Raw genomic sequence first — 144179 nt, 5'->3', positions numbered from 1 at the left:
GAGAGGGTTAAAAACAGATCAAAATCCCTCATTTCTCTATTTTTGCAAAACTCACTTCTCTAAAACCCTACTGAAGCATAAAGAGAATGATTTCTTGTGATTTTATTGTGTGATTTCTTTGCTCCATCGCATCATATAAATGACCTCGCGGCTGCAATTGCATTGAAAGGGCAGCGGTTCATAGAAGGGGTGCAACTCGGGTCGGGTTGACCTCAACCCGACCCGACTCGAGGAACCCTTTTTTCCAACCCGAACCATACCCGACCTGAGTTTTTAAGCTTACAAAAAAAATGCAGCATTATGTCTCCATTTTTGCCGGAGGGAAGCTGTTTGGTGGAGGCCCCTATAGCTTGTTCTGGTGTTTCATAGGTAGATCTAGGGTTCCTTAATACTTGTCCCGATCTTTGAAAAGAGAAGAAAGATATGCAGCTTGCTTGCGGCTTGTTAAAGGGATCTTTCCTTCCGTCCGAAGTAGCATCCTTAGGCACGTCCTTAACGCGGGAGGGGAAGAGATGAAAGATTCATAGTCTCGAAGACAAACAAGAAAACTACCTGGACTGGCCGTGTCCTCGACATGTCTCTGGCTTGCTCTCGAATATTAAGTACTCACTGGTTCATCAAGGAATATGTCATTCCCAGTCAGACCCACCTATTTTCCAGCATCCTTTCTTGGCTTGCTCTTCTATCACCTCTTCTCCAAGTTTCTACTGAGTTGGAATCCCATTCTAAGGATTCAGACCCACCTATTTTCCAGCATCCTTTCTTGGCTTGCTCTTCTATCACCTCTTCTCCAAGTTTCTACTGAGTTGGAATCCCATTCTAAGGATTCCTGCGGTTCCACACTAAGGGGAGTATTCTTTGCTTCTATTGAAGTGGTGACTCAAAAGAGGCATTTGGTATGATAAATGGTGAATTTTATTAATGTTTTGAACTAAATTTGATATTTAATATTTTTTTTCTTGTTTTTGAATTTTTCGCTATTAAAAAAATCATCAGTGAGCAGAATGGAACACTAAAACGGACGAAACACTAGTAAGTTTCATTGCGGTGGGCAAAACGAAGCACCCACTGAAACGAAATTAATAATGAAGCAACGGATGTATGAATTTCGAGAAAATGACAACATGGCTGTGCTCTTTATTTTTGTTGCTTCTTCCTCTAGTGAGGGGGAGACCTCTTGATTTCCTGCTATCAGGTGGAGATCTATAATGGGAAAGCAGGTGCTTGTCATAGTTCTGCTAAAAATGCTCAAAGTTCTATTCGATAGATCTATTTGGCCAGGATATGCATTTCTCTTTTTGATGTTTAAACCTTAGACCTCACGACAAAGTGAATGCCCGTCTCATGTCCTACCTTTCCCCGGGGCTGCTTCTATTCTGGGTTAAAGAAAAGTGTGCCTGTCACAGGTTTATCTGAACTCTGAACTCTGGAGTCTTGTGTGTTGAGACCACTTCAGGATTTCTAGTGACTTCTATCTCACTGTGTATTTACTCTTACCAAACTTTCCTATCAGATAGGTAGCTAAGATTGACACAGGTTTCAGGGATACATCATGGAGAGATTCAGTTCTTTATGTTGTTCTTGCAAAACAATTCAGATTGTATCAGATCTGTTTGTAATTTTTTTTGGGCCCTACCTATAGATGATTTGCTTGAGTCATAAGCATGGAGTTTAGTAGGTTGAGAAACATAAGTTCTAGTAAACTACATCATATGCATTTGGACTTAAATATAAATGAATCTATTTACCTCTGTATGTGCTTTCCCAAGTCTTCTCTATATTCTAGGCTGGATTTTTTTGTGTAACTTTAGTTTGACATGTCAGTGAATATTCAGGTGGCCAGTTGCCTTCATGTTATATAGTTTTTTTTTTGGGGGCAGGGCTGGGTTTACTTTTCTTAGAAACCAATTTTCTTTTTTTGTTTCTGAGTTCAGTCTGATACAGTTCTGGACCTGAACATTAAAGAATAACATGAATCCTAATTGCGTGGATGGGAGGCAAGAATGAGAGAGGGAGTTGGAATGTGGTGTTTATCTGAAATGTTTGGAAGGATAAACACATGTAATTTCATTCGTATCAAATGAGATTAAATAATTTGGATCAGATATAGTTTTATCTAGAATTAGTTTATTTAGGCCCTGTTTGTTCTGGATTTTGAGAATGACAAAAACTTCAAAGAGCATAGAAACTGATTTGAGTTAATGGTGATACTGAATGGTAAAAGTATGGCAGTGACAATGGGTCATAAGAGTTGCAAGAGGACTGGGGCTTCCTCCTACTAGGAGACAGAAGTGTTGCTTTTGATCATTAACAATCCAAACATTGCAGTTCTTGTCACTTATTAAAATAACAATTCATCTGAACTCTGGCTTCTGCCATAAAGCATTTGGTTTTTTTTTTTTTTGTATGGGAATAAATTTCATTAAAGGGTAAGGGGGACAGAGAAAGTCCACCCGAAAGATACAGAAAGCCACTAAAAAGAACAAATAATACAGACAGCCCCCCAACAGACAAGGATTTGGTTGTTCATACTTCTACATTGATCGTTCCTTTATTTCTCAGTGATGAATACTTTAGACTAGAGTCTTCTCTCTCCAAGGAGTTGAGAGAGGCTATTGTCAGTCCCGGAAAAGACAAGCCTCCAGGCTAGAAAACTTCTCTTTGACCCCTCTGGGAAGAGAAACAGAATCCATGGTTCTAGCGGTTGAATTCTTACACTGCCATACCAACCTGATGTTTTTAGGAAAAAAATTATCTAGAAATAACACTCATGTTAATTCCTGAGAAAGTGGGTTTTGAACTTAAAATAAGATGGGGAATAGTCTTCTTGCTTACGGTTGGGCAAGATTGAGTTAAAATAAGCTAACAGTATCACCCAATTTATAGCAATCCAAGTTAGGGCAAGTTTCTTCTCAATAAAAGCCTTCTTTGTTGGTAGAGATGAAGGGAAATGGAGAAGGAAAGTGATACAATCAGAGATTGAGTAGATATTATTAGATTGTTTCTATTAGTTAGTATATGCTAATTACCTTATATTCACAAATTTAGTAGGAATCTTTGCTCTTATTGGCTATTAGCTTATTTAGATTTATTAGGATTTTTTTTAGTAGGAAAGTGTTGTAAAAGAGATCTCTTATCAAGCATGTATGTTAAAGTATAAAAGATAAATAATGCCTTTATCCAACTGCTTAAGCTTTTGGAGAAGTTGGGAAGTTAACAATGTAATCGTCATTTTTCAAGATATCAATGAAAAAATATCTTCTTCTGCTACTCTTCTATTGTTCTTGAGGATATCTCCCCGGACGTGAGATTAATCAAGTCTCTCTTCCAAGCGTTGTATTAAGTGGTATTAGAGCCGACGATCTTCGGCTTGCGTATCGATAATTATGGTAGATGGAATCAGACTTAAACAAATTGAGGCGGAATTGAAACTCCATTGCAATTTCTAAACTGGAAGAATCCGCCTCTCATCATTCGACAGAGCTTACGAAGTTGCAGGATGTTGTTGCTCGAATAGAGGCTTCGATTACAAATCAGTTTCCATAAATTATACGATTCTTGGGAGCGACAGTCATTCGTAATGTGCCCGCTGAATCATAAATTGGAGGTAATGCCATCGATCAGAGTGATGTCTTTTTTCCAAGAATCTCAGCCCCTCCTTCTGGTACTTTCCAACCCTGTTATGCAAAGATCGATTTTCCTAAATTTGTGGGCGATGATCCGAAGGGTTGGATTTATTGTTGCGACAAATTTTTTGGGGTTAATGGAATTGATACAGAGCAAAGGGTGGCCCTAGCTTCGATTCACTTGGAAGAGAAAGCTGTTCAATGGTTCCAATGATTTGAGCACACCCACGGAATTGTTTTTAGCCGGTCTTCAAAAAGGCTATTTGTCAGCGCTTTGGACCAAAAGTTAGAGATGATCCCATTGGAGATGTTATGAGGCTTCGACAGACTGGAACGATTGTAGCGTATCAAGAAGATTTTGAAAATTTATCCAGTAAAACTGAAGATTTTCCTGATCAATTTTTTGTAAGCGCATTCCTTGCGGTCCTTAAAGATGAGATTCGACCAGGTGTGTAATTGTACAAACCTACAACTCTTGATCAGTCCATTGAGTTGGCTGGGTTACATGAGAAATTAGTTGATGCTATTACTTGTCGTCCTCGACCCCCTCCGTAACTTGCTCTACTGCCATCACATCCAGGTCTGAAACCTCAATTTGGTGGTAACAATAGCGTTTCTCCCATCAAAACATCTCATCAAAAAACAAATGATGGAACACCGAGAAAAAGGCCTCTGCTACAACTATGATGAGAAGTTTGTACCAGGATACCGTTGTAAGCGAGCTCAACTGTTTCTATTAGAAGGTTGTGATAACGACGAGGTTGAGGCAGAAATAGAAAATATTGATCTTTCTCCTGAAGAAGTCCCACCTGCGGATTTACAGATATCTGTGTTCTCACTTACAAGTTCGTCGTCATTCCTAACTATGCGTATCAGGGGGTTTGTAAAAAAATGCCGATGTTGATTCTTGTGGATTCCGGGAGCACATATAACTTCCTGGACCCGCAAGTGGTGAAACGATCCGTTGTGCCACGCAGAAATGAGCGATGAATAGTGCTTCCATTGTGGGACACTGGAAGAACAACTGTCGTTTATTGTTTATACCTAATAAGCCTCATGACAGACCAAACCTTTGGAATGTATGTCTATATCTTCATTGCAGAAACCAATTGGACTGGTCCGCTATTACATAAAGTGATAATGTAATCTCATATGATTGAAATATGTTACACGATATTAGAGAATAAAATCAAATCGTAGATTGATTGGGGTGGATTTTAGATTGATTGGGTTGGATTTTAGATTGATTTGATTAGGTGGTAGATTAAGGAAGAAGGCCAGATTAAATTAACAAGATTAGATTAGGATTATCTCCCCAAATCATGTCATATCTCTTTCTATGTTTATCTTCTTGAGTGTTCTCTATATAAACACTCATTGGGCTTGATTGTAATGCATCCAAGAATAATAGAAAATCTTCTCTTCAAAATTTAACATGGTATCAGAGCCAACGACCTTGGCTTGACCTCTCCACAAGTGCTTCTGTTCTCAGGCGGATGGCCGATCGGCCGTCCGTCCGGACAACATTGATCCCCTTAGCCTAGATCTTGCTCCTCTTTTTTTTTTTTCCTCGTCTTGCCTTCATCCAACGTATCCCTCTTTCTCTATTCTCTCCCATTTTATTTTTGCTTCCTCTACTCACACAGAAACAACAAGAAGATCAAAAGTTGAAGAAGGTTTATCTTTTGATGCTGCTCAACTCATCTTATACAAAAAAAGGGTGTATCCCCAATGTGATATTTGCACACCCCTTCCTTTTGTTCAAAGTGAAATCATCCTCAATATTTGATATCCGCCTCATCATTTTCCTTCCATCGGAACAATTGTCAATGTCATTTTTGTTCTACAATTGCTATTTGCTATCAAAAGCCGCTAGTTGTCGCTTCTCTTTATCTTCTCTTCATTTTCATTCTGTTTATCTTTTAACTTCTATTTCAATATTTGATTTTCTTTTTCAGTTGAGGTGCCTTTCTTCGAGGTGCGTGCCTGAAATAGTCACTCTACTCAGTTGAGGGGCCTCGATTCCTTGAGGTTCGTGCCTGAGAGAGTTAATTTCCATGAGCATCGGTAATTGCCGACCTATGATGTCTTGCCCATCGAGGCCCATTCTTGCCCATCGAGGCATCATTTTGCCTATCGAGGCATTGGTCCATTGTGATCCATTTCCAGAAGGTTCGGTATTCAAAATCGGCCTAAAGACTCGTCCATTCCGGCTTGAGTCCAATTCAGTTCTTTGAGGCTATGTGCGCCTCATCTTTCATGCGACACATTCTTCAACAACAGGCGGCAATTCATCTTCAGCAATATCAACAACAAGCGGACATCGATCGTAACAGTGTGCATAAAAAAAATTGACATTTCTTTTTGGGGATATCTATTGTAATCAAACGTATATCGATTTCCAATCCATATACGTTTGAGGGGGCATATTAGAGAATAAAATCAAATCGTAGATTGATTGGGGTGGATTTTAGATTGATTGGGTTGGATTTTAGATTGATTTGATTAGGTGGTAGATTAAGGAAGAAGGCTAGCAAGATTAGATTAGGATTATCTCCCCAAATCATGTCATATCTCTTTCTATGGTTATCTTCTTGAGTGTTCTCTATATAAACACTCATTGGGCTTGATTGTAATGCATCCAAGAATAATTGAAAATCTTCTCTTCAAAATTTAACACAGGGAAAGCAGAAGATTAAATGAATGAGAGTTCTACCTATTTGTGATAACGAATGGAAAACTTGTGATCCATACTGTAAGATCCTTTCATTTAATATCTATCTCAAAAGTTTATTACCATTGGGTATTCTGTTGTTTTCAAATAAAAAATATTTTTCATAAAAATTTGGTAATATGTTAATTGCTCAGAGTATCATTATAAATCCTTGGTTTGACAATGTTTTATTATACTGATTTATTCATTGTTGAATGTCACACCCTTAAAAGGTTAGACACATTTCAAAACCAATTCTTTGGAGGCACTTGCAATTAGGTCATATTTGCGTAGGTAAGATCACACGTAAACTTTAAAAATAATCAATTTCCCCTTTCGTAATTAATCTATGAATGCCACAAATTATTGGATTTGGTTCACACTAGTGTGTGGGATCCCCTCATTCATTCTTATAGAGGTGGGTTCGTCTATTTCACCGATGAGCTTTTCTAGGGTATAAACACATAAAGCATTGCAAGACGGAGTCCTTTGAAAAGTTAAAAGAATTTTAGATGTGAAATGGAGAACCTGATGGTTAAGAAAATTTAAAGTTCTCCATTCAGAGAAGGAGAATACCTCTTGAATGAATTATGAAGCTTCTCTTAGAGATAATAGCTTAAATCTCAGTGAACTTCCCCTACAATACTATAGGTGACCATAATTCCAAAATTGATTCAATTTCTAGTAAAGCTATCATCAGTTTTCTCCTTCATTGCACCTCATTCAACATAGGAAGTCTCCATCCACCAATTTAGGGATTGGTTTTATAACACTTAGGGGGCGTTTGGATACGCGGATATTGTTAGTGATTTTAGATTTTCAAAATCATATGTTTTGCATATTTTAGTGTTTTGGAAAATGTTTTATCAAAAGCTTTTGGGAAAAAGAAAATATTTTCTTGGAAAGATTTGCTTTTACAAAAGGATGTAGAAGTGTAGTTGAAAAGATAGTCCCGTACCGGATGAGAGAAAAGAAAGAGAAGAGCTTATAAAGCACTACACTTTTCTATTACTTGTTTGATTGCACATTGGGTTGAACCCATGGTTGGACCCGCGGGACGGTGCAACGCACCGTTTGCACATGCGCACGCGCGGCGTGGGCAATGGGCTATAGGGCGCATAGTGGCGCACTTTGCACTTCGCACGTACGCAACATCGCGAGGAGCGATTGGAACCTTTAATTTTTCCATCTACAAAATGTGCAGAATTCGGTCATTTCAGATAGAAATCGAATTGGCAATTCTGACAGTCTTTACACTCTCTTCTACACTCCTACAAAAATCCCCAAGTATTTCTACATACTGTTTTTCTTTTGTTTATTGTTCTAGATACTGTTTTTCTGCAGAAACAGAATCTAGAGATTTCTCTAAGGCTTGAAATTTCGGAAGGGCATTTCTGGTTTGATTCCGCTAGTGCTACGCGTCATCAAACATTAGTAGGGCTTCCCTACTAGGCTTCATTGTATCTTGGAGGCAATTCGCGGATCCCCTTTGCACACTACTAGTGGGGACGAATCTTGTCTTAAGAAAAGTGATATCACGCCTAGAAGCAACAAGTTTCTGTTTTCTATCAACAACAGTACCCTTAATAATTCAACAGATTTTAGAATCCAGGATTTTAGTTTGAAAATAGTGTAAAAGACGGTTCATGATCTGGCTGCTGCATGCTGTCCTCGCAGCGTTTCTTGGATTTCAAGTAAGAAAACCAGGTTTTAGAAACCTCTCCCCATCATGAGATTTCTAAGACCTGGTTTTCTTACTTAAAATCAAAGAAACGCTGCCAGAACAACATACAACAGCCAGATCATGAACCCACTTTTACACTCTTTTCAAACTAAAAACCTGGATTCTAAAATCCGCATATCCAAACGGCCCGTTATTGAAAGTGAAAAACTATACTATGATCAGACATAGACCATGGTTTTTAAACTAGACCTTCAAATTCAACACAAACAGGACCGTAGCTTGGCAACTGTTTCCTTTTCAATTACAAAGGGTATATTTTATGGATCAGTAATTAATTGGAACAGGCTCAACACTAGAATCGTCAGCCCTTGAAATTTAATGCTTTTGGAGGAATGGATTCAGCCCATTTTTGCTACAAAATTCACATAATAAATGTCCCAATTTAGAAGCTTCCATCAAAATAGATAGGTCTCAGGTAGTTTGCAATCACAGTCAACAAGTGGAAACACCCATCTAGCATTCCTTGGTGCTTTTCAACTCATTAACCCGTGAGTCTGAACCTTAATGAAATTAATCCAAAGTCTTAAGGACCAGCAAAAGGGAAGTTAAGATTTATATGCTCTAATGGCTAAATTGGAATGTAGAAAGCCGACTAAATAACCAGCATATGAACACAATAATTCATTTAATGATTTCAACAGCAACATACACTAAATATAATTAGTGCAGAACAATGACTTCTTGGTTTTAAACAAACTCTAAATTTCCTTGTCAATTCAATTCATCAGTGCATTTCTGCTATGAGCATTGTCAATTCAATTCATCAGTGCAGACTTAGGCCATGCTCATTTAAGATTATGACAATCGATTATGAGTGCTAAACCGATTATTGGACTCAAGTTTAAACGTAATTTTGAGTCCAATAATTGGTTTGGCACTGACAATCGGTTGTCATAATCTTAAACGAACAGGGCCTTAAGATGTTTTGCCGACCGATGATCAATGAATGATCTAAGATACTTAGAGAGGTGTACTGGGAGAGGATTCTACCACCAAAACTCCATGGATTTTGCATAAAGTCCCGCTGTTGCTTCCTGGATAGATTGGCTACCTATATTGACATCCTTGGGGCGATTCTTCAAGGACGACAAATCCGATCCAGCAAGGGGGATGCTTGAATCTTGAAACTGAAAACAAACCACCTTGATTCACAAGGTAATTTTGGGAAAGAGGGGAAAAAACTTCAAATCAAAGTCTCCGTATGAAGATAATTTTTGGGGAAAGGCCTATTTACATTGAGGCCAATCAAACAAATGGTTTGGATATTGGAATAACACGCGCGGGGGGTGGGGGGTGCGTGGTGTAAGGCCCGTAATGAATTTTCTAATAAATATGCGATATATGGATATGGTATATCAGTGTACGTACATAGGTGCACATATCTACTATAATAAGCCGGAAGCTTTTCTTACTGTTCACCCCTACCGCGTGTCATCGTCCCTTCCTCCCCCAGCTGCTTTTTGTCTGCTTCTTTACGGTTCAGCCCTCCAACAAATTTTGATTTCCCTCTTTAACACAGGAGTTGTTTTTTGGCTTGGGAGATAGGTTTTGCCCCGAAAAGCAGAAGACATACCCTTTCATCGTACTTTTTTAGGTAATTGTCATATCTTAAGACACCCTATTCGTACTTTTGGGGTAATTTTCCAACTTTAGCTCCATTTGTAGGTAATTTTTCATTTAAAACTTACCACATTCGTCTTCTCTGCAATATTTTGAAAGAGAAGACTTCTCCTGCAAATATTTTGAAAGAGCCCCTCATTACTATTGTCAGAGATTTTTGACTTTTTCCCGTAATCTACTATAATAAGCCGGAAGCTTTTCTTACTGTTCACCCCTGCCGCGTGTCATCGTCCCTTCCTCCCCCAGCTGCTTTTTGTCTGCTTCTTTACGGTTCAGCCCTCCAACAAATTTTGATTTCCCTCTTTAACACAGGAGTTGTTTTTTGGCTTGGGAGATAGGTTTTGCCCCGAAAAGCAGAAGACATACCCTTTCATCGTACTTTTTTAGGTAATTGTCATATCTTAAGACACCCTATTCGTACTTTTGGGGTAATTTTCCAACTTTAGCTCCATTTGTAGGTAATTTTTCATTTAAAACTTACCACATTCGTCTTCTCTGCAATATTTTGAAAGAGAAGACTTCTCCTGCAAATATTTTGAAAGAGCCCCTCATTACTATTGTCAGAGATTTTTGACTTTTTTCCCGTAATTGTCATATATTAATACATGTTGTTCGTATTTTTTTCGTAGTTTAAAAACTTTGTAACCATTTGTACGTAATTTTTCATTGAAAACTTTATACTTTAGCTTATTTAGTTTTCTATGTAATGATTAGGTTTGCTACCAACATTTGCCGTGCGCATCTTTTCACCGAGGATGGCTTTAATGTGTAATGATTACTTTTTTTTTTGTTTGCTACCAACATTTGCCATGCGCATCTTTGCACCGAAATTAGATGCCACGTCGCTGTACACGCAGCTTCTGTGTATACATCATCAACCTTATCTCTTCCGATACGTGTCTAAAAGACAATAAAAAACACCTCTCATCGTCGGAGATATTTTATTACGTCTCTCAGTTCCCTTCTCTCTCTCCAACGTCTCTGCATCTCAAACACCGAATTTGAAGATCTCGCGAATCGGGAAAACACTATCCAACACATTTGTGTTCTTTCTCAGTTTTTCTAAGATTTCTTGGGTTTTTCATGAAATTTTGTTACGGCTTTCCAATTTTGTGGAGATTTTGTTTGGGTTTCTTGGGCTTTCATCTCCCCACAATGATTTTGGGTGTGTGTCCCAAAACCCTCTTTTTTTTTTAAATTTTACTTTAGGATTCTAGGGTTTTGGGGGTTTCTACAAACCCTACTTTATCTCTCTAACATTCCCTTGATTCTTCTTATTCCTTTCTCGATTGATTATAGGAACGAATGACTTGGGACTTGGATTTGCAGAGATTTGGGTAACATCAAAGGGGATTTTATAAATCCTAATCTTAACTTTTGTGAAATTCATCTCAAGGATTGGTTTAGGTGTGCTTCATTCGTCGGCTGAGGAATTGTGAAGTTTTATTTATTTCCTTTCTTCAATTTGATTATATTTATGTGTTTAACAACTAAGTATGGGTCGTTCTATCCTGGTTGTAGGAGTTCTCAAGCCCAAAATGATGGAGACCCATATGGCACAGAAAATGTATGTTTTTCCTTTCTTAAATGCATGGACAATATAATTTTGATTTTTGGGCTTTTAAGGCTTATAGTCTACACTTTAAATCTTTTTATTGAGTTGGTTCTTGGCTTTATTTTTTCCTGTATGATTGTGGATATTAGGGTTTTAAGTCTAAAACTGTAGAAGGGCTTTACATGGATGTTTCCTTTTCTATGTAATTTTGTTCGAGTTTTGGTTCAAATCCTCACTGTTTTTACTTATTATATTACCCTTTCTTTCTATAGTGAAACTTCTTTTACCCTTCTTACTTTGGTTTACACTTTCAAATCACCTTCTCCATGCCATGTAATACTCAATATGCACATGGCTTTGTTTCTCATATCTTTTCCATCCATTTTTTTAATGTCCACTTCTCATTGCTGGCTTTGTTTCTTTTCCCTATTTTTAACCCTTCCTAATTTTTGGGGTTTCTTTGAGAAGAGGTTGTGCAAACAGAGTTCTAGATTTCTTCATACAGAGTTTCCATCATGCTGATTTCATTCAGGTAAAGGCAATGATCTTTTTGGTTATAGATAATTCAAGCATAATATTTTGTAAAATTTCTCTCCTTATTGTTGTAGCATTCAACTGATGTATGGTATTCTCTTCTTTTTGCTATATCATGTCATCCCTGCTCATCAATAAGTGCTGGGGAATATATTTTTATGAGTTCCGAGTTGTTTGTCATGTGATATGAAACTGGATTTGGAAGTTGACAGATGCAAGGAAAGGATAGATATTGATAGTTATATAAGTTAATTAGGAACTTTATATATAACTCGAGGTAGTTCCCACAACTTTGAATTTCTTCGGAGCACGCAATATTTGTGTAGCTTTCTGCTCACCGATTTCTTGATTCATGTGGATTCTTTTATCTTATTTTATATGTTGCAAATGCATCTTTACCGAATTTCCATCTTTACCGATTTTGCATCAAGTTTATTGTTCTATTTTACAATGTTTTAATCAAAATGCAATGTTGTAAATTATTTCATCTCTCTATTGTCAATTGTTTTAATGCTTCTTATAATTAACCATTATCTTTTTCTTCATCACCCGTGCATCGCACGGGGTTTTTACTAAGGTATGGATTTACCTCTTTGATTTTATTTCTAAGCTATGTTTGTTTTCTCCCTTAGATTTCATATTCGGCCCACTATTATTTGTTTTTTCCTCACATCAAGTGATTTCATTATGCTTTTGGATGTTCTTTATAATAGTGGGTTATATTTTTAACCTTTTCAGTTAGTTACAGATGAGAAGTTGGAAGAGGTGGGAAAAGGCTGGCTGCTTTCTCTATCTTTTTTTTCCGATCAAGCTTATACTTAACATTTAGGAAAAAAACTACTTTACCCATACTTAGGCCTAGTTTGTTTTGGAGTTTGAGAATGGTTCTGAGTATTGGACTCACAAGCTGTTCTCAAATTCTAAAACAAACAGGGTCATACTTTTCCATTAACGCCGTGACTGTATTGCAAGAAAAATATTTTTTATGGAAAATTACATCGAGGAGGAGTTCGATAAGAAGCACGGACACAAGGCATTGCCACATCATCTACAATATTAGTATACGTTTCCCTTTTAGTTTGAATTATTTATGTGGATTGATGGGATTTTTTATACATTTTGCGGCATTTTTCTTCTTAATGATGATTTAGGTGCATTTCTTTCTTTCAGTGTTTGTGGATCATTGGCCCCACTTTTTTATCCATTTCACCCGCTTCACTTCTACGTGGCACCCTCCTCTTAAAAAAATAACGTACCGGTTTCCCTCTCTTTATATGTCTACATTTCTATCTAAATAAAAGCTAAAACGTCTCCACTGGCCAGTCGATTTCTTTATTAAAATACGCAAAATAATAGTCGGGATTTTTGCGTATAATTTACAAATATATCTTCCTCACAAATATATCTTCCTCATGAATGTTTCTTCTTTCTTTTCTTTTCTTTTTCAGTTATAAAGCATTTTATTGAGCTCTCCGTGCATCGCACGGCGGGTCTTTACTAGTATATATATATTTTAAATGGAGTGGGGCCCAACTTGTTCAAAGATCTAACAGTTCATTTGTTAGGCCCCAATGTACATACATCACCCCACGAAATGATTTTTGAGGCTCAATCTAGAAACATTGGGGCCTAACTATAGTTAGCAAAACTCTGTTTTAGACGGTTTGGACCAGCTAAAAATACATGTTTTAATTGGTTTGCCGTTTAATATTCTGTTTACTGTTTATAACTTTCACAGAAAAAAAAGGGAAATATTATCAGCACTACTGTATTTTGATGATCACACTCCTCATTTTATTAAAAGTACGGTAAGGCCAGCACTATAGGATGACCCAAACTATCCATTAGATGGGCCACAGCCTAAATAGGTTGTGCCCCAAAAATCATTGCCATAGGCTAATCCTAACCCTCCGATCAATATAGGCCTCTAACATTCAATTCCTCTATAGATCGGAGGGTTACGATCAACCTATGGAAATGATTTTTGGTGCACAACCTATTTAGGCTGTGGCCCATCTAATGGACGGTTTGGATCATCCTATGGTGCGGCACATACCGTACTTTTAATAAAGTGAGGAGTGTGATCATCAAAATACAGTAGTGCTGATAACATTTCCCAAAAAAAAAAAAAAAAAAAAAAAACTCTATTTTTCAGGAAAACATTTTTAAACGTATTAAACGCGTTTTCGGCCAACTTTACCCCATTATATTTTTTAAATGACAAACTTTTTATACTCATTTTCTGTGTTTCCATTTTTTTTACTACGTTTTTTTGGGCGATGACAAATTCGCACCCTTGTAGAATGATTCGCACCCCTTTGTAACATGAACTGTGGCAGACTTTAACGCGCACAAGGGGTGCGAATTGAAAATGTTTGAAATTTCAGGGAAAATGTGGGAGAGAACCCAATGCAATCTTGGGTGCCCTATGCATATATTTACACCTGCTGTTACAACCGGTTAACAGCATGTGTAACTGCCTATAACTAATCATATTTGAAATTCAAATAACACAACTAAAAACTAACTGTTCCTACCACCCTACAATCCAATGCTTAGATCCGTTGATCTAATATATTCTAACATGCCCCCTCAAACGTATGTGGTTTGGAAATCGACATACGTTTGATTACAAAAAAATATTCCCAAAAATTTAATTAAAATTGACCAATAGATGCACACTGCCGCTAGTGAATGTCTTCTGATGTTAGTGGCTGAAGACTGTTGCCGAATGTCTGCTAGTGTTGACCGACGCTTGCTTGCTGAAGAGAATTTTTCTTGCAAGATGAGTAAAGAAAAGCCTCAATGGGCGAGATGGAACTCGAGCCTCAATGGGCGAGATGGAACTCGAGCCTCGATGGGCGAGTCTTCATGGGCCAGTTTTTATGGATACCGATCCTCATGGGAATAAGTCATTATGGACTGTCAATGGGCAAGAGTGTCTCGATGGGCAAATCATAATGAGTCGATTTGAATTATCAATCCTCACAGAATAGAGAATTAATCTCTCAGGCATGCACCTAGAGACAGAGGTACCTCAATTGAGGAGAAAAGTATTTCGGGCACGCATCAAAATTAGGTACCTCAACTGAAATAGGATGAAGAAAAGAGCATTTGAGAAACTGGTGAGAGAGAGAGAGAGAGAGAGAGAGAGAGAGAGAGAGAGAGAGTCTAGAAAAGTGACGATTAGAGTCTAGAAGAGTGGCAGAAGATAAGAGAATAAGGTGACGACACTTTTTAAAGAAAAGGGTGCCATTATCAATAGATAGGTATAGGTTTTTTGCAACGAGAGGATTTGGAAGGGGGTGAAGACAATTGCTATCTAATCAAAGCTGTCAGTCATTATGAAACATTGGACTAATTGACATATTGGAGTTTGTGGTGAGAAGCAACAAGCAAAGGGAAAAATGGTTATACATCTTTGAAGGGGATTGAATATGGAATAGCTTGAAAATATGAAGAATATGGAGAAAAGTGAGTTATCGGACTGGAGTGCAATCCTTTGATTTCTAGTGCAAGAAGCAGCAATAAGTCCATGAGCGATGCTTTGGCGAGCGGAAAAGTGAGACTGGAACTATTTGTTGTTGAAGCAACTGCATAGATTTGGTGGCGCTAAAGGTTGAGAACGCCATGAAATCTGAAGGAGAAGGTGGGCGGATTTGAAGATAATAAAAGCAAGTAGCAAAATGGAGAAGAGAGGTAGCGAAGGGTAAGGATGGTGGCCTGGCGAGATCTTGATCTCTGAAGGTGGACAACAATGGCAAATGTTGGGGTTTTGATGCCGTGATTTCAGCTATGAGAACGAACATTCTTGAAGAGGGAAGAAGGAGAGAAGATACAACATCATGTGCTTATACATGGATTTGCAGGATTGCACTGAAGCATAGAAGATAACACAGCAGGCATTTGCACAGTTGGGATTTGAGAGAAGGGCTTCAACTTTTTTTTTTTTTTTTTTGAAAAAAAAGATGTTTTACGATGCCCAGGCTGACGACAAGATTTGCCATCCGCCGGAAAACGAACTCGCATGTTGTGATCAGGGCAATATCTTAGGCTTTGATACCATGAAAATGTTTCAAATTTCAGGGAAAATGTGGGAGAGAACCCAATGCAATCTTGGTTGCCCTATGCATATATTTATACAAGCTGTTACAACCGGTTTACAACATGTGTAACTGCCTATAACTAATCGTATTTGAAATTCAAATACCACAACTAAAAACTAAATTTTCCTACCACCCTACAATCCAACGCTTAGATCCGTTGATCTAATATATTCTAACACGAATCATCCTACAGGGAGTGCGAATTTATCATCTCCCTTTTTTATAATCAATATTGTATTAAACTTGAATTTTTCCCATCCCATTTTTTTTTTTTTGCCGAATCACATTTTGCTAACTGTGGGCCCAACAACAGACTTGTTTGGATCTTTGAACAAGGTGTGCTTCATTGTATTTTCCAAAATACAAGCTCACGTGCCAACGGATGTATTACACATGCCCCAACAATCATCTCCATCCGATGTTCCTAACCCTCCAATACGATACCTCATAAAAATCACTACTGTTTGAAGAGTTAGGATCATCTCAGGGAGATGATTTTTGGGCCAAGACCTATGTACGTTGGACTGCAACAAAAGAATGATTTGGATCTTCAGACAAAGTGAGCTCAAAGTTTTTTTCTTACAAAAAATGCACCTTTATGGTTTCCACCTTCTTCAAAGATCCAAACCATTCATTGTTGGACCCACTAAAGATTCGTGTGCAGAGAGAGAGAGTACAGGTTGTGAGAATAAGTATAAGTGGGGCCTACATTGTTCAAAGATCTAAACAATTCAATTGTTGGCCCGAGAGAGAGAGATTCAACTGGTATGTTGTTACAACCGGTAAATTGGGTGAATTTATCTTTTTCTGTCTGTGTTTATGTTGGGGGAGGGGGGTTGCAACTCGGGTCGGGTTTATCAGGTTGAGGCCAACCCAAGATAGCATTACCTCAACCCTAACCCAAGCCTCGGGTTGAGGATGGTCAACCTTTAACCTATCCCGCACTCTAAATCACTCAACCCTAGAACTACCCGTCTAACCTGTTGTTTCCAAATCGGGTCAGGTTGAGTTCGGGTTAACCTAGGGCCAAATAGAAAAATACAAAAACAACCATAACCCTAAGAAGAAATCATTATAAAATTAGAGGACGGAGGTCGGGTTCCCCAGAGCCTCAAGTCCTCAACCCTTAACCCATACTGAAATTAAATTGGGTTGGCTTTTCCCAACCCAACCCAAAGAATGAAAGAAACCCTTGCCGTGAATTAGGGAAAGTAGTCATAAAGTTAGAACAGGGTGGCCATGGTTAAAAGAGGGGGGATTTTTATCATCATTTATAGCGTATAGACTAGAAAGAACAGGGAGACCAAATTGATTAACCTTTTCCCGAACCCTGTTGAGAGAGAGAGAGAGATGGATGATCCCTATTGGAGATACGCCTCTGCAGAAAGAGGTATGCAATTTCCTTCTAACCCAAATCTTTGTTCTGAGTTTTCTTCTTTTACCGTTAGATAGATGGACAGCTTTGTAATTGAATCAAAGGGTCTATTAGGTCTTTGTATTTTTGGAGCAAGCTTTAATTCTCTCTCATTCCCTCTGAAATTTTACCCATCTCAACCCTTGTTGCCTGAAACTAAAATGGATATTGCTAGTGAGTAAGATATTGGGTCAACAAATAAAGGGTCTCCCAATGAGTTTAGGACTAAATGAGTCTATTGATGGTTTCTAGAGGACTAAATGGCCTCTTAGAAGAAACTTGTTCTTTCTCAAATAGAATTCAATGTGCTGCATGATTATTAGAGAAGAATGAAAATCTAAGAATCTGTTCACTCAACATGTTTTGGTTGGTGCATGGATAGGATAACATAGGATACTATTTCCATTGAAGATGATGCCAGTAATCAATGATGGGTAGTAGATGACAACTATTATGGTGTGAGCAAGTTTTAGCTCGATTGAGAGAATCTCTCTGGAAATCTGTTAGGAGCAATTTATTTGATCGCCATTTGAACATTTGAAGGGCGGCAACAGAAGGGTTAATGTCAAGGGATTAGTACAATTGTAGGTTATGGAAGGAGTGACAAAATATGTGTTCGATACTTCGATATCTTTTCTGAACAAAAAAGAATCAAATGTCATTTCCAACATGGGTAAATCAATGAAGATGCAATGCACTTCCTTCAGTTGTTTCTTATACAATATAGATAATTTTTTTGTAGAAGCAATTGAAAATAAAAGCAATGATTGGCGTAGGGAGGGTACTCACAATCTCCACTGGTAATTGATTGACCAATATCCTAGAATATGCTATGTCCAAGTGTTGGGTTTCTGCTGTTTTTCGTTCTTGTCCTTTATCTTCTTGTTCTCTCCCTGCCCCTCCCCATGATTTGAACGACAACTAAAAAAGTTATCTACATGATGAACCATATCGTATTCTTTCCAAAAATACAAAATTTATTCCAGATGCATTATTTTTAACTCCTTTCCCTGATCTATAATTTATCTTTATTTGGGGCTACCACATTCCACCAAAGGACCCGATATTGTTTTCTTTTTCTTTTTCTTTTTCTTTTTCATATCTTCATGCTTATTCTACATTTTTATTTGATGTATATTCATATTTGACTTTCATTGAGTGATATCCACGTATCTATGGGTAAAAGGATGGTTGTGTACCTATGTTACTTGGTAGTTGATAGTACTGTTTGCTTGTTTAGTTACAATTTCTCTTTTATTTCTTGTAGTAGATATTAATTTGCTTAATTAGAGACGTGTTACCATTATATCACGAATTCACGATTTAGGAGACTAGATAAAAGAGAGGCAAGCAGAAAACCAACATCTGATAGGCCTGACATGCTCTTTGGCACTTGAAATTTATTTGTTGTGTAAAGTGATCAAAACATATATACTCGTTGAGTAAACGTTTAAATAATCATTACAAATGTGAATCTATTTGGAATCCTCCCCCCCCCCCCCCTCAACAACAACCCAACTCAACTCAACCAAGCCTTTGTCCCAAAACTAGTTGGGGTCGGCCAATGAATCCTTTAGAAAATTTTGATGGAGAAGGTGAAAGAATCTACCCAACTCAAAGTGACTAAGTTTAATCCTAACACTAGTTGGGTTCGTGATGTAGATATTAGGAGTTATTTCCGCATTATTTAGTTTTTAGTAGTTTATTTCCATGTTATTAGTTCCCAACCTAAAAGATAAAAAACCTACTAAAATAAGAATTCCTAAAATAACATGGAAAATAAAATCCTATGAACTAATAACATGGAAATAAACTACTAGAAACTAAATAATGCGGAAATAACTCCTAATATCTGCATCAATTCGTCTACATGGATCATTTTCTTCCATTCTCTCCTATTCAAGGTCATGTTCTCTGTTATGTTCCTATCCATCAAGTCTTTCCTCATTGTTTCTACCCAAGTTGTTTTCGGTCTGCCCCTACCTCTTTTTACTCCATCAACTTGGCATGAGTCACTTCTTCTCACTGGAGCATCCAAAGGCCTACGTTGGATATGCCCAAACCATCTTAAGCGGTGCTCTCTCATCTTCTCCTCAATTAGTGCCACCCCCACATTTTTACGGATGTCTTCATTTCTAATTCTATCTAACCTTGTGTGGCCGCACATCCATCCAAGCATTCTCATCTCCGCTACACTCATCTTATGTACATGCTGCTTCTTGGTGGCCCAACATTCTGAGCCGTACAACATGGCTGGCCTCACAACTGTCTTATAAAACTTTCTCTTCAACTTGGTAGGTATTTTACGGTCGCACAGAATTCGTGAAGCATGCTTCAAGTTCAACCAACCTGCTCTTATTCTGTGGTTAATATCCTCTTCAATCTCTCCTTTCTTATGTAGGATTAGAAGGGAATAATGAAGAGGAGGCTGAGTTCAAGTCCCCTTGCTTGAAGAGGCTTTTGTAAGATGGTTTTTGTCTCGAAATTCAACCTTAAATCAAGTTAAAGAATTTTCAATGGGAAATTATGAACATGGTTTTCAAACCAAAGATTAGAAGGGAATAATGAAGACCCTCTGTAATATTTTAATGATCTAGACTATAGTGAATGTAATGATGAGGTGGCAGACTTCCCACTGGATTTTTTTGATGACGCTAGGCTACTAAACTACAATGTTTCTTTTGGTAGGTAAGTTGGGATTGAACCTCCGATCTCCAGGTTGCAGAGCAAAGCCTTGACCATTAAGTCAGAGGCTCAATCCCTCGTAAATTACTTGTTTGTAGGGATATTTTGGGGATTATTTGATATTATTAGGGTTATTTTGGTTTTTATTGCTTATTAGGGGTACTAGTCGTTTATTGATTGTTGGGTGCCTATTTATTGGCCAATTTACAGATTTTTGGTAATTTTGATGATTAATTGAGATTATTGCTTGAGTTCTCTTTTTTCTCCAGATTTCTTTCTTCTTCTTTTACTTCATCTTTCTTCTTCCTCTATTCTCTCCCTAGCCTACATCAAAGTGGTATTAGAGCAAAAGATCTAAGGCAACACCAAGCCTCTGAAAGATCGAGCGGCATATTGTCAGAAATTTCACCCCAAAAATCTGCCCCTTTTATAACAGCCCCTTTAGAGCCCAAACTAGTTTCTGTTTTCAACAGAAATAGCCCTTAGGAGGACCCTCCAAGCCCTTCCATATTCACCCAAAACTGTCCCTAAACTACTCCTTCTTCCACCTTCCGAGACCCAAAACCCCTCAGCCGAATAGACCCCTCTATTTCACCCAAACCCCAACCAGAAAACCCCCTTCCTGCTGCAGACTATCCTTACCAGCCCTTCCAACCTCTCTCTCTCTCAAGCACCAGAAATCCACCTTACCAGCCCAGTTCACGTCAAAACTCAGTCACCATATTGGGTTTTCTGGCAAATTTTTCCAGCGAACCGAAACTCCAGCTCACCGCTTCATCTTCGCTGCTTCAGTTTTGCCTACGTCATTGCCTGCGTCACGCGCTCACCGCCCCTTCATTTCCATCTTCTCTATCTTTTCTGGCTCGTCTCCTAGCCAGCATCTCCTTCTCTCTGTCGTGTGTTGGAGAAAGAGACTCAGTTTCCATTTTTAACAGAAGCTAATAAGCTAATTTACCTTATAATAAAAGGTCACATCCCCTCCCCCCCCCCCCCCTGCGGGCACCCCCTTGCCTTAACAAGGTCACTTGTCCATTCAACCAAACAACAAAAGGAGTAATTTCCAATCCCCCCTTAGGACCCTCTCCTCCTTTTCTTAGCTTTGTGGTTCACATGACTGACCTATTAGTTACGTGACTTATCATTTACGTGATTGAGAAGGAAAGAAAAGGAAAAAAAAAAGAAAGAAAGAAAAAAGAGAGGAGAAGCCAGGTTCCAGATCGAAACCATACTGATCCCGCGGATATTACGAACAAAGTTAAGGTCGATGTCCCTAGTTTCTATGGTAAATGATAGAAACGTGCAGCGAAACACGCTTCCCAAATTGGGGAAACATGCTTCCGTGTTTCAAAAATGAAGCGCGGACAATTCACGCTTTTGAAACGTGCTTCCCATCTTCCGAGGGCGTTTCTGGTAACTTTGCTTTGGAGATCCAAAATGGCATCTATGCTTTATGAGTGGAAGCCAAGCTCTTGCACCTTTTTATGAAACCTGATGTCTTTTTTGTTGCCTTTGGTCTTTACACTAGCTTTCGTTCGTTGTTCATTTCAAACTCTATAGTGCATGCTTGGAAATATATGCTTATGTTTGGTCTTTATATGTACAAGTTGTTTATTTACTTATGTAATGATGGGTGTTGAAATCGTTGCATATTCTATAAACTGAACATTGGCCCGCCGTTGATAGCTGCTCTATATCTCATTGTTCTTTCCTCCTTAGGCTTCCATGTTGTGTTTGTTTAATAAAGATTCAATTAATATTTTTATCTATTTCTCTAAGAAAACATTTTTCTCGATAGATACTCTTCCAGTGTTACATTTTCAATTGTGTATTCCAGTTCCAACAGACAATGTTCCGCGGACTGCTTTTCCGGGTTACTTGCCTTCCGGTAATTCTACCTTACCATCTCACAGTTTGTGGAGTGCCAGTGATCTTGGAGGGGCTTCTTCAGATTACCTACAAAAAGATGTAAGAAGTTCAATTAACAATTGATTTATATATTTCTTTCGTCATTATTATTGGGAAATTTTTAACATATGCACGTGGTTTGGTTGCTCTTTCCAGATATTACCATTCCGGTCTGGAGGTTATGGCTTTGATGATATTGCAGGCATTGGCAATCGTCCCACATCGGGACTTGGTGGATTAATTCCTGGTGCAAGCATAACAGGGTTTTCCACTTCTTTTGAAGATCCAGCTGTGATTGGCCAAAGACCGGATGTTGCTCGAGGGACCCCACCAGGCATTTCTAGTATACTTCCGGAAAGATCTAATCCCTTGAACAAGACTAATGGTCTATCAACAGATGGATCCAACATTCTATTTGTTGATGGACTCCCAACTGATTGTACCAGAAGAGAAGTAGCTCGTATCCTTTGTATTTTTTAATGTGTGATTCGGACTTGTACTCTCTTGCCTCCATGGTGCAAAATTTGCTCCATCCCTTCTTGTTTACTCCTTTGACTCTTACCCAAAGATCTTTTCCGTCCTTTTATTGGTTTTAAAGAAATAAGAGTTGTCCACAGGGAGCCGAGACGGGTATGTATATTCATTTGATCATACTTAGTCTTGAATTTAAAAATTGGGAAAAATACAGATACATCGCCTCAACTTTCTGACATTTTCAACGATAACCCTGATTTTTTGAAGTCGTCAATGACACCCCCTTAGTTTTCATTAATGTTTGTTACGTGACGGGATGGACGGGAACGAGAAATTGTCACGGGGGTGTCTTTGATGAATTTTGAACTATAGGGTGAAAAGTCAAGGGGTCTATCTACTTCATGGACGGTGAAAAGTTAGGGGTGTCGTTGATGACTTTGAAAAGTGAGGGTTATCGTTGAAAATGTCAGAAAGTTGAGGGGGTGTATCTGTATTTTTCCCTTAAAATTGTAGCTGCTCTTAGTAATAAAGTCCCTGAAATATGGCTTTTCCACCTTCCCATATTATTGTCATTTTTCTTTATAATATATTTTGAGTTATCTATATTGAATAGCTCAAAAACTTATATGACTATTGATTTTACTTATTGTATTTTGATTCCTATGCCTTGTCTACTTTATATAACACCTTCTATGTGTAAAATTCTCTTTCATGTTTTTTGAATGATCTCAATTTCTCTTTCATGGGCTTATGAAAACTTATTTTCTATTGTATCACTAATCAAATGGAATTTATGTCTATTCTCTTATGCAACTTGCCTTCTATGAGGTGTAACGTTCTCTGTCTTTACTTTTTCTTTCTTTTTTTTTCCTTCTTTTCTGCATTGTGCTCTTCATTGTATTAAATATGTTTTTGTGTTATCACTAAAAAGAAAGAAAGAAAAATTTGCATAAATCACATGTTTTGAATTGTAAGGTAAAAGCCCCATGTGGGAGTCTCATGACAACTCCTTAGTATGTTTTATAATTTGTCCCATGTATTAAAGATAGCAGTGAAAGAGTGAGACAAATTCAAACTGATCTTGCTTATAAATTTTCGTAGATGACATAGCTTCTTTGACTGTCTAAATATGATAGTTTCCTATCAATTTAACTAAGAAGATGAAAGTCATAGTTGATGGAAGTAGCGAGCGAACTGGATTGGTTTCCTTACCTCTAAATATGTCATTACCTCATTCTCTCCCACATTCCCTGAAGTGATCGAGATGCTCGTCTCTAGAACTTAGTCTTTTCATTTGGAGAATCTACTATTTTTATTATGTTGTCTCTCAAGAAGTCTTGATATTAGCAACCATCAATTTAGCACTTGGTAAATCTTCTATGTTGGAAAAGATTTTCTGCTTGAAATTTTAGGACCTTCCCATTTGTTCTTGATCTCTTACTTGAATTTTCAGATTGTAATCGGCTGATGTATTAGTTCCTCCTTTCTACTAAAATACTTTATGAAACTTTTAATTTGCAGAGTGGAGAAAAGGCTCTTGTCCTGTGCTTCGTTGAATTTAGGGATGCAAATTGTGCTACTACTGCTCTAGAAGCTCTCCAAGGTACATGCATTTTGATAAGGATTAAAGATCCGGTTATAATCTCTGAAATGTAAACATGTTATGAATTTTTTAAGACCAAGTATATTTAATTGGCGCAATTATTGCTTCATAGACTAACTTGTCTGGAATCATTCATTATTGTCATTCCATTTGACATCAAACTATTTTGGGTCACACCGTCCTCCACTACCTGTAACTGCCCAAAATAGCACTTATCATCAATGACTTCACTACAAAAGGGTGTTTCCTAGAGGGGCATTAAGGTATTTTGTTTCTTTTTGACTGTTATCTTTTTTGCAAAGTTCAAATCAAATTATATTTAAGAAAAGGCTAAAATTGACAGGCCCAAACTCTAGGTAAAGGTTTAGGTATTGCGATCCATCATCCATTATTGTCTGAAATGGATGATTCATGTTGAAACATGTCTTGAATCATTTATTGTTGTCATGTAGTCAGGAAATTATATCCGATACGAGAAGTTTCTTGATTATTAGCAGTGGAATTTGCTGTCCCCAGATATATTTGGGAGGCCCTATGAACTGGAAAAGAGGAGTAGGTGCTCTAAAAGGTGTGTCTACAAGGTGTTGGTTAAGGTTCTTGCAGATCACTTTTGTTCTATGCTGGAGAGTTTGATCTCTAGACACAAAGTGCATTTATCTATGGATGATAGATTCTCGTTTGCTTGATTATACCAAATGAGTGCATGAATTACTATCACAAAAGCGGGATTAGTACCATTCTTTGCAAGGTGGATATGGAGAAAGCTTATGATAGAGTGGAATGAAGTGGCTTAGATTACTTATTAGAGCGTATAGGCTTTGAGAGTAGGTGGAGGGGATGGGTGAGTGTTGTGTCTTCAGGATGGGGCTCTGTTCTAGTGGATGGATCACTTATGGTGCTTTTTAAAAGCTCTTGGGGTTTACTTCAGGGCAACCTTCCGTCCCGTATTCTTTTCACCAATGTTGGCAGTTTCTTTTCTTTCTTTTTTTTCTCTTTTTTTCTTTTAAATAATAGATGGCAATCTCTTAGCCAAATGATCGACAGATTGAAGATTGGTGGTCTTATTGCGGGCTTCAGGTTGGGCTTCCCTGGGATTGAGATCACTCACCTGCAGTATGCGAACACCACTCTTCCATTTATTTCTGCAGACAAGGAGAAAGTGATGCTCCTTAAGGAATTATAAGTCAACCCTTCATAATAGAATTAGAATTCAGAAGAATTTCATTTTCAAATATGCTTGTTCAAATTGAGAATAAGTGAATAACTATAATCCATAGTAGAAGCTTTTCATATTTCTCTATCTCCCGAGAACCTCAATTTAAATGTTAAGGCCATAGTTTCAAAACTTCCCCACGTCATTTGGACTCCTCTGAGTCAACTCCCTTTTACCTTGGCCGCTTTCCGCATTTTGTCCTACAAAGTCAACAAAAACTCCTTTGACTCGAGTCATGACTGCGTCAACCGAGTACTCAACCACATCGTGCTGAGCCAACTTGGACTTTCTTTGGCCGTGTTTTGATCTGCATCTGCATTTTGTAACACTGGTCAAGACCAGTTCTTACTCTCTCAAACCCTAACCACATAAATGATGGGCAGATGGGACCTAAATTCCCATATTTTCAACTTTTCTTAATATTTTTCTGATCTCTAGTATGCATTTATTTGACCTGTTATTTTAGTTTGTTGATCTGCCTATAATAATGCTAATTTTCTTTTTCATTTTGTGATTTTTTTCAATGTTATATTTGCTCTTTTTTTTTTTCACTATTTAGTTCAAGAATTGCAACTCAATGTATCAATGTGACATGTTAAGGTTTCCACTAAATGATTTTTTGAACTCTAGAAATTTTTTTGGTATGCTTTCTATATATCTTTCCTTTTTGGGTCTTGGACCAATGATTCATGTCATGTAATTGAGTTGCAAGCACCGTTTTTATATCATTTAAATTTTGACAACCTCTTTGTTTGTGTGATGGATTGAACCATTTGATTTATTTGTGGTCAGCACTAGCTCCACAAGTATGTGCATGTTTGATTCATATTTGTCTTCTGTGATATGGAAAATAAACAGTAAACATCTGCAGTGAAAAATAGTTCGCTAAGAACGCATTTCAAATCATTTAAAGTTGGAAAAACTTAACCCGGACAGGTGTCACTCTTTGGCTTAAAGTCACGGGTATGCTCCCAGTGATGAGAGTTCGAATCCCCCTGTAGTAAACCCGATGCGTGTGGTTTACAGGTGATTGCGCGCATCCATAGGGATTAGTCCCGCCCTAAAATGGGGGTGGGGATACCCTATGTCATAAAAAAAAGATGGAAAAACTTGATATTGAATACTCTTTTAGTTTTTAAGATAGGGCCAACCCAATCCATTAACTTGGTTTTCGCTACCGGGTTTCTTGCAGGGTACAAATTTGATGACAAGAAACCAGAGGCACCAGACTTGAGGATCCAATACGCGCAGTTTCCTTTCCGTCCTCCTGGTCACAGTGACCCGCGTTACGGGAGTGTGCGCTGACTCATCTACATTCACTGGATAACATATTACTTCGTTTTCACATTGTATCAAATTAAGAAGATTAGCTAGATATGCATGCATCAAATCAGCCATGGTATTGAAAATCTTGCCCACCATTTTGATTTCAGAAACCTTAGGTTCAGACATTTACTCAGACTCTTATTCAAAATAGCTCTTCAGCAAAAGATAGGTGTTGGGTGTTCTATTGCTACTTCTTATAAAGTATTGCTTTCCAACTCATATGGTCATGTTTTCCAGAATCGTTTATCCAAGCTGATGTTATAGTAAGAATGATATCATTTAGATTTTATACGGTGTGTGGCAGCATTTTTTTTTTTTAAAGTACTGTACGGCCCACTCCATAAGATGATCCAAACCGTCTATTTGATTGGCTACATTGTAAATATGCCATGCCCCTAAAATTATTTCCATAGGATGATCCTAACCCTCCGATCTAGCTGTGGCTGCACATTATGGGAACCTCTAAAGATCGGATGGTTAGGATCATCCTATGGAAATGATTTTTGGGGTACAACCTATTTACATTGTGCCCTAACAAATAAACGGTTTGGATCATCTTATGTGGACCGTACAGTGATTTTATATGGTGCATGTCAGGTGGATTTCTTATGTTTAAGTGCTACCCTACTTACTGTTAAACAGCTTCTTCTCAAGTAGTTTAAACTTATAGTTAGGGAGATTTTATAGTGTGTGCGTGTGCAAGTCCAAGTATTTTTTCAGAATTAGAGTGGGCCCGCTTCAAAGTATGATCCAAGCCGTTCATTCATTGGCCACCACAATGTAAATAGGCAGGGTCCCGGAAACCATCAACATAGGATGATCCTAACCATCCGATCGGTAGATGAACTGCACATTATAAAAATCTCAGTAGACCTGGAGGGTTAGGATCACTCTATGGAGATGATTTCTGGCACACTGCCTATTGATGTCGTGGCCCAACAAATGAACGGTTTGGATCATTCTTTGAAGTGCCCCCGCCCTCCCGACAGCCCCTTGTAGTGTAAAAGAGTAGCCATAAATGCACTAGATGGGCCTGTCCCAGGAAAGAAAAGGGGGCGAATATATCACTGAAATTTTTTGGATAAGTTTTCTTTTCCAAAATATGGTTATTTTTAATGGCTTTTATGAATAATATTTTGGTTGCCTCTTGTTGCCTTTTTGGAGAACGTACACTAGAACCATCTGCTGCTCTTTTGACCCTCTATGATAGAGCCATCTACTGCTCTTTTGACCCTCTATGATTGAGCCATCTGCTGCTCAAAAATTTTTGCCTCTTGGATCGCTATACGACCATGCGTTAGTACCCCCTTCCGTGTCTCTCCCCCTCAACATGAGCTGCCGGATCTATTCATTTTGTACTCAAAACTCAATTCCAAATCCAAATACAAAATATGAGGTATCCAAACGGGCCCTTAGGTAATTTTTTGGATAGTAAAGAGGGCATGGATCTGAAATCAAGACCATTGATCTTATAAAACATCATAAGATCTCCCATGAGTTGTTGGTTCTAGATCATACAATCAAGCTACTCTCATTTGTATTTGGTTGGATCGAATTCAGATCAATGGATCTAATTAAGGCAGAAGTGGGGCCCAATAAGCCTTCTTTTATTAGGAAGGACTCTAAAAGTAACCTTTTTTTTTAGTATGAAAAAATAGTAAGGATTAATTCCGAGGTCCTACAAGGGAACATGTATGTGCTATCAAAACCGTTGATCATGAGAAGACCCATTGGTCTTGGCCCCACACCAAGCTAGCATCCCATGTATAAGATAAAAAACTACAAAAATTAACAGTTGTGGAACCCTAAAAGTGGGTCTATAGATCAAGGATTCAAGATCATCAGATGAAGCCCTCTTGTTGTAAATTTGTTGTTTGCAAAGGGTGGCGGTTGGGCCCACCATTGAGAATGGCTTAGATGATCCTACTGTATCTTAACAATCAATATTGGGTCCATGTGAGGACTATGTGTATATAATCCAACAAAAATTGACGGCTGATGGGGTGTAAAAACAGCAACCTGTTAGCTGCCGACACGTGTCTTGAGGGGCCCACCGCAGACCAGCCTATTAGCTGCCGACACGTGTCTCAAGGGGGCCCACCGCAGACCCCGCGTCAGCAGGGGTAATTTGGTAATTACAGCAGAGTAGGTGAGCTCGAGCCTATAGCTGGTCGACACCTGTCTTGGAGCATTAACTCCCCAACTACTCCAGTTTTTCCTCTATAAAAGGGCTCCCAAAGCTCATAAAGAGGGGTAATAACTTCTCACTCACCACTCTTAAACTCGCTCTGCACTTCTGCTCATACTGACTTGAGCGTCGAAGGGCCTGTCCGGAGTAACACTCCGGGTTGGTCATTCTGACCTCGTTTGCTTCTGTGCAGAACACAGTTCCGCTGGACTCATTCCCTTCACTTCGGCTCCTCGGGCCCTCCAGCTCGGCTCTTACGTCACTGTCATATCTGTTTCCAATTTTAGGCCTAACAGATTGGCGCCATCCGTGGGACGCCGAACTAAAAGCTGTTCAGATCCCTTACAAACAAAAATGGTAGGACGGAAGAGTGCCCGGGTACCGACTGCGCGGGCTACTCGAGTCACGCTACTGCGCAGGACTCGTAGTGAGCGAATCGCCTCACAGGTGGTGGCTCCTTCTGCTACGGCCGAACTAAGTCCGGCTCGTTCAGACCACCTCAATCCTACTCCTACTCCGGATCAAGTTCAAGCTCTTTTTCAGCAGATGACCGCTCTCGTCGGTCAGTACCAGCAGCTGATCCAAGTGCCTCCCCAACCCCCTCCAGAAGCTTCACGACCTGTCCAGGAAAGGTCAAATTTCCACGAGGGAGAGTCGGCACGCCAAGGAGAAGACCAGACTCACCACTCGAGGCAAGTCCATCCCCCCAGAGCCAGGCATGCTCATACAGAGCCACATCGCCGCCAGAGGCTGCGGTCCCACTCTGCACAAAGGCACCGAGCTCATGAAGGGCGCGCACCCCAAGAGAAGTCCCGGCCTCGTCGGAGGAGTCCGGACAGTCAGTCCGGCTCTGTGGCGAGCCCCGTCAGTGGAGAGAAACAGGCCGCTGGACCAACTGGACCGCAGAGGTGATCCAATGCTTCAAAGGATGGAAGAAATGGATCACCGCGTAGAAGAGCTGGCAAGAGATCAGAGCCGGCCTACTGTGTGGGCGTTCTCAAGCAGAACGCCGTTTACCGACGACGTCATGGGTGCCCCAGCACCCAGAGGATTTAAAATGCCAACCATCCCGCAATATGATGGAACCACCGACCCTGTGGATCACTTGGAAACGTTCAGGACGATGATGCTCCTCCACGGAGCGTCCGATGGCTTCCTCTGCAGAGCATTCCCGACAACACTGACCGGTGCGGCCCGGGACTGGTACTCCAGGATCAAGCCAAACTCCGTCAGCAGCTTTGAAGATTTTGGGGACGATCTGGTCCGTCATTTCATGAGTAGCCGCAGGCCAAGGAAAACAACCGCCTCCTTGATGGCCTTGCGCCAGGAGGACAGCGAGCCTCTGAAAACGTTCGTCCGCCGCTTCAACAGGGAGGCACTCCAAGTGCCAAGCCTAGATCCCTCAGCTGCCATGAACACGCTCCTCGCAGGTGCTAGATCTAACGATTTCCGCCGAGCAGTAGCCCGCCGGAACCCGCACTCACTAGCAGATTTAATGGCCGGGGCAGAGGAATATATATCAGTAGAAGAGACGTTGGCGGCCCTGGACTCAAATCGGAGGAGAACCTCTGAAGACAAGAACCCTACTAAACAGCGTAGGGATGACAAGGCCGTCAGAAGAGAAAAGTCCCCCCAGAGGAGGGAGGAGAACTTTACCCCTCTCAACACCTCCAGGAGAAGCATACTGGCCGCAATCGAGGGAGAAGAATTCTTAAGATGGCCAACCAGAATGATCTCCAAGGGAAATAAGAGAGACCAATCAAAGTACTGTCGGTTCCACAGGGACCACGGTCACGACACGGACGAATGCTGGCAGCTCAAGCAAGAAATCGAGCTGCTGATTGGCCGGGGCTACTTGAAAAGGTATGTCCGAAGTGACGACCGCAGACCGGAGCGCAGAGAGAAGAGTCCTCAGGGCCGTAGCCCTCGACGGTCGCAGCTGCCCCCTGCTAAGAACCAATCTCCTTCATCCAGTCCACAACCAGAGGCACACAATTCCCGGCCAAGGGTAGTCATAGGCACAATTATGTGCGGACCAGCCACTGGGGGCACATCGTCTGCTGCTCGAAAAGCATATGTACGCCGAGTCAACGCCGTGCACACATGCAACAAGAAGATGAGGACGGAGAATGAGATCTCCTTTTCAGACGCATATCTCGACAACCTGATACTGCCACATGACGACGCACTGGTCATAACCATGCTCGTCGCAAACTGGGAGTTGAAGAAAATCCTGGTCGACAATGGGAGTTCGGCCGATATTTTGTACTATCATGCTTTCGAGAGAATGATGATAGGTGACGACCGCTTAAGGCCGTCGAACTCCGATCTGTTCAGTTTCTCGGGGGAAGCCGTGAAAATGGAAGGGCAGATTGAACTCCCAGTCCTCGTCGGAAAGCCGCCCTGCCAAGCTTTCGCCATGGTCAACTTCCAGGTAGTGAGGGCCACTTCGGTCTATAACGCTATCTTGGGACGACCCGGGCAGAACTTAATCCACGCAGTCGCTTCAGCGTATCACCAGAAAATGAAGTTCATAACGCCAAACGGCGTGGGTGAGGTCAGAGGAGATCAACTACAGTCCAGGGAGTGCTATGCCATGGCACTCAAAAGGCAAAGATGCATCGGAATCCTTGCCGATTGAACTACTTGATCTGAGAGACGAAGCACAGGTGACTGAACCCGCCGAAGACCTCAGAAAATACTATCAGTAGTAGACCACCCGGCGTGGAAGTGACTTTGTAAATATCTGTTGAATGTGAATGACAAGCTCTTTTGCAAATCTCTTCGTACTCATTACTTGGAAACCCAGTTCGCTAAAACTTGGGTACTCATCAAATTGGAAACCTAGTTCACTAAAACTAGGGTACTCGACGCTTGGTTCGCCACGGCTCGTCTCCGCAAAGACCGGGAGCGCACTCCTGGTCCGGAACTAGTCCGGATGCAAAAACCAAAGCTCCTCGGAAACCCAGTTCGTTAAAACTTGGGTACTCATCAAATTGGAAATCCAGTTCACTAAAACTAGGGTACTCGACGCTTGGTTCGCCACGGCTCGTCTCTGCAAAGACCAGGAGCGCACTCCTGGTCCGGAACTAGTCCAAATACAAAAACCAAAGCTCCTCGGAAACCCAGTTCGCTAAAACTTGGGTACTCATCAAATTGGAAACCCAATTCACTAAAACTAGGGTACTCGACGCTTGGTTCGCCACGGCTCGTCTCTGCAAAGACCGGGAGCGCACTCCTGGTCCGGAACCAGTCCGGATGCAAAAATCAAAGCTCCTTGGAAACCCAGTTCACTAAAACTAGGGTACTCGCTGCTTGGTTCTCCACGGCTCGTCTCCGCAAAGACCGGGAGCGCACTCCTGGTCCGGAACCAGTCCGGATGCAAAAACCAAAGCTCCTCGGAAACCCAGCTCGCTATAACTTGGGAACTCGCCGCTTGGAAACCCAGTTCGCTAAAACTCGGGTACTTGCTGCTTGGTTCGCCACGGCTCGTCTCCACGGAGACCGGGAGCGCACTCCTAGTCAGGAACGGGCCCGGGCAGAAAACCAAACCCTTGCAAAAACCCAAGTTCAATAAAACTTGGTCATCCTAAGCCGTTCAGAACATCTCCAGCCGGACTGGATATGACGCGTCTCGCTAGACGACAAAAATCAGTCCGGCCCAAGCCGGACTGACTCCCAGGCCGGACTGACAAATTTCGGACTGACTCCCAAGCTGGACTGACAAATTCCGGACTGATTCTCAAGCCGGACTGACAAATTCCGGACTGATTCTCAAGCCGGACTGACAAATTCCGAACTGGATATAGCGCGAAGCGCTACAGGACAAAATTCAGTACATCTCAAGCCGAACTGGATATATCGCAAAGCGCTACAGGACAAAAATCAGTTCATCTCAAGCCGACCAGGACTCGGTGTGATTCGCTACAAGACAAAGTTCAATTTCGTCTTTTAGCAGATTGCGTTATATTCAGTCCATCTCAAGCCGAACTGGATATAGCGCAAAGCGCTATAGGACAAAATTCAGTCCATCTCAAGCCGAACTGGATATAGCGCAAAGCGCTACAGGACAAAATTCAGTCCATCTCAAGCCGAACTGGATATAGCGCAAAGCGCTACAGGACAAAATTCAGTCCATCTCAAGCCGAACTGGATGTAGCGCAAAACGCTACAGGACAAAATTCAGTTCATCTCAAGCCGAACTGGATACAGGACAAAATTCAGTTCATCTCAAGCCGAACTAGATATAGCGCAAAGCGCTACAGGACAAAATTCAGGCCGGACTGACGGCTTGGCCGAACTGCTTTTCCAGGCCGAACTGACGGCTTGGCCGCACTGCTTTTCCAGGCCGGACTGACGGCTTGGCCGCACTGCTTTCCCAGGCCGGATTGACGGCTTCGCCGAACTGCTTTTCTTGACCGAACTGACGGCTTGGCCGCACTGCTTTTCCAGGCCGGACTGATGGCTTGGCCGAACTGCTTTTCCAGGCTGAACTGACGGCTTGGCCGCACTGATTTTCCAGGCCGAACTGACGGCTTGGCCGCACTGCTTTCCCAGGCCGGATTGACAGCTTGGCCGAACTGCTTTTCCAGGCCGGACTGACGGCTTGGCCGCACTGCTTTTACAGGCCAGACTGACGGCTTGGCCGGACTGGATATGACGCGTCTCACTACACGACAAAAATCAGTCCGGCCCAAGCCGGACTGGATATGACGCATCTCACTACACGACAAAAATCAGTCCGGCCCAAGCCGGACTGGATATGACGCGTCTCGCTACACGACAAAAATCAGTCCGGTCCAAGCCGGACTGGATATAACGCGTATGGCTAAACGACAAAAATTAGTCCGGCCCAAGCCGGACTGGATATAACGCGTCTGGCTAAACGACAAAAATCAGTCCGGCTTGGGCCGGACTGGATATAACGCGTCTGGCTAAACGACAAAAAATCAGTCCGGCCCAAGCCGGACTGACAAACTCTGGACTGGTAATTTCCGGACTGCTCCAAATTCCGGACTGGTAATTTCCGGACTGCTCCAAACTCTAGACTGACAAACTCCGGACTGGTAATTTCCGGACTGTTCCAAATTTCGGACTGGTAATTTCCGGACTGCTCCAAACTCCGGACTAGTAATTTCCGGACTGCTCCAAATTCCGGACTGGTAATTTCCGGACTGCTCCAAATTCCGAACTGCTCCAAACTCCGGACTGACAAACTCCGAACTGGTAATTTTCGGACTGCTCCAAATTCCGGACTGCTCCAAACTCCGGACTGATAAACTCCGGACTGGTAATTTCCGGACTGCTCCAAACTCCGGACTGACAAACTCCGGACTGGTAATTTCCGGACTGCTCCAAATTCCGGACTGCTCCAAACTCCGGACTGACAAACTCTGGACTAGTAATTTTCGGACTGCTCCAAATTCCGGACTGCTCCAAACTCCGGACTGACAAACTCCGGACTGATAATTTCCGGACTGCTCCAATCCCTGGACTGGTAATTTCTGGACTGCTCCAAATTCCGGACTGCCTCACAGGCCGGACCTCGACCACCACCAATCAGAGATGTACTCACCACATTTCCCCAAGTCACCATAATAACTTGGAGAACTGGGGGGCAACTGATGGGGTGTAAAAACAGCAACCTATTAGCTGTCGACACGTGTCTTGAGGGGGGCCACCGCAGACCAGCCTATTAGCTGCCGACACGTGTCTCGAGGGGGGTCCACCACAGACCCCACGTCAGCAGGGGTAGTTTGGTAATTACGGCAGAGTAGGTGAGCTCGAGCCTATAGCTGGTCGACACCTGTCTTGGAGCATTAACTCCCCAACTACCCCAGTTTTTCCTCTATAAAAGGGCTCCCAAAGCTCATAAAGAGGGGTAATAACTTCTCACCCACCACTCTTAAACTCGCTCTCCACTCCTGCTCATACTGACTTGAGTGTCGAAGGGCCTGTCCGGAGTAACACTCCGGGTTGGTCATTCTGACCTCGTTTGTTTCTGTGCAGAACACAGTTCCGCTGGACTCATTCCCTTCACTTCGGCTCCTCGGGCCCTCCAGCTCGGCTCTTACGTCACTGTCATATCTGTTACCGATTTTAGGCCTAACAACGGCTTAGATTCTCTTGGAGGAATCCTCAACAAGCCCAAATAGAACATGGGAATTCAGTTGAAGCACGATCTGGGCCCACCTGAGTTTGTATGATCTTGACCATTCATCTCCGGGCCCTTGACTTCTCCATGAAAATCACTCTTCTCAAACATTTCTAACCATTCCATCATAGATCTGGAATAATTAATCATGAGTTTTTATATGGTGTAAGCCCATATAGTCCAGTATTTTCAAAAATTACTCTACGGCTTACACCATAAGATGATCCAAACCGTCGAAACCTCTATGGATCGGAGGGTTAGGATTATCCTATAAACATTATCCTAGGATCATCCTATGGACATGATTTTTCGAGCACAACCAATCTAAGTTGTGGCCTGATCAAATAGAGACAGAGTAATTTTTGAAAAATACTGGATAATACGGACTTATTCTACACAAAAAAGAATCATAAGTTCGAAAAATCTGGCTTCCATCATCTCCATCTTAGGATCTATAGCAAATGAGGGGTCTTCATTATGCTAATATTATGTGGATGGGCCCACATTAAACCTGGCAAAAAGTGACCCGAACCCGCGGGTCCACCCGGCCCGGCCGTAATGTACCGGTCCGGTTCACTAAATTAGTGACCTGCTCAAATATGACCAGGCCCATACGGGTCCCGTCAAAACTGGGCGAACTCCCAGGTGCCAGTAAAAACCCAAATGATCGAGATTTTATATGGTGTAAGCCCTTATGGTTCCGTATTTTTTAGAAATAATCTAAACCGTCCATGTGATGGAACACAACGTAAATAGGTTGTGTCCCAAATATCATTTCCATAGGATGATCCTAGCCCTCTGATCTGTAGAGGTTTCCATAAATAATAATATGCAATTCCTCCTTTAGATCAGAGGGCTAGGATCATCTTATGGAAATGATTTTTTGGGCACAACCTTTTTACGTTATGGCCCATCGCATGGGCGGTTTAGATCATCCTATTATAGTGTGGGAATAAAAACAACAAAAGAAAAACAGGTGACCCGCGGGTCAACCTGCCCGTATGGGTGGGGTCCGGATTCACCAAATTGTGACGTGAAAATTCCGGGTCATTTACCCGACCCGTTTGCCAGGTCTAGCACACATCAAGCTTTATACAAGTTATAGTAAGTACATAAACTCCCACAAATTCAATTAATAAAGAGGTTTAAGGGTGTTGAAGAACACGACCTTGTTCTCTGTTTTTGGAGAGCAGGAAAAGTAAAAAAGAGGCGTATGGCGTTTCAAGATTGTTCATCTCTCTTCTCCTTATCATGATTTTTATTATCACATCAAATCTTTCTTTGGGCAAAGCTTAGTCCAAGTATGACAGAGGAGACATTTATTATTATTATTCAGAACCAAAAGATTACATTGAGTACATACCTTGGTACGTAGTAGGATTTGATAACTCCTACCCTCCACTTTCTTTCTCTTTTCTTCTACTTTGATAACCTTCACTCTATTTATACTCACACATCCTCTATTTTTAGTTTTCTTTTTAGTGTTTCTTGCAGTATAGATTTAGGATTTGATGCTAGAACATACCATGGAGTATGCCAATTTACAAGATAAAATTTTGCCCAAGAACTCGTGAATTTCACGGGCACCTGATCAATGCATGCTGTTTATATGACCATTACATCATCACTGGTCACCAACCCATTGTCTCGATCGAACACTTAAGACACGATCCTATGCTCTATCACACACGATTAGACACTAGCCATTGGAGCACACCTGAGCCTGTGGCCGATTCCCATTGAAATTCCCGATTCCTAATGGCAGAATCTTTTTCCCACCCCAAGAGGTGGTATTACGATTTCACCATGGTTGGAATGGAATTCTTATTAGAGTACAGCTCAGACAAGCTTCTTATTATACTTTTTTTGAAATAAAATTTGCGGGAGAGGTAGGGGTGGCAAAATTGGCCGAACCGAACCGGAACCGAGCCGACACCGAACCGAAAATTCAGTTTTGGTTTGGTTAAACCAAACCGATTCAAATTTCAGTTTGGTTTGGTTTAGGGATCAAACCGAACCGAAACCGAATATCTCCAATAATTATGAGTAAGGGGTGGTAAAATTGGCAGAACCGAACCGAAACCGAACCGAAAATTCGATTTTGGTTCGGTTTCGGTTTGGTAAAACCAAACCGATTCAAATTTCGGTTCGGTTCGGTTTGAGGGTCAAACCGAACCGAAACCGAACCATTGCCACCCCTAGGGAGAGGTTTGTGAGCTATAGCTCAGATCTCATCAAGTAAAAAAGGCGAGAACCCCTAGAAAAGCCTTTCAGAAAGGATACAGTCCTCATCAAATGAAGCAGGGACCAATTAAAGGTTGACGCTGCTTTCCTCAACTTAGAAATCTGAGCAAGCCACTATAAATACACGTACCATGTTGTCTGACTCATCCAACCCATTTACTCCATAGAACCTGACATAAATAGGGTGTTCTTAACAAACCATCTCAATACAATCACCCTAACCATTCAATCTATAGAAGCACAAAATGGACCCATTTTCTAGACGTCCATTTTAAACCTCCACAAATTAACGCTTACCATGATCTTATGGAGATGATTTCTTAGGGACACCCTATCTATGTTAGGTCCTATAGAATTAATATGTAACATAACCCAAACAACATAGCTACATATCTTATTTATATGAGCTTGCTTAGATAAGCTATCCGAGGTATCGCTCAGAAATCATTTTTATTTTAACTTTTCTTATTAAGGGAGAACTGGAAATAGGAATCAGAATATGATGCCATTTTTTATTTTTCAAGGAGCACACAAGTGTGTAGGAAATGTTCTCTCATATATAGGAAATGTTCTCTCATATATATATATATGAGAGAACATTTCCTACACACTTGTGTAGGTAAACCTTAAAATACAGTGGGGGTATTTTCAGGTTTATATATGAGAGAACATTTCCTACACACTTGTGTGTGTGTATATATATATATATATATATATATATATATATATATATATATATATATATATATATATATATATATATATGTAGAGAACATTTCCTACACACATTTCCCCCACTCTATTATTTGGATCACCCAAATAATGTGGCCCCCACTCTATTTTAAGTTAGTGTGTAGATAACTTATCTACACACTTGTGTAGGTAAACCTTAAAATACATTGTTTGGGTGATCCAAACCATTCATTTGAATGATCCTCACATAGATAGGGTGTCCACAAAAAATCAGATCCATAGGATCATCCTAACCATTCAAACTATGGAGGCAAAAAATGGACTAATTTGTGAAGGTTATATACACGTCCATTTTACCTCCACAAATCGTAGGGTTGGGATGATCCTATGGATCTGATTTTTTGTGGACACCCTATCTATGTGAGGACCATTCAAATGAATTGTTTGGATCACCCAAACAATGTGGGCCCCCACTGTATTTTAAGGTAGTGTGTAGGTAACTTACCTACACAAGTGTGTAGGAAATGTTCTCTCTCTCTCTCTATATATATATATATATATGAGAAAACGGTTCCTACACATATGTGTAGAGAGTTCTCTACACACTAGCTTAAAATACAGTGGGGGCCCACATTGTTTGGGTGATCCAAGCCATACATTTTAAAGGCCCTCACATAGATAGGGTGTCTACAAAAAATCAGATCCATAGGATCATCCCAACCCTACGATTTGTGGAGGTAAAATGGATGTCTTTAAACCTTCACAAATTAGTCCATTTTTTGTCTACACAGTTCGAATGGTTAGGATGATCCTATGGATCTTATTTTTTATGGACACCCTATCTATGTGAGGGCCTTAAAAAATGAACGGTTTGGATCACCCAAATAATGTGGCCCCCACTCTATTTTAAGTTAGTGTGTAGATAACTTATCTACACATATGTGTAGGAACCGTTCGTTCTCTCTCTCTCTCTCTCTCTCTCTCTCTCTCTCTCTCTTTCTCTCTCTCTCTCTCTCTCTCTCTCTATATATATATATATATATATATATATATATATATATATATATATATATATAGAGAGAGAGAGAGAGAGAGAGAGGAAACTCTTGGTGCACTTAAGCTCACCAAGCTTATGGTGCGCTTAAGCGCCCAATCACATGGGGCCCACTTTGTTAGGATGATCCAAACCATTCATTTGAAAGGCCCTTACATAGATGGGGGGTGTACCAAAAATCAGCTCCAAAGAATCATCCTAACCCATCCATTTGTGGAGGTCAAAATGGACAGACCTTGTTTGTCCACAAATCTGCCCATTTTTGTCCTCCACAAATGGAGGGTTAGGATGATCCTATGGAGCTGATTTTTGGTACACCCCATATCTACGATAGGCAGGGCTATGCATTATTCGGTTACAACCGAAATAACCGACCGAACCGAATTCGTTCGGTTATTTCGGTTCGGTTGGAATATCAATCGGTTCGGTTTCGGTTTTCATGGATGCCAAATTTCGGTTTTCGATTTCGGTTTCGGTTTTGAGTGGAAACAATTCGGTTAACCGAAATAACCAAAATAATGATAAAAATCATTATTTTTTCAAAAAAAAGTGTGATACGGGCACTCCAAAGGATGATCAAAACCGTCCATTTGATTGATCACAACTTAATTAGGTTGTGCTCCAAAGATCACTTCGATTGGATGATCCTAACCCTCCGATCGAAACCAAGATTTTGCATTTTCCCTCTTTTTTTCCCACTATTTGGGTTATTTGGTTTATTCGGTTATACCCGAATAACCGAATTTTTAATCGGTTCGGTTTCGGTTCGGTTTTGAAATTTTTCGGTTCGGTTTCGGTTACCGAAATTTGATAACCGAAATAATTTCGGTTATCAAATTTCGGTTATTTCGGTTCGGTTATAACCGAATAACCACCCCTAACGATAGGGCCTTGCAAATGAATGGTTTGGATCACCACAGAAAATGTGGGACCCATGTGATTGGGCGCTTAAGCGCACCAACAGTTTCCCCATATATATATATATATATGTGTGTGTGTGTGTGTGTGAGAATAGTGTTCCTGCGCAGCTGCTCAGACAGCTTATCTGAGGAGCTGCTTCAAAAACTCATGCGGCCCCACATTTTTTGGGTGATCCAAAGCATTCATTTGGAAGGCCCTTTCATGGATAAGGTGTGCACAAAAAATGAGCCATTTAGTAACATCCCAGCCCTGCCAGTTGTTGAGGTAAAAAACGGTCAGAAACAGTGTCTGTCCATTTTCCCCTCTACCTTTGATTGGGTTAGGATGATCCTATAGGGCTGATTTTTGGTACATACCCTATCCATGAAAGGGCCTTTCAAATGAATGCTTTGGATCACTCCAAAAATGTGCGCCACATGAGTTTTTGAAGCAGCTGTCTGAGCTATCTGAGCAGCTGCGCAGGAACACCTCTCTCTCTCTCTCTCTCTCTCTCTCTCTCTCTCTCTCTCTCTCTCTCTCTCTCTATATATATATATATATATATATATATATATATATATATATACTCTCTCTCTCTCTCTATATATATATACTCTCTCTCTCTCTCTCTCTCTCTCTCTCTATATATATATATATATATATATATAGAGAGAGAGAGAGAGAGAGCGGTTTCTACACACGAGTGTAGATAAGTTATCTACACACTAGCTTAAAATACAGTGGAGGGCATATTGTTTGGGTGATCCAAACCATTCATTTGATTGGCCCTCACATAGATAGGGTGTCCACAAAAAAAGTAGCTCCATAGGATCAACCCAACCCTATGATTTGTGGAGGTAAAATGGACGTGTATAAACCTCCACAAATCTATCTATTTTTTGCCTTAACAGTTCTAAGGGTTAGGATGATCCTATGGAGCTGATTTTTTATCGACACCCTATCTATCTGAGGGCCAATCAAATGAATGGTTTCGATCACCCAAATAATGTGAGCCTCCACTGTATTTTAAGCTAGTGTGTAGTTAACTTATCTACACTTATATATATATATGTGTGTGTGTGTGTGTGTGTGTGTGTGTGAGAGAGAGAGAGAGAGAGAGAGAGAGAGAGATTAATTCCGTCCAAAAACCGGTCCCAAACAAACCGGCAAAATCCATCCTCACAAAAGATTCAAAAGAAATGGTTGATTCAAAAAAGTCCGAGATCAGAATTAGAGTCAGATCCAGACATGCGATGATAAAGTTATGTCTTACCCATGAATTCTTCATTAATACAAAATAAAACATAAACCTCTGTTAACAAAATCCCACCCATTTAACTGAAAAACCAAGGATAGATTGTCTGTAGGTAGTAATATAACAGTAAGCAGAGTTAAATCAGACCAGAAACTGCCACAAGAGAAGGCATATTTTGCTCTACCAACCTGGGCAGCCAGGACATGAATTCAGCCATAGCTACTTCTCCTTACTACTACAATAAAACATAGCTTAGACTCCTTTAAACTCCCTTAATAGTATGACTGTACACTTAAGATGCTGGTTCAACAGAACGCGAGGTCGCCTACCTGACTAAAAACAAGCAGGTAATTCCGGCAGCCACGTCAAATAAATGACTTACATGAGGGCTGCAAACCTTATTATGGCGACATGGCATCGGTCGATACAAGAATCTGCATTTCTGTTTCTTCGGTCGTTGATGTCCCAGAGTAGTCCATGGAAGAATCACCTGAAACAATAGTAAGATGCAACAGAAAAGTAACATCACAACTGAGAATATACTATAATAAGTAGAGATTAAACTTGGGTCGGGTTCAACCTGATTTCGGCTCGGGTTGGATTGGGTTGGGAAAAGCCAGCCCGATTTAGCGTGTGTTCGGCAACTATTCTTTTACGGGATTTTTCCTTTTTTAGGCGTGGAGAATGACGAAAGCCAAAAAAATTTCAAAAATCTTGTTCGGATGCGTGACCCGCTAAGGTCCGTTTCCAAAATTTCTGCTACTTTTTCGACCAAAAAATAGGATTCCTTGAAGCGATAAATAACCGTTTCTAAAGTTTCTCATCACTCCGTTTCTGTCCGATTCTTTAGGCGAGAATGAGAAGTGTTGCCGAACATGCCCTTAATTTCAGGTTGGGTTAGGGTTGAGGCCTTGGGAAACCCAAACCCGAGCCCACCCTCTAATTTTATTGTGATTTTCAAAATCTCAGAGGTCTGTTTTTTTTACTAGGCCAACCAGAACCCAACCCAACCCGATTTGCACAACAAAAAAAAGTGTTAGACGGGCCAGATTACGGTTGTGACAGATTTAGAGGTGGGTTGGGTTGGGGTTGACCCTCCTCGACCCGAGAGGCTTGGATTGGGTCGGGTTAGGGTTGAGGGAATGCTACCTCGTTTGGGCTAAGGCCTCAACCCGACCCAACATATCCCAAGTTGCACCACTCATAATAAGAAAACTTATGAGAGCTAGATGCTGGGGTTATCTCAGGTATAAATACCAAATATCGAATCAATGGATGGCCGCTTTGGCGACGTGCTCCTCTTCATATCTACAGATTAAACAGTTGAAGAAAGAGTCAGTATGGCTGCTTCATGCATGGATGCGAGGCAGGCAATTCAGTATCAGTATAAGCACATTGAACCTTTTTCCAGCACTCAGAAGTTTCCAATGCACTTTAGAAGTTAGAACAACTTACAAAGGAGTCAACTATTTACTAAAGAAAGATCTGATGTTAAGACACTGATAGCAAGCTAGATAGATAGTGAAGCTTATCACCATCCAATCTTGGGGGCCCCTTCTGATGTTTTTTCTCTTGTTCTTTACAAGTATGATCACTTGCAAATAAATCCGAAACTAATGGTTTTCTTCAAAAAATGATTTTTTTTCACTAATACTTGGTCTTCACATCTTCTACGCCCCCACTTGAGAACGTCACTAATAGGTGGTCTTCACATCTTCAATGCCACTCCTTGACCTTGAGAACTCTAGAACCACTACCATGGTCTTGTAATCTTTCTAAAATCCGCTCTCCTTTGAGTCTTCCACCAACATCAATTCCTGCCCACGTTCCTTTGATTTCTTGCATAGGTCTTTAAATTTCAGGTCATTTGTCACAAGGCCAGTTACTATTGTAGACTCATGCAACAGTCGACTTTCAAAACCTATTAAAACCTCACATGGCAATGACGTCATCTGGCGTCGTTAAAACCTCACATTAAAATTTTAAGAAGACGGAAAAAACTCATCCAATTTGGGGTCTAATGGCCAAGACTACTTGCTCACATGGCAATGATGTCATCGGATGTCGCTAAAAAAGTCCAGCAAAACCCCCCATCTGAGCCCTCTTTTCTTGTTTTTTCTCCCACTTCTGGCACATTTGCTTTGATGTGTCTATGAGGCTATTTTTATGGCTGCTTTTGTTTGACAAAAAACCACGTCAAATAGAATAGGAGGTGTAAAATAGTGGGCCCCACCCAATGCGTGGGTGTAAAATGATGGGCCTCACCCAATGCATGGGTGTAAAATGATGGGCCTCAGGTCTCACCTTATCAAAACTGTGTTGTAAAATGATGGGCCGCAGCCATGCTATGCATAAGGTGTAAAAAAATCTACCCTAGGAAAATTCTAGTAAAAATTTACCATGGACATGTGTGTGTGTGTGTGTGTGTGTGTGTGTGTAGACACACACACGCACCTGTATTATGTGTGTGCGTGTGTGCATATATATGTATGTATGTAACATGTATAGTTTCAAAAAAAAAAACATGTATGTATGTATAACATATACATAACATGTATAGAAGGATGATGTACAGATGAGCGAAAATTCCATACCGAAAGGTGGATGTAGTCCTTTGACAGCATCGAAGTTTTTGTATGTATAGCCAACAAAACTTAAATCCTTTGGAGTCAACAACATCTGCGAACAAAGTGACAAAACAGTAAGTTAATTTCCTTAGAAACTGTAAGAAAGAAAAATTAGGGCAAAGTTACGGGATGTGCAACCCCATCACTACTTCTATTGATCTAATAATCAGAAGCAAATTAGTCATGACAAGTATAACCTTAATTAGGGAACTAACCCAAATAATCTCAACAAGTCAACCAAATTACCATAAATACCAAAAAACATTGCATAACCTATAATAAAAAAAGGTCCACAAGATTTTGAGCAAAAAATTTTGATAGAAAGACTACAAGAGGTAGTGGAAATGGCCACGGGAAAAGCCAATCTAAACCATGAATATAGTCGGGTGCTAGAGACAAGATGCAGTGTACAAATTGTGGAAAGAAATGACATACTTGAGACATGTGTTGGAATTTACACCCTCATCTTTGTCCAAAGATGATATCAACTGCCAACACTGCCACCATTGAGGGTGAGCATACTAGTCCCCAACACACAACTGAAGGAAGCTTGATGATTGACCCTACGGATCGGACTATCAAGGAACTCAATCAACAACTCGCTGCCCTAAAAGTTTCTTTTAGCACCTTATCTACCAAGGATATATCAAGTACATCTGCACATGCTTCTGCTAAACATACTTCCACCCAAACAAATACCTCTTCTTCCTGAATCATTGATTTAGGAGCCACAAACCATTTGAAGGAAGCCTAGACAACAATATCATATATACACCCAACTAGAATAATCCACAGACGCTGAAAGATGAGTGATAGGAAAATTAGTCTTAGTATCCAACAAGTGCAATCTATTGTCCTCATGACATCTTCGTTTTCAGATCCTGAAAGATACGGTTAGAAGGAAGAAATGCCACGCTATAATTTAATTGTTTTGCGAGACTACTAACAGAGATTTGAAGGAAAAGTAGGGACATGAATTGCAGAAGGTAATTGTAACAAATAAGACAACTAGGTTCCTTTCCCTGAATTTTTAGAAAGGGATCCATCTGTAAGTTTGACATCAACAAACAAGGGATCCTCCTATATGATTAATAGAATGCCCACTCCCATCTTGGAAGTAACCACATAAAAATTTTACACTTGATAATCCACCCTTTCATCAAGAGTCTTCCAATGTATTTGTTTTGTGCATGTTCTTGGCCCAACAAGAAACAGGTTGGATTTTCAGTCTAATCAAATGTGTCTTCTTGGGCTACTCTAGTTTGAATAAGGGATACAAATGCTTTTGTCCTGCTAGATGAAAGCAGGTTGTATCTAAAGATGTCACTTTCTTTGAAGAAGTTCTCTATTTCTTGGCTGCATGTTAAATAATTGAATCCTTGGAGCCTCTCATGCCTCCTCCAATTGTTGTTGATAAGCCTCCTATTGATAATTCCATCTCTCAAGTCCCTCCTAACAAACCTTTGCAGGCCTAGACTAGACAGAAATCTCAAATCTAGCAAACAAGCCAATCCAAAGAACAGCCACAATCATTTGATTCACCAAAAATTTCCCCATCTTCTGACTTACAATTGCTCTTCGTAAAGAAAAAAGACCATGTACTAATTATCCAATAAAAAAATTTGTCTCCTGCTGTTGGTGTGTACCTCGCCTCTGCTTCCTCTATTTCTATCCCTAGTATGCTTGCAGATGCTCTAGCTTATCCTAAGTGGAAAGAGGCTATGATTGATGAGATGACAGCCATTGATAAGCAGAAAACTTGGGATCTAGTTGAACTTCCTAAAGGTAAGAATGTTGTGGGGGAAAATGGGCCGGATGGCAGCATTGAGAGATATATGGCACTTCTGGAAAAGGGTTTACTCAACTAAGCAACATTGACTATCATGACACATTCTCCCCCGTGGCAGAGCTCAACTCAGTGAGAATCCTTCTTTCCATTGTTACCACACACTCATGGGACTTGCGAAAACAAGACGTGAGGAATGCCATTCTTCATGGTGATTTCCAGGAAGACGTCTATATGGCACAACCTCCAAGTTTTCATCCTACGAGACAGATTAACAAGCGTGCAGACTTGGAAAGATCATTATGGGTTAAAGCAATTACCACGAGCATGGTTTAAACAACTCAACTCAAGCCTTTCGAAAATATCAGTTTTAATGAAGCACCTACGATCATTCAATCTTCATTAGGAAGACATCTACGAGATACTAATTGTGATGCAGGATGATCAAATGTTGGAATGATATTTCTCTCCGATGCCAAGTCTGATGGAGGATGGGCCTATAGAAGGGATGCTAGGGGTGAAAAGGATGGGTAAAAATTAGGTTTTGGTTCCTAAAATATGTAATGAGATTGGAAAAATATTTCTACTAGGTTTAGGGTAAGTTTAGAATGGCGCAGACATATGTCGGGAGGTTTTCGAAGGATGCCGGGAAGCTTTCGAAGGATGCCGAGAAGGTGTAAAATGAGTTTTGGGACAAAACGAGAGAGAGATGCCGGATAGGGATGGATTTGAACGATGTTTCTACGGTTGAGAAATGTTTCAAATGGATATTTTAGGGGGTTTGTGTGTAAGATGAGTGAAAAATAATGCAAGAGAGGTTTTCGGGTTCCTGGGAAGGTGGTTTATGGGAAAAAACAGAAAAAAATAAAAAAAAAGAAAAAAAAAAAGAAAAAAGGAAAGAGATAAATAGCAAGGTCGGAATCTCACCAATCAAAGCTTAAGGCATCACACCAAGGGGTTCCTACGCATCGCACCTTAGGGAAGATTAAGGCATCGCACCTTGGCAAGAAGTAGACATCGCACCCACATAAGAGGAAAAATTTCATATCTTTTTCATTCATCATCATATAACGTAGCATTCTTCAAAAGGACCCTAAGGCTTACAATATATAAGAAGAAAGAAGAGCACTAGAAAGTTCTAAAACCCTAAAGAAAAAAACCAACCCTTTTAGACCAAATACCTTCTTGCTTGCTTCCTACTTAAAAATCCCGTAATACTCATGTGGAGCCTCTTTAAAACATACATAACATAAATAACTTTAGTTATTTTGATGGGAAAAGACTCTAATACCCCTATTATAACTTAAAGGACTTAAAAGACACCTAAAACACACTTAAAAATTAAAATATGGCCCTATGATGGTCCCCATCATTCTCCCCCTCTTGAAAAGATTCGACCCCGTCGAATAAAATGATTGGCACGATGAGTAAGATTCTTCAACTGGAATCCCCGCACATGTCACATACGGTTGTCCTTTCCAATGAACTAGGTACTTCCAATGCACAAGTAGCTTTAGGCAGTCATGTCTTTGGTTTGAAGTAGGGTGATGACCATGTGCGCTTTCGATGTATTCATGATGACGTGTCAGCTCAAGCAAAGAGAAACTTTCCTTAAGTCCATAAGCTTCTACTTGTGTATCCTCAAGCAAGTAGTAAAAATTTGGCAAGGGTTCACACATTACGATCAATGACTTTCTTGGTGTAATCTGAAGTTGTTGCTGACTACGTCGAGCGATTTTCCTCTTCCAGGCGTGTTCAATGACAGTTGTTGCTCTCTTGATTCTCATATAATATTCACGAATTGTTTGTGGATGACATGGGGCTCAATGGAAATAGTTCAAAAGAGATTGAAAAGGTTAATACTTTCCTTGGATTGAAGTTGCTTGTTCCAAGCAAGGTATCTTCATCTCTCCATGATCCTTCCAAACATAAGCATTTGGTGGGCAAGCAGATACACTTGCCCATCAGATGTCCACATGTTACATTTTTTTTTTTTAATGGTTGCAATTTCATTCAAAGAGAAAAGGGAAGACCGAGATGGTCAACCGAAAAGTACAGAAAGAAGCCACAAAGAAAGCAAAGAGAAACAAAAAGACCATAAGATAAAGATTAAGGAGGAAGAAAATCAACCATCTCTAACCCCTGCTTCCCCGCTCCATCCCTAGCAAGCTTGTCAGCCACAGTGTTAGCGGACTTTCTGGTGTGTTTAAATGTGATTAACAACCCTTCCACCCTGTCTTTAATCTCATCAAAGAACTGGGCAAACTCCAAGGAGGGACAATCGATTGTTTAAGCCACCGAATGACATTCATGGAGTCTCCCTCCACAATTACCCTATCCATGCAATCTTTATCCAAGAACTTTATTCCCTGGTGGACAGCTCTAACCTCTGTCTCGCTTGCGTCTGCAACCCCAAGAGGACCTGAAAAGGCCACATAACACCAACACTTGAGTTTCTTAGGACACCTCCTATGCCTGTTGAACCGAGGTTGCCCATACTAGAGCCATCAAAGTTTAGCTTAAGCAACCAATTCGATGGAGCCTACCATTCTTGAACAATTGATGGTTGCCTCTCTACACTGGAGCACACCTCCTTCCAAGCCTCACATAGGTCGAAGGCCGAGACAAACCGAAACGAAGGTAAAGTCCTCACCCATGCTATTGTCAAAGCTATCACTTTAATGAATAAGAAATGACGAAACTTGGCAACTCCTTCAAAGACATGTTACATATGTTATGAATATTCAATTCTTGCATTATTTTGCCTTCATCATTGGGAAGCTGATCTCCTCATAGTGAGCTATCTCAAAGGGTCACAAGGAAAAGGTCTATTATAAAAAATCATGCGCATTTGGAGGTCATAGGATGTTGTGATGTTGATTGGGCAGGATCCCCAGCATCCTCAGCAGACAGGAAATTAACTAGTGGCTATTACACATTTGTGGGAGGTAACAAGTGGAAGAGCAAGAAACAATCATTGCTGGCTCGATCATCAGTTGAAGCTGAGCATGGAATATAGATACACAACTCACGCACGTAGTAAGTTAATGTGTCTGCGTTACACCTGACTAAGATGGGAGTTGAGGATCCTACTCCAATGAAACTCCATTGCAATAATGAGGATGTTATTCACATTGCCTATAATATGGTGTTTCATAGAAGAACGAAGCCCATCAAAGTTGATTGTCATATTATTCAGGATCAAGTCACTTAAGAGTAAGGTAATAATATATGTTTGTGAGATGCCCCCCCCTTCTCTCCTCATCTTATTCCTCCTTCCCTTATCTTGATCCACTTTCTCTACTGCTTTTTGGCGTGCATCTGCTAATCAGTTTATAACCTCTTTATAGGAAAGATTTTAACAAGACGCAATATTTGTATTGGTGAAAGTCTAATAGCCCCCTGATTTCAATCAGAGGTGGTCATTTGCTTCTTATATGATAGTCAGTGAGTAAATCCACAATGAAGAACTTGGAAATGTAAGAAACAATTCCAGTAGAGCCAGAGACGTTGAGATAAATGGTGAAATATTGCAACTACTAGTTCACTAAAAGCTTCTAAGTATTTTTTAAACCCTGCTCCGTTTGGATGCCAGAATTATTTTGGTTCTTGGGACTTTTGTGGAACAAAAAACTTCCTGGGAGATTGGTGGGGAAAAAAACTCCCTGGAAGTATCCCGGTAAAATAAAAATCCCATGTTTGGTTGACCGGACTATGGTGGGGAAAAAAATCCCGGTAAAATAAAAATCCCATGCTTTGTTTGGTTGCTTGAACTGTTGGCAAGAAAAAAGTTCTTCTTTTGGTTATTTTGGTTCCTCGGATTTCGTGCGGGATTATTTTGGTTCCTGGGATTTTTTTTTCCAGCTTTGGGTTTCGTGCGGGGTTATTTTGGTTTGTGGGATTCTTTTTTGCCCACTATATAACTAGCAACCAAACGTGGGTTTCCTGCGTAAATTCCACAAAAGTCCCAAGAACCAAAAAAATTCAGGCACCCAAACAGATAGGGTGAAAAAATAGTTTTGCTTTTTCATATTTAGATACTTAATTTCATTTTCTTGTAAGAGAAAAGGATGAAACACCTGATGGGGTGATTAGAATGGGCTGCATCAGTGCTTAGAATAAATGCAAAGACCATAATAGATGACTAGAAATAAAGATCCCGACATGTCTTCAAGGTGGTGGAAAGATTCTTCTGAAGGGATGGCAAAGGACTAAAACAGAAAATCTGACACCTGGTTAAAAAAAATCATTTGTTTATTGTTACACTTCTAGGTTCTGAATTAATTTCTCATTGAAATCAACGGTTATAATGATCCCACTCAAATCGGAAAAGCTGTTGCAGGAGCAAAACCCACAAATTGAGTAACTTAGGCAGTCAGGTCCATTTGTAGATTGTCAAATGTTAGCAGCAGCGGAGCAGTTTTCAACAGGACGTAAGAATGTACTGTCCTAGGCATGTAATGAAATACAAAAAAAAGAAAAGAAAATAGCAAACAGAAATTTAGACAATCCAACTACTTTATATACGCAATGCTAGAGCCCAACACAGGACAAATTTCACCGAAGACCTTAGGGTGGAGTCCGGAAAATGCTTATTTCCATTTATCATAATGCATCTCATCAATGAGAATAGCTCGATTAAGATTCAAGATGGAAAAAGGAGAGAAAAGGGAAAAGAGCAACCCCAAGGGCAGAAATACTCTTCGATTAATACATTTTCAAAAAAAAAAAAAAAAAAGCTTAAAATGAATTTTTTTAAAGAGTTCCAAGTTTTGCTAACATAGGTTGCAATGAAGCAAGGTCATTTACTATTTGAAATCCATGTCGCTATTCAATAATGAGAAAGGGCCTCTGGTGAAATCATTAAAAATTGTATATTCTTAAGAAGAACTCGAGTTAGTATAATGTACAAAGGAAAGTTGAGGTCAATGATCTAACATACAAAAGTTCCATTCACTATAATTGTGTTTGTTTTATGAACAATGTATAGAGAGTTTCAATATTTACCTATTCAACTAATGGCAAAGAGAAAGGAATGTGCTCCACTCCAAAGTACACCTTAATTCTTTTAAGGCAGTTCATAAATATATGATACAAGTCTTTCATGGATTGAGCCATGAAATAGTCTAAATATCACCAAAGAGTTCATCTCATGTAAGTATTCGATATAACAAAAATTGAAAAATCCCAATCCAAATTCAAGAAAAACATAGTTTACACATAAATTAATCCAGTACCTTCCGTGTGGGTCCAGAACCAGTTCTTGCCGGTGTTGGAGGATCCAACTGAGGTTCAAAAAAATCAGAAATAATGCACATTAACAAAGGTATTATGCAAAATATAAAAGCACTTAGAAGCTTGAAACACGAAAGTGAGACCAAACCAGTAGAAAGATGTAGCACGATGAAAACAATTAAGTTTGCTTTCACCAACTACTAGGGACTTTTAGGCCCTGTTCGTCTTGGATTTTGAGAATGTTCAGTCCAAAATTGATTATTAGACTCAAAAGTAAACAAAATTTTGAGTACAATAATCAGGTTTGGACTTAAAATCAATTCACAAAATCCAAAACCAACAGGGATTTGGGAATGAGTAGAATGTAATTAATGTTGAACTTTCCAAATAGGATGCTTTTATTTCATCGAAAAAGACTTCAAAAGGTAAGCGAAAGGTCGAATTATGTAGAAAATAACATTGATAAGCAAACGATTAAGATCTTGAAAAATGAAAAATAGTTTTAATTTAAAAAAATGCAAAATACTCAAATTTGAGAATTCAGAATGTTCCTCGGCCTAGAAATGCATGGTCTTAATTTTGTTTTGTAAAAATGATAAAAATCCAATGTGTAACAAATGCCCCTTGCACTTAAACAGTCGTGTAAAAAATACCTCCATGAACTTCATACTTGCACTCAATACTCATGACAATGAGAATAAATTCATGCAATAATGTGGAGGCAACCACATTGGATAGCATTAAAACACAGAAAAGTGACGTAGAATTTGCCTAAAATGGTTAAAATCAGCATAGTAATAATCTAAGTGCAAGGAAATAAACCAAACAGTACATAGGACGTAAAATATGGTATAAAAATGGGAGTAACAAACATTTAAAAAAAAAAGGGAAATGGGAGTAACAAAAGTGTCATACATCATCAAACTTTAAAAAATTTTGAGTATCCAGCTCTCCATTAATCTCTGGCTTAAATGCTGCCTCCATTTCATAGAGTTTGTCCCATATAACATCTTTAAACCAAGGATGAGCCTGAGAAAAAATCCAATGGCAATAAATACAAGGTACAACAAACATTGATGACACCAAAAACATTCAGACTACAGCTGATTCAAAATCATACTTTTATCCGGTACGCCCCCACAGTACCTAGCCTGTGGTCAACATCGCATAGCAACCTACAAATAAGATCCTTCGCCTCAGGTGTCAACCGTGACTCTTCAGGAAATTTTAAGTGATTTCTCCAGTGCACAATCTGAAAACCATTAATCACCACACTGAAAACAAAAATAATATATTTTTCCCAAAAAATATAATCATAGCATATGGTGCGTAGAGTGCTGAGTTGTTATAATCTTCTATGCGATATGCAAGGAGAGAGAATTACCAAGTACCAATTGAAATATAAAAAAGAAAGGATATACTAAATAAGCGAAGAAAACCAACGACTGAAACATAAACATCAATGCCATGAAATATTCTTCAAATAATGGATAGCTCTTCAGAATATATCTATTGTGAAGTCTCATAAAATATCACATATGTATGACCATGGGTTTAAATTTCGGTCCGAAATTTCAGATTTTTTGAATTTTATTTTCAAAAATATATTATTAATTCTGAAATTTCGGTAATTTTGGCCGAAATTTCGAAATTAATAAAATAATACTTTTTTTTCTTGACCGGATTTCGGCCGAAACCGAAACCGAAATTTTAATCCATGTGTATGACTCATCATTCTATTATACCAGTTCACTAAAGAAGCTGATGTTCCTAGACATATAAATATCACTGTGGCATGCAAACGGGCCGGATTCTGTTCAGAATTCAATAAAATAATATATTCATACATCTTGGAACTCAATGATCAAAGTTGTAAGGCATTGAAGAAGAAAACAATTATGATAAAATAAGCTCCAATATCAAAAACCGGGACCAACATTATAATTGCAACGGGCAACTATATTGAATAATAAGATCAAGAAAACCCTTTAGAAAATTAATTTAAAATATTTTAAAAAGTAAAAAATAATATGCCAAATCAGTAATGTTCAATAACAAATTTAATTAAAAACAAAAAAAAATATTGAATTTCTATTTCTTATTAGAGCATGCACAAAGTTCTTTGTTTGTAGTGATTGCATATGCATTTAATATTAAAAAATAAATATGCAAATACATATTAAAAATGCAGAATACTTACTGTCTCTTTTTCTACCTTTTTTCAGGAACGCATGTTGATATGTGCTCGAGGGCATTACTTACATTTAGGAGGTAGATGATGATAATGAGGACAACAACGATGACTTACCAGCTTTTGATAATTGATATTATTATTTGATGCCTGAGACTTTGAGAATTGATATGAACTTGTGTCTTTTATTATGTTTAAGATTATTATCCAATATACCATTAAAAAACAAAAGATTATTATCCAATATGCATAGTTTGGGTGGGAACGGATGATTAGTATGTGACATGATATTGAATAACTAATCATGATAGTTTCTGTTTAAATTGTTGGATTTGGATGGAAAATGAACTAGTCATTTTTATTAAAGTTGCTAATTTGTTTATAATTCTCATATTTTTCTAATAAATACACGCACGTGTTATATATATATATATATATATATATATATATATATATATATATATATAGGGGAAAATGTTTCTACTCCGACGGATTAGATAAATTATCTCCTCGGACGGCCAGAAATAGGGTGGCCCACGTTGTTTGGGTGATGCAAACCATTCATATCTCCTCGGACGGCCAGAAATAGGGTGGCCCACGTTGTTTGGGTGATGCAAACCATTCATCTGATGGGCCGATGAGGTGTGCCCAAAATATTATATCCATACGATCATCATAACCCTTCGATTTGCAGAGGTTAAAATGGACGGGCTTAAACTGATGAAGGATTGGGAAGAGAAATAGACAAAAGGGGATAAAAGAGAAGAAAAAAAAGAGAATAGATGAGAAAAGAAGAGAAGAATGGAAGAAGAATAGGGGAAGAAGAAGAAGAGAGAAGAAGAGACGAAATTAGGGAGAAGTAGAAGAAGAGAGGGAAGAATAGAAATCTGGGGGAGAAGCTCTCAATCAATTCAATTAATCATCCAAGTTAAATTCCTAATACAATGAGGCCTATTTATAGGCAACTGAAATAAAATTCCATGGAAAATAAAATCCTAAAACTAAAACATAGAAATATAAATCCTAGAAACTAAATAACATGAAAATAAATCCTAATGGGCAAATATGCCACTTATTGACCCATTATCTGCATCATTCTCCCCCGCTTGAATAGAACTCGCCCTCGAGTTCTAATCCACCCGGATCAAATATGTAGACGACCCACTCAAGCAGCATGAGTCGCAATCTGTCGGCGACACTCCTGATGTGTAATTCTCATAACAACCGTGAGAAGCGTCTGAAATGTCGATGGAGTGAGAGGGAAGAAATCGCCCATGTAGAATCATAAATACGCGAACCTCTCCTGACAGGTAATGAAGCTGGGAAAATGGCAACGGACTCCTCCTGGATCGGTGGGATCGGCATAACAGCTATGGGCAATACCAATCCATGACCAGCCTCAATAAAGATATCACCTGCTGGTATTAAATCTGGCTCAATGGAATCATTTGTTAAGGGCATATCTGGCTCAACGGTATCGACCAATGTGCTAAAATCATTTGTTGAAATATCCACGGGAGACTCAACACTGCCATGATGCTCCTCTGTGTCAACACAAATCTCGACAATCTGCTCAATTGGCTCAAAGATAGGGAAATCCTCCGTAAGATACTCCCGATCATCCGTCACAGATAACGACTCATCAGTCAGGTCACTCGCCTCTGACTCATGACGGTGGTCGGTCGACTCTATCAAAGGATCAGACTCACATGGCTATGTCACAATAACTGTCTCGACTGTGGAAAAGTCAATCTGTCTCTCTAGATGCTCGGCAATCGGCCCTGTGGAAATCTCTGAATCGTCTTCGGCCTCAGCAATCACTGGACTCTCTAGCTCTATATCAGAGATCTCTGACTCAATATCTGCCATCATGGACTCAGTATCTGACATAATAAGCAGGGGCTCAACAACTATAATGGTCTCATCCACAATGTCATCTGTTGGACCAATAGCATCATCTGTGTCTGGCTTGTCATTAGTGTTAGCAACTTCCTTCGCTATTTTAATTTCGGCCTCTCGTGCACGACGGGCTACGATGTTTCGTTCAAGGCCAACGAAGGCTTCATGTTCTTCGCGGCGGGCTGCAGCTTCACGTTCACGTACCAATTTCCTCTCATTCAAGTAACGCATTGTACTTTCTTTCCAAGATTGCCTGAAATTCAGCTTCTTATGCAAGTCGAGCAGCTTCTTCCCGTCGAGCGGCTTCTTCACACATCAATCTTTGTTTATACACTGCGAACTCACGTTTCAATCTCTGCTGATAATGATATCCATAAATGTTCATAAATTCATAACGAACTTCCCATAGACGGAATCGTGGCTTACCTAACTCATGGCGCTCTAGCACGAAGAATTGTCATTTTGACTTGGCGTCTCTGCAAACTGAATCCTTAACACAACAAATGGTTATTTCATGATTATAACTATAGTACTGATGATATGCATCAAGTGCCTTGATCCATTCTTGAAACGCATCATCGACATCTCTATAGGGATAGTGGTGTTCATCGTAACCATGGAAATATAGAACAAATGGTGGAGCCATAAGGATCGGTGTCGGAAACTGAAACCAACCGTCTAATCTATCTATCAAGTCGAATGGAAGACACTGCTTTTCGCGGATCTCAGATCGAAGGCCTGGATGGCTCGGATCGGCGATCAGACTTAAACGAACGGACACCCAAAGTTGGTCGTTGTAGTGCTTGCACTCACTCTTGAACAGATCTTTGGAGACTGCGCGGCTTGATTGAAAACTTAGGAGACCTGGATCCTTTGGCTTTGATACCAAATTTGATGTAGGATCGAGAAGAGAAATAGACGAAAAGGTATAAAAGAGAAGAAGAGAACAATGGAAGAAGAATAGGGGAAGAAGAATAAGTAGAGAAGAAGAGACGAAATTAGGGAGAAGTAGAAGAAAAGACGAAAGAATAGAAATCTGGGGGAGAAGTTCAATTCAATTAATCATCCAAGTTAAATTCCTAATAAAATGAAGCCTATTTATAGGCAACTGAAATAAAATTCCATGGAAAATAAAATCCTAAAACTAAAACATAGAAATATAAATCCTAGAAACTAAATAACATGGAAATAAATCCTAATGGGCAAATATGCCACTTATTGGCCCATTATCTACATCATAAACCTCCACAAATCTGTCTATTTTAAACCTCCACAAATTGAAGGGTTAGGATGATCCTATGGAGATGATTTTTGGGGCACACCCTATCTATGTCAGGGCCATCAGATGAATGATTGCGATCCCCCAAACAATGTGGGCCCACCCTATTTCTGGTCAACGGAGTAGATAATTTACAAATCGATTTCGATTTTCAAAACATTCGCATATAAATACACTAGTAAGTATCAATCTAAGCACAAGTCCAATTACCAAAAGTAGACAAGCTACATGGGAAATTATGATGCCCATCCTCACAGGGTGATTGCATCTAAACAATGCAAGCATGCTAAAATAACAGACGTTGGCCCTCTGTTTCTTTTGAGAGTACAACGTAAGGGCATTTTAGTCTTTTTACAATGAGGGGGTACCATTGTGCCTTTTATGTAAGTTGAGCTAAATTTAATAATAGTGATTAGGGGGTGATTATAATCAACAAGCAGTGACCCTTTCTCCCTGATTTCTTTCTTTTTCAACTTGTTTTCTATTTGATATGAGAGCTAAGACAAATATTTAAAAAAAGAAAAAGAAAATAAATCAAAACTAAAACACTATCTACTCTCATTTTCCTACTGATCTTGGACATTAAACAGCAGATTTGTTATCTCAGCAAGATATTCAAGTAGAGGGTAGTATCAAGGGGGCAAAGATCTTGTGGTAACCTTCACATGTCGTACGGCTGATGCCAACAGCTGTATGGCCCCACCCTTGCTCGATCAAAGGAATATGGGTGGCATCTGAAAGCTTATTTTTATATTTTATGATTTGTCCTCAATGTGAGATTTGAAAAACCTAGTTTTCGATACTTCTCTTTGTGCTTCTCACCCTAACAATTTTTGCATGGAAAAGAGGGTCATATCGGATCATTTTTTTTCAAAAAAAGAGATTGTGCAAGTGGTTTCAATCCACTTCGTTGTGTATTGAGAGAGATTCGAGCTCTCCTTATGGGCTTCTTCACATTCCCAGAAACGTTTTTTTTTTTTTTTCGAAAAAGATTTGTCAGGAATCATGTGGAATGTCGTGCAAGACATATTTATGGCACTATTACATTTTTGAATCATATATAGATTTTCATTTGTAATGATTTTGTGAAGAATTGAGGCATCAGTTAGGTTCTTTCCAAGGATAAAATGATTGTCCCTTTGTTGTTTTTTTTTTGAATGGTGTTATCCCTTTGTTTTTGGACTAGAGAGACTTTTATGAACTGATTTAAATCATTTCATTTATTTTGGTCCTTAAAAAATAGTGGCCTTCAGACCAAGTAACCCTATGTACAGTTGAAAGCAATAGAAGAGATGAAGGTGAACACAGCCCTATTCGACGATTTCCTTCTTTTGCCTCAACTGTAAACATTATCAGCCCCTTGACGAGTCGGAAGATCTTCTATGGCACAACAAATCATGCCATCCGCATCTCCGTCTGATTTATAAGTATTGTGGAAACGCATTTAGGGATGTGAACAAGCGTCACAACCATTGGAGGGATCATACTATAACAAGGGGATGGGGATGTCGGGTGGGATGAAGAAGATCAACGATGGACCCGAAGACGATTCGGGTAGCGGTGGCGGCGTAGCGTCGACTACAATGGGAAAATGGAAAAGTAGTGGAACTTTTAGGGTTCAATCTTCCCCCAAGTCAAAGGGAAAGGAGACAAGCAACGCATTGGGCCCCAAAATGACAGGGGGCTTGTCCCCTAATCAACCTAAGTCATTGCGTGCCCATTTCCCTCCATCTAGTGGTTCTTTTATTTGCTTTTATATGCTTCTTCTGTTTGACTATTGGATTAGGCTTTGACTACATGTGGTGTTTGGCTTGCTTAGACTGCATGTGGTGCTTCTTGACTTAGCCTTTGTTTGGCTTATAGGATGTTCACGTACTTGTTTGCTTGTATGTGTTTTTTCATCTGTTTAAAGTGACTTAGCTTTTGTTTAAATGTTCTCTCTCTCCCTCTCTCTCCCCCCTCCTTTAGGCTAAAATCTAGGTGGGATATCCATGTAGACGTATTCTTGCAAATTGCAAGGAAGACATTTTGCACATCTAGTTGATGAAGTGGCCACTCCTTGTTGCAATTAAGGAGAAAAAAACTTTGGTGGAGTTGAGTTTGGCATCAAGAGAGAATGACTCCTAATAGTCGATTACATAAAAGATTGTACACAAACTCCAACATCTGACAGAACTCCAACATCGAAATTTTCTTGCTTATCAAGTTTTCCTGCAACCTTCAACTATGCCTTCCAAAAACGTCCAATCAGCAAAAAGAAACAAACCCAGATCCCCTTAGAAGTAACCACCAATTTAATTGCCTCTGCTTTCTTTTAGCTACCTGTTGTATTACAAGAAATCGTTCGACTAAGCTTCTACACATGCCCAAAAACTGTGGTTAGTCGGAACCAGTCTCCCCCCCCCAGAAACCTTAAGTCGCACACTTCCCAATATTGTCCACGACGTGCTGAATCATAAAATCCAGAATTTCTACAAGAAGTTCCTCTGGAACTTGCTCCAAACGACTGGGGAATGTCCTATCCGCAATTCTTCCTTTCATTTCCTGAATGCCAATAGTTTTGTTGGCTTCCCAGTTGAGCTTCCTCATATCTTTTTCTTCTGCCAGAAGAAATTTGAAGAACGGATGTGCAAAGAGAGGCGATTGGGTTTCCCTAATCTCCGTTGACCCTGTGAGCCGGTTTAAGGGGAATGGGCATTCCTGAGCCTCCTGTCAGAAAATATCCCATTGCTTTCGGAGTAGGGCATCAGCTACCTCCTTGGGCCAAGGATCCATTAAGGCAGCCTTTTCTTCATCATAAACCGCCTCCTCCATCCTCCTTAAAATATCTTCCAGAATTCTCACCTCTGAAGACAGACGCGCTCTTCTACCTTCATAAACGATCGGGAAACTAGAAGAGGGGTCATGACTCTCCATTCTCAGAGATAAGCTAATAGAACAGAACCCAAATACGATACAAGACCAGATAGAAAAGAAGCAACCACGAAATACTCCAGCGAGAAGCAAAGAAAGAATGAAGGAAAAGAAAACCTAGAGGCAACTACACAACTTTCGCCACTGAACATCAAGGAGACCAATTAACCCCTCCTCGGGAAATTGAACCAAAAAGGAAAGGACACGCCTACCAAAGTAATAGACAATACTACCCTTGGAAACTAATAATCACACCCAAAAGCCCTAAAAGGTATTAAGAACCAATCCAAGAGGCCCAAGAGAAACGACTTAGCCTTTATTTCGCTTATAGGATTTTCACGTACTTGTTTGCTTGTGTGTGTTTTTCGTCTATTTAAAGTGACTTGGCTTTTGTTTGAATGTGCTCTCTCTCTCTCTCTCTAGGCTGAAATCTAGGGGGATATCCATGTAGAAGTATTCTTGCAAATTGCCATGAAGACATTTTGCATATCTAATTGATGAAGTGGCCACTCCTTGTTGCAATTAAGGAGAAAAAACCGTTGGCAGAGTTGAGTTTGGTATCAAGAGAGAATGACATCTACTAGTCGATCCCATACAACTTCTGAACTTCATGTATCCTTTGTCTACCATATGAGTTTTGTGGCGCTCTATGGATCCTTCAGCTTTATGTTTCATAGTGTATACCCATTATACCACATCGTGTGTTTTCCTTTTGGCAAAAACCAGGTCCCATGTGTAATTTTTTTCAAGTGTTTTCATCGCTTCGACCATGGCTTCCTTCCACCATGGTTGAGCTAAGGAATCATAAACTTTAGTGAGAATAGAAACAGACGCAATGGATGAAAGGTAAGTTCTATAGGAAGGAGATAATGTGAAACATCATGTGAAAGATTGGTTGATTGGTTGATATTTGTTCCAAATTGAGTGTGGAACATCATGTGAAAGATCTTAAAGATGCTTGGAACTTCAAATCTCGATTTCATAAGATAGATCCATCTAGCCATTGAAAGGGCAATGACAAAGACAATATAAAATTAATTGAAAGGCCACACCAATGTCTAACAGTCCATAAATCAAAGATACATGTGAAGTATCACAAAAGCCACTCCAATGTCTAACAGTCCATACATCAAAGATACACATGAGTATCACAGAGGATGAAAAGAGAAAATGAAGAAAATTATAAGGGCAATGACAAACGAGGCAAATAAATAAAAGATTATATTAATAGAGTTTGAGATAGAAGTCACCATTTTAATAGAACATTCTAATTATAAACAAGCAAAAACATGCCTCGTGAAGACATTAAAAACTAAGGATCTTAGTAGGGAAACCTTTCTGCATGTGGTTATTGGGTCATCAGCATAAAATGGTGGATAACCAACAAGCATTTCGTACATTATTGCACCCAGTGACCACCTGCATGCAGCCAAAGAATAGCATTACAGACAGGAAACAATAGTAGGAAGAAATACTTCTACCTAATTTAGTTTAATTCAAAAAGAAAAAGAAAAAGAAAACTATGGTACAAAATGTGAGATAAGATTGCTCAATTGTTGGCAAAGTCGTTATCCTATGGTTCAAACAGAAAGCATAATGTATACCCATTGAGCTGCTACAATACCTAACAAAGATTAGTATGCCAACCTTGAATGTCAATCGTATAGTTCAAGCATTTTAGAGCCACAGTAGTAGTGAAGAAATAAACAACTATTCTAATACCTGACAGTAGCACCGATTAATATCATGTACTTGAATTTGGACCAATGTGGCCCTCTTGTGTTTCTTTTGCCTTTTTTGTCTCCTTTGACATATAAAATGTTCAAATATAATAATATTAGGGGAATGAAATTTGCAGCATATTAATTGAACACAAGCACACAGTGAAAGTTATTAGAGCAAAATATGGAGAGGATTTCAAAAAAGGTTCATATACAGTGAGAAGAGAAAAAATAAGGAGAGAAGTAGAGTAAGGGTGAAGTGATTACCAGTCGGCATACGGTTCTAGAGAACTAAGATAAACTGACTGTTTTGAGGTAAGAACCACCTACAATGAAATAAGAAAATAACAATGTCCACGTGGAACTCCCCGAGAATGAAACAAATGATAAATGAGGTAAGAACCACCTACAATGAAATGAAGAAAAGAACAATGTCCCCCGACAATAAAACAAATGACAAATGAGGTAATAAGAACCACCTACGATGAAATGAAGAAAAGAACAATGTCCACGTGGTACTCCTCGATAATGAAACGAATGATAAAAAGTGGCCACATTTGCCTCCGAGGATAAACAAGTTAAAGAGAGCTTTAACAAATTTCATCAGAAAAGTGCGTGGCTACTTTCCTGAATGCAGGAAATATCAAGGGCATGCATGACTACTTAACAGGGGAATTCACTGCAAATACTACCTTGGCTCATTATTGCCGAGACAACGGTCTACTTCTTCACATCCATCGCGCAATGCATGCAGTTATTGATAGACAGAAAAATCGTGGTACACACTTTCGTGTACTAGCTAAAGCGTTACGTATGTATGGTGGAGATCATATTCACTCTGGTACCGTAGTAGGTAAACTGGAAGGGGAACGGGACATCAGTCGTATCGGTTTAGTCGTTCCGTTCGGTCCCTCACTTCACTGATTGCGTAGGTAATCACTGAGCGTGCTTGTTCAGTGCTATTTCCTGGTCGTCCAATGGTCTTTGCAAGGGGTGTCATCTCGAGGGAGGAGGTGGAAGAGATGAGATCCCTAAAGGACGAACATAAGCGTTTGGTGCTACATGAAGAAATTTTCTGGAGGCAAAGATTCAGGTTTCGTTGGTTGAAAGAGGGAGACAAAAATGCAGCTTACTTCTATTGGATAGCCGACACAAAAAGACGGGGAGCCGCATAAGTGCTCTACAAGTGAACGGTTAGGGAAGAGAAAAGAGTGATTGTAGAGGAGATTGTGAACTTTGCAGGGGTCTATATTCATCAGTCTCTCATCCCAAACAAGATGGGGTGAGTAGGTTGGAAGAACGGGATAGAGACCTATTAGAGAAGCTTTTTGACATAGATGAGATAAGGACGAGCCTTTTCGCTCTAGGGAGGGAGGAAGGGATAGAACCCTAGGATCGGATAGTCTTTGTTTGGCATTTTTTCAGAGTTTTTGGGAGTATGTGAAGGAAGACACCTCCAAATTTTACAAGGAATTCAAAGAAGGGCAAGAACTGGACAAAGGAAAGGGGGCCACTTTCATCACTCCAATACTCAAAGTCTCAGGAATTTTGAACATAGTGGACTTCTTGCTTATAGGCCTCGTAGGGTGCCTATATAAAGTCTAAGCAAAAGTCCTAGCAGAGCGCCTCCAGAAAATTCTACCACAAATTATATCAAGTAACTAGTCGACCTTCATACAAGACAAATCCTAGATAATTCTCTCTTACGATCGGGTGGATGGGACTACCTGGACTACATTCTAGAGAGGATGCGCTTTGGGAACCGGGGGTATGATTGGATCAAAAGGTGTATTTTCTCAATCTTGATCAATGGAACACGAAAAGGCTGTTTTAAGTCCTCTAGAGGCTTAAGGCAAGGAGACCCGATCTCCCTATTCTTATTTCTGATAGTGGCTAAGACTCTTAGTGAGATGTTGGATAAGAGTAGAGCCCAGGGGCTCATTGAAGGCTTCAGGATTGGAAGTCAAGGGGTGCCACTTGAGTTGGGCTCAACCCGAACCCGTCAGGTTGAACCCTATTTTTTCTCGGGTTGGGTTAGGGCTTAATTGGGTTGAGCCTGATTTTTTCTCAGGTTGGGTTAGGGCTTGATTGAGTCGGGTCTTGAAAAAAGGAGACCCGAATTTATTTCAGGTCGAGTTAGGGTTAAGGCGTCGCGCGACCCGACCCGACACAAACCTGAATTTCAGGTGGATTTTTGCAGCCAGTCACACAGGTAAACTTAACTTTTTGAAGTTAGGGTTGACTTCCACAGACGCTCACCCAAACTATTTAACAAGTAAACCTAACTTTTCACCGACTCATCCGATTTCATCCATTTGAAATTTGAGTCCCAAAAATTTAGCTTGCGCCTTGCATGTAGAGTGAATTTAGGGTAAATTTCCACTGCATTTCATTGGAAAAAATGAAAACAGAAGAACATAACAAAAACGATGCCAAAATGGGGCTCCAGTCACCTAAGTTTTGCACTTGCTAGGGTTCGGGATTTGCCCTTGTTGCATGTCGCGATTCACATCGAAGAATACGGGAGAGAAGGGATAGCCAATCACGTCGGTGACGAAGAAAACCCGCAATCGTCGCCAAGGTGATGAAGAAACCCAACTTTTGTGACTAGGACACTTGAAGCTCTTGTAACTGTTGCCTAAATGTGTGGCACGTAGAGGAAAATGTTGGTCCTTTTTTCATTTAATCATGCTTGGATCTCTTTTTTCCTCTCTATATTTCCAAATCAAACATCTGGGAGAAAAATTACTTGGAAGAAGAGGAAGAGGAAAAGAAGCAGCAGCACCTAGGAAGAAAATCGGCGTGTCACATAAAAGGTAGGTCACCATTCTTCTTCTAGCCTTAAATTTGTTATTTTCTTTTGCATATTCTCTAAAAAAATTGAACGAAATACTTATGTAACTGGAAATCGTGTTGGGTTCAGGTTGACTGTATTATATGCAGCCATGCGGGTTGGGTTTGGTTTGACTCTCCTCGGGTTGAGGTCGGTTTGGGTTGAAGAATTGTTCTCTCAGGTTGGGTTAGGGTTGGCCTCAACCCGATCAAACCCGGCCCAAGTTGTACCCCTATGGAGGTTTCTCATCTTCAATCTGATGATGACTTGGTTTCTGGTGCTCCAAAAGTAGTGAAGGTGTTAAAGTTGAAGGCTACTCGCCGGGGTTACGAGACAGTGATGGGCCAGAGGTCGAATTTTCATAAGTCCGGGATTCTGGGTATCCACACATCTGGGGGTGATTAATGGGTTGGCTGGTTTCCTTGGTTGTACTGTTGATAAGTTCTCAATAACATATTTAGGCCTTCTGTTGCATGTCAAAAGACCCAGAAAGGGAGAGTAGGATCATATTGTGGAGACAGTGGAGAAAAGATAGGATTCATGGAAGCATAATTTGGCCTCTTTGGGGGGCAAAATTACCCTTAGTAAAGCCATCCTTGCTAATATTACAGTCTATCACTTATCAGTCTTCAAATGTCTCATGAGTGTGATTAAGAGAATAGAGCAAATTTAGAGAAGTTTTATTTTTCCTTTTTTCGTGTGTGTGTGTGTGTGTGTGTGTTTGGGGGGGTGGGGGGGTGGGGGGGAGCGGAAAATGAACTTGGTTAGTTGTTAACAGGTGTGTAGGCCCATCAGAGCAAGTGACCTGGTGATCAGAAGACTGAAAGGTGTTAATAAGGCATAACTTCTGTTATTGTAGAGAAGAAGAAGAAGTGAGGCAGAAAATGGAGTCTCCTTTTGCAGTTCAAGCTAAAAGGTATCACAAACAAATGATTAAGGACCAAAATACGCATGACCATAAACATGTTTGTGTGCCCGAATACTCCACCCTTGGTCATGCATAAGAAAACACCAACACATTTTTTTAAACAAAGCAGAGTTCATCAAAATAAATCAGAGATACACATTTCGTCCACAACAATGCAATCTCTCGAAAGCCCCAACTTCACGCCTTCAGAGCGCAATCTGTCACTCCAATGCCATTTCCCTCCTGACTTCCTCTTTCAGTGCTATTATCTCATCTATGATCCGTTCTTTTTCAAGCTCCCGTCTCAAGGCCTCTCTGGAAGTAACCGATTCAGAAATGTGAAACAACCAGTTACCGATTTAGAAATAAATCGGCAGGCCTTCGGCATGCAATCTGTCGTTCCAATGTCATTTCCCTCCTGACTTCCTCTTTGAGTTCTATTATCTCATCTACGAACCGTTCTTTTTCGAGCTCCCGTCTCAAGGCCTCTCCGAAAATAACTCGATTTAGAAATAAATCGGCAGGCCTTCAGAAATATGTTGCTCCAATGCCATTTCCCTCCTAACTTGCTCTTCGAGTGCTATTATCTCATCCCTGATCCGTTGGAAGGAACTCGATTCAGAAGTGTAAAACAACCAGTTACTCCAAAAGCTTAAGCTGTTGGAGAAAGGCGTTATTTATTCTTTTATACTTTAACATCCCCCCCCCTCTCCCGGTCTCACGTGTGACTCCTCTTTTTAGGGTTGGCCTACACGTGTTGCATGTGGCCACTCTTTTCGGTTTGGCCATTGCATGTGGATTTTGCTATCAAAGAGGTTTGAACCCAGGCATTTGCTCTGATACCATGTGAAACAACCAGTTACTCCAAAAGCTTGAGCTGTTGGAGAGAGGCGTTATTTATTCTTTTATACTTTAACAAGAAATAAGTCTCTCCGTTGTGAATCTCCGCCGATATATCTTCGCAATGCTTGCGTCATGAAAAACCGATTGGCGGATGGAGTGGTTAAATCGGAAGAAGCCGGATAGTCGCCTGCTCTGATTCGAAAATCCATGTAAGGAGACAGATTCCAGAAAGAGAGAAAGAGATTAGGCTGATTTTATAGTCATGGAAATTGCCATTCAAAAAAATGGCATAACTTGGGAAATGGCTTTGGAGGTTCGGGGAAGAGATTCAACAAGTGTGGGCCAAAGTCATAGAAGACAAATACGGGGCGGTATTGGGCCATTGGATATCTGATGAGAAGTATAGTCATGGTACACTGCCAATTTGGAGGGACATCCTGAGACAAACACAAATTAAGGGATAAGATACAGATTTTGCAAGGGTGACAGAATTCAGTTTTGGTATGACAAATGGTGTGCCAAGTTCCGCCCCCCCCCCCCCCCCCCCCCCCTTAAGGACTCGTTCCCCAATCTGTTTGCAGTGGCTTTGGAAAATGAGGCAATAGTGAAGGATTGTTTCCAGTGGGAAGAGAAAAGGACATGGAAAATTAACTTTGGGAAAAACTTCTTCGATAGAAAGTTGGATCGAGTGGCCATATTTTTGGGGTTGCTGGAAGCATATTACATCAAGAAGTCCGGCAAAGATAAAAGGGTTTGGACCTGGTGCTCATCGGACGAGTTTTGGGTCGAATCATTCTACCATCAACTTGTGAATTGTTCAGTGACCTCTCTTATGGCCAGAATGTGGTGAATTCCAGCGCCCCAAGGGTATGTGCTTTTGGTTGGATCGCCTTCCTCGACAAAATTCAAATGGTTGTATATCACCGTGCACTATTTGTGGAGTCGAGTCATACAATGGACCACATCAGGCTTACCAAGGGGGTATAGGGGTTCTCAACAGATTTGGTATGCTTTGGGTCTTCCTACTCAGGCTTATCGAACTTTTGGAGTTGTGGTCCCTTGCTTTGTGGCGAAAGAAGGGGAAGATTCTATGGAACTTGGTTTTGTTGGACACCATTTGGGTGTTATGGAAGAAAAGAAAACTCATCTCTTCCAAGGCATGGTCAAAATGTAACACTTCATATTCACAAAGATAATAGCCTTACCCATCTCTTCGACTAAGACTTTTCCTGGCTTCAAATTCATCTCCACTGATGATCTCTAACATGGTTTGAGGGAGATATGTTTCAGTAGCGACCATTGGCCACTCTCATTCCTGAGTGGGTTCCGCCTAGTCCAAGTCAATTGAAACTCAATTTTGATGGGTCTAGCTTTGGGAATCCCGGGCAAGAAGGCAATGGTGGTTGTTAGAGTCAGAGAATGAGAATGAAAGAGTTGGAGACTTGCCCCCCCTCACGATGATATTTATATTATAAAGACAAGTACAATGACTATATTGCCCTCAGGCTTATTACATATATCTAACACTCCCGCTCAAGCTAGAATGTAGATATTATACATTCCTAGCTTGTTACAAATGTCATTGAGTTTAGCTTTGCTTAAGAACTTGGTAAATGCATCCGCTAGCTGATCTACAGATCGAGTGAAAGCAACCTGAACTTCACATCTCTGTATCCTCTGGTGAATAAAATGACAGTCTACTTCGATATGTTTGGTCCTCTCATGAAACAAGGGATCGGTAGTGTTGAGAGAGAATAGAGAGAAGTGAAAAGTGAGTTGGGAAAATCGCCCCCTCACTTATGTATTTATATTAAATAGGATAAGTACAAAAAATGACAATTATGCCCTTAGGCAATACACTATATCCAACACTCCCCCTCAAGCTGGAATGTAGATATTATACATTCCCAGCTTGTTACAAATATCATTTAACTTTGACTTAGGTAATGACTTGGTAAAAATATCTGCTAACTGGTCCACAGATTAAGTGAAGGAAACGTGTATTTAGCCCCTCTAGATTCTCTGGCGAATAAAATGGCAATCAACCTCTATATGTTTGGTTCTCTCATGAAATACGGGATTGGTGGCTATGTAAATCGCAGCTTTACTATCACAGTAGAGCTGAGGTGAAAAAGTAGCAGAGAAACCAATCTCTGACATGAAAGACCGTAACCAAAGAAGCTCCCCACTAGTATGAGACATAGCTCGGTATTCTGCCTCGGCGCTAGACTTTGAAACAATCTCTTCTTTCTTACTTTTCCACGATACCAGATTGCCGCCAACAAAGGTGCAATAACCCGTGGTTGATCTCCTATCTGCTGGAGATCCTACCCAATCTACATCACTAAATCCTTCCACTCTGACATGCCCATTTTTCTTGAATAGCAAACATTTCCCTGGTGCACCTTTCAAATAGCGAAGAATCTGAACTACCGCTGCCCAGTGAGAAGTACGAGAGGCACTCATAAACTGGCTAACTACCCCAACTGCATAAGAGATATCTGGGCGAGTAACAGTGAGATAAATAAGTTTCCCAACCAGACGACGGTACCTGCTAGAGTCGTCCATCAAGTCTCCCTCTTCTGCAATTAGCTTGGTGTTTGGATCCATAGAAACACCAGCAGGCTTTGCCCCCACAAATCCAGTCTCCTCTAACAAATCAAGCACATATTTCCGCTGAGAAATGGATAGATTACTGCCAGAATAAGCTACCTCAATCCCTAAAAAATACTGTATGCGACCAAGGTCATTAGTGGAGAATTATGCCTGTAAGAAGGTCTTCAATTTCTGTATACCAACTGTATCACTGCCTGTAATAATAATATCATCCACATAGACTATAAGGAGAACATGTCCTGCATCAGAGTGACAACTAAAGACAGAATGATCAACTGCACATTGCTGCATGCCAAATCGCATGACAGCGTCACTAAAGCGCCCAAACCATGCTCTAGGAGACTGCTTGAGCCCATACAAGGACTTACGTAGCCTGCAAAGTGAAGATGACATCTCCCCCTGAGCAACATACCCTGGAGATTGCTCCATGTAAACCTCCTCAAGCAAGTCACCATGAAGGAAGGAATTCTTGACATCAAGCTGATAGAGGGGCCAGCCTTGATTGACAGCAAGGGAAATGAAAACATGAATAGAGGGAATCTTAGCAACTGGGGAGAAGGTCTCCATGTAATCAACGTCGAAGGTCTAGGTGTAACCTTTGGCGACAAGGCGAGCCTTTAGCCTCTCAACAGTACTGTCTGGTAAATATTTGATGGTGAACACCCATCTATAGCCAACGGTATGTGCCCCGGAAGGAGGAGGAACTAAATCCCAGGTGTGATTGGAATGAAGGGTAGCCATCTCAGACTCCATAGCAACGCGCCATCCCGGATGAGCAAGAGCATCAGAAACAGACCTGGGTAAAGAGACAGAAGACAAGGAAGAGACAAAGCTACGAAACAGAGCAGTCAGATGGTCATAGGAAACCACAGAAGGAATAGGATGAGCAGTTGTACGAGAGCGGGTACGAGATGTAATAGGAGAATCAACTAACTTATCAAAAGATGGTAAAAGAGGTACCTGAGAAGAGGAGATCGGGATCTCCGGCTGCGAGGACGGAAAACCCAGGCGGCAAGGCAGGAGCAACATCTCGCTGGCGACGCTGATAGATTCCTGTGACTGGAGGAGGAGGAGGAGGAGGAATAGAAGGTGGAGGAGTAGGAGAAGGAAGAGTAGGTGGAGTAGAAGGGACCAGATCAGGGAGGACAGGGAGGGGAAGAGGAACTGGAGAATTAGAGAGGCCATCCCGAACAGTAGCTGAAAGAAAGGGGTGGACTTAAAGAAGGTGACATCGGCCGAGATAAATAAGCATCTTAGCCTAGGGTTGTAGCATTTATAGCCTTTTTGGGTACGGGAGTAGCCTAGAAATACACAGCGCTCAGCCCGAGGGTCCAACTTATCCAGACCAGGAGATAAGTTGTGTACAAAACAGACACAACCAAAGACCCGGGGGGTAAGAGGAAAGGGATCACTCGTAGGATGAAGTATCTAGTACGGGGAGGAGCCATCAAGTACAGAAGATGGAAGGCGATTTGCGAGGAAGCAAGCGGTAAGAACGGCATCGCTCCAATAAGACTTAGGGACATGCATCTGAAAGAGGAGGGAACGCGTGATGTCAAGTAAGTAACGGAGTTTCCACTCAGCAACACCATTTTCCTGCGATGTGTGTGCACATGATAATTGATGAATGATACCATGGGACGAGAGAAATGTGCTAAACTCATTAGAAAGATACTCACGTGCATTATCAGTGCGTAAACATTTAATGGTGCACTGATATTGTGTAGTAATCTCAGTATAAAAAGCATGAAATGCATTAAAAACATGAGAACGATCTTTTAATAAAAACAACCAGGTAACACGAGAGAAATCATCCACAAATATGATAAAATATCTATAGCCAAACTGAGACATAGTCTACAAGGGACCCAATACATCTGAATGTACTAAATCAAAAGGACGTGATACTCGACTAAGGACCCTAGAGGGGAAGACACACTATGGTGTTTCCCAAGTTGACAAGACTCGCAATCAAAAGGCTGAATAGTGGAAGAAACAGTAGATGTCTGACGTAGCTTCTGGAGAGGGGGATGACCGAGACAACAATGCCACAGGTACGAATCGACAGAGCTGTGTAAGGCAACACGAGGCAAGTCACTGTCGAGATGGTAGAGGCCATCCACCTCACGGCCCGAGCTAATCGTCCTCCCAGTCGTGAGATCCTAAAAAACACAGTGAGAAGGAAAGAATGAGACACAGAAGTGTAGATTCATAGTAAGTTTGACTAACAGAAATTAAATTGAAAGGAGATTTGGGGACACAAAGAACAGATGATATTGAAAGCCAGAATGTGGAGATAAAGTACCGATATCAGTGATGGGTGTAGAGGTCCCATAAGCTAAAGTAACAGAATGAGTCGCAGGAGAAAATGGAGAAAAAGAACTAAGAGAAGAGGCATTACCAGTCAGATGGTTCGAGGCCCCTGAATCAATAATCCAGGAACTTGGGCTAGTAAGGAGAGTGGCCGGTGAACTACCTGGCTGAGCATAACCGGCAGTAGGTGGGCGGCTACTAAGACGGAGACGCTGCAACTCATCGTAATCGGCCCTGGAAATAGTCATAGTGTCACTCTGTGAGGCGGTGGGGGCGCTGCCAAGAATGGACTGTGTTTTTAAGCATCAATAGAATCTGCAGCAGTAAGGTGGGCCGACCGAGATGGATGAAGCTCTGGGTGTAGTGTGTAACACGTATCTATATAATGTCCCTCTCGACGGCAGTGAGTACAGTAAGAATGGGGTCGGCCACCGGTATGGTTTTAAATTTCGACCGAAATTTCGAATTTCAGTGGAGACCGACACCGAAATCACCAAAAAACCGAAACGGTATTTTATTTCGGTCGAAATTTAAATTTTTCCGAAATTTCACCCAAAAAACTTGTTTTTTTTTAAATTAATTTAATATTCGACCGAAATTTCGGTAATTTCGGCTGAAATTTAATATTGAATAAAATATTATTTTCTTTGTTGTACCGGATTTCGACCGAAAATTTTGAAATTTCAGGGTCCAAAACCGGTACCGGAACCGAAATTTTAAACCATGGCCACCAGTACCACGGCCGAGACCACCATCGCAGCCGCCGCCAAAGTCACGGCCGCCACCACGCCCGGATGAGCTACCACCACGGCCAAAACGGAACCCACCGTCATAAACTGCAAGAGCGGAACCGTCGGCAGGAACAACAGTAGAAGAAGCACTGGGTAAGCACTGCTGAGCACGTGAATAAATCTCGCTGATAGATGGAAGTGAACCGGAGCCAAGAAGCTGCTGACGAAAGGGTAAAAACTCTGGCCCCAGAGATTCGAGAAAGTGAACAGCACGGAACTGGTGACGATGTCGAGTAAGAACAACCAGATCAGTGGTCAGGAGCATATAGGTGTCAAGCTGCTGGCAGAGTGAGATAAACCGACTGTAGTGATCAGAGAAAGAGGCATCACCGCAGTGAAGATGTATCCACTCAGAGTAGGTGGATGAGAGACGTGTGAGGTTATCAACCCCAGAATAAATGAGAGCGGCATGATCCTAGATGGCCTTAGAGGTACGCAAGGTCATCAGTGGTCTATACACCTGGGGGGTCATACTCTGCCATAGAAGGCTGCGAATGAGGGCATCATCCTGCCACCAATAGTCATAGGTAGGATCTGAGGGAGAAGGGGGATCCTGCTCAATAAGGGATACCTTACCTCGAGCGAGGAGCTAGGTCTCAACAGCGAGACTCCAACTCAAGTAGTTGGAGCCGTCAAGACGCTCTGAGCTAATCTGAGGAAAAGAATGGTCCACAGACGGAGAGTATGAGGAAGGGGTATAACTCGAAGAAGAGGCCGACGCCGTAGCGGAGCGGGTGTTAGCACGAGAAGGGCTGATCTGAGGAGGATCAATAACATCAGGGGAGTCCATGACAATAGATAGAAGAACGACAAGAGGTATGAGAAGCTCTCAACGATACCGACAAACCAAAAGAAGTACAGCGAAGATAGAGGAGGATAAAGGTAAAGGAAGTCGGATCGATGATCCAGAGAAAAGAGTGCGGCCCCGAGACAAGGACAAGGGATGGGGGCGAGCTATATGAGCCATTGGGAAACAAGAAGATATAAGGACTAGACTTGGAGCCGCAAAGAGGTAGAGAACAATTTCAAAGGATTTTAGATCATTGGGAAGAGAATGAAACTAGGGTTGCTTGGTTTCATTGTTCGAAGAGGGTAAAAGAGAGAAGGGAGGCACTGTAGCGGTACTGTAGCGGGGTTGAAGGAAGGAGGGTTAGGTTTTAGAATTAGGGTTAAGGTTAGGTTAGAGAGAGGGAGAAGGAAGGAGGGTTAGGGTTTAGGACTCTGATACCATGTTGTGAGAGAACAGAGAGAAGAGAAAAGTGAGTTAGGAAAATCTCCCCCTCACTTATGTATTTATATTAAATAGGATAAGTACAAAAAATGACAACTATGCCCTTAGGCAATACACTATATCCAACAGGAAGCAATGTAGATGGCAACTTTATTATCACAATAAAGTTGTGCTGGAGACGATGATGGAAACCCAATCTCAGATAGGAGAGATCATAGCCGGAGAAGTTCTCCACTCGTGTGAGACATAGCTCGATACTCTGCATTTGAACAAGACTTAGAAACTATATCCTGCTTTTTACTTCTCCATGATACAAGGTTGCCTCCAACACAATAGCCTGTGGTGGATCTCCTACCTGCTGGAGATCCTGCCCAATCTGCATCACAAAATCCTTCCACGCGACTATATCCATGTTTCTTGAACAGAAGACCTTTCCCTGGTGCCCCTTTAAATAACGAAGGATCTGAATTACTATTGCCCAGTGAGAAGTGCGTGGTGCACTCATAAACTAATTAACAGTGAGGTAGACAAGCCTTCCTACTAATCGGCGATACCGACCAGGATCATCCATCAAATCTCCTTCGGCCATAAGTTTAGTATTGGGGTCCATATGTTCAGTCGTTGGTTTCATCCCTGTAAAACCAGTCTCCTCCAATAAATCTAGAACATATTTCCTCTGTGAGAGAGATAAACTAGTACCAGAGTAAGTGATGGAGATCAACGCCCATTGCACGTTTATTCTAGATGGGGTCGCACTCGTGGGCCCACATAGGGATCTTTTTATTTATGTTATGGTTATTTTATTGTTTTTAGGGATATTTTTGGGATTAGTTGGTATTATTAGGGTTATTTTAGTCTTTATTACTTTTAGGGTAGTTTAGTCTTTAAGAGATTCTTAATTTAGTAGGTTTCTTTATTTTAGGGATTCTTAATTGCCTATTTATAGGTAAGCTGCATCTTGTTTTCTTAACTTTGAATGATTAATAGAATTGAGACTAATTGAGTGCCTCCTTCCCTAAATTTCTTCCCTTCTACTTCTAATTCTCTTCTACTTCTCTTCTTCTTTTCTTCTTCTTCTTCTTCTTCTTCTAATTTCTTCTTCTAATTTCTTCTCCTTGCCTACATCAAATTGGTATCAGAGCGAAGGATCCAAGTCTCTGAAGTCTCCGCTGCGAATAGCTCGAGAATTCCACAAAATCTGTTGCCTCGAATTTTCTTCCGAACACAAAACCATCCGAAGCCCAAAACCCAACCCACAAACAACCAGTCCTTTGCCCCATACCCGTCATCCCTAAGCTTAAAACCCATCTCCCAGTCACCACCCTCATTGTTGAAACCTTAAACCAAAAAAAAGTCACCCTTCACCTGTAATTTCTCTTTCTCCCCTTTCTTCAATTTCTCTTCCCGGTCCTACACCAGTATGAAACCTCAATCCCCAGAAAGTATCGAAAGCGTCCAAGATCCTTTGTAGCAAACTCTTTTTGTAGTAACACTTTCAACCTCTGTCTGCCAGCTGTATCACTCCCTGTAATAATGATATCGTCTACATATACAATGAGTAGAATATGCCCTGCATCAAAACAACTAAACACAGAGTGATCCACTGGACACTGTCGCATACCAAATGTCATGAGCGCATCACTAAAGCAGCCAAACCATGCTCTTGGAGATTGTTTTAGTCCATACAAGGACTTATGGAGTCTGCAAACTGAGGAAGACATCTCCCCTAAGCAACATACCCTGGAGGTTGCTCCATATACACCTCCTAAGTCAACTGCCCGTGAAGAAAGGCATTTTTGACATCCAGCTGATATAGGGGAGGGGCCAACCTCGATTGACAGCGAGGGAAATAAACACTCTAACAGATGGAATTTTGGCCGCTGGTGAAAAGGTCTATGTGTAGTCAAGGCCATATCTCTGAGTGTAGCCCTTAGCGACAAGGCGCTCCTTAAGTCGCTCAATGGTTCCATCTGGCCAGAGTTTGATGGCAAATACCCAGCGACAACCAACAGCCTGAGCTCCAGAAGGAAGCAAAACCAAATCCCATATATGATTAGATTGAAGGGCCGCCATTTCAACATCCATAGCAGCACGCCAGCCAGGGTGATCTAGTTCCTCTTGGACATTCCTGGGCAAAGAGACAAAAGACAAGGAAGGGACAAAACTGCGAAAACAAGGGGCGAGATGCTCATAAGAAACAACTGAAGAAATAGGACGAGCAGTCTGACAAGATCTCGTACGAGATGCAATAGGTGAATCAATTGAAATAACAGGAATAGAAACAACGGGTACCTGAGTGGCAACAGCCAAGATCTCTGTCTAGGAGGAAACCTGCTCAGGCATGATATGATATACCTTCTCTTTCGCTCGTCGATGGTAGACCTTAGTAACAGGCGGTGGGTGACACGGTGCATCTGTAGTTGGACTAGGATGATCAATAGGATCGTGAAGAACAGGGATAGGAAGAGGAGGCAACAGCGCTGAAATGACAAACACATCCCCTGGAGAGGGAGGAAAGAACGGCTCTAACTCAAAGAATGTGACATCGGCTAAAACAAACATGCGTCTCAACCGTGGGCTATAGTAACGATAGCCTTTCTGGGTACAAGAGTATCCCAGAAATACACATTTATCTGCCTTAGCATCCAATTTATCAGCACCTGGAGATAGATTATGGACAAAACAGACACATCTGAACACTCGCAGATTCAAAGGAAATGGCTCATCCGTAAGATGAAGAACGTAAAAAGGGGTAGAGCCATCCAGAACAGAGGATGGAAGACAGTTAGCCAAGAAACAGGCAGTGAGTACGGCATCACTCCAATAAGACTTAGGAACTCACATTTGAAAAAGCATAGAGCGAGTGATATCCAGAAGGTGGCACAGCTTGCGCTCAGCCACACCATTTTGCTGTGAAGTATGTGTGCAGGAAGACTGATGAACAATACCACGAGAGGATAAGAAATCCTGAAACTCAGTAGAGAAATATTCCCTAGCGTTGCCAGTGCACAAACATTTAATGCTACAATTGTATTGGTTAGCAATCTCTCTACATAAAAGGTGCGAAAAACATGAAAAACCTGAGAACGATCCTTAAGCAAGTATAACCAAAGAACACGGGAATAATCATCCACAAACACAATAAAATATCTGTAACCAGAATGTGACATAATCCATGAAGGACTCCATACATCTGAACGCCATCCACCATCCACCATCGGAGGCGATGGTGGATGGCGGAGGTGTTCGTTCGGGGTCCCTAGGGCATCGTAACCCTAGGGCTTTGATACCATGTTAGAGTCAGAGAATGAGAATGAAAGCGTTGGAGACTTGCTCCCCCTCACGATGATATTTATATTATAAAGACAAGTACAATGACTATATTGCCCTCAGGCTCATTACATATATCTAACAGTGGCATTCTCAGAGATGAGAACGGAACGACTCGGTGGGAATTCTCAGATCCCATTGGCATCACGGATGCGAATGAAGCGGAAGGTCAGAGCAGTTTTCCAGGGGATCAGAATAATAGAAGACAGTGATTTTGATTGCCTAATAGTGGACGGTGACTTCCTTAATGTCAGTAGATGGCTACAAAGGAGTCAATCCCACCCATGGAGATTGAACATTTGGATTGACGAGATCCAAGACCGTATGGCTAGGTCCCCTATTTCTTATTAGCAAGTCAGAAGATCAACTAGTAATGAAGCCTGAACATTGTTTGAATTTTCGCCCCCTTGAGAGATTATGTTTCTCTTTTTTCTTTTCCTCCTCTCTTTCTTCTTGTATTCCGGTGCTTGTACCGACCATCTCAGTCACTTTTCGCCTCTTTTAATATATTCCTTTGCCATTTAAAAAAATGATAGAAAAAGAACTCCATGACCTTCATTACATCAAATTCAATGACCTCCCAACATTCCTAGAAGAAAGCTGAAGGGAGATTATCAAGAACAAGGGAATGTACTTTGGGAGGCTGAAAACCGCTTTACAGAGCTCCTCCCTAGAAAAAGAAGACTCCAAATTGGCAGATTAGAAGAGATAAATAAGGAAAATCTCCATAAATCCATGGCCTATCTTTCTAATCACTAGTGAATAAACTTGAAAAATACTGAGATATTGCTCCCTCCATGCCCCTTCCCTTCTAGCTTCCTAAACTTCACAATTGATCTTAATTTCCATGTCATCTTTTTCCTGCCTTGTGTAGTGGCTATTCTATGAAAAGATTCCATGTTATGGTCTCCTACTGCCATAGAGACCTAGATCTTTGAAGCAAAAAGGCTCCCACTTGATCATTAATATTAATCCAATTATGTTTAAGAGAGGATCTCATATTGCTCTCAGTCAGAGATAAAGGAGCAATCACTTCTCTTTAAGACCTCTATCTCACTTTTTATTAACTTCATAATCGCCAAATTGCAGAAATATTCTTTACTTCATTGTCACAGTAAGGCTTTAAGAACCCCTTAGTTTGTGGAAAACATAATCCAGCCTATCCATGCCTACCAGGAAAATTATTAGAATTCCACCAATTTTGAATTAAGGGCTTAAAATCCATGAGTAACCCAAATTAACTCGAGCCTAAAGGAGGAGTGACGCCTTAAATTTTTTTAAATATCCAGAGAGAAAATGCTCGAGATAGAGCATAGAACTTTAAGAAAAGCATAAGAACGCTCAAGGTTGATATGAGAAAACCTAAGCCAGACATAATTATGTATTAGGGATATAATGCCAAAGAACAAAATTCATCTAAGAACACCAAAATTTGTTAAGCATGAAGGGAAAAGCATGGTCCAAATGCAGTCTAATCTTTCATTACCCATAGGTCTTTTCCGCCATCACCAAAACTTAATCAGATAAAAAAAAGTTTGAGATAGCCATTAACCTATTAAACTAAACAAATCAAAATATGCAACACCATATTTAGGCCAACCAAGCACAACAGAAGGATATGGCTCGAGGTTTCTAGGGATGGCTGTAGAAAACATCCTCCATCATCTGGAAATCTTGAGATAACCATTAACCTATTAAACTAAAAAAATCAAAAATATAACACCAAATTTAGGCCAACCAAGCACAACAGAAGGATATGTCTCGAGGTTTCTATGGATGTCCACAGAAAACATCCTCCATCATCTGTGTGAAACAACCAGTTACTCCAAAAGTTTAAGCTGTAGGAGAAGGTGTTATTTAATGTTTTATACTTTACACTCCCCCTCACATGTGGCCCCTCTTTCATTGGGTTGGCCTACACTTGGCACATATGGCCCCATTTTTTGGGTTGACCATTGCATGTGGATTTTTTATATTAAGGAGGTTTGAACTCAGGACCTTTGCTCTGATATCATTTGTAGGGAATTTAACCGCGTAGAACTCACCCCTAAAAGCTAGCCATTAGGGGAGGGTGCCCATTCCCTTATAACCCATCTACATCCATTCCACTTTACCTATGTGGGATCTTTGCTTTTGCGTGGAACCCCAACAATCTCCCCCTCCATGCGGAAGCACGTAGACCATCTCGCCCCTCCACGCGGCGGCAACGTGGGAACCACGAGATACTATACCGGGGTTTCCGAGATCTTCCCCAAGGGACATTTCCGCCCTCAGAGGCAAACCAGGGTTACCACGCCCTGAGCTCTGATACCATGTGAAACAACCAGTTACTCCAAAAGGAAGTTGTTGGAGAAGGCGTTAATTAACCTTTTATACCTTAACAATCTGGAAATCCTTCTTCTCATAAGATGATTCACTGCAAGAATTTTTCCATTAGGGAGTGTTCGGTTGTTGCGTTGTCTAATGGATTCCATTGGAAAGTAGTGCTTTTAGGCTAAAAGACAGAATTCAAGATTGTTAAAGTATAAAAGATAAATAACGCCTTTCTTCAACAGCTTAAGCTTTTGGAGAAGTTGGTAAGTTAACATGGTATCAGAGCCAACGGTCTCGAGTTCAAACCTCCCGGATAGCAAAATTCCACATGCGATGGTCGGCCCAAAGTGGGACCACATGTGCCATGTGTTTGCCAAGTGGGCCACACGTGCGGGGGAGTGTTAAAGTATAAAAGATAAATAACGCCTTTCTTCAACAGCTTAAGCTTTTGGAGAAGTTGGTAAGTTAACAAAGATGTCTGGTTGCTACTTTAGGGGCACGGGAAAATGACGTGGAGGGAAAGTTGGCTGAGGTGGAGGGAAAGTTGGGTGCACTTTCTCACTTTCAAAGTTATTGAATTCTAGATTTCTGCTAATTATCAGACGAACTTCATGAATCAACAAAGGTGCTTAAATAAGCATTTACAGATAACCACAGAAGATAAAGAAAAGATCAAGAGAATCCTAATTCTAACCATTTGCCTAATCTATCTTGAATACCTCTCTCTCACTCTCATCTAGATCTAACGAGTGATATTCTCTAACATGCCCCCTCAAACGTATGTGGATTGGAAATCAACATACGTTCGATTACAATAAAAATATCCCCAAATAATTACAGTAGAATATCCCAAAAATAATTAGCACACTGTTGAATCATGATGATCTTTCTGTTGAAGATGTCGCCTGATCTTTGGCGATGTTGTTGAAGACGAGCATTTCTGTCTGTTGGCAAATGGCTTAGGTTGATTGCCGAAGATAATGTTGCTTGGAAGATGAGCATTAATAGGCTTCATGAGACTCAGCCTCCATGGACGAGTTTTCGCGAACCAATTTTAGATATCGATCTTCAAAGATGGATAGGTTTTAAATGCCGATCTTCAAGGAAATGGATAGCCATGGATCATCATGGGACAGCTTTCAATGCCGATCCTCGTGGAATTTGAACTGCTCTCTCAGGCACGAACCTCAAGGAACCGAGGCCCCTCAACTGAGTAGAGGTGTCCTATTTCAGGCATGAACCTCAAAGAAGTACCTCAACTGAAATGGGCGAAAGAAAAAAAATAAAGGAAAAAAAAAAGAGGAAAAGGTGAAGAGAAGCGACGATTTCCAGCTGAGAATAATAATGACAAAACCAATACATGAGAAGGCTTAATAATTTTTTTGGAATGGAAATATAAAATATGAAGGGTTTGTGAATTTCTCATGACAAAGATATCATGAAAGCATTGACAAAGAGGTGTTTTCTTTTGCAAAGGACAAAAGGAGGAGGGTAGCAGGAAAAAGAAGGAAATTAAAAGGCAATGATGTGAATAGTTGTGAGAAAATCAAAGCTTGGAGTGCCTTTAACAAGGTTGGGATATATTCTATTTAGCAAAACCGTGGAAATATGCGGGGAGGGACTGTCATTTCCTTATTCCCAATAAGCATTTAATGCTTTCTACAAAACTTAGAAACGGATTTGACTAGAGCTTTTGTCTTCCCTGCCCGTGGATTGAAATTGAGGCAGCCACTATGCCCGTTGCTAGTATGGATCATGAGATTAGAATCAAGAAGGGGAGAGCTTCTTGCGGTCATGGCGATGAATAACAGACATGTCGGCGAGGATGGCAGGAATCGAACGGGCACACGCTGGGAAAAGGAAACCAAAGCAAAATAAGGTGCGCACTTGCGTGCCGATCATTGAGGAATGATGCTTTGTAGTCTGAAAGAAAGGCTCACCTCTTCTCAGCGGAAGGAATCGGTTTATTGCTTCTGAAAAATCACTGCTCTACTACAGGAACAGATAGATATGATTCAGAAAAGGGTTTGTAATGGCGATGTAGTGCCCGGCGGATGGCTAGATCAGTCGTTCGTCAGAAAACGGAATTGATGGAACTATGCTTAGTGCGTGGTCGGATCGACCCGCTCTGATACCATATTGAATTCTAGATTTCTGCTAATTCTCAGATGATCTTCATTAATCAACAAAAGTGCTTAAATAAGCATTTACAGATAACCACAGAAGATAAAGATAAGATCAAGAGAATCCTAATCCTAACCATTTGCCTAATCTATCTTAACTACCTCTCTCTCACTCTCATCTAGATCTAACGGTTGCTTCCCTCCTTTCATTTGTATTAGGGAGAACGACATCTTACGAAGACAAGATTATTGCCTTTTGCCATCTCCACCGTGCTCACAGAGCCCTGTCGGTATTGTCTGTTTAAAGTGAGATGAGAAGAAAATACTTCGAGAGAAGTTTGAAGAAAGTTCTCCCCTTTCTTTTGTTCTTTAAAACCCACATCATATTTCTGCTAGAAAAGATCAGTCATGTCACATCACTCATTTTTTAGGTCACTCATTTTTTATGGTTTGTTTGGCTTTATGCTATCTCCTACGATTAGCAATGCAACCACTACTTTCTAAATTCTTACATGATGTTTGTGATGGCATGTAATCTTTGGCATGCGTGAAATGCAAGCAAAAGAAAGGTAGGGATAGCACCCTGTCATTTTACTCATGACACCCATTTTCATTATCCTAGTTTGCTCTTGTCATGAATGCCCTTCTTCTCTTTATAGTGCACCCTCTCTCTGTCCTTTGCAATAAAACAGCAACCTCAGCCCCATCCATTCCAAATTTATGAGATTTCTAGTTCCCCCTCTCATATTGATATCAGCATACCTTTGTTATTCCCCATTATTCATTCCAATATTTGCTATTTGCAACCTCTCTTTCATGCCGCGTCTAAAAATTTTTGCGGATATTTGCGCCATTGTTTATGATCATCAATTGTCACTCATCTCTTTACTTTCTTTTCCTTTGTCCTATTCCAGTTGAGGTACCTCTTCAAGGTGCGTGCCTAAAATTGATTACTCTACTCAGCTGAGGGGCCTCGATCCTTTGAGGTTCGTGCCTGAGAGAGTCAAATTCAATGAGGATCGGTACTTGCTGACCTGTGATTTCTTGCTGACCTGTGATTTCTTGCCCATCTTCGCCCATTTTTGCCCATCGAGGCTCATTCTTGCCCATTCCGGCATGGTCCATTGTGATCCATTTCTTGCCCATTCTGGCATTGGTCCATTGTGACCCATACTCGCCCATCGAGGCTTCAATTTTGTCTAGCCTATTGAGGCTATGATTTGTTCGGATTCATCTCTTCGCTGCACATCAACAAGCAGCGTCTTCTTCGGCAATATACTTTCAGCAAAAATATCAGAGATATTCGTTATCAAATTTTGTTTGTGCGCTTCAAACCAAAGGATTATATTTTCTTATGAAGAATTCTAGTGGAAAGTTATATTTTCATATTGGGATTTTATTGTAATCAAACGTATATCGATTTTCAATCCATACACGTTTGAGGGGGCATGTTAGAATATATGGGATATTGGGAGATCAGATTTGATTTGATTATAGGATATTGTAAGATCCATCATTGATTTTATTGGGTCATAGATTAGGGTAGGCTGGCTTGATTAGGCAATTAGGTTAGATTTGGTTTATCATTTTCCATTCCTATGGTAATCTCTTTCTATGTTTATCCCTTTGAGAGTTTTATATAAACACTCATAGGGCTCTTTGTAATTTGATTTGATTATCTAAATTTATTTATTATTCTTCGATAGTTTGGGCACGAAAGGAGGTGCCTGTAGGAAAGGCTCTGACCTCCGGTCATCTTTCCCCTTGCCAAGTCAAGCCTGTGGAGGCCCAAACTTCTCCCAGCCGCGGTAAAAAGGAAGTCCGCCAGTGCTAAAGACCAAGACCCAGTCTTGTCTAGCGGGCGCACCGGAGCCATCCAGCCCAAGACCTGCCAAATTCATAACCGACAAAGGGAGCTTCATCTCCTAAAAGAGGAATGTCAGGAACTCTTTGGTTTTTGGATCAGACCGCCGTCAAATCCTTTCACATCTCTCAGAGATGGAATGTTACCGGTAATGGGTGGAAGTGGGTAAGCTTCCTATGTGGATAGAGGACGTATCAACACCTTCTGCATCTTTTAAAGGATGAATATAGGTGTTGGGTTGATCATCAAAGTTCAAAAGCCCCTTTTTTGGAAGGCAGCAAAAATAGAACCTTTAAAAACCAAACTACGTAATCTTTTTCATCTATGGCTCTCAAAAGACATCAAAATGGCAAACAAGGTCATAGAAATCCCTGAGGATCTTGAATTCATGCGTCTCGATGGTTACAAGATATTCTTGCTGCCCGTAACCGAAGACGTCACAAAAGAAGAGCAAAGGCCCAATCATATGATTGTTAATAAACGACCTTGCTGTACTTTGTAAATCCCATCTCCCAATCATTCAATGCGGGGGCTTTTACTAATTTGATTTCGGTTGGCAACGATTTGCAAGAAAGGGTCGACGAAATCCATTTCTTAACACATATCGGCATTGTGGGGTTAGGGAAAGCTTGACTATCATCCCTCACTCAGATACTTCGAACCAGCATATAAATTACAAAGAGCCCTAAGAGTGTTTATATAAAACTCTCAAAGGGATAAACATAAGAAAGAGATTACCATAGGAATGGAAAGAGATAAACCAAATCTAACCTAGTTGCCTAATCAAGCCAGCCTACCCTACTCTACTACTCAATCAAATCAATGATGGATCTTACAATATCCCATAATCAAATCAAATCTGATCTCCCAATATCCCGTATATTCTAACATGCCCCCTCAAACGTATATGGATTGAAAATCGATATACGTTTGATTACAATAAAATCCCAATATGAAAATAGAACTTTCCACTAGAATTATTCATAAGAAAATATAATCCTTTGATTTGAAGCGCACAGCCAAAATTTGATAATGAATATCCCTGATGTTTTTGCCGAAAGTATATTGCCGAAAAAGGCGCCGCTTGTTGATGTGTCGTGAAGAGATGGATCCGAACAAATCATAGCCTCAATGAGCTAGACAAAATTGAAGCCTCGATGAGCGAGTATGGGTCACTATGGACCAATGCCGGAATGGGCAAGGAATGGGTCACAATGGACCATGCTGGAATGGGCAAGAATGAGCCTCGATGGGCAAAAATGGGCGACGCTGGGCGAGAAATCACGGGTCAACAAGTACTGATCCTCATGGAATTTGACTCTCTCAAGCATGAACCTCAAAGGATCGAGGCCCCTCAACTGAGTAGAGTAATCAATTTCAGGCATGCACCTCGAAGAGGTACCTCAACTGAAATAGGACAAAGAAAATTAAAGCAAAGAGATGAGTGACAATTGACGATCATAAACAATTGCGCAAATATCGGTAAAAAAATTTAGACACGGCATGAAAGAAACGTTGCAAATAGCAAATATTAAAATGAATAATGGGGAATAACAAAGGTGTGATGATATCAATATAAGAGGGGGAACTAGAAATCTCATAAATTTGAAATGGATAGGGGTGAGGTTGTTGTTTTATTGCAGAGGGCAAAGAGAGGGTGTTGTCCCTACCATTCTTTTGCTTGCATGTCACGCATGCAAAAGATTACATGCCATCACAAACATCATGTATGAGTTTGGAAAGTGGTGCTTGCATTGCTAACCGTAGGAGATAGCATAAAGCCAAACAGACCATAAAAAAGGAGTGATGTGACATGACTGATCTTTTCTAGTAGAAATATGATGAGGGTTTTATAGAACAAAAGAAATGGGAGAACTTTCTTCAAACTTCTCTCGAAGTATTTTCTTCTTATGTCACTTTAAACAAACAATACCGACGGGGCTCTATGAACACGGCGGAGATGGCAGAAGGCAATAATCTTGTCTTCGTAAGATGTCGTTCTCCCTAATACCAACGAAAAGAGGGAAGCAAAAGGAACAAAAAAATGTAGCAGTAGCTAGCCGGGCGGACGGCAAATCGGCCACCTGCCGGAGAACGGAAGCTCTTGTATTAAGGTCAAGCCAAGGACGATGGCTCTGATACCATGATAAATTTAGAGAAATTTTATTATTCTTGGATATCTTGGATATCTCGGATAAATTACAAAGAGCCCTAAGAGTATTTATATAAAACTCTCAAAGGGATAAACATAGAAAGAGATTACCATACGAATAGAAAGAGATAAACCAAATCAAACCAAGTTGCCTAATCAAGCCGGCCTACCCTAATCTACCACACAATCAAATCAATGATGGAACTTACAATATCCCATAATCAAATCAAATTTGATCTCTCAATATCCCATATATTCTAACAAAAGTCCTGCTGTGAGGAGAGGATTTGGGCTTGGGGAGAGGAAAACAACTATTTAGGCTTGGATTCCCTCCCTTTCTTGACAGCAAAATGACCGGAAAGAATTCATTTTCCATTTGCAACAACTTTCTTGGGCTTGGATTCTTTTCTTTTTCTTGACAATCAAACGACCGGAAAGATTTCATTTTCTTTTATATTCTTTTTTGCCACATTATTTTCCTTTCCTTTCCCACGCTGATTAATCAACCGACCATACCCTTAAAGGCTAACCATTGAAATGCAATTGCCAGATGCAAAGGAAAAGGGTTTGAAAATACTTAGGAAGTTCATCACCGGCCCTGATCAAATAACATTACGCAGATGATTTTACTAAAAACTGAACAGATTGATCCAAATGCCACCTGACCATGTTGAATTCTCCTGTCATGCACAAGCACCGACAATGGCAAAGCTTAATTCGATGACTTTGAATCAGAACAAGTCTCTCCCCGGATCAACAGAAGGTGTGTAAACTACAATAGTCATCCTAGAAAAAGGAGTGATGGTAAGCTCGACCAAAGAAACAGGATGGCAAAGATCATTTCTGTGTGTGTACCAAGACGTACAGGATGAGGTTTCCCAAACGAACTATGTTTAGACCAGCTCTAAAAACGGACCAAAACCAAAATTTAATTCAAAGTTACATAATATGATGACAGAAGAGAACTGAACTAACATGTAACTTATGTTACACAAAGGGAAGTACATAAAGGGATTTAGATCAATGAAATGTTGGATCCTTTAAAACACCAAATATGAAATAACCAAGTATCTGATGGGAATACTCAAATAAGGATACTTCTACCGGATCCTTCAGAGCAATTCATAGGAGATATGGAGAATCCATGCACTCAATCCCCATCACATCAGATACCCATATCCAGGCCAGATAGGAATGCCCTACTCTTATTGCATGAATGACAAATACCAACTGCACTACACCTACGGATTATAACTTTGAAGTCTACAACCCTCAAACAAGATGAAATGAGTAATCTGAAGTGATACTTTTAAAGGAAAATCTAAACATGCAGTACCTAACATTAGACTCTTTTAAGTATTTGCCTCTCTGGTTTTACCATTCAAAAATAAAAAGAGAACTACTTTGATTTATGCTTAGCGCCCAGAGACAATAACCACGACGCGTCAAAGTAAAAAGTCAATGAATGTAAGGAAACAACAGGTGAATGCAGGAAAAAAATAACTGCAACGAAAGAAACTATAACAGCGCAAGAACATAAAGCTGAATAAGATATTAGCACAGAGAACTAATGAAAAATAAATGTACCAATCACACTCCATGCCATAGCCTTTCTTTAGTAATACTTCAGGGGCAATATAGTCCGGCGTGCCCACCGTAGAAAATGCCTGAAAAGGAAAACTGATAGCATGTTACTGCAAATAAAAATGCTTAAAGAACTAGAGGAATACAGCTTGCGGCAGAATATCTTAATTTTGCCACCTTACAATGAACAGAAACTTAAACCACTGGCACCCTATGTTGCAAATCTCGTCTTCGGGAATTTCTCAGCAAGGTAAAATATCGGGATACATTAATGTTATTTTTATTTTCTCGGGTTTATATCGGGAAAAACGATAAAATAAAATTATTTAAAATATATATGTATATATATAAAATATCATAAAAATATCGTGATAGTATCGCGGTAAATAACATATCGCTGCATTTTAAAAACAATAAAATAAAATTATTTAAAAATATATAAATTAAGTAAAAATATAAAATAACGTAAAAAAATGTGATGTTATCGCGATAAATAAAAATATCGCTGTATTTTTAAAATTCTCGGGATTTTGTCGTCTTATCAAAATATCGCAATAAAAGCACTATATATTGAAAATATAGGAACAGCTGGCACCAGGGCTGAGATGGTCAGGGAAGAAATGCGGAAGCAGGAAACGAAATTATACAGTGAGTGATAGCTTTGTACATATACCAGCTTCCTTCTGTTCATCTGCCAATGCTGAAGTTGTTCAAGGGGACTTTTCCAACGACTCTCATTACTTGTATCAGGAAAGCATCCATCAACATCCATTGAATCTCTCACGTTCTCTTCACCAATCGGTTCATTTTCATTCAGAGCGGATAGAGTTCTACAGTCGAGAGGCTTGCAAAGACCAAAATCTGACAACTTCATGTGACCATTTTTGTCCAATAGAAGGTTGTCAGGTTTGATATCTCTGCAAAAAAATATTCGTTAAAATGCATGAAAAAAAGGAGATTGTTGGCCCACCAACAGCCTAATTAGAAGGATTCAAACCCTTCACAAAATGACCCTAATTTTGACTTGTAAGTGAATACCAACCTGTGGATATAATTATGCTTATGAATAGATTCTATTGCGAGGACACTTTGGGCGATGTAAAATCTAGCCACACTTTCAGTTAAAGTGTCTTCTCTTATCAGAAGGGTCATCATGTCACCTCCAGGTAAATATTCCATAATTAGATACAAGTACTCAGCGTCTTGAAATGAATAGTAGAGTTTCACAATGCAGTGACTGGCAACTTCAGCAAGCAAGTTCCTTTCAGCTTTAACATGTTCAACCTATGGTCACCAACAAAAAAAAAATTTGTTCAACCTATGGTCCATAACAATATTTGTTAACTAAGTCTAGCAAACAAAAATACAAAGAATATGAATAAAGACACAAACTATAATCATATGTAATCAATAGCAAGTATAAGAAAGTAAAGGACTCTAATCACAAATCACTAGGCAGCAGCATCAGGAGTTGCGACAACCAAGGATTGAAATGTCAGTTTCAAACAAAACCGAAACCGAAACTGAGGTCGAAATTATAAAAAAAAAATGGAATATTCGAAACTTTTGCCCGAAATTTGGAAAATTCGGTGGAAAGTAAAAGACTCCAATCACAAATCACTAGGCAGCATCAAGAATCCGAAATTTTTCGGCCGAAATCCAACACCGAATTTATGTACTTTCGGAGTCGTTGCGGACCGACATCCGAAATTTCGGCTGAAACATTTGGTTTCGGCCGAAATTTAAAACCATGGCTACAACAAACATCAGACTCAAGCTTAAAATATTGTAGCAGTACCTGTACTGCCTAAATAATGTCATACGAAAAACAACCTGGGGTCCATTTTACAAACTAAAACCACATCTGTGCATCCTACTCATTATTGAGAGCGTAACAATGCAGGGATCATGAACATGCCAGGAATACAAGCCACACAAATTTTACTCATAGGTAATCCATAGCAATTTTTAAGGGTAATAACAAATCACATAATTTTTAAGGTTGTAAATTTCAATTTTGGTCAGCGCAGAAACAGAAACATTTCGGTTTTGGTGGAAATCTTGTAAAATCGTGGAAACGTAGGGAAACATATGCAAATGATGAAATTTTAAGATGACACTTTGGGAAATGTTAGAATAAGCACAAGTACATACTTAGAAACCATCGCATAAGCACGAAAGCTATCCATATGGCTTAATCACATCGAGTGACACTCATTGTCGCACGTCTGGGGGAATAGTAAAGTCAATAAAGAAGATGTGGTTACATTGTTGTGCTATTCAACGATGTTTCGTACCAAATATCATTCTCTACATTAACTCAACTCAACAAAGCCTTTGGCCCAAACTAGTTGGGGTCAACTAAATGAATCTTTTAGAAAAAATTCATGAAGGAGGTGAAAGGAATCTACTCGGCTCAAATTGACTAAGTCTAATGCTAGCCCTAGTTGGGTTCGTCTACGTGGATCATTTTCTTCCATTCTCTCCTATCCAAGGCCATGTTCTCTGTTATGTCCTAGCCATCAAGTCTTTCGTCATTGTTTCTACCCAAGTCGTTTTCGGTCTGCCCCTACCTCTTTTTACTCCATCAACTTGGCACGAGTCACTTCTTCTCACTGGAGCATCCAAAGGCCTACATTAGATATGTCCAAACCATCTTAAGCGGTGCTCTCTCATCTTCCCCTCAATTGATGCCACCCCCACCTTTTTACGAATGTCTTCATTTTTAAGTCTATCTAATCTTGTGTGGCCGCACATCCATCGAAGTCTTCGCATTTCTGCTACACTCATCTTATGCACATGCTGCTTCTTGGTGGCCCAACATTCTGAGCCGTACAGCATGGTTGGCCTCACAGCTATCTTACAAAACTTTCCCTTCAACTTGGTAGGGATTTTACGGTCACACAGAACTCCGAGGCAAGCTTCCACTTCAATCAACCTGCTCTTATTTTATGGTTAACATCTCTTCAATCTCTCATTCCTTATGTAGAATTGAACCAAGATAGTGAAAAATATCCCACTTAGGTACCTCCTATCTAGTCATATTTACTACATCCTCGCCCTGCCTCCTTACATTACTAAAGTTGCACTCCATATACTCTGTCTTAGTCCTACTTAGTCTAAAACCTTTGGATTCCAAGGTACTTCTCCATAACTTTAACTTAGCATTAACTCCTGCTTTGGTCTCGTCGATTAATACTATATCATTTGCAAATAACAAACACCATGGCACCTCACCTTGAATACCCTCCATAAGCTCATCCATAACTAGAGTAAAAAGGTAAGGGCTTAGAGCTGATCCTTGGTGCAGTCCTATTGTAATTAGGAATTCATTCGACGTGTCATCCGTAGTTCTCACACTAGTTACCGCTCCATCATACATGTCCTCAATCAAATCAACATACTTAGTAGGCACTTTTTTCTTTCAAGGACCCACCACATAACAATCATGGGAACCCTATCATACGCTTTTTCCAAATCAATGAAAATCATATTAAGGTCCTTTTTATTTTCTCCAAATCGCTCCATTAATCGCCTAATCAAGAAAATAGTTCCAGATCGTCCGGGCATGAAGCCAAACTGATTCTCTAACACCTTAGTCTCTTTTCTTAGTCTATGCTCAATTACTCTCTCCCAAAGCTTCATAGTGTGACTCATTAGCTTAATTCACCAATAATCGGTGCAACTCCGAAATATCCCCTTTATTCTTATAAATCGATACTAATATAAATATCTCTTTTCTTAGTCTATTCTCTACATTAATGAAATGAAATGCAAATCATAACATCTTTCTATTTTTTTGTCGTTCAAACCATTTTGGTTGAATTTATGGGATTTCGGTCATATTGCGAGAATTTAGATCGAATCTCGAGAATTTTGGTCTGAAATAATGGCATGGGAGAATTTATTGAGATTCCGTTTCTGTGGACTGAAAGTAGAAACATTTCGGTCATTTCATGAAATTTAAAACCATAGTTTCTGCAAGACAAAAGAGGGCGAGCCTTGGCGCAATGGTAAGGTTGCTCCATTGTGACCTGGTGGTCACAGGTTCGAGTCACGGAAACAGGGGCTCTCTGTAAAGCAGGGGTAAGGTTGCGTACATCTAGCCCTCCCCAGATCCCGCAATGACGGGAGCCTCGTTCGTGCGCTGGGCCGCCCTTTTTTTTAGTTTCTGCAAGACAGTCACAAAACCCAATGTTTCAACTCAGGTTTCTCTCCAAACACAGCCTTTGTTTCATGCCACATAGTTCATATATTTCTAAACTTTTCACCTTCTCTCCAAACGAGTTCAGCCTTCCTTTTCTTGAATCTTTAACCACCCAGCCCTTGTTTGTGCACAGTAGTCCCTCCTAATAACCCTCCACTTCCCCTCTTATCTCAGTCCCTAAACCTTTATAAACCGATACCCAATAGCCACCTGCAGGGTCTACAAATCAGCCCCTAAAAACCGCCCAGAACTGCCATAATTCTCAGCCATCAACTCCTTAGTCCCGCAACCACCACCCTTTCCCTGCTCCTTAGCCACCCCTGCAACCCAAATTCTCAGCCATTATTCCCTCTTGAAACCGGCCAGCATATGTCACCAGAGACCCTCACCTATTTACCATAGTTTCAGCCGCAACTCCATCTCAAATCCCAACCCAGTTTTGCCACTTCAACCTCTCACCAATCCCATCCTAAACTATCACCCGAGGGCCACGTTGAAACCTCTAAAGCCAGCCGAAACCAACACCTAGAAAACACCACAAGCAACTCCCCACAACAGCCACAGACCTCGCTTTAACCAGCCCCAAAGCCAGACTATCACACCTTGCTGCTGCCACCGTCCTTCCTGATCAGCCACCAAATTCCCTACACCCGACTTGCTTAGCCCTTTTGTTTCTCTTCCAACAATTCAGTCCTTATTACCACCCAATTCTTGCTTTCCTTCACTTTCATAACTACCCAACTCTAATAAACCCTTCCTTGATTAATCCCTCAAATCACCAACCCAGGAACTCACACATTAAATCCCCATTATTCCTACTATTGAAACATCAACCTTTCCCCAAAGATTCTTACCTCCCAATAGCCTTCATCCCATCTTACATTAGCCACCCAATTTCTTTCTTGCCTTTACACCGTAATTAACATCATTTAGCTCACCCATAGGATTCCTTACACAACCACCTTCCCTTCAATTAAGATTTTCATTACTTTCTAGTTTTAGTCCCTTTTATGCCATTTTCCAATAGTTCTACCGTGCCCTTTCAACTATTTTCAACTATTCCAAATGCCCTTTTTTATCTTTCAACTACCTTTTTTCTTAGTTCCCCTTCCCTAAGACCGCTACATTACCCTAAACCTTCACTACACCATCCGTTCGTTTGGTATCAAAGCATCTGCTACAGCGCCCGTGTTAAGAACACACCAAGGAGCACATTAGGGCCTAGGAGGCGCAAGGGAATTTAGGGCCAGAGGGATAACCTATGACTTAGCATAGAAGGAATTAGCTGAGAAGACTCCATTATGCTTTATATTCCAGACAAGCTCGTCCTCATGATCCTCAAGAGAAAAATAGTGCTTACAAATTGTTACCCTGAGTTGACAACCCGAGCAAAAAGAATCGGGTAAGAGCTAGCCAAGAAATCATCACACCACCCATCCAATCAAACAGAAAGTTTTTGGCTTTTTGCACCATTTCTGACATAGAAGGATGAGTGAGGAAAAGAACTGAAAGCCACTCTCCCAATTGGAGACACTTACCGTGCTTTTGGTACTTAGTGTAGATCACCCTCTCCCATCACTCGTCATTGCCAAAAGTGCAGCCTTTTGGATTCTAACGCTCTTAATTCCCAAACCACCAACGAATTTTGGTTGACACATGATCTCCCAATTAATTAGATGAACTCTCCTAAATGTGGTGTCATCATTCCAGAAGAAATTTAGATACCTCTTATTAATTTTGTTGACACATGGTCAAATGAACTTTCTTAAATGTGGTATCATCATTCCATAAGAAATTTAAACACCTCTTATTAATTTTATCCACCACCTAAGGACGAATCATGTAAAGGGACAAAAACGAATATTAGAGAAGGAAGCCATGCGAAAGGTAATCCGAATAGGGGGGAGATAAATACATGGAATTCAAGGAGGAATCTGATTCTCTCGACCACCGAGTCCCAGTCACAAGGACTAGGATTCCCATCCGTAAGAGGAAGACCAAGATGTCTGATTGGCAAACAGGAGGGAATACAGCCAAGAACAGGAGCAATGGAATTATCCTCAGAGGCATTGAGATTGATGCAGCACACCTAGGATGTCTTTCTGTTGATCCCTTGGCCGGTAGTTTCCTCGATGAGGAAAATAATGGCATTGATTCTAGCTGTATGAATTAGGGAAGTCTTTAATCAGGGTGAATTTTTTATGCTCTAAGGCCAAGGCCAGCAGAATTGCATCATCAACATAAAAAAACTATCAATAAAATGCGTAGTTCTTATGTATCGTTACCAAGGTCATCATTTCGAAAAATTGTGTTGTTCGAGGCTTTTATAAGGACTAACAAGGAAAAGACCTAGATCCAGAAACCAGACATGCTCCAAGAAACAATTTCAATATCACATTTTTCTAGGAAAAAAAAGTGTTTTCACTGCTCTGACAAAGCTATAACTGCCTAAAATTTGCAATCGACTCCAAAAAGGTACTTTTTGAACACCAACGGACATTAAACAAAAGCAACATCTAATATGGGTGATGTTAGATGTCCCAATTCCACCACCATACACATGGCGAATACTAAGCTCAAAACATATGAAATCCTTTAGGGTAACGAAACAATTTTTTGGCCCTCATATAACATGTCGCTCCAGATATGATATCAGAACCACAATTTAAGGTTAAGCTAGTCTTGACAACCCGAATATAAAATTCAAGTTAACTTGTCCTTTCCTAGTCCTGTGGCACCTATCGTCATGTCCCTCAAGTTTCACTTGTGAATCATTCATCTTCAGAAAGATCTAGTCAGCTTCCCCAAAATCACTTGTAGGTTGCTCTTGGCCCCTTTCTCTTTGCCTCCAACCTTGCTCTAACTTATCCCTCTGACTAAATCCATCACTTGACCATGTCTCCTTCATGTATGTTCACCACAATTTATTTTCACTCTTCTTTACTCAGAGAATTTAATTCATCGAGGCCGCACCTTCATTTCAATTATTTACATGTCATATCTCTCAAATCCCTATCACAAATTTGATGTACAATACATATCCCTCACATTGTCTCTTTTTCTTGGTCTTCCCGCATACCCTGGTTTTTTTTCTTACCCGCCATTTTCTCTTTTAAAGTTTCAACTCCATGAATAAAGTGAAGAGGGCATCAATTGAATCTATGGTTGTTCCTTTCTGATAAGAGCAAGCAAAACTATTTTATCAACAAAAACATAAAATATGAGAAGAAATCGATATTCCTACAACATTGAGTAAAAACTAACCATCAATAAGGACAGAAGAGTAAAATTTACTCCAACAATTAAATAAACAGCATCTAATATTTAATTGGAACTTCTACGTAGTAGCATTTGAAATAGAACATAGATAATCTAGATACATTCAGGGAAGTAAATAGCTAAATTAGTTCTTTCAGGAGAACCCTGGAAGTGAAGAAATGCAAACTAATACAGAACAAACATGCAAGAATTATCAAGTGAATTTAGTAACCAAGCCACCGAGAGAGCTTTCAGCAAAGGGAAATAAAGAAAAGCATTTCCCTCAGTAGCATGTGTCAAATACAGAAAATATAATTATGTAGCGGCAAGCAAAAATAAAATCAATGAAGAGAAATGACTCGTACCCAACAAGCTTTGAGCGTATGACTATTAAAAGAAAGCAAGGGTGTTAGATTTGACCTGGCCCCTACTAAGCATTTCAGACTTCTTCAACTTTTTCATTGCATAGATATTGCCAGAAGTCTTCTCCCGACACAGTCTGACCTGAAATATAGCAAATAATAAGCACCTCAGAAACAACACATGCAAGTTTACATAATAAAAACTAAGACTGCAGCAAGAATTTTAAAAAATTAAAATTAATGGACAAAGGGGATTCAACTCCAAATGACTGTGAAATAACTTGAGCATGAAGATATGACCTCTACAAGTTAAAATTAAATGGGACATTTTACTTTTTCTTTTTAATACCACTGGAGACATTTATAATCCTATATTTCCTAGTCAGAAGTACTATTGTTTTTTTCTAAACTAAGAGTGTCAGGTACACTAGAGCTTACATTTGTACACAAGTGTATTTTAGTCCTTTAATGAATTTATTATAAGTTAGTAAAATACGGGAGCACTACTAGATGTAGTGGGTATCTCAGTCCACAAAATTTCTCTTCTTTCTTTCCATCTTTCTCTTCTTTCTAGTCTTCCTATCTACATGGCGTCAGAGCATAGCTAGAAGGAACTTAGATCCGTTGGTCCTATGACAAATAGCATCAAGTGATCTCTGAAAACTGAAATCTCACAATAGAACAAAAGGAGCAGATCATGATTTAATAAGGTCATACAGACGATGTCATCAGTCATACAAAACATCTCTCACCCAATCTAAAATAGATGCTTGGATTTGGATAGATCTTCCCTTACAAGTATTTATTAGGATTTTAATCAAACTTTTGATTGATTTTGAGAGTTCATTAAGATCTAGTTATTTCAGAAATCATAAAATTTGAGGGTCCTGGTCTGGAGTTTTTCTATCTGTTCTCTTCGGAATAGCTTTCTGAAAGGCACGTCATCGTTTTTTATGAAAATATCCGATGAAAGTTGTCTCATGTTGATCGGATGAGATTTAAATGTGTTGGATGCAATTCTATGAGGCTATTTTGATCGCGCAGGGACCCTGATTTTCATTGGAGCCCACGGTGAAAAGTCTTCCAGATTTCCAGAAGTAGTGACATTTCCAGAACTAGTGAATCCGATCCCATCAAAACCTCCCACCGTTAAGCGTGCTTGGATGAGAGTGGCACTAGGATGGTTGACCTCATACGAAGTCCTCATGTTGCACTGGTTTTTTTATTGCTCAAAAAGGGAAAAACATATCCACTTTGAACTCAAACTCAGATAACACAAGATGCACCAATTCCTTTGCCTTTACTATTCCACAATCCATATCACAAAAGGCAATTGATCCAGCACAAAAATCTCTTACAGCTTTTCTGCCTTTGTCTCCTTCTATCTTCTAGCGAAGGGTAAGATTTCAAAATCATCGTTGATGCTTGACATATTCTCCCACTGAATACAACATCATACCAACCTAAATACCTATCAATATGATGAAGAAAATCTTCTATCATGCCCTTTAATACCATCATTTAAAGGATTGGCATAAAAATCTTGGATCTTTTCAAAGAAGACAACATGTCTAGATGCAACAATTTCATTTTCAGGAGATCAAAGAAATGTAACATTTATGCATCCAGTACATCCAAGAGAAACACATTGGAAAGTGATTTACTGCAGAGATGTAGGAAAAGAAATGAAAACTCAACTGAACTCAACAAAGCTTTTGTCCCAAACTAGTTAGGTTGGCTAAATGAATCCTTTAGAAAAATTTCATGAAGAAGGTGAAAGGATGGAAAAAGATATGAAAACATAAACAAGAAAAGACTTCTAGTCTTCTAGATGATTATAATTTAGGAATTCTACAAACAAGAATTCAATAGGTAATGACCCTCTAGTGCAGAGGAGTTTATTCAGTTTCATAAGTAAGCAACAGTCTCTTTGGATGGATCCAATAAATAATTAAATAATAAAAAATAACAAACAACCAAATTCTGCCCACTCCACAACCACTTTAGGAAATGAGAACAGACATATCAAGAAGTGAATTTCTAATTACTTCAGTACATATCTGTTTTCTTTTACCACCCTGATTTGTTGAGTTTTTTTTTTTTTAATGATAGATAATTGTATTAAAGAAAAAAAATCGAGACCGAGATTGTCGATACAACAAGAGAAGCAAAAAGACAACACATATCAACACAACAAGAGGAACTCAAGGAGGAAGCGAGTCATATAGCTCCAAACTAGGCTTGCGCACTACTGAGCGGGTGAGACGATCCACTTCTCTGTTAGCCAATCTCCTAACATGCTGAAACCGAACCATAAACCTCGCCACCCTATGTTGGATCTCCTCGATTATCTCTGCGAACCTCCATGGATGAAAGCGGCTCCATCCACCTCATAACATTGAGAGAGTCTTCCTCCACAATAAATCTACTTGTCAGTATTGTCTGAACCTGATGCCCTGAAGCAGATACTCACTTCCGCCTAATTGGAGTCCTTAATCCCGATGATGCCCAGGAAGACCCACCTGGTGGATCCGGCCTCATCTCTAAGGATTTCCTCCTACTCCATCCGGACAAGGATTGCCCAAACTTGATCCATTGAAATTAATCTTTACCCACCCAAGATCTGTAGGGGTCCATCTAGGAGCACTAGTCCCAATCCTTTTCTTGCTTGAACAAATCTCCATCCAACACAATCTTATGTCTATGCTAGAGAGAAACTTGAAGCAAGGTATAATCCTAACCCAAGAGAAAGCGAGATAACTTTCATATCGATAAAGAACGGACTTTTGCTGCATTTTTAAAAGTCCGAGCATTCCTTTCCCTCCATAGGGTCCAAATAATACCAAGAAGCTTCAAGTCTCCAAAGAATCCTCCCTTTCCTATCCAAGGTCAAAGGACCAGTTGTTCAGAAGGATCATGCGATGAGCAAGGTTTTAAGTTTTGGTTTCGGTCGCCATGGAAACAGAAACATTTGGTTTTCGGTTGGAAATTTCGGTGGAAATCCTGTAAAATCACGGAAGCATATGGAAACATAGGTAAATGATATAATTTTAAGACGAAACTTCAAGAAATGATAGAATAAGAACAAATACAATTAGAAACCATCTCATAAGCAAGAAAATCATCTATAATGGTTTAATAATATCGAACACCTAGTAATATGCATTGTAACTCGTGTCCGATAATTCAGTAGATGCAACATTTCGCATGCAATTCATATAAATATGTATACAATTATACATAATACATATATTACATTTTATATGCAATTCATATAAATATAAATATGTAACAGTGCTGATATAGTATACAACTAATACGCTTACAATTTTGATTTCGCGTGCATTTCAATTTCGATATTGGTTTCGGTGGATAGGGAAGTGGAAACATTACGGTGGAAATTTAAAACAGTGTGATGAGGGAAAATGGAGTAGACTCAGGCAAGCTGATGATTGACGCAAAGAGATCTTACGGTGCCATTTTCAGCAGTGAGCATCACAGGTGCGAAAAGATGATGACTGCTAAAAGATGATGACCTGATATGTTTTTGTGATTAACATGACAACTACAAAGGTCCAGCTAGCAGTTAGGTGAAACAATATAGTATCAACGAAATTATGTCCTAAGGGAAATCAAAGGGATTCTTTAACTTGGAAATGTCTGTATTCTCTAATCACCATCTTCTGAGCTCTTTAAGTGCCATTCTCTAACTTGACAGTGCTTGTTTTTTGCAGTTGTAATAGACTAAGGTCCTTACAAAGAATCAACATGCTTATTCAAATAGCAAAGGAAAATAACACTAAAGCAAAGAAATAAATGCAATACAAATGAACAAAGCATGTCTCCAACCTCCCCAAAGGCACCTCTCCCAATGATGGTCAAAAGTTCGAAATCATCAACACAAATCTTGTGTCTTTTAAGTCTCATAAATTCTGTCTCCTTTCGCTCCAAATCCTTGATTAGATTTATTTGTTCCTCCTCAGAAACATGTGACGTAGCTATTTTTCTCTCTAACACCCAACGTCTGAAACAAAACCAAATCGTGTCAATATTAATACCAAGAGGTGGACCCAAAGAAATATGGAGCATCAAAATGATGTCATGTAAACCGTTCAAAGAAAATTTCAAAATAGCACATGCCAAAAAAGAAATTGACATAAGTAAAAATCAAAAAGGAAAGACAAGCAACTGAAGCTCATATATAATTTGATGCAAAGACAGTACCAAAGCAAGTCCATCACAGTGATGAGCACAACAACATTTATTCTATTATTCTATTATCAAGTGGAATAACATTTCAGCTTTCACATACAAAGGTGTTCAATACATAAAATTTGTTATAGATTAATTGCAACTTTGAAAGTAAAGGCCACAAGTATTGTACTATATTCACAAAGGTAGTTTTGTGACTAGTACCTTTCTATACGTCGTGTAGTTACCCCGCATAAGAAAAGTCATAGTAGTCTTCCTCATTATTATTGTAAAGTTAGATGAATAGAATCTTCTTGAGAACCCTGCTAGGGTATGGATTCTTCCTCCCATAAATCGAAATCTTCTCCATATATTTAGGTTTACTACATGGTTATCAGAACACGCCTCATACCCTGATGTCATCTCATTAGGATCAATGAGAAATTCAATTCAAGGTACGTGTTTCAAGAATCTATTAAAAACAACCATGCAATTGTATAACCGATGTCAACAACCAGATTGTTAATGTGGCACTCTAATGTCGTTGAATCCAACCCTAATAGACCAAGATTTAATAGGACACATGGCAAATTCAATCAACTTTTGCATCAAGGTTAAGCGAGATTTGCCCGTTTCTTCCCTAGAATAAATATTGTATACATACATACATACATATATGGGATTTGCTAGGGATCATCGCAGAAGGCATTTTGAGGGACGGCTGTTGCATGAGAGAGCAGCCACATAGGCTCAATTTTCAACCACTTTTCAACACATTTTCTCTTATTGGTTTAATTCATATGAGATGGCTGCTCTCTCATGCAACAGCCATCCCTCAAAATGCCTTCTGCGATGGTCCCTAGCAAATCCCTATGTGCCCTCATGAAAAACTATGGGAGTTTTCAAGAGAAATTTGCTATTGTATTTTGTTTCAGAAGTAGAAATCATGAGAATATAAGATTCAAATGACCAAGTTTTGAGACTGTGGTGTTCTTTTATCTAAGGCATTGGTACCACCCAATAGGGTTCTTTCCTTTATTTTTCGCATGGGGCTAGATGAAATCCGTTCCTCTATTTTTGTGGATTGATTTGGAACCTTGGATCGTGGTGGAAGAGTAGTAAGATATTGTGTTGGTTTTTGAGAAATGTCCTTTTTCAAGTGAAAATCCTTACTTTCTAGCTCCTGGACATCCTCATGAAAGCCTCTGGACTTTGGAGAATATTATACATTGGTTGGCATGAATTTTTGAGAATTAAATAGACTATCCCAACTCTGTTTTTGCTTCACAGAGGTGTACCAGTCCTTTTGCTCGGGCTCTTCCTCTTCTAAGACCGTCCATGTGACTCCAACTCCATCCAATGGTCGTATGTTTTCCAGCTTTGAAGAGGATTTCATCAGCCTATGGAAGGGTAGAAATACTTCTCATTGCATATTTAAACATTTCTACAAGTATATAAATGGAGTATTTCTACAGGCATATGTTTAGAGTTAAAAGAATATCCGTATGTGTTCAAGACATTTAACATTGTTCATGGTTGAGTGCATGAGGCTAAAAAGCAATGAATAATCAAAATAACAAACCACCACTAACCATAGCGAAGAAAAAGAACTGACCAAGTTGAGGGTAAATTAGACAATGAAGATAGACAAATGATAGACAAATGAACTTTCAGGAAATGAAAGCACAAAAGTCAGAGAGTAATGTGTTTCTAAAAGTTTTAGACTGATAAGTCCTAATCTATAGTCATTCTTCCCTTAGATTAGGGGAAAATATCTTTGCAAAAATTACCATTTTATGCAGACACAAATAGTCATCATGCCCCAAGTTGGGAACCACTTAGGCTCTAGATAGTTGCCTTTAACCTTAGCCTAATTTTTGCTACCAGGTGGGGTGAGCCTAAGAGATAGACCTTTAGTTGACCTACTCGCACAGTTGAACAAGACTTGTGTTACATATTTATATGAATTGCATGTGAAATGTGGTATATGTATTGTGTATAAATATTAATAAGAATTATATGTGAAATGTGGTGTGTAATGAATTATCAGATATGTGTGACAGCCCATGTCATAAGGTTTTTGGTGTTAAACCATTATGGGTTGTTTTCTTGCGTATGTGATGGTTTCCGAGAGTGCATTTGTTGCTCATGTCAAACGGTTTTTGGTGTTAAGCCATTGCAGGGTGGTCTTCTTGCTTATGTGATGGTTTTTTAGTGTGAATTTTTGTTTATTCTAGCATTTCCTGAAGTTTCATCGTAAACGTATGTTTCCTATAGGATTTTCACCAAAAGTTCCATCTAACACTGATGTTTCTACATACATATGCATACCGAAACCAAAAACCTAAAACCTTGCTTTCCAAAGCTAACGCAATAAGCCTTGGAAACATCCATCCAGTTACATACTAAGCAAGCACACATCCTCGAGGATTACTGAAGGCTCCTTCGCAAGATCTCACATCTTTCGAAAACAAAGGACCAAAAGGGTTTAGATTGTTTGAGGACTCTTCCTGCTTTTCGGTTTGTTTCGGCCTTCAATCTTTGGGAAGGTTGGAAGGAGGTGTGCTTGGATGTAGAAATACGCCCGCGGATCGTTCAAGAATGGGAGGCTCCTCTGGATGGGATGCTTGAGTTAAACTTTGATGGCTCTAGTTTGGGCAAGCCTGGTCCTACAGGTATAGGAGGTGTTCTAAGAGGCTTTAGAGTCGTCGTCATTTGGGCTTTTTTAGGCCCTCTTGGGATCGCAGACGCCAGCGAGGCGGAAGTTAGAGCTGTTCACCAAGGAATGAAATGTTGAGTGTTGATTTCTTGGATTGGGTGATAGTGGAGGGAGACTCCTCAAATGTCATTCGGTGGCTTAGTGGAGTGGGGGTCCCGCCGTGGAGATTTGCACAGTTCTTTGATCAGATTCATGACTGGGTGGATGGTTCCTCTATTATATTTAAGCATTCTAGAAGATCCGCTAATAGTGTTCCAGACAGGCTCGCAATAGAAGGCGTAGGGAAGCAAGGGTTGGAGATGTTTGATTTCCTCCCCCCTTGATCTTGGTTTTATTTCTTGTTGTATTTTTATTCAATTTGTTTTCTTTGCATTCACTATTTGTTCTTTCAAGTTGACCAACTCGGTCTTCCCTTTTTGAATGAAATTGCTACCATTCAAAAAAAAAAAGGCGGGGGGGGGGGGGGTAGATTGTCTGAGCCAAAAAAACACACATTAAACCGCATTTTTAAGGGATTTTGAGCAGGCGGGGCTATAAATCCAAGAAGGGAACAATGTGCAAGTACCTGGATCTTTCAAGGGGTAATCAATCCTTCGTACAAACTCCCACCAAAAAACGAAAATAACCATTCTTCCCTCAAATCTCTTGTGCAGATCATTGTCCTACGGAACTCATAAAATGAATCCACTTGAAGCAACCACTTCACTCGCTATGGGATATTTTTCCTATTTTCATGAACTTATAATTTGTCAACAAAAGAGAATGTCTCAACTCCTCAAAAAATCTAGTAAGGGTACAAGGTTTATCATGGAATGTGAACAAAGATCCCAAAGAAATCCATATTGGTAATGGTAGATCAGATAGTGGAAAGAAATATTGATAATGGAAGGTTGAAAAGGGAAACAGTATTCCCACAAGGCCTTTACACAAAATCATCAATCTCTTTATAGACGAGTCTTTTTCTAGAGATAAAACTCAATAGACAAGAATGAAAAATCAAAACACCGGCATTTGAACCTATGATACCCAGACACATCAACTGGATATAAGTACCCATCGTGCATCCATATCATGTAGGAGTATGGTAGTCAAAATTTTGGCCACTCCTATATTGGCTACATCTGGTTCTTTCATATATACTAATACCCATATCCCACGGATATGGCTCCCAGTTACCAAAAGGTTGATTGATTTGATGATATCTAAAAAAGTATGTCTGACAATACGTGTCCAAGTATTGATCAGGCAATAGGGAAAATTTTACCTAATGTATGAAGCTATGGCCCTACCATGATGCATTCCCCTGATCCTGAATCGAATTTCCCTTGTCCTTGTCATACCCAACACTCGTACTTATCCCTCTCTATAAAGAAATTATCCATTGACCGGTAAAGCAAGAAAGAAAGATTTTGGCCGAAGATATCACCGAGAACTATGCCAACAATTTATTTTTTATTTTTTTTTAATGGCAAGGAAATTTATTAATAGAGAAAAGCGGAGGGCCCACGACCAAGAAGGACAGAACAACACAACAAAGAAGAGATAGAGACTATAAAGTTACTACCATTCCCAAAAAAAAATTATAAAGTTACTAGGAGACCACCTCAGTACTATAACTAGGGGACCACAGCTCTCTCGAGGAGGCTCTAAACACCTTCCCTGGCCATCCTATCGGCCTCCCTATTAGCTGATCTCTTAACATGGATAAATGAAATCATTAAGCCCTCCACTCTTAACATGGATAAATGAGAAATACGTCAAGGATTACCGGATCAATTTCGAATTATCGGTAAGATTCTCTAGCTGATTCAGAATTGACTCAATATTTGAATTAGAACAAAACAATGAGGCATGCATATAAATTAACAAGACTTGTGCCCATTTTCCTACTTACAAAATGCCCAATGACCTTCATCCTAAAGAACAATAAACACATTACACAGACAAATAGAAACCTTGCAATAAAAACATACAAAACAAATCAAATTTACCCATCATCGCAAAATTCAACTATATGACCAGCTCATCTAGCCCCATTTTTTTAGAACACTCCTAAACCCAATTCCAATTTCAATTCAAACACATCCATACATTACCCATTAAACCTAAAACAATTCTTTCATAGACAAAAATTAAAACATTACAAAAAAAAGATCAAATAAACGGTGACAGACTGCAGAATTGGGGAGATTGATCAGGAAATTGCAAAAATGGAATTCTGGGTAATTGCAAAAATGAAATTTTTTTTGGGTTTTTTGTGGGTTACCTTTCCTTTCGTTCTTGGAGATTCTTCATCTGAGCTTTGTAGTGATTTTCAATGTATTGCTTTGCTGCAGCGACCTTCTCCATGGTGAGACTCGATCCAAGATTCTCCTCTGCTGGTTCGCCGCTCTCTGCCTCGTCTCGATCCCCCATCTCTCTCTCTCTCTCTCTCTCTCTCTCTCTCTCTCTCTGACTATATATATTGTTTGTACATATTATTATCTACCTGTATATAGACAGAGTCTCTGCTACATTGATGTATCTGTGTGTGTATAATAAGGTAAATTATATACTCATCCCTTTTTCACTCGGGACAGCCCCCCCTCTAATGCAAAAGAGGAGTCATAAGACTCACAACTCATAAATAAGAAGATGGGCCGACTATAAAACTTCCCTTCATTTAATTAAGAAGAGAGTTATTCAATGCACTTCGGGCCCACCATCCAAGTGAGAAGTTGAAGAATTCCTCCTAGTGGGTCCATCTAATGGGTCCTTTATTTGATCTCTAATAGGTCAAAATCACACCAATTGGGTGGGGATATCCAATCCTGGGATTATTTTATTCTTGTCCAAGGATTTCTATCCTTTATTCTATCTCTAATAGGCTATTCTGAATAGCACTAGAGGAACAATCCTAACATTCTCTTTAGAAGAATGATAGAATGACGGGTGCACTTGCGAAAACCATCTACAAGGGCCCCACCATTGAACCTTTTTCAACAAGAGCATTTATGGTTCATTTAATTTTATATTTATCAACTTCATAACCGATGATTTTTTGTTTCATTATAAATGCACTTTCTTGACATGGACCGATTGGGGCGCACTTGTACCTGGATTTTGCAAGGCCGCCCTTCAATCTATCATTCCTCCATTTTTTTATCGTTAATCACGGATGGTTAGAAATTAGAGATCGATTAGCGAGATGATCTCATCTTGATGAACGGCCATGACAGCACGCACATGGCATATGTGCTTGGCGAATTTTTTCTTTTTTTTTTTGGAGCGGGGGTCAAAGAACAAAACCTTGACCGTTGGTCTAGAGGCTCAATCCCTTGCTTGCTGCTCTTTGGATCACAAAAGATCAAATGGCAGGATCTAACAAGTAGACTGTTCAGATCAATCAAAGGTGGGACCCACTGGCTTTTAGGCCATTGGAGATCCAGCATGGAGTCCATTAGATGAGTGGTTCGGATCAATCACAAGTGGGACCCACTATGCAGTAGGGGTACTGACTGTAGTACAATGAGGTCGCACTCTACTGAAGCATTAGCGCCTGCATATTCAAATCTCCAATTTGGACCTTCTATCCATAAGATGGAAGTAGGATAATCTTAACCGTCGAATCGAGATTGTGTGGGACAAACTAAGGTGGGACCCAATTGAACACTAAGGATCCTTTCCACGTCTACTACACCTCATGTACACAATCTATATCCCATGAGGTGGACTACTCATTTCCGAGATAAATATTGAGTTTTTTTAATTGTAGATATGGATGTACTTTCTTATTCAGTGGTATTTCCCCCTTAAATCTAGCTGTTCTCCAACAACATTATCTTATAAGATATGAATATACATGTACCCCACCCCTTTCCTTGCATTTCCACCCCTCTTAGTTTATCTTCTAGCGAAAAATGAATAAAAAATAAAAGAGGTAGCAATGTAGCTATTTTTAGGAAAAGAAGATAATGGATGGAGATGTTACTTGTCTGATTCCTTAGACTAATGCTTTCCAATCTTAAGCGATTAACTTCGAGAAAAAACTTATTAATCAAGTTCTATCTGTACTGAGATGAAAACGTGTGAAACAATATTTACTGGAAAAACCATGTAAGTGTCGGATGAGTGAGTGAGAGACTTGCTTCATGTTGCACCCCCAGGATGCAGCAGCAACCGTGTGCCTATGGTTTGACCCTCGGACACTCAGGGCCTCAATTGCATGCATAAATTCCATAACAATGGAATTAAATAAGATAAAACCTAGAGCTAGATAAATAAAGGTCATAAAACACTCCACTACCTCCTCTCTGTAAACAAATGAATAGGCAAGATAATAACATTCACTTGGTTCTATATGAAATAAAATAAATGCTCTCACAGCTCTCGAAATAAACAGATCAGCTATAAGCACATTCTATCATCGCGCTAATCTTCTATGTTCAACCGTCCCTTGTAGACTATCCTAAGTCTTTTAGTCATCTTAAAAAAAAAAAAAAAAACTTATATAAAGAGTGAGCCAATGCTCAGCAAGAGATTGTTATCTTACCTAGCTGAGAGAGGCATGCCATAGTAAAAGCATTTAAAGAGGAAATCATTGGACAGAATCATTCGTGGTGTGAGAACAAATATGCAATTCTCAGAAATCTATGGATAAGACAGTTCGATCGCTTTTAGAATCTATGCACGTCTTGATAGACCAAAATTAACGATTAAGGAATTTCTTTAAGAGGAGAGACCATTTTACAGTTGAGATGCCAATATGCACATTTCCAATAATGACAAGTAAAACAATTCTTTCGGTTCTCAATCAATGCACATTTGAAAAGCGATTGGAATCTACATGGGATCTACAGCCACACTCTATCCCTACAACAGGGCCACAACACTAGGTCACCACTTTGTGGCGAGCACACTTCACTAGATCACCGCCCTGGGGCGAGCACAATTCAATACCACTCTAGAAACACTAACTATCGTAGGGTTACATGAACATGTGTCAGCGTATTAACCCCCACTGACGAGATCACTTCACAGTCGGCTTGAGAGCCCGTAAAACAAAAACATTGAAATCAAACTATATTCGATGTACGATAGATTTTCAATTCAAGAATCAATAGCTAAAGAATCATGCACACTTCACTAGATCACCGCCCTGGGGCGAGCACAATTCAATACCACTCTAGAAACACTAACTATCGTAGGGTGACATGAGCATGTGTCAGCGTATTAACCCCCACTGACGAGATCACTTCGCAGTCTGCTTGAGAGCCCGTAAAACAAAAACATTGAAATCAAACTATATTCGATGTACGATAGATTTTCAATTCAAGAATCATAAACACCGGTACCTTCAAATATAGACATTCATAAAACTTTCATAATTGACTCATAGCGATTAAAATATGTATTACATTAACTTCAAATAAAGCACATGAAATCCGATGGCAGCAGTAAGAACAATATTTGAGCGAACATTGTAAATACACTTTCATGCGAACAATCAATCCAAAACAAATATCATTACACACGATCAATTTCAAATATTCCATTCTAGAAAACGCGTTGAAAAACACCGAAAAAAACAACTAAGTAAGAGGTATACCCACTCACATTCTCTCGATGCCTAAACAAAGTTCAAGCAGTTCTTTAGGAAGGTATTCTGTCCAATCTCTTGAATATCGAAATAGAATACCCTGTCATTAAAGTATACTTAAAAGCCACTCGATTTAGAGGCAAGGGAGTGCTCTTTCATGGCACTCAAAAACACCCTCGGGACAATCTCCAGGCTCAAAATCCAAGTTTCTAAGAAATAATTATAACGTGTGTGTATATGTGCGTGCAAGGATGGGTGTTACATTTCCTGTCGGTTTCCTCTCCTTGTTTTTCTCACCCGACGGTGACGGAGACCGAAGTTCAAGCATTTGGACGTGGATAACCAACTGTGAAGCAAGAACTTGGGATGGTGTGAGCAGTGAGAACCGAGAGGATTTTTTATTGGGTATTTGAGGATATAGATGAGGCTTCGTATCACACCTATCCGTCCTCAAATATCTCATTTCATATCTGTTTATGTTTCCACCTTTTAGGTAGTATGGTTATCATCAAATTGATTCTAAATATCAAGGGCTCCTACGATCTTAATCATTGTTTCTTTGCAAAGCCCACTTATGGTTATGCTCCATCGTAACATTCTCCCACTTTGCCAGTAAAGATCTTCTGGTTTGTCTTAGGGATCATAATGTTAAATGATATATGAATCACTTACAAAAAGCACATTGTTCCGTTAAATAAAATTTACCAATAGCAAATCATGTAACTATCGGGTAACCAACTCTACCTAATAACCCGCCCCATGATTATATCACCCATAATTCTTACGGGTATGAATACAAATGAATATACGCATTAAGCGTGAACATGGTTCATAAAACAGCGAGTCAGACATTCTGCTTCTCACTAATAGTCCATATAATGTGCATAGCAACAAAATGGAGCGAGGTAAAATAATCACAATATCAGTCTAAAAAAATAGAAATGTTGTCACATAAAATTATTTGAATACATAATTCAGACTCCCACTGTCACGGACTATCGTATCTATCAGTCAACCTCGAGTGAGCTACATATTCTCTATGGAGCATTAGTGGCAAGCCTTTAGTTAAAGTATCTGCCAACATAAGTGCGATACTTATGTACTCCATAGATACGCTTTGATCGTGAACTCTCTCCCTTGGAACAAAGTACATTAAGTCTATATGCTTCAACCTGTCTCCAAACTTGTTGTTCTTGGAAAAGAATCCAATTGTGGAATTGTCACAATACGATTTCAATGGATTTTGGAAAGAATCGAACGCCTAGAGCCCCAAAGGGCCTGTTCAGTTGCGCGCAGGAAACGGAAAGGAAAATAAAATGACGTGGCAGAAGGAAACGGAAAGGAAAAGAAACTGCTAAGAAAACAGTAGGAGTAAGCATTCAGTTGCCAGGAAATGGAAAAGAAACACTAAAGAAACAACAGGAACGTGCATTCGGTTGCCAGGGAAACGGAAAAGAAACAACACATAATATGTTATTTACCACATATAAAGCAAGTTATGCCCCCTAAGCCCTACCAAATAGTCCACTAATACAAATAAATACTCAAAAAACTTAAGAAGCAAATTTTAAAAGCATGCCATTAAAGACATCATAGTACTTTTGCTTCCCCACACTCACTTAGGGTCTGTTCAGTTACACGAAGGAAACGGAAAAGAAAAGGAAGTGACGTGGAAGAAGGAAATGAAAAGAAAAAGAAACTGCTAAGAAAGCAGCAAGAGTGCACATTCAGTTGCCAGAAAACGGAAAAGAAGCAACAAAGAAACAGCAGCAATGTGCATTCAGTTGCCAGGAAACGAAAAAGAAACAGCACAGAACATGTTCTTTACCGTGCTAAAAGCCTGGATTTACAATCGACATTTTTTCCGAGGAGAACGTGCATTCAGTTGTTACTCAGAAATGTGCATTCAGTTGCCATGTTCTTTATGAGGAGAACGTGCACATAATCGATTTATTTTACACTTCAGGCTTGGCTGTGGTAGACCCACTATTTTAACCTATGTTTTGATGAGTGAGGCCCACCATCAGACCCATGCATAAGATGGCGTAAGATGGGTATGCGTCATTGACAATCTCCACCCGAACTCATGTTTAGGTGGAGTCTACCATTTGATGTATCCCATGCCTGGACATAACTTTTACACCATATGCTTTGCTGGTAGGGCCTATTATTTTGTGTAGCAAGTTGGGGCCGACCATCATGTTTTGATGAGTGGTAGCCATTGTTTTGTAATGAGATAAGGTCCATCATTTTACCCTTTTATATATTTAACAGGTGGAGCCATCTTTTTACACATCATGATTTTGAGAGACCATAATTATAGCCAATTTGGAGAGGAGGAACGGACCACCATCTTCCCTTCAAATTCTGATTATGTGGGGCCATCACTTCATGCGTAAGAAAGCTTTATTCAAGATAAACTCGAAGGAATAAGAGATAAAGAATGAGAGTTATGATAACTCTCAAAATCCTTCTAATCTTTGAGTTGTGCAATACATTTGAGGGATTTACAACCGCAATGCAACCTTCCTAAAATAAATCGTTTCCGTCGTTTTTTTAGACACGCGACTTGCACGTTCTCCTCGGAAAATAAATCGATTCCGTGCTAAAAGCTCGGATTTACAACCGCGGAAATGAGGCCAACACGTAGGATAAAAAGGATTCCACGTCAACTTCGCGCTTTCTTTGCGCTTTCCCTATCCGAGTAACAGAACGACGTTTTTAGTGCTTTTCCGCGGAAAATGTACCCATTCTCCTATCCGTTTCCATTTCCCCAGCGCAACTGAACAGACCCAAAACGAAAATTTACATTCGTAAGGCGTGAGATGAAGCCTCCGAACACAAAATAAACTCTGCCTCTATAATGGATGAAGTAGTCATTCTCTTCTTCACATTTCTCCATGAAATCGATCCTCCCGCAATCATAAAGATGCATTCAGGAGTGAATTTGAAGGTGTCCCGACAACTTGCAAAGTCAGAATCAGAATAGCCGATCACCTCAAGGCTATTTGATCCCCTAAATATGAGCATCAAATATAAAGTCCCTCTCAAGTAACAAATAACCTTCTTGGTTTCCTTCCAATGATCCATACCAAGGTCACTTTGGTACCTCCCAAGATGTGAACTGCAGATGTAATAGTTGGACGGGTACAGACTTGAGCATACACAAGTCCCAATTGCCGAAGCATATGGGGTCTCCTTTAACTGATTCCGTTCCAATGCATTCCTTGGATATTGCAACTGACTAAACGCATCACCCCTTTAACTAGAGTGACAGCAATAGGGGAGCATCTCTCCATGTTGAACCTTTAAGAACCTTTTTATATAGGCCTTATGAAATAAACCCAATAATCTCCGAGTCTTAAAGTACATGCACTAATCTACTACGTTCTCTTTGATCCCAAAATTGGACACTACGTCGTGGAACTTGAGATACAAATGTCTATAAGCTTGCTTTAGTCAATAGATATATTTCTTTAGCTTACAAACCAGGTGTTCGCTAACTTCAATCTCAGAGCCCTCGTGCTGTACCGTGTAGATATTTTCATGCAAGTTGTTGTTCAAGAACATAGTCTTCGCATCCACTTGGTGCAACTGTAAATCATAACCAACCACAAGTATTATGCCTATTCTCAAAGATTCTTTCTTTAAAATAATAGAGAATGTCTCTCTACTTGTCATACTTCTTCCTTATGAGTGAACCTCTTGGTGTCTAGCCCGGTTTTTTTGGTCTTCAAGACCCATCTAAGCCTACAAGCTTAGCCCCCCTTCTGGCAACTCAATGAGTTTTAGACGCATTTCTCTTCCATCGCAAGCAATTCATCCTCTATGGCTCTGAGCCTAATTTGATTAATAACTGTCCTGACTAAATGAATTGGATCGTCGTTCATTTCACCAATGTAGTCATGTTTATTTAGATTGACAATGTAGTCATATGCAATGACCGACCTCCTCTTTGTGTGACCAATACACACGTTCCTCGGTGGTAAACGCCAGAAGAGCACCAAGAATGTGGGTTGGACTCTCCAATGTGCCCTATGGCACAAAAAAGAAAAATAAAACTCTAATTGGAATAAAGTTTTTATTCTCCTAATTATTAGCTTCTCCTCCCTTCAACTCATCCTCCCTAATCCTTTCCAACCACTTGATAAAACAATATTCCATGAAAAAAAACTGTCATGATTGTCAGCCTTAGACAAATGTTTATTTTTTTGGATTCCACCAAGAAAAGCCTTGTACGTTTTAGATTATGAGAATTGATTTCAAGTCGAAAACAACTTCTTCTTTTTAAATATTAATATATTTAAGGAAGGAGCCGAGAAGGTTCACAAAATACAAAGAAAAGGAAAAGGAAAATACAATTTACGGAGGGAGATAATCAAGCCACTTTAAACTAGCACTGCTAGCCCCAAATTTGGCAAGGGAATCAGATTCGCCATTTGTCGATCTCCGAATATGTGAGAAAACTGCAGCCGAATCAGAAACATAATCCAAGATCTCATCCATAAGACTGAGGAATCTCCATGGCGACGGAGCAAAACCCGAAAGCCACTTTACCACATTTGTCGAGTCCCCTTCTACTATCACCTTGTCCAGGATGAGATTATCTAAATGTAATATTCCGGAATAAGCCACTTTTACTTTCGCTTCAGAAGAATCGCTTATACCGATTGGATCGAAAAAAGCCCAAACCACTTTACCTTTATCATTTATAAGAAGACCACTAATTCCAGTTGTACCCGGATTCTCAAAAGAAGCACCATCAAAATTAAGCTTGAAAAAACCAACGGGAGGAAGAGCCCACTTTTGAATCACCTTTGATTTGGAAGACGCCTCATTGCATATGATATGCCAACCCTCCCACAAATCATAGGCAGAAACCGAACAGAAAATAGAACTTTTCGCCCAGAGAATAGCCAATAATCTTCAAATATATACCATAGGAAGATTTTGCCTTTCCATTAAATATTATCTCGTTACGCTCTTTCCAAATGGACCACTAGACCGGCAATAAATAAATTTTTCAAAAAACCTTGCCTTTTTTCTTCCAAGGAACAAAATCCCAGCTTTCAAGAACTTGATTAGTAGAGTACGGAAAAACCCATTGAATACCGAATCTCACCAAAATCAAACCCCAAACTTCGCGAACATAACTACAATGTATGAATATATAATCAATTGATTCTCCATCCTTTAAGCATAAAGAACAATGATCAACTAGCCGCACACCTCATTTTCTTAAGAATTTAATAGTCTGAATGTGACAACAACTAACATACCACCCAAAGAAACAGCTTCTTTGACTCAAAATCCAAGATGAACAAGAGTGTTGATTTTTTCTGGTCCTTCAATCTCAGCTTCAGGCACAGGATGGCTAAGAGCATGTGACTTGCCCGATATTATACAAGATCGACAGTCTTGATTTCACATTCATATCCCCAATGTTATGTACCCGAAGTTGCCCTTTTCGGAAAAATAGACACCCAGCAACTCCTCTTCCCCTGTTTGGAATTTCCCAGAAAAGTTTGGAAAAGAAAATCTGTTCAAATACATAGTTTGATTACACATAATGAAAAAGGTAACTTAAACCACAGCACACGCATATTATTTCCCTCTAAAAGTCTAAACTATGGAAACGAGAAAAAATTCCCCTACTATGAATAAAAATGATATTCTCGGGAAAATAAGCGGGTTTTTCCTTTCTCGTGCTCACGCGGGACGGCAAGTGAACAGAGCCTTAAGAAATACTTTTGCAATCCAAACAGGGCACCAAGAAGGAAAGTAGCGAGGCGTGGAAGAAGAAGCCCTAGAATTGAAGAAATAGGTGGCAGAAGAGAATCCCTAATCCAATCGGAAACCTTTTCCGATGTCTTCAATTTACGTATCGGAGCCCCCAACAAAGGGGAAAGTGGTGCTAAAAACGAGTCACGGTCCCATCGATATCGAGCTTTGGCCGAAAGAAGCCCCAAAATCCGTTAGGAATTTCGTCCAGCTCTGCCTCGAGAGTTATTATGACAATTCCATTTTCCATCGTATCATCAAATCTTTCCTAATACAAGGTGGTGATCCCACTGGAACTGGCACAGGTAAATAATTTCAATTCCAACCCATTTCTGAAATCACTTGAATTTGTTCCGAGCAATGACAAATTTACTCTGTGGCATTTGGTAGAATGACTAGGAATTGTAGTCTACATGATGGTTTTAGATTGGTTTTGGGCAATTTGAAAAGCATGAATATGATAGACCTCCTTGAAAATTAGGGGCATCAAGTTCACTCAAGCCATGCATTTTTAAGCTAACTATAGGTCACTAGTATTATTTGGGTCATTTGAGTCCTTTTTTTCCCTATATAGGGTCCCCGCCAAAACCCAGCTTACCTAACACACACACCAAAAAAAAAAGGAAAAGAAAAAAGAAAAAAGAGAGAAGCTACCCTCTACCCATCTATTTGTTTTTTTTTTTGCGTAGGTAAGCTAGGGTTTGGTGGGGACGCACGCCTACCGGTTTATTAGATAAAGAGAAAGATTTTACATTCATGGGTACAGGACACCATCCCTAACTCGGAATACATGTGAGCAGGAGATATAAAAATCTAGAAATAGACAAAAACAGAACACGAAGCCTAAGAGTGCTCAATACTCTGTAGTTGCATAATCGGCTCCACCCATCTATTCATGATTGTCGCTGTGGGATGTCTTTCTTGATAATGCCCAAGAGAGGATGATTTTGGAGCCAAATGTTGCCATGACCACGACCTTGCCCGGCCCAGCCCGGTTCAGTGCGCATGCGCACCTGGTAAAGAGTTTTCCCACATATTCATAGTTCTCTCTATAAGAATCCTCAACCCTTAGAGATTCAACTTTTATATACATCCCTCTCTTCCCATTCTTACCTTCCAATGTGGGACAAGAGATCTCCACAAAACTCAAAGGAGTGGAGGGAAATTCAAATTTGGGTTTGAAAACCACAAATGCATAAAAGAGCATAAGTACTATCACAGAAGACCACAAGTTGTAATTTTGAATTACAAAATGTCTTTTCTTTCAAATAGTAAAGAAAAGTCAACAATCTCAACCAATTCAAAATCCCAAGAAAATAATGAGATCATTAAGATATTGATCTGATCAAGGCAAAGGAATAAGTTATGCATCAGTACAAGTGTCTTTTGAACTTGGATGCTTACTTAGAGTAGATATATCGAGTTTATCATGTACTTGGTGAACTTAAGTATTGAAGAAAACACTTTGAGCAATAAACTGAGATAACATATCATGCACATAACAACTAATGGCATAAGCAAGTTCATACGGTTTAGCACTTTTTGGACATGTGTTGTATCCTGTTTTCATGAGGACTCTAGAGAATTAGCCCATTTCTTACAGGAAGCTGCCGCACTTCCACACTCATGTAGGTTTATCTATCAGGAGTGCCATGTAACTATACACCCCACTGACAATCAGCTAACCAGCTTGTCATCGTTAGATTACATTAAGAGTTCAATAACTCATCCTCCTCACATTACAGGTTGAATCTACATCACAAGGATACACTTAATGAACTTTAATTCACAATCATCATGGTGCAAAACAAATCACTCAATTAACTTGTTATTCCCATTGAACCTACTTCTCAGGATATCCAGTTAGTTTGGTTGGGTTTTCGTTATAGGTTATTTAATTAATGAGCTTTAGCCCCACCCCTCTCGATGTGCTAATGACTAAGTTCTTATTTTGTAAGACAATCATATATAGTGTTCATTGATCTTACAAAATTAATGGTTATCACTCCTTTCTTCAATAACTGAATTATGGAGTTATGCCTCTGACGAATGTGTCAGAATTTTTCATTATAAACATTGTTACCTGCTCTTCCAATAGCACCCTGACAATCACGATGGATTGTAATACCCGGAACTGGCTTAATCCAAATTAAAATATCTGCTAATAATGGATTCTGATTCCCTCACTTGCTTTCTCTAAAGTGATGAATTCTAATTCCATAATGGATCTAGTCATACACATTTGTTTGGTTGACTTCCAAGAAACTGCAGCACTACCTAAGGTGAACACATATCTACTCATAGATCTAGTTTCTAATCCTGATGTCCAATTGGCATCGATGTATCCCTCTAGTATAACGGGATATTTTAAAAAATGCAAACCATAATTAATGGCGCCTTTAAGATATTTCAATACTCTAACTAGAGCATCCCGGTGATCATGACCAGGATTATAAGTGTAGCTATCGAGTCTCCCTACTGTGTAGGCTACGTCTGGCCTAGTGCAATTCATTAAATATATCAGACTGAAAATTACTTGAGAGTCTTCTAGTGGGTTTACACCACTTCCTTTGTTTTTACTTTTACACAACCTTATACTCGAATCATAAGGTGTAGATATAGGTTTGCAATCAAATTGATTAAACCTCTTCAGAATTTTCTCTATATAGTTAAGATTATTTCTTTTGGGGTTCTTTTATTTTTATTACCCATGGTTGCATCTGCCTTTCCTAGGTCTTTCGTATCAAAGTTATTCTATAGAAATTTCATAGTGTCTTTTATTATCTTTATGTTTGTTCCGATGATCAAGTTCCGATGATCAATGTATCATCTACATACAGGCATACAATTACACCAGTGTCTCCGCTAAACCTACTGTATACACATTTATCCGATTCATTAACTATGGATCTATTTGTTAGCATCACTTTATCAGATTTCTCATACAATTGTTTAGGAGCTTATTTCAGTCCATATCACGATTTTATTAGTTTACACATTTTGTGTTCCTGGCCTTGGATTACAAAGCCTTCAGATTGCTTCATATAGATCTCTTCACCTAGAGATGACATTTAGACAAATATCAGAACACATCATGATGACATCATGCTTGTGTCCATAGTCCGGGTATTCAAGTTTATTTGGACTTTAGAATTCAAAAGGTATTTTTTTATCATTTTATGGACTTTGGGGAATTTAGTTCATACCATTGTTTAGGAGCTTATTTCAGTCCATATCACGATTTTATTAGTTTACACATTTTGTGTTCCTGGCCTTGGATTACAAAGCCTTCGGATTGCTCCATATAGATCTCTTCACCTTGAGATGACATTTAGACAAATATCGGAACACATCATGATGACATCATGCTTGTGTCCGTAGTCCGGGTATTCAAGTTTATTTTGATTTTAGAATTCAAAGGTATTTTTTTTATCATTTTATGGACTTTAGGGGAATTTTGTTGGATTTTAAGAGGTGAATAAAATGGGTTTCGAAAGACCCCTATTTTCTTTAAACCTTTTGGTTCTGCTTCAGTTTTGAAGATATCGGATTGTTTAGAAGCTATGTTTGGGTTATGATTTTGTTATGATAGGAGAGCTTGTGTTTTAAGGGTCGCTCAGGACTATATGGACATGTTTTTGAGCTTTTCTCGTGTCATATGATTACAGTTTTGAGCTTTTGATGGTTTTCACATGGAAAATTACTCCAAAAATCTCTATCGTTCTTTCCATAGTTAATTCTAGTTACTGATGTCAATTGCAATTCACTTGATTACGGTTTGGAAGAATTTTCCGCAGCTCCTGCAAAGGGCTCTTCAATTTATGTGGTTATAGAGTTGTGCTTTTTCTTGCTTAACGACTGGGGTGAACCCATTTGGGATAAAGATGATTGAGTTATCCCCTTTTGATTATGACCCAAAAGGAGTTTTTCTCTTTTGACCATGACCCAAAAGGTACTTTTTCAAAGGAACTCCTGTTGCTCCACTTCGGGGACCCTCATGATGGGGATCCTTATGATCTCTGCTCCAGCTAATGCAGAGTGGGGCTGGTGGCCATTCGGCTGCTGCCTGCTCTGCATTTGGAATCCCACTCATTGATTTCCCTTTGGAATCTATACGCTTATTGGATGAAGAACTGGCTGTTTTGGACCATCACCTTCTTGGAACTTGGACCTAAAATTATGATTGTAGTCTTGGTGGCTTGTGATGGACAGAATAGCTACTATACGGCTGAGTAAAGAGAAGAACTTAAGAACATAGAAAGGTAATATGATACTCAGTTTGGAGCTATCTCTCGACAAGGTGATAGTAGTAAACTTTAGGCTTGAAAACTTCTTATTAGGCTCAACGTATTAGCAATATAGATTCTGAACAATTATCAGAGGCATTTTAATGTTAAACCATTTTCACTTTTTTCTATTTGCAGGTGGTGAAAGCATTTATGGGAGTGCATTTTCTGATGAGTTTCACTCCCGACTAAGATTTAGTCACAGAGGCTTAGTTGCTTGTGCAAATGCTGGGTCGCCACATTCAAATGGAAGTCAGTTCTTTATATCTTTGGATCGCTGTGATTGGCTTGATCGGAAAAACACCATATTTGGAAAGGTAACTAATGATTTTGTTTCCCTTCTCTATTGTGAAGAAAAATGGGCATTGTTGGAACTCGTTCCCATGTTTGCAGGTCACTGGGGACTCAATATTTAATCTTCTACGATTAGGCGAAGTTGAGACTGATAAGAATGATCAACCATTGAATCCGGCTCCAAGGATCATTTCTGTTGAGGTTGGTTTACTCTGTAGAAACCAACTTTTCTTTTTTTCATTTCTGATTTGAATACTTCTATCTAGGATCTTTTAGGAAATTTGGGAGGCCCTTTTGAAAGATTCTTTGTGACTGAAATTGTGCTCATGGCTGATCTATCGAACGCTTAATGAAAGGCGGACCTTTTGACTGTGACTGAAATTGTTGTTAAATTCTGATTGATTGAACCCTTAATGAAAGGTTTTTGAGCTCTTCGTAAGACTTATTGTATAGGAATTCTGACTGTATCTTTGGAGCTGATAATATTTTGAATAAACGTGGTTGGTTGTATTCCCGCTTTGCTGGAATTTCTGCTAAGATATTTTTTTCCCAGTTTTCAGCATCAATAACCCTTATTCATATTAATTATAGTGATCTATCATGCCTGCCACCAGCGTAGGTCTGGTTCCATTTCAGTTAAGTTTATTGGAACCAATTGTTTCCTATGCTAAATTTATCGAGGGAAGGAGAATGATAGGGATATTAGATGGATCTAACAAACAACCATCATCCGATAAGAAGGTGGTTAAGTGGAAAATGAATAATGCAAGGGAGATCACATGGATTTTGAACTCTACCAAGCCTACCATAGCTTTAAATCTGCGACCATATCAGACTTGTAATGGGATGTTGGACGCTTTGTGGAAGATTTATTAGCAGGTTAATCAATCCAGACTCTTCCATGTGGATTATCATATCTCTTAGTATTCACAAGGTAATAGGCACCTTCAATCTTGTTACTTTGGAGTTATGGACAAAATAGGTACATACCCAAAGGGAGGATATGTAACCTTATTTTACATTCACTTAATGAATATATGAGTGAAGGCCAGCTGTTGGGCTGACTTCATCTCTTCCCCAAGCCTAGAGTCTGTGTTTCTTCTCTTCCTCTCTTCCCTTGTTTTATTCTCCCTCTTCATATCTTGGTGCAAACCTGGGGGTTCGTGGGTAACTATGGAGACTTTTAGGAGCTCATGGGGGCCAAGTTTTCACAGTTAAATAATCAAACCGTATTCCCAAAACAAATAAACAAACCATTTTGATAAATACCAGCAAAAGAAACTCATGCGGGTTAGCTTTTAGACATAAACCATCAATGAAAGGATTCTACATGAAGCAATCAACATGCATAACAAATTCCAACAAGTAAAAGATGTGATCAAATGGGTCAAATATACTAAATAAATCCCTGCATACAATCTGTCCACAAAGGGAAAAATATATCTAGGGCCCAAATCAATGCTAAAACATGGTATAGAACCTAAAAGGGCTGGGTCTATGCAAAGGGGGTGACTCCTATGAGTAAAAGAGGGATGAAAAGGCACAAAATAGGGCTGAAAATAAAGAGAAAAGTCTCACCGGGGATTGTAGCAGTCCTTTCACCTTAGACACACTCAATCGAGGGCCCAAGAGTGTGGGGGAGGGGCTTGTGGGCACGATTCGTACACGGGACAGCAGCTATCTCCTAAAACGGCGGAAGATATGGAAGAAGAAAAGGGAAATAGAAGAAGGGGTGAAGAAGAGAATTAGGAATAGAGGCAATAGAGGGAGGATAAGAAGAAGGGGAAAGGATGAGAAGAGGGTGATGAATCCCAACAAAAGGGATGATGTGATGTCAAGAAAGAGGGAAAGTGTGAAATATAGAGTGGAGAGAGAAAAAAAGATTAATAGAAGAAAATAAGAGAGAAAGAGAGAAATAGGGTTAAAGAGAAGAAATATGAGAGAGAGAGATAGAAATTTAGAGAAAAGATTAATAGATGGTGAAAAAGGGGGGTAAGAAACGAGAAAAGGGAGAGAGGGAGACGAGAATATAGCGAGAGAGATGTGAATAGAGAGAGATTTTGATAAGGAAGAGAGAGGGAGGGAGGTGATTAGGGAGGGAAGATAGAGAAAGAAAGAGTGAATAGGGAGAAAGGAGAGAAGAAACAATTCTCTCCTTTGCCGCGATGGCCTGGAACGTTTCTTTAACTTTATAGGTTGAGGTTTCGAGGATTGATGCAGGCAATTCAAAAAAAGGAGAGAAAAGATGTGGGGGATAGAGGAAGAAGAAGATATGAGGTAGATGAGAGAGAAAGAGGGGGACTCACCTTGTTTGTGAGGGGGAGAAGGAAGCCATTGGGCGTTTTGGAGAGGAGCGGCTGCCTCCTTACTCACGTACTGTGTATCTTCCAAAAAAAGGGTTATCTTCCCACAATACTCCCTTATAACTTGTCTTGAAGTGGGCCCTCTTTTCCAAGCCAATGGGCTTCTTTCTTCTTCTTAAATCACTTAAGTGATTTAATTGTGGGTGAAAGGATCACAATTCCCCTCATCTACAAAAAGCAAATAAACATGTGAGGGGTAAGATGGGAAATAAGCCAACTAAAAGGGGAAAATAAAAGAGTGATGTGTGCACATGAGTGGGGCCCTAGATGATGTGTACATCCCCCATATCTAGGTCCAAAACAATGTCCAAAATAACCAATTATCCTCCAATAAAACAACGTGAATAATGTGCCAATTAGGAAAACAATGATCCAACGGCCTGGATCACATCATATCTTCTATAACTTGACACACACATATATTATTTAACATTAAAGAGACCTGAAAAGACTATCCATAACTTCAAAGGCCATGTTCATAACAGAAATATATGCAATTGTATTCAAATAAGTTCCCAAAAAATTTTGCTCGATGTCATTGGAGAAATTTTCCTTTCGCTAGGTGATCTCCAATTAAAGTTTTGACGTTGAGATCTATCCATGTCAAAGTAACAAGTGACACTCTTGGGGGGGGGGGGGTGAGGAATCATGATTCCATGTTTGATGGAATCATGGCACAGCAGGACTTAACTGACATCTGGTCTCTAGGATGAAAGGCATAAGTGGCATAATTTGATGAATCAATGGGAGAAACAAACACTTCCTCCAGTTACAATGGCATGTTTTTAAATTCCTATGAAGCTCTTAGATGAACAACTTTATTGATAAGAGTTTCAGAATACTTTGAAACTAAAGCTTTACGTCTAAAACCTTTGTTGAAAAAGGTTACGAAAGGCGACCCATAAATGTCATTCTTCAAAACCACTTATCTAGCAATAAGAAGATCTTTCTTCTATTAGGTGATTCAGATTCAAACCCTCTCCAAAGTTATTAGACTCTTTCTTCCTAGAGCTCCGTACAGCAGAACCATCAGAGCATCATCCTTGATGGTGAAGCTCTTTACCCATTTTTTGAATTCAGCCTCAATTACTTTAGCCTGAATTATCAAATTGCCTTTGAATGATTTCTATATCAGTCTGATCTATATGTCTATATATCTGATTGCAACTTGTGTCCATGTAAATGTGTTATTTTTTTCTTTTCGATGATTTTATATTGTATATGGAGACTTTCATCAGTCAAGCTTCAATTTTTATTTACAGCGTCCTACAATCTATTAATGAAATCCATGCTTCAGGTGCTGTGGAACCCTTTTGATGATATTGTTCCAAGGAAAGTTCCCGGAAAGTCATTGTCTGGTTCCACAATTGACATAGAGGGCAAAGATCAGAAGAAGAAAGCTGTCAAGTGAGTGTCAATCTCTCTCTGTGTGTGTGTGTGTGTGTGTGTGTGTGTCTATATATATATATATATATATATATGAGGAAAATGATTGTGAGCTTGAAGCTCATATAGTTTATATGAGCTTGAGGGCCCAAACACATGGGCCCCACATTTTTTGTGGTGATCCAAACCATTCATTTGCAAGGCCCCATCATAGATAGGGTGTGTACCAAAAATCAGCTCCATTGGATCATCCTAACCCCTCGAAAAGCGGAGGGCAAAAATGGGCAGATTTGTGGCAAACGGTGTCTGTCCATTTTGCCCTCCACTTTTGGATGGGTTAGGATGATCCTATGGAGCTGATTTTTTGTACACACCCTATCTACGTAAGGGCCTTTCAAATGAATGCTTTGGATCATCCTAACAATGTGGGCCCACATGTGTTTGGGCCTTTAAGCTCATATAAGCTATATGAGCTTCAAGCTCACAATCATTTTCCTCTCTCTCTCTCTCTCTCTCTCTCTCTCTCTCTATATATATATATATATATATATATATATATATATATTCTTTGTGAATGGTTTATGAGTGAGTTTTAATTTCTCTACTTCTATAGTCATCTTGTGTGGATAGTGAAGACATTCATACATATAGGTGTGCATTGTATGTCATCATGAGTATCATAATCTTTAGAAGTAATGTATCCACTACATTGCTATATGCAGGAAACTGAACTTGCTCTCTTTCGGAGAAGAAGCAGAAGAAGAGGAGAAAGAATTGGCAGCTGTAAAAGACAAGATTAAGAGTAGTCATGATGTATTAAACGATCCTCGTCTCCTAAAAGAAGAAACAGCAAAAAAGGAATTGGTAATAACCCCAATGTATGCAAGTATAATCTATTGTGTTCTACAATTTTCTGTTGAACTGCTACGCTTCTTTTTGTAAAAGATCAGTTATTTCTTGAACCTTGCTGGTTGCTGTTATGTTGCGTGACTTGAATAGGTCACGAGTTCTTTATAATCATTTTGAAAATTTCGATTGCTCGTGTTTTTTATATGTCTAATCATTCTTAAGATATTATCGGGTTTTGTTTCAGTGAAAGTTTAAAACTCGAAACCTAACGAGGACTTGATGACAGCTCATTCCGGGTTGACTCCGAGTCTCCTGACTTACTTGAGTACTTGATTGAGTCAATTAAGTTTTTCTAATCTTTGTCAAAAGTAGTTAGAAAAAACATAATCTATTTAAGGGTAACTACAAGAACTAAGAGGTTAAAAACTAGGGAAACTTATCAGACTTGATCAGGGAAATAAAGGGCTTGAATGAACTAGCTGAAGGAAAGTTCCACCACCAAGTTATATATCCTCTGTCCTATCTCACTTGTAATGAAACCATGCTCTGTTGGTATAAAAAGGCATGTCTAGAAAGCTCTATATTTATTGTGATGTCTTAGCAACTATTTCCTTTTAAAAGGTATTTCATTAAAATAAATGTGAATACAAAAGGGCTCATGAAAAGCTGGATACACAAAAGCAAAGAAAATGAAAAAGGAAGCAAATCAAAATGTCACACAATTGCAAAACAGGCATGTGATGTCGCAAAACAACTTCTCTAAAAGAGACACTGTAGTTAGCTAATCTTCAACCTTGAAATTTTCTTCTCGATGGGTGTGAAACAAGTTATTCGCAGCAAAACCCTTTAGGATATTCATCATCTCTCAGAACTGATCAAGTAACTTCCAATGCCAATCGATAACAATGATAGTTGCCTTCTTTCCACACTTTGGAACACCCAAGATTAGCCATAGGGCCATACTATTCAATCCAAATCAAACCTGAAGTTTCAAATGTCGGTTTGGTACGTTTTGATCGCATGGGCATGAATGTCTAGTGAAGATTGTTGATTTCGTAGAACATCGTGAGCTGAACCCTATGGTCTTGTTCCCATGCTGAACGGACATCCCATGCGTAAGATAAAGGGCTTCAAAAATCATCAGTTTAGCTTTTCTTGGCAGAATGCTAAACGAGGCATGATGGATAAAGGGCCTAGGATCATCGATCAAGGTGTTCTCAATGGAATTTGGTCGTTCATGTGCTTTCCAGTCAAATCAACGGATTCACTCACTTACATGTGTCACAAGTGGCTCCAAAAAGGTGGCTGTTAGGAAGGAACCTAACTGGCAGCCTTTTTAGCTTTTATTGAATGATTGAAGTGTTTATATTTGTTATGGTTCACAATTCATATCTATTTTTTTCTTCATTCAATCCCCTGCACACACACCCACCAACCACAACCCCAAATGATTCAGTTGTGATTCTCAACCAGACAACTCTGCCCTAACAAAATGAAAGACGAGTCAACACTTTATCAAATACGTCAGCATTATTATTTCTGTAGTCACCCACTCACCCTTACCCTATTTATTATCATTAATGGTATTTTGCAGTCACCCTTACCCTATTTATTATCACTAATGGTATTTTGCAGTCACCCTTACCCTATTTATTATCACTAGTGGGGTCGTCTCTTATGATATTTTGCAGTCATCCTTACCCTATTTATCATCACTAATGGTGTCTCTGCCCGAGTAACCTTGTAGTATCTTATATTAGAATATTTCTTCATCTGTTGTCGTATGACAGGTCACAAGTTGACTAATCCCACAACTTTTGACACTAAGAACCTAGGTAGGACAGGCATCTACTATTGGGAAAACTTTGGGTAAGTATAGAAGGTTGTATCTTATAGTTGATGCTCCTAAAGGGAATGTCTAACAAGTTCAGTACTGATAATCATGCACAAATAGCATTTTGGAATGATAGAATTTAATCAAACCATCAGTTGAATATCACAAAAGAATTGCCGAAAATTAACACCTACAATTGGCCCCTTAAGAGTACCAAAGGAGACTATAATAGAAATAGATTGGGACCTTCATTGCTGTTCTAAAGAACAGTCTCCTTTAAGTAGTTAAGCCTAATTTGGCTTTCTGTTCACATCCTCAAATGAGGTGCAAACCGCACCCCAATATGAAGGATTTGTGATGTAGGAAAACTCAAGGGGATGGTTTGATACCAATTTATTGTAGAATATTTATAAAGAAAATCTCAAAATTAAAGAAAGAAGTCAAGAAAGAAATATGGACGTGGAAATTAAGATAAGAAATCAAGAAAGAAAATAATTGCAACAAAGCAAAGATCAATTGACAGAAATCTAATGAGGCGGAGGCTAAAGCATTGCTTTGGGGACTAAAGTGGTTCATGATGAACCTATCCCACCCGTTGGTAGTAGAGGGAGATTCAACAAATGTTATAGCATGGGCAAATGGTTTGGCAACCAGGCCATGGAAGTTGGCGACTACGATCATGGACATTCAGGATTGTTGTAGGGTTATCCGCGCTACTTTCTCTCATAAACTTAGATCAGCTAATGAAAAAACTGATAAGCTTGCAAAGGATGGAGTGGACAAATTGGAGATGGAAGTTATATTTGGTAATGTAAATAGAGGTAGTTCCGGAGTCTAAGGAATAGGGAGAGGGAACACTTTGTATGTATTGTAGCCGGCTGGCATCTTGTCGTCCGCGCTCATCATATGCATGTGTATCTCGTTTCTCTTGATTTCAACAATAGTTGCCATTCTCAAAAAGAAAAGAAAAGATCAATTGACAGAAAAACGTAGGTTATGATTTATGGTAGAAAACAAAGGAGATATATAACCCTAAACTGGCCATTTCAAACCTGCGATCAATTATGAATTTCGATTCTTTCTTGATCAACGTTTTTTGGAACAAAAAATCTCATGCTGCAGAAAATTTAAGGTTTACTAATCCCATGATTTAAAGAAACAATAGAAACTGTTACTGCACAGTTTTGTGCTCAGAAAAAAACAGCAACAGTGTCCTGATTTGAAATCTGTTGCTACAGAAATAAGAACAGAAAAAAAAAGCAGATAAATGTTACTAATGTCAGAAGCTTAATGTGGGAACAAAACATGAGAGCCAAATATATTCTGTAACCATCAGAGAGCATAGTTACATAACAGATTGTATTTGTAGACATTTAAGAAAAAAGCTGGAAGCAAGATGATGCGTGGCATTTATAAGGAAGAAAATGCTCGAAGGTTGCTTCACGACACGCAAAAATCTGTGATCTCACAGCAAGGAGTCCCCGGTTTCACATCCATGAATTTGCAAAGAGTTACAACTTGCAGGAAAATGAGAGGCACTGGAAATTCTGTTTTCAGTCTTTCATTCAAAAGTGTACAAGGCTCTCTCTTTTAAGAGTTGAGAGGTTTTGGTATTTAAATAACTATATGGGGCTCTCTCTTTAAAAGAGAGACTGACACATGGCAGTGGGTGGTTTTGGCAGGACATTGCTTGGTACCCTCTTTAAAAGATACTGACACATGGAAATGCGTTGTTTTGGCAGGACATTGCTTGGTACCCTCTTTAAAAGATAGACTGACACATGGAAATGCGTTGTTTATGCAGGACATAACTACTTGGGATTTCTCTCTTTAAAAGAGAGACTAATACATGACACCCCATAATATTATCTTAATACAATAATATAAACTTACTACATAAATAAATACATAAAACACTTCAACTCAACTCAACCCAACTCAACCCAACTCAACTAAGCCTTTGTCCCAAACTAGTTGGGGTCGGCTAATGAATCCTTTAGAAAACACATTAAACACTTACAAGAAAAAAATGCATAAAACCAAAAAAACAAAAAAAAACATAAAACACTTGATAAGAAAAATGTTTTACCCCACGATGTCCTAGTAGCAGCCTAGCACAGAAAAACAACTTACTTATCTGATGACAACTTGCAACATAAATAAACACATTAGACATATATAAAAAATGTTATACTCCACGGTGTCCTAGCAATAACCTAGCAGAAAATAACTGATAATCTAAGAATCTCTGAAATTGGCCTTAAAAAAACGATGCCTGAAGCTTAGATCTGTCTCAATTAAGGTAGGAAATTCGTCATTGAATCAAATAGAGGTGATGGCTGCCTGCTGGCACCTCCGTCTACGCTGGTATACTTGAGATCTTGGCTAAATGTCCTCGTCTTCTCATCAAGGGTAGGTAATTTTTACAAAATTGTGACAGTTACTTTCAATTGACAATATAGAGCTTTTAATCTTAGATGCAAACTATTAGAACATCCAAGATTATTCTAAATATCATTTCATCAAACATTTGGCTTCTCTTACTATATTCCTATATTTATCCCCACCCTATTTTTCACCATGGAGTTTGAATGGCTGTTAAAAATAGGAAGTTAATATATTCTGTTGGAAGTCTTATTTATATTTTGTCCTGTTTGTTGAGAATTTGAACTTAAGATGAGGTTAACTCTAATTTGTTTTATTTTCGTATATCACACTGCCACAGTGTTTATTATAAAGTCCCATTGGCCTATTTTTATGTTAGCATCTCTTCTAACAGTGTAGTTTGGGACAAAGGCTTAGTTGAGTTGAGTTGAGTTGAATCACTTCTAACAGTGTGGGAAGAGATGTTACCTTGGGCACCTGTCCATCATCTTAAGCTATTCAGGCCCCCCTCTTACTTATGTTGTTCACTTCTACGAGAAGCCTTTAGAATCCAAGTTTGTCAACATCTGTTGTACAACTTTATTTTATCAACACTAATTTCATCTTTTTCTGCCTTTAATCTTGTGCTGAGAAATAAATTGTACCTTATGTATATTCTTTACACAAATCCTGCATTTGTGATTTTTATGCAGAATAGGGTACAACCTATAAATTTATGTGTTCTGTTTGCCCTATCTAATCTTTATTAGTCAGCAATGCAACTTTATTGTTATTCACTATAGGATTTTTTTCCTGTAAAGGATGTATGGTTAAAATGTATTTCTATATGCAGAGCATATCAGAAGCGAAGAAGAAAAAGGATTTGCAAATCTCTGTAAGAGAAGCTCTAAGCTCTAAGAAAGATGACTTTGAGAAAGAATCAGGAACCAATCTTTCTGATGCTCATGACCTTAGTGACGACGATGAGGCCAAATTTGATGCACGGATGCGCCTCCAAATTCTTAAAAAGCGGATGGAGATGGGAGAAATCTCGAGCCGGCAAAAAATGGCTACTGGTCCTCTGGTTTTAAACTAATACACATTCTGTAGCATATGTGTGTTGTACCAATGCTTGGCTTTTATGTTTAGAATGCTCTGTCCCTTTATGCTGTTGTTTGTTTTCACCATAATTGTATGCCTAAGATCTTGTGATACATAGTTACCGGAAACTTCCTAGTTGGATGGGAAGCTCACTTCCCCGAAACTCGAAGCTTGCTTCGGAAGCTTAGTTCTTCCCGCTTCCCAAAGTTAGGGGAAGCACGCTTCCCAAACTCTTCCTACGCATTTTAATTAGGAGTATGCTTCCTATTTAGATGATTATTTCTTCCTAAACGAATATTTTCTTCTTTTGATAATGCTGAAGGACTGTATTTAAGAAAAGTGTGCATTATAACTTGAAAACTCATCTCAAGTTTCAAATGAAAATTATCTGGGTCTTTTTTCAAAAACTTACCTTTAAATATACATGAATAAAATATGCGAAAAGGTAAAATTCCTAAAACTTGTAATTCTAATTAGTTGCGAAGTATTTTTTTCTACCTGTAATCATTCCTTATATTAACCCTTCCTGCCTATTCCTACTACAATCCCACTCTTTCTATCTACTTCTTATTTGCTTCCAATTGGGGCTTCCTACATGCTTCATTTTGACTCTCTGGGACGCTTCCTATAGATTCTTCTCATTACTTTCTTTAGACCTTTCGGCTTCCCGCATTTTCTCTTTTCTAAACCCCTCGCTTCCCATTTTGGCAACTATGACATATCTCATGCTAATATAATGCCGAATTTATACTTTGTAATATATCCTTGCCGGGTAACTCAAAGTTTTCCTCTTCAAACTTGGATCTGTTTCTCGACAAGTCCTGACCTGTCTGACATATCTCATGCTAATATATGGATGACTTATACTTTATAATATATCCTTTCTAGGTTACTTGAAACTTTCCTCTTCAAAACTGGACCTGTCTCTCGACAAGTTCTACCAGACAGTTTTAATTTCTTATCCATAAAAACTATTATGCTGTTTTGAGCTGATTTGGCATTTTTATTTAAATAGTCATCTAGTTTCAGTTACAGACAATGTATTCGTTTTAGGAGCCTTTAAGTCTACGATATCATAGCACCTTTTGTTTTGCTCTAACTGTTATAATACGTGAGTTTATTGTGCACAGTTCATCTGTTAAGGGTATGCAAGTGCTTTCAGAGGCCAAGGCATGAGGCAAGGCATTTAACTCTCTTGAGGCATGAGGTGTATTTAAAAATAAAAAATAAAGAAGAATTGGCAAAAATTAAGAAAATACCAAAAATACTACAAAATAAAAAATAAAAAAATAAAGTAAACATTAAGGAAAATACCAAAAATACTAAAAAATCTAGAGAAAACATATTTGGTTATTCTGACCAAATATCATCATCCAACCATCGATACACTAACAAAATAAAGTATCAACCCTATCATCCTACTATCATTACCAAGTTCCCAAGCAAATAATAGAGTAGAGAGATTAACAACCGCTTTACATTATCAATTTCTCACATCACAAACATAAAGTCGCAATTCAGAACCCACAAACTGAAGACACAGATGAAAAGGTTATTAAAAACGACTCGGACTCATTAACAATTTACGTCTTCGTTCTCAATGTCAATATTTTCTTCATCCGTGTAGTGGACCCTCATCCAATCTATCACCTCACTTTCCATCATCTATTAAGTATTAACACATGATGACGATGCTCTACAACTTTACCTTTAGCTTTGCGTACATTAATATGCAAATAGTTACTTATTATAAATTAAAACTAAAATTGGGGAACATATTCTACAAACTTAGGAAGCTTACTCATTTTGAGGGGCAGTTTTTCTCCTCTTCGGTGCATGAGCCTGAGAAACTGATACAAAACTACCCACAATTGATCGTGATGGCGGTACATGTGGCTCATCAGCTGAACTAATAGGAATGATCTGAATAGTAGTGACAACAAACACCGTCACCTTCATCAGCCAACTAGGATCAACAACAAGAAGAGGCTCTTCTTTCTTCGCTATCCAAATTTCATGGCTTACCGCCCTTTAGCGCCTATGGTGAGGGTTTTGGTCCTGTAGCTTTCCATGTCCCGTCCCCTTTGGTTGCCTTAAAGTTGCTGGGGAACATGGTTTCATTCCCGGGACCGCCTCGCTATGTACTCGGCGAAGCCTTCTTCTTTCAGTCAGATCGGATTTGGCGCGTCTGGTGGTATCGAATATTGTTAAAGTTTGAAAGATAAATAACGCCTATCTCCAACAGCTTAAGCTTTTGGAGAAGTTGGTAAGTTAACATGGTATCAGAGCCAAAGGTCTCGAGTTCAAACCTCCAGGATAGCAAAAATTCACATGCGATGGTCGGCCCAAAGGGGGACCACATGTGCCACGTGTTTGCCAAATGGGCCATACGTGCGGGGGAGTGTTAAAGTTTGAAAGATAAATAACGCCTATCTCCAACAGCTTAAGCTTTTGGAGAAGTTGGTAAGTTAACAAATATAATATAACGGCTGTGCCTCCTCATCGCTCGAGCCTGCTCTAATCTAAGAGAAAAGGTAGCCTTTTGGAATGGTTTGCTGTTCGAGTCGAGTAACGGCATTGGAAAGCGCAAATTCAACCAAGGTGGTATAAACCATTTTCGCGGCGGTTGAGATTCAATCTCAACGAGTACCTAAGTTAAAAAATCCGTTCCGTTACGGCCTGAATGGAATGGAATTCCGGTTCCGGTCCGCAATCCGAAATGGAACGACTAAATATTTCGTTCAGGTCGGGATTCCTGTCATTCCAGCCGGAATTCTGTCAGAATCCGGATTTCGGACGAAACATGCGGAATGCCCTGTTTCGTCCGAAATTCCCCTTTTTTCGTTTTTTCTTCATTTAAGTAAATATTTTTACTATTTTGCTGTCCATTTACTTAAGATTTACATGTAAATAAGGGAATACCCCGCATTTGGATCTATTAAAAATAGTTTCAAGACCCAAATCTAAAAGGATAAGAAGTCAACTTTCCAGTTCTAGTACAAATTTAAAAAAAAATGGGCCTTGTCAAAATCTTAACTTCCAAACGATGGGGTATTTTTTCAATTTTAAAATTCATAAATTCTATCATTTCCAAGTATTATCAAATCCCAAAAGTCTAGTAAAAAGAAATCTCATAATTTGGTCTCTAAATTTTTTTCATCTTGTCAGGCACTGGTCAACATATGCATTTCAGGTGATAGTGATTTTCCTTTAAGTAAATGTTGAATCTCTTACATATTTTGTTCATTGAATTGTTTCTTATTTTTTCTAACAATTTATGTTTTTTTTTTGGATTTTTTTTAAAAATATTTTTAACTATTAAAAACAGTTCTCTTGTCTTAGCGGAATAAAAGATTTCAAACGAAACACTGAAACGTTATGTTCCGGTTGCCAAAATGAAACTACGAACAAAACGGAATTTATAACTTAGACGAGTACACACTATGAAACAACGCAAGCACCTATAATGTCATGATCACATTGGTTTACCCTTTTTTATTTGGTAGTTCAACGGCCACAAGTTGTCAAAATTCACTTGATCCACTAAGATCGTATCAAAGTCCAAACATTTTTTTTTTTTTTTTTGCATCGTATATTGGAATGGTTTTCTCCTCCTCCATTAATAATGCACATGATGCATACGCATACATATAATCGAATAGGCACATGACAGACACAGACACACACATATTTTCTTATTTTGTTTCTTTTTGCATAGTCTATTGGGATGGTTTTCTCCTCCATTAATAACACGCATTATGCATACGTATGCATATAATCGAGTAGGCACGCATATACACGTGCATTCACAACATAAGTTCATAAATGTGCACAACTATTATTTGAAGCTAGTACCATGATTTATTCATAAAGAGTCAAATGTAGCATGATTACTCAACATAGGAAGACATAGGTAAACATGGATTCTCTTGTCACTTAGCATGCTGGACACACATCTGTGTTGACATGTCGAGCTAACGTAACTGCGGAATAACATTTTTCCCTCTAAATTTCCTTTATCTTATATTAGGAAAACCATTTCCTAATAACTCTTTGCTATTGTGAATTGTTTCCTTTTCATAATAAATTGCCATTGTTTTATTTTCTTGTAGAGAAACATACTCCAAAGGAACATGGAATGTCCTCTCCAAGGTATAGATCTTGATTCAAAGAGTTTTAATGTTTTGCTTTATTTTGACTTCTATCACTAGATATCATTTGTTTCTTGACCCTATGTTCCCGTGGGTTTATAATGGTCCTTTTCACTATGATATCTTGACACTTAACTGAAGTCACTGTTCTGGTTAACATGACACTCTGATGTATTGTTCAAGTTCTTTCATTTCTTTTTTTCAAAACAAATGAAACATATTATTAAGAAAAAAAAAACAAAAAGAACAATACAAGAGAGGAAAAACAACATCATAAACAAGGGCACAACAAACAAAAAACTAAATTTTAGGTATATAATGGGTACAACTTGTAAAGAAGAGACTCCAGAACTTCCCTCTAGCTGTCTATGATTTTTCCTTTGTGCTGAGTATTAGAGAACAATTTTCAACATCATGCATGCTGATGGCAATCCCACCTAGTTTGGGGGAATTGCCTGGTCAGTTCCTAGCGGGTGTGGTTCTATTTCTGTGGAGGGACCACAGTCATCCCCTTCCTCAGCGGCGATCAGCTAGTTTTAGCATGAACTCTCATCTGCCTAGATGACAAACCAGAGATGTCAAGGTTCTTATTCGAGCTTTCCTCCGACCGAGGCTCACATACCATCTCCCATTAACCCTCAAACTAAGGTCATTTAAAACCATCTCCCATCAACATTAAGCTTGATCAACGAACAAGGGGATTGCTAGCTTGTCATATGCACATTGACCCTCAAACTCTAAGCTGTCTATGTTTTCTGCTTCCGTTTCAATCTCCAAGACCTCTCCTAGAATCTCCCCCAGGCCATTAAATATTTTTGCGTCCCAAGCTTGCGGGGGAATGCTTGGGCTTCTAGGACTCCTCGTCCTTAAGGAGTCTAAAATGAAAAGGAATATGCAAGACAGATTTAACAGGCCCTATCCTACATTCACGGTGATGAAGCTGCTATGTTCTTATTTTCTCAATACAAAAGTTATATTTGCAATAGCTACAAGGTCCTTAATGCATGAGAGAGAGAGAGAGAGAGAGAGAGAGAGAGAGAGAGAGAGAGAGAGAGAGAGAGAGAGAGGTGAGAAGCACTGCCACTGAGTAGGAGTTTGGCTAGGTGACATTGTTCGAGATTTTCATAGATGCTGATAGGAGGGGTTGAATGCCCTGGATGGATATTTTCTTCTCCATAATGCTCATATTTTCATACAACTGCAGTGGCCGGCGATGGCATCTACGACATTCTTCTCTATGACGGAAGTTCAAAAAAAAAGGAGCAATTTCAATCTCCCACCCATCGACCAGAGCCCACTCTGAGATCAGCATGCCGGTTTGGGCGCTTTCTCATCAGTGCGGACCAGTCTTCCTCAAGTTGTTTCAGCTCTAACTTTTTTTGCCTTGAGCTTTCTCATCAGTGCAGACCAGTCTTTTTAAAGTTATTCCGGCTCTAACATTTTTGTCTTCTTCATTTTGGCGTCTATTGATTTCTCCCCCGAAGTTGACCCCTCCACGGTGATAGATTTCACAAGGGGAAACCCATATCCCACGGCTGTTTGGTTTGGGTTTTATTGAATCTGGAATTCTGTGTTGTATACTCCAGGTTTATGAAACTCCATGTCACTAAAATTTCTTTAAACTTGGACTTCTGGAATAAATCCAATGGTGATTCAACGGCAAATCTGTAGATAAAAACAAATAGAGAGGGCTTTAGGTTTTTTCGGTTTATGATTAAGGTCTAGAATTTAAGGGTCCAGGGTTTGTTAAGCTGATTTTTGACACGTCTGACAAATGGCTGGAAAACGTTGCAAGAAGAAACCAATCTGGAAACTGGGAAATCATCTTTTGACTGTTGACTCTCTTATGCATTTGGGGTGTGTGTCCGCGCGCGCGCGTGTTGTGGGGGGGGGGGGGGGGGGTTGTACCTCACATATAACCTGGCCAATGACATTTATATGTTAAAAAGTGCACAAAAATATCTACGGCATTTCCTATTAACCTAAAATTCTCAGTATATGAATTGAAACAGGTTTGAGTAGCATTAATAAAGAATAAACCCTCTAAGGATTATAAATAAAAAGGGGTTACCTTTAGCTCTATTCCACACATGCAGTGAAATTTATATGTTGTGCTCTTTGGTCCTTATAACAAAGAATAGTAAAAAATTGACTAGACAATGTCAATGAAATGTGTTGTGATGTAGACTGATTCAAGATAAAATTCAACAAATGTACATCAGACCATGGTTTTAAATTTCAGCCGAAATATCGAAATTTTGGATTTCGGCCGGGACCGAAATATGAAACCGAAACCAAAATTTTAAATTTTCGGCCGAAATTAAAAGATTTACCCCGAAATTGCCATGTAAATTTCCACCGAAATTTCGTTTTGGCTGAGGCTGAAACTGAAATTTCAAACCTTGCATCAGACCTCTCCCAGTGCCAAGCATGGATGTTGATCTCCAAAGATTATCCTTATCAACCAGTTTCTAGTTCAAAAGTTTTTTCTTAAGGAACAGTTGTACACCTTTTAATGTTAGGCAGTGCACTGTGATTGTTGCTTCCTCTGTTATCAGTCAATTGGCTATGTTGAGGGATCATCTATTACACAGAAATTGCCAGTAAAAACTGGATACTGTGAAACTTCATCATTTCCATTTGTAGCCCTGCATAATATTTCCTAGCATACCATCTTTGAATCGTTGGAGTGGGTTCAAGCATTGGTCATAGGATGCCCAGGCTTTTTGTGGCTTTGGATACAATATAGTGGGTAGTGGAATTATTATTATTTTTGAAAATTGAGTGGGTAGTGGAATTATGGACTTACAGATTTTACATTTAGATGTTAGTTCAGCATTGATACGTAAAATGTAGTCTCTGGAATGGACTTTTGTATTTTGGTGTATTTGAGATTATGAACTAGTTACTGAGGCCACTCCTAATCCTTCCAATCCCATGTTCATCAGAAGCAACACTGAAGACTTTGACGACAGCCAAGGTTCGAAGATGGAAAAGCTGTCACTGAAAAAAAGAGGAATTGGCTCAGAAGCCAGGGCTGAGCAGATGGCTAAAGCAGATGCGGACTTACAACTGCTGGACCATGCCGAGAAAGAAAGACAGATGAAGAAACAGAAAAAACGGAGACTACAGGGCCGTGCAGAGGAGGTATGATGTGAAAAGAATATACCACTGTGCTTTCTTATTTTTAATTCTTATTTTTTAAAAGGGATTTGCTAGGGTCCATCGCAAAGGCATTTCACAGCTGGTCTGTCGCATGTCAGACCAGCCACCTCGTGAATGAAGACAACAACTTTTGTCTCCTTTCATGAGGTGGGTGGTCTGACATGCGACAGACCAGCCGCGAAATGACTTTTGCGATGGACGCTAGCAATTCCCTTTTTAAAAATTACTAAAACTCTTGGATAGAACGTGGAGTTCCTTATCGATTTGAATGATGAGCAGATCATTACTAATTTCCGAAATTGACAAGTGGACTACCCTTTCTTGCTTTGGTCTTCTCATCCAATAATTCTTACATTTTCATTTATAAAATGCGGGGAAGAGACATTTCATTTGTCGAAACCAATGCTAAACATGGATTCTTCTGAATCGGTGATGTACTTGTGTCGGACACGTCTCGGATTCTTATCCTTTAAAATTCTTTGCGACACTTCTAGATCTCTTTAATCTATTTTTTTCTATATACAACAACAAATTTACAATTATCATATGTTTTTAAGTCTTATATATTCTAATAGTAAGGTTTTTTTTATATAGAAATAAAACATTGTAATATTTGCTTAGCCTACTAAAATTTTCAATATATAACCATCTTTTTATGTTAAAGAATTAAAATTAGCCGAATTCACGGATCCTCGTTTTTTTTTTTTTTGAGGTTAGCTGAATCTGACATTCGATTTCTGTGTTGGATTCTGACACACGTATCCATACTCATGCAACACAGGCTGAAACCCAACATCTCGAAACTTCAAATTTATTGGCATCTCTATTTTTCCTCCTTCACTCTCGTCCTATTCTTAATTTATTCTTGTGGTTTGGTAAATATCAGACGCTGGCAAGGTTGGAAAAGTTCAAGAAGTCCTTTTCTGCAAATACAAGCATTCCGCTCAATGAGTCTAGTGGTGGCAATGAGGAGGGTGATTCTGGATGGATGGCACATCAGTTGAAGTTCATACCTGAAACTTCTAACAAGGCAACTTAATTTCCTTTTGTCGTACATCTTGTCTGATAGTCTTTTTCATTTTTTTCATGTTGACTAATGTCTGTTAATTTGCATGCAGAATGGTATGACTCGGAGTGAAGATCCCAATGATTATGTTGTGCATGATCCTCTTTTAGAAAAGGGGAAAGAGAAGTTCAACAAGATGCAAGCCAAGCTTAAGCGCCGAGAGCGGGAATGGGCGGGAAAATCCATTACTTGACATTCTATCACATGGGGATAAGTTTACCAAATAATCTGATGGTATGATTATCTTCTTCAATGGACTTTTATTTTTGGGACCTCGGGCCACCCCCTCTAGTGTATTTATGACTACTCTTTTTGCACTACAAGGGGGTGGCCCGGGGAAGAAAAGGAGGCAAATTTATCATTTCCTTTATTTTTTTGCATTAATTATAATGGGTTTTCATCTATGAAGCTCATGGATGGATGCTGCGCCTCAGATGCCTAAATCTGGCTCATGAATGGATGCTGCACCTCTCCTTCAATGGGGATTATTTGCCTAAAGGGGGAATTATTGTCAAGCCAAAACCTTCATCAGTGATTCACCTTCCCAATCTGGGTTTGGACAGTGGGTGTGTTCAATCATTTACTTAGAAACTAATTTCTACAAGATCAACAAATATTTATGTTCAAGTCACTATGAATGCCCTTGTACAAAACACAACTATAGCCATGATTAGATTTCAGGTCTCTCATTTAATTACTCAACTTGTATTAAGCCTCTTATTTACTGCTTGTTTTGTTTATCTGAAATATACAGTTAATTGAGAAGAGTGCTTTTTGAACTAGTTGAAAATTATCTTCTATATTATCATAAAAAACATGGGGGCGCAGTTTGTGAGCTAGAGCTCAGCCGGCGCTAGAGCTTAGAATACCCCATCTCCCGTAGTTGTTTGACTCATCCAACCCATTTATTCTATTGCACCTCACATAGATAGGATGTTCCTAAGAAACCATCTCCATACCATAATCCTAACCATTCGATCTATAGGAGCTTAATTTCTAGCCATCCATTTTAAACCTCCACAAATCATAATCCTAACCATAAACCATAACCATAACCTATAAAACTAATGGGTTGGATGACTCAACCAACTATGGGATATATGGTTTGTGAGCTCTAGCTCACAAACCATATATATAAAAAACATTCTATTTTTTGAATTGTCTGCTGGCTGTAGTTTTTTATTTCCTTGTTTCTTCTTCTTGGACTTGGAGATCAAAGTTCTGTTAGCCAAGCATGGTGAACCCAAGACTCCAGAAATGATATCCAGCCCCTTCTTTGATTGGCCTTGGAGGCCTTTTTGGGACTGGTAACAGCTTCCATGGCTTGGTAAAAAGTATAAAATGAAGAGAAGAGTGCCATTACTAAAATAAGTGCAGTATGGGTGGGTCCCACATCCATATAACATAGTGATTGAAATACCATCTCTGAAACACCTAAGAGGCTGTACAAAAAAATAAATAAATAAATAAATTAAAAATGGATTTTTTTAATGGTCACAAATATATATATATATATATATATATATATATATATATATATATATATATATATATATATATATATATATATATATGAGGAAATGGTTTGTGTGCAGCTGCACAGATAAGCTATTTGTGCATGGCTGCACAAACTATAGTGGGGGCCACATTTTTTGGGGGATCCAAAGCATTCATTTGGAAGGCCCTTCCATGGGAAGGGATAGGGTGTGTACCAAAAATCAGCCTTGTAGGATCATCCTAACCCAATCAAAGTTGGAGGGGAAAATGGACAGATGCTGTTTCTGCTCATTTTTTCCCTCCACAAATGGCAGGGTTAGGATGATCCTAAAGGGCTAATTTTTTGTACACACTCTATCCATGGAAGGGCCTTCCAAATGAATGCTTTGGATCCCCGCAAAAATGTGCCCCCCCCCCTCATGGGTTGTGTAGCCATGCACAGATAGCTTATCTGTGCAGTTGCACACAAACCATTTCCTCTCTCTCTCTCTCTCTATATATATATATATATATATATATATATATATATAGAGGAAACTGTTGGTGAGCTAGCTTGCCCAATCACATGGGGGCCCACTTTGTTAGGATGATCCAAAGCATTCATTTGAAAGTCCCTTACATAGATGGGGGGTGTACCAAAAATCAGCTCCATAGGATCATCCTAACCCCTCCATTTGTGGAGGACAAAAATGGACAGACACAAATCTGCCCCATTTTTGTCCTCCACAAATGGAGGGGTTAGGATGATCCTATGGAGCTGATTTTTGGTACACCCCCTATCTATGATAAGGCCTTGCAAATGAATGGTTTGGATCACTCCCCAAAATGTGGGACCCATGTGATTGGGCAAGCTAGCTCACCATAAGTTTGGTGAGCTTAAGCTCACCAACAATTTCCTCATATGTGTGTGTGTGTGTGTGTGTGTGTGTGTGTATATATATATTCTAGTAAAAAACCCCGTGTGATGGACGGGCCGACAAAGAACTGTACAGATCACATCATCGGTTGATCCAAACCATCCATGTGATGGAACACAACAAAAATATGTTGTGCCTGTAAAATCATTTCCATAGGCTAATCCTAGCCCTCCAATCTATAGAGGTTTCAATAATTTTAAAAGCATAAAGGAGGGGGGTAGGATTGAAATTATGTGGCTTTAATGGGTGCCTTTGTTAAAAAGCATAAAGGAGGGGGTATGATTCAAAATATGTGGGTTGAATGAGTGCCTTTGTTAAAAAAAGTCAAAAAAAGTGATGTGTAATTCTCATAGAATTTTGGGAGAAATTCAAATAATTCTCTCATTTTCTCTTCTGCAATATACACACACACACACACTAGTGGGACACCCCATGCGATGCACGGGGAGTGAGAAAACATTATATTTAGCTTCTCATGATAAACAATAGAGAAACTGCAAATTACGGAAACCTTATAGATTGGAGGGTTGCGATCATCCCATCGAAATGATTTTGGGGGCACAACCTATTTGTGTTGCGACCCATCAAATGGACAGCTTAGATCATCCTATGGCGTTGACCACAAAATTAATTTGAAAAATCTGGGTGGGGCCTACAATTTGGCCTTAATGCTAATGCATGACCCACACCATAGGATGATCGAAACCATTCATTTGATGGGCCACAATGTAAATAGGTTGTGCCCCAAAAATCATTTCCATTGGATGATCACAACTCTCCAATCTATAGAGGTTTCTGTAATATGCAGTTTTTCTTTAGATCGGAGGGCTATGATTATCAAATGGAGGGTTTGGATCATGGAGTGGTGCGTACAATTCATTTTGAAAAATACAGGTGGGGTCTACCTTGTTCAAAGATTTGAAGAAAATAATTTTTGGGCCCATAAAAAAGATTTTGAAAAATATGGGAGGGTTTGACCCGACCCGTAAGGGTCTGGGTGACACGGGCCAGGTCAAAATGACCTGAGGAAATTTGCGGGTCACGAATCTTGGACCCGTACCCGGCCCAAGAACTGAACAACATCAACAGGTTGTGCCCCAAAAATCATTTCCATACGTTGATCCTAGCCGTCCAATCGATAGAGGTTTCCATAATATGTTGTTCCTCTTACATCGGACGGTTAAGATCACCCTGTGGATTTTTTATTACAAATACATAAAGGAGGGGGCTAAGATTGAAATTATGTGGCTTGCATGGGTACCTTTGTTAAAAAGCATAAAGGAGGGGGTATGATTGAAATTATGTGGCTTTAGTGGGTGCCTTTGTTAGAAAGCATAAAGGAGGGGGTAGGATTGTAAATATGTGGGTTGAATGGGTGCGTTTATTAAAAAAAGTTAAAACAGTGATGTGTAATTCTCACAGATTTTTGGGAGAAATTCAAATAATTCCCTTAGTTTCCCTTCCTATATATATATATATATATATATATATATATATATATATATATATATATATATATATATATATAGGGAAAGGTGTGCGTACTCGGTCGAGTAGATAAGCTTATCTACTCGGTCGGGTTAAAAACAGTAGGGGCCCACATTTTTGGGGTGATCCAAATCATTCATTTGAAAGGCCCTTACCTAGATAAGGTGTCCACGAAAAATTAGCCCCATAGGATCATCCTAACCCATCCAACAGTGGAGGGAAAAATGGGCAGATTTGTGGACAAGCTGTGTTTGTCCATTTTTTCCCATTTTTCCCTCCACTGTTGCATGGGTTAGGATGATCCTATGGGGCTGATTTTTGGTGGACACCCTATCTAGGTAAGGGCCTTTCAAATGAATGTTTTGGATCACCCCAAAAATGTGGGCCCCCACTGTTTTTAACCCGACCGAGTAGATAAGCTTATCTACTCGACCGACTACGCACTCCTTTCCCATATATATATGTTAATAAAAAAATAAGGGAATAGAAGAAGATATAAATACTAAGGGTCTGTTCAGTTGGCACGTAGAAACGGAAACGGAAAGGAAAATCACGTTATATTCCGCCAATTTGGGTTAAAAATGGCGTTTTGTTGTTGGGATACGGAAACCGCGCTGAAAGCTTCACTTACGTGGAATCCACCAAATCTGGCATGGCATAGTATTTTCCCCAACTTTGTTTCCAACCTAAACACTCGGATTTATCATATTTTCCGCGACAATCGTGCGGAGAGAAAAAAGACGCGACTTTTTTGACGAGAACATAAGCCCTATTCTTGCTGTTTCTTCTTCAACCTCCAAATTCCATACTTTTGGTCAGCCATTTTCGAGCTCCACGAACTCCATCTCGTCTTAGCCATCTTCCTTCCACATCACAGGTAATCTTCCTCACTTTCTCCTCTCCCCATTTTTTTTTTTATTTTCGCCGGATTTCGCCATGTACTTCTGCCGTTTTTTCATCGATCTATGTTTTTTGGGGGTTTGGATGTATTTTTTTTTTTTGGATCTATGTTATCAACCTAAAACTAGGGTTTTTGCTGATTTGATTTGGGTAATAGGTATTATGGCAGATTATTATGGTATTGGGTTACTTTTTTAAATGGTTTTTGGATCGATGTTATTAACCTAAAACTAGGGTTTTTCTTGATTTGATTTGGGTATTGTGTATTGTGGCAGTTTCGAGGCTTATTAGGGTATTGTGTCTGTTTTTTATGGTCACATTTTTTTCGGATCTCACACTGCTTGTGTAATGACCCGCTCCCAACAAGGGCCTAAAAGATACAAATCTTAATTAAATCTAGGCCGTAAATAACGGCTAGATCTTCAATTTTGAGGTTTTAGACCGTAGGATATGTAAATTAAAGATTGGACCAATCCCCAATCTGTAAGATTCTTGTGTATTTTCTATCCAGCATTAAATTAAGCGATCTTAAAAATCAACGATCATAATGTATTTTCGTCACTTTTAGTATAACCTATTTTTTGGGCATCAAATCTTATCCGTTCAACATGATTTTGGTCCCGATAGATGGGTATTTCAAATAACTACCCAACGGACCTAAGATTTAGCGATTCGAACGTGATTTGAGCAAGTTATGACCCTTTTTCTGTTAGGGTTAGTCTTAATTACGAATTTTGTCTTATTAAGCAACTTTTAGGTTGTTTTATTTGAAAAAAATAAAATCTAAAAGTAACCTTATATAACCTAAATACTAATAATATATTAGAATAAATTAGGAAATCCAATATTGATATTTTCACCCGCTTTAAGTTAGTATTAAATTATAATTAGGAATCTAATAATTAAAATCCTTCTTGAAATAAAACTCTAGGCTAAGTTATAATTAAACCCATCCGGGATTATTTTTAATCACCTATAAATTGAAGGAAAGAGAAAGAGAGGATAGAATCAAGAAAAAAAAAAGAGGGAAAAGGAGGAAGAAAATAGAGGAGAGGAGAGGGATGCTTCGAGGGTATGGTTTGTCTTCGAGTAAGTGCCGGAGAACCTAACTTTTGCCTTTATAAATTTTTAAATTTTTTTTGGTTCAAATAAGGTTTCTCGATTATCTTTACGCTCTTTAAAAAGAAGGAAAATTTGTTAGGAAAATGCAAAGATTTCATGATATTGTGAAGTAAGGGTAGAGTTGCAGAATTTGTAAAAGAGGGGTTGTCAGGTTTTTAAAAGACGAAAATACCCCTCTTTAGTTTTACTTTTAACCTATGATTTTTTACTTTTAACCCTTTAACCTTCTCTCTGTTTCTCTCTGTTTCTCTCTTCCCAAACGAGTCGCCGGAGAAACTCGTCTCCGACGTCGCTCTCGACGGCCGTTGTACTCGCTGGAAGCAGGAGTCCCATAAACTTTCACCGTTTCTCACTTTTCCCATTCTCTCTTCCGAAAGGACGGTTTATCTCGCCGGAGAAACTCGCCGTCGACCTCGTACGTCTCTCCCGAAGCCCGTTCTACTCGCCGGAAGCACGACATAGTCGGCGGAAAGCACCCCCTCTCGCCGGAATTCAGTTTCCTCCCCTACACGAAGGTAATTTTCAAATATTTCTTCTAGGGTTTATTTTATTTTGGGTTTTTTTTTAGGGGTTGGATCTCACACACTTTCAACAATGTATGTTGCTCTACATTGCTCTCTGAAGCTCTTTTAAGTGCCTCTTGACAAGTGTGTGAAACGGATATGCATTAGTATGTAATTTTTAAGGCTTTGAAATGGTTTCGAAGTGGTTTCATTTGGAGGGTTTCGGAATTTTGAGGGTTTCAATGGGCTGGAACTATTAATTGTTAGGAAGAAAATATCTTGATATAGGGTTTGTAGGTTTGAAAGGGTTTTATTTAGAGCTTTAAATGGTTTCAATGATCTCATTTAGGGTTTCAATGGGTTTGAACGGTTTAGGGTTTGTTGTAGGGTTTTTCAATGCTTTAATTTAGGGTTTCAATGGTTTCAGTGGTTTGAATGGGTTAATTTAGGGTTTGGTTTCAATGGTTTCAATGGTTTGAAAGGGTTTCATTTAGGGTTTCATTTAGGGTTTGAAACAACATCTTGGGATTGAAAGGGTTTCATGTAGGGTTTCATTATTTTCATTTTGGGTTTCAAAGTATTTCAATGGTTTAGGGTAAAATTTAGGGTTGATTTAGGATTTCAATAGTTGTGAAAGGTTTGAGTTAGGGTTTTAGTTGGGGTTTGAATTCTTTCATTTAGGGTTTCAATGCTTGCAATGGTTTAAGGGGTTTCAGTTAGGATTTCAATGGGTTTCAATGGTTTGAAAAGGTTTCATTTAGGTTTTCAATGGTTTCGGCATATTTCATGTTGGATTTCACTCTAGTTCATAGGGTTTCATTTAAGGTTTGAAAAGGTTTCAATGGTTTATGGTTGCATTTATGGTTTCATTTATGCTTTGTATGGTTGCCGGGTTATTTTTGTTCCTGGGAGTTATGTGGGAGCAAAAAATACCCTGGGAGATAGGTCGGAAAAAAAAGTCGTAGAAGTATCCTGGTAAAATAAAAATCCCATGTTTGGTTATGTGGGAGAAAAAAAATAGCCTGAGAGATATGGTGGGAAAAAAATAACCTTTGTTTGGTTGGTTGAACTGTTGGGTAGAAAAAAATTCTTCTGAAGCTTATTATTGATTCCTGAGTTTATTTTAGTTCCTGGGGTTATGTTGGGATGGGATGAAAAGGCAATCATTACAAAAGTGGGATTAAAAAGTTCACCCCACAAGTAATCATTACAAGAGTGGGATTAAAATAAACCTAGTGGTAAAAGGCAACCAAACATGGGATGGGACCAAAATTTAACTAACTCTCCCACATAACTCCCACGAGCCAAAAAGAACCCGGCAACCAAACAGAGCATTAGGGTTTCAATGGTTGCATTGGGGTTTGAAAGGGTTTTATTTAGGGCTTATGAAATTGGAACCAGTATTCCATGGAAGTTGGATCCATGGAACCAAATATTAGAAAGTTGGAAGCAGTATTCGATGGATCCTCTATCTAGTAATATTGGTTCCAACTGTGTAATTTAAGGTTCCCTGGATGCGCTAATCAGTAATCTGTTCCAACAGTCTAATATGTGGTTCCAACTGTCGAAATTGTTGTTCGAAAGGGTTTCATTTGACTTGGTATTTCAGCATTTTTGATTTTCGGTGTGAAAGGGTTTCATTCAATGCGTTTCATTCACTTGGGGTTTCAATGGTTTTGAGTGGTTTCAATGGTATGCATGGATCTTCTCTGCGGTAAAGAGTGGTTTTGTTTGAAGTTTGTAAATGTTTTTAAATTCAAGTATCTATATAGTGTTCCATGTGTGTAATAATAATTAAATGTGGTTTGAAGTGTGTTATACTGCATCGTACTTTGGTGAATGGAATAATAGTGTGTTTGAAGTTTGTTTTCGTTCAAGTATCTTGTCCTGGTTTCTGCAGAGAAGAAGTGGAAGTGGTTCCCTTTTTCGTATTTGCAACCCCCTAAAAGCGTAAGCCAAAACCCCAATATAGAGATCATGCCGCGCACAAAGAACGCGAAGAAGACTGCCACTGTGCCCCAACGCTCTTCCAGCCGCAAACGGAAAGGGAAGGCTGTCCGTGAGCCCTCCCCTCCCTCACCTTCCTCCGAGGAAGCCGAATATATGGGCGAAGGAGAGGAGGATGTCGAGGTCGGCTCCGTAAAGGCGGCATCCTCCGTCCGTCGTATAGAAAGGAAGGGCATATTGCGAGGTAGGAAAATCGTCTTTGAAGATCTTGCCGCATATGATGTTCGATCCCTTTTTGTGGCCTTTGGATGGGTCAATTTTCTCGGAGTACATTGCGATTCATACCCGACTCTTGTGAAACAATTCTATGCCAATTATAGAGTCGACGAAGATTATAAGTTCTTCCAGTCCACAGTCAATAATAAAACCTTTCGCATGACCATGGAGAAGTTTTGTGAAGTCGCCTCTCTTCCCACCACAGGCGACGAGAGTTTCTTTTGGCCCGGTACCATGGATGACTTTGATCGTTATATGGTTGATCCTGTCACTGCTTATGGGGAGCTTGGTTGCAGACCCCCACCTAATGACGGGTCAACCAACGTGTCCTACAATTCCCTTAGCCGTAGGTGCAAAGTCCTACACAAGATTCTGATCAGCAATATCACGCCTCGCGGAGGTAATAGTGACATGGTCCGGCCTTTTGAGGCGTTTATTATGTATCGACTTCTAAAGGGCCAGCCCCTTCACCTTGGCTATATCATACTTAGCTTCATGGAGGACACCAGGACAAAGGCCTTGGCTAGTCTACCATTTGGGATGCTTTTGACACGTATCTTCCAGCATGAGAAGCTGATCGAAGGTAGCGAAGAACGCGTTCGTCCTTCTAATCCAATGAATCGTACAACTATAAAGGCAATGCGACTTGATGACCAGAGGCCCGCTCCACCACCTCGTCCGCAGGCTCAGCGTGTATCGGCAGAGGAGCTCGTTGCACATCGTCAGTACTTTGACGAGAAGTTTGCTGCGCTTTCTCAGCTCCTTGCATCTCATCGTGAGGACCATGTCGCGACACAGCAGGCTGTGAGCGCCCTACGCACCGAGGTCTCCACCCTCCGGCAGGAGTATGGGACGTCATTCAGCTCCCTCACTGAGCAGGTTTCTTCACTCAGCGAGTTCGTCCGCCGCCTTCTGCCCCCAGATCATTAGGTTGTTGCTGCCGATGAGAACTGTACATGATCCCTATGCAGTTATTTACTTTTTGGTTTACTTTTTTTGGCATGTATATGGATGGTA

The 144179-nt window shown here is 39.6% G+C and overlaps 3 protein-coding genes and 1 long non-coding RNA gene across 4 annotated transcripts; 3 read left to right on the top strand and 1 right to left on the bottom strand.

The window, feature by feature from the left end:
• Nucleotides 1-10621: 10621 nt before the first annotated feature.
• LOC143883563 (uncharacterized) lies at nucleotides 10622-13196 on the top strand. Its single transcript, XR_013252426.1, has 3 exons — nucleotides 10622-10868; nucleotides 11003-11110; nucleotides 11225-13196. It is a non-coding gene; the product is annotated as an uncharacterized LOC143883563 (long non-coding RNA).
• A 3814-nt stretch (nucleotides 13197-17010) lies between these two features.
• On the top strand, nucleotides 17011-26807 carry LOC143885180 (RNA-binding protein 2-like). Its single transcript, XM_077389221.1, has 6 exons — nucleotides 17011-17288; nucleotides 21832-21962; nucleotides 22059-22362; nucleotides 22471-22532; nucleotides 23898-23979; nucleotides 26385-26807. Exons 1-6 carry the CDS (start codon nucleotides 17249-17251, stop codon nucleotides 26495-26497), a joined length of 732 nt encoding a protein of 243 aa, XP_077245336.1. The 5' UTR covers nucleotides 17011-17248; the 3' UTR covers nucleotides 26498-26807.
• A 14201-nt stretch (nucleotides 26808-41008) lies between these two features.
• LOC143885179 (AGC (cAMP-dependent, cGMP-dependent and protein kinase C) kinase family protein) lies at nucleotides 41009-102739 on the bottom strand. Its single transcript, XM_077389220.1, has 13 exons — nucleotides 102561-102739; nucleotides 97234-97408; nucleotides 93443-93526; nucleotides 86600-86841; nucleotides 86231-86474; nucleotides 85561-85640; nucleotides 60271-60355; nucleotides 51775-51906; nucleotides 51570-51683; nucleotides 50657-50704; nucleotides 43601-43685; nucleotides 42264-42314; nucleotides 41009-41496 (listed from the first exon to the last, which is right to left on the bottom strand). Exons 1-13 carry the CDS (start codon nucleotides 102707-102709, stop codon nucleotides 41408-41410), a joined length of 1578 nt encoding a protein of 525 aa, XP_077245335.1. The 5' UTR covers nucleotides 102710-102739; the 3' UTR covers nucleotides 41009-41407.
• An 8753-nt stretch (nucleotides 102740-111492) lies between these two features.
• On the top strand, nucleotides 111493-135294 carry LOC143885178 (Cyclophilin-like peptidyl-prolyl cis-trans isomerase family protein). Its single transcript, XM_077389219.1, has 11 exons — nucleotides 111493-111958; nucleotides 116078-116256; nucleotides 116333-116434; nucleotides 119894-120003; nucleotides 120705-120846; nucleotides 125883-126105; nucleotides 130243-130282; nucleotides 133230-133428; nucleotides 134333-134476; nucleotides 134565-134746; nucleotides 134922-135294. The coding sequence occupies exons 1-10, from the start codon at nucleotides 111739-111741 to the stop codon at nucleotides 134703-134705; spliced, it is 1500 nt and encodes a 499-aa protein (XP_077245334.1). The 5' UTR covers nucleotides 111493-111738; the 3' UTR covers nucleotides 134706-134746; nucleotides 134922-135294.
• The last annotated feature ends 8885 nt before the right edge of the window (nucleotides 135295-144179 follow it).

Source organism: Tasmannia lanceolata, unplaced genomic scaffold (genome assembly GCF_043159265.1).
Source record: "Tasmannia lanceolata isolate RefF3 unplaced genomic scaffold, GAP_Taslan_0.1 ptg000008l, whole genome shotgun sequence".
Lineage (NCBI taxonomy): Eukaryota > Viridiplantae > Streptophyta > Magnoliopsida > Canellales > Winteraceae > Tasmannia > Tasmannia lanceolata.
This window is presented reverse-complemented; position numbering and strand designations above follow the sequence as displayed.

What these genes read in the sequence shown, in the direction of transcription:
- LOC143885180 (XM_077389221.1), top strand. Translation starts at nt 17,249, where the DNA reads ATGGATGATCCCTATTGGAGATACGCCTCTGCAGAAAGAG. An exon ending in ATACGCCTCTGCAGAAAGAG is followed by an intron (nt 17,289 to 21,831) that starts GTATGCAATTTC and finishes TGTGTATTCCAG; the next exon opens with TTCCAACAGACAATGTTCCG. An exon ending in TGCTCTAGAAGCTCTCCAAG is followed by an intron (nt 23,980 to 26,384) that starts GTACATGCATTT and finishes GGTTTCTTGCAG; the next exon opens with GGTACAAATTTGATGACAAG.
- LOC143885179 (XM_077389220.1), bottom strand. Translation starts at nt 102,709, where the DNA reads ATGGGGGATCGAGACGAGGCAGAGAGCGGCGAACCAGCAGAGGAGAAT. An exon ending in AAGCATAATTATATCCACAG is followed by an intron (nt 86,475 to 86,599) that starts GTTGGTATTCAC and finishes ATTTTTTTGCAG; the next exon opens with AGATATCAAACCTGACAACC. An exon ending in TGGGGGCGTACCGGATAAAA is followed by an intron (nt 51,684 to 51,774) that starts GTATGATTTTGA and finishes ATTTTTTCTCAG; the next exon opens with GCTCATCCTTGGTTTAAAGA.
- LOC143885178 (XM_077389219.1), top strand. Translation starts at nt 111,739, where the DNA reads ATGTCTTCAATTTACGTATCGGAGCCCCCAACAAAGGGGAAAGTGGTG. An exon ending in CATGGAATGTCCTCTCCAAG is followed by an intron (nt 130,283 to 133,229) that starts GTATAGATCTTG and finishes CATGTTCATCAG; the next exon opens with AAGCAACACTGAAGACTTTG. An exon ending in TACCTGAAACTTCTAACAAG is followed by an intron (nt 134,477 to 134,564) that starts GCAACTTAATTT and finishes ATTTGCATGCAG; the next exon opens with AATGGTATGACTCGGAGTGA.